Genomic DNA, 144,179 nt, shown 5'->3' on the forward strand with positions numbered 1-144,179 from the left:
CAAATGCAATGCCCTCATACATTGTACCCCCACTTTTGTTAACAGCTCAGTCTTGCCGGAGGTCTGCGGTCTACTGAGTGACATTGTGGTTATACAGTATGTGGCCATTATAGCATTGCCAAATCAACAAATCTAATGGTGTACCAAGACGTTTGCATAGCAAGGTTAAATGTCATGATGGTATACCCACACAAACATATACCGTATGTCACTAGAAAAATATGCATATACTTTATATAAACGGGATCTACTCCTTGTCATCTGCAATGGTTAGCTAATATCTGCTGATTTTATTTGTGATGTTGAGTCAGTGCATTATATCTGGAGCACAACACATCATTAGCGCTCAGGTCACTGACCTCCAAATACACTAATGGTGGAAGTGATTCTTAATGCTATATGTCAAAATGACTTTTCTTGATGCAATTATAATAAGCCCATAATGAGAGTTGGAGATTGTCTCTTCAGTTTTAAGGTAGTTGTAGTTGGAAACAAGGACTAAGGCACAAAAAGGGCAAAGGGAGGAACATGATGTCATGAATCAGCTCTAATGTAACCAAAGGTAAGGTCTTATTTAACAAAAGAGTCAGCTTCTCTTTCACACAAGAATTGTGTTGTCAACTTGCTTCACAAAGGTCAGATTTATTGCAGCACCAATAAATTGGATTGCAGTAGATTTTGAAGTAGGGGTGGAAGTGAAGATTCTCTACATCCTTTTTGCCACCTTGAATTCCCCCAGTTTCATCCTGTAATATTAAAAAAGCTTTTCATTTTGTCTGGTGATTGATTATGATTAAAAGGGACCCAAATATGTCCTTACTTTGATCCTGTTAAATCTGTGGACGGGTACTGATGAAGGGCGCTATAAACAAACAAGCTGGAGCTCAGTATGGTTCTCATCTCACGGGCAGACTGTCCACATTAGAGGCTGGTTTAATAGAACAAAAGACTAAACGCAGAGAGAAAATATTACAGCATTAGTAGTTTATTAAAAGAAGTATAGTGCTGGTAATGAAATTGAAATCTAATTGAGTATCCTTCAGTATATTGCAAAACGCTAAGTCCAATATTACTATTACTTAGATGGTAAGAGTATTATCATTCCCTGTGGATGATCATTGGATTTCACACGGTGACTGCAGTTTTTGCAGAAGATACATTTACAGTAATTCTATTATATGCAAACAATGTGAATATTAACTTCATAAGAGGATTTTACTGGGAAAAAAGAAGACTCCTGTTTCCAATTTAAATTCACTGACTCACTGTTGAGCATGAATTAAATGAAAATGATCTCTTGTCTGAAGGGGAATTTCCTTTTTCTTTTCAGCACCCCACCAACTGAGAGTTTGGAATAAAGGGTCAGCCTCAGGAGGAGGAGGCGGTGGGTGTGTGGGAGAACGATTTTATTAATAACCTCTTGTCTGTAATTTGAATTTGTCCTCCTATTAGAATATAAAACATTTGTCAGTGTTGTTGAGATTGACTATACTCTTGTCGTTGTGTGTGCTTTGCTGATTAATGGTAGCTGTCTCCCAAGCTTGAGAACCTTCAATGGCCGTGTCTTCATCTCTCAGACCTTGCAGCGGTGATTACAGGTTAACCTTTCTCACACAGTAATTAATCAGACTAAACTTGGCAGTGGCTTCAATGACAACAGACGTAGGAGAATCGTAAGTAACCCCCCGCTAAAGCTTTGCTACACATATCACAAAACCACAAAAGGGAACCGACACAGACACCAGGGCTATTCAACTAAATTGTTCCGGGGGCATATTTTCATAAAACTAAGGACCATTCATAAAAGTAATAACAACAAATTCTAAATAAACACAAAACAGACGCACTAAATTAATAATAGTCAAACCGTCTTCTTTATGACAGGAGTGCTGTGCTGTGTTTTAGAATTTACTTCAAAAACGCAAACCAAACATTTGTTTGGTTTGATTCAATTTTATTTGAACATGCATGCAGGTTACAATGGAATACATCTCATGAATCATTTCACAGCTCCACATGTCCAAAAGGAGTAGGAAGAAGCAAAGCATATTTAATCCTACCCCCCATCCGTTCCACATCCTGTGCAGTACATATTATTCACTTCCTGTAGTCCATGTAATACAGCATCATTCCATATAATAGTCCGTGGAATAATAAATAAATAATAAGAAATAAAACAAGCATGACAGAACAATAAATATAATAATCAATATAGTAATAAATAAATAAGATGAAGGCAAGCATAATAAAGCAAGTTCAAGACTCTTCTGCCTTATATTTCGCAAACATCAACTGCTTGGATTGCTTTTTGAATTTGCTCGTCTTGGTGCATTGTTTGAGTTCCTCACTCAATCTGTTCCATAATTTAATCCTGCATACAGAAATGCTGTGGGTTTTCAGCGTTGTTCTCACATATAAGTGTTTTAAGTTGAATTTTCCTCTAAGATCATATTTCTCCTCTCTTATAGAGAAATACTGTATGACGTTTTTGGGTAACACATTATTGTTAACTTTATGCATTATTTTTGCGTTTTGAAAATTTACTAAATCAGCAAATTTTTATATTTGATTTTAAAAATAAAGGGTTTGTATGTTCTCTAAACGCGGCATTATGAATTATCCTCACCGACCTTTTTTGCAGTACAATGAGTGAGTGAAGATTGCTTTTATCATTATTGATCAAAAGCAAATTTTGCTTTATTCAATATTGAAGTATAATTTCTCGCTACCTTTTGTTGTATGTTTTTTATATGAGATTTCCAACTCATTTTTTTGTCTATTATGATCCCCAGAAATGTATTTTCTTTCAGTCTTTCAATATCCACTCCGTCTATTTGTATTTGATTGTACATATCCTTTCTGCTATTTCCAAATGGCGTTATTTTAGTTTTACTTACTCCTGTCATATAGAGGATCTATAATGACAAATAAAGTGCCTAACTACAAAGATCTACTATATCAGTGGCACTCCACTTCCGGCCCTCCAAAGCTTTTCATTTGGCCTCCCAAACAATGTAAACCAGTCAGCCTAAAGTGTTTTTTACACTTGCACGCATTTTGCGCTAAATATGTCATTTATTTATGACATGCCTAAAAAGTGTTATATAAGACTAGTTTGCACACTGTTTGCACATGGATTAGGCACTTAGCATGCAATTTGTGAACGGAAATGGTGTGCATAGGTATGAAATGACCACGCTCCCGCCACGACTGATTTATACCATGTGAAGGACTGTGTTTGTCTAGTGCACGACAATAGTACGTGTGACGCGCAGTGTTCCCGCATGGGGTATGCACTCTCACCACCACTTCCTGCATCCACGAAGCAGTCGTGGCATTAATTTGGTCCCGCTGTGTTCTGTGTAGTTTTCCTTTAAGTAGTATTTCCTCCACTCTGCAGGGGGCAACAGTGAAACATACACGTCACAACGAAGCAGCAGTAGAAGATGAGGGCTCACATTCAAACAAATGTCAACTGTCACTGTCAACTCTAAAAGGTGAATCAGTCTAAAAAGAACACATTCAAAAACAAGACAGGATTTAATTGAAATAGTACAGGTAATCTTTAGATTAAATAAGGTGGGCATTATTGTGAAATGTATTTTGGCATCGGCTCACGGGGGTATGTTTGGAAATGATTTTGAAGATAGATATGCAAAGTATGCAACAAGTAAAACAGAACTAAATATGGAAATAAATTATTTGTAATGTTTTGTAATGTAGAATTAGATAAAGTAATCTTGGAGAGTTATTCCATTATTGCTCAGGTTTCGCTTTCACTTTTGAGCAGAGGGTGCTTGGCGGCCTTTCTGTGCCAGGGTGGGGGTGAGGATAGTATAGCAGACAGGTTGCATGGCAACCTTATTACACTCACTGCCTGCACACCAGCTTACAGCCGTGCACCCTTGATTGACAAAGGCGCAAACCAGTTAAATGCCAACCCATAAATAACATACTGATCCACTCAGGAAGGACTACATGCCCCTGCGTGGGTGTGTCTCAAGCATAGCATTTAGCTTAGCCACTTCCTCGTTTTCATGACTGCCTGCTAATGCGAGCAGGAGTCCGGCATGCTGTACTTGTGACATTTTCCAGACTAAAACTCACTAAAAGATTTAAAAGACAGAAAAGTGTGTCTGCCTGATCACTTCTTGGGAAAAACAACCCGGTGGTTTCAGTAAAGCAGAAAGAACTCAGGTAAAAGTGGCAGGACAAGTGGGATAAAGAACCAAAATGTAGATAATTTTATGTTATGACAATGATAAGTCCAGAGGAAAAGAAAAGAAAGAAGAAAAGAAAAGAAGAAGATATCATTACTTTAATGAGATTTGTGCATACATTTGGCAAAAGTTGACTTAAACGTAAAACGTAATACTGGGTTATATGACTATTATAACCAAATAGGAAATGTAATTTATTTTAGAATATATAATAATGAAAGATAGTACATGAAGAAGGAACAGTGGAGTCTTAAGTGAAGGTAAAAATGATGTTAAATGTTCATTTGTCCATTGACTTCATCATTTATAATTATTTTGCATTTTTTCTGCATGTAAAGCTATAATTATCTAAGATTTTTGGGTGTCTTTAATTGGATTTACATCATTTCCTATGGGAACAATTGTTTAGATTTTGTCTGACCTTTTGGAATGAATGAAAGAAAACCGAGGTACCACTGTGTGTATTATCGCCATATAATTATTTTTTTTAACAATAATGACAATTCTGAGACAAATGTAATTGAGGGCCACTGCTCAAGAGTGCTCTGCTTTTTTAAGATCCTAATGCAAAACTCTAGTCAAGAGCTGCTATATAACAGAAACGCTATGCTGTTTTTCAGGAGCTACTGCAAAAACGCTAGTCAAAGAGCGGCTATGTGAGAGGAACGCTATGCCATTTTAAAAAACTTACTGCAAAAACAGCGAGCTATCCCCGGCATACTGTAAAAACACTCGTCTTAGATCGCCTATACGGCAGTCATGCTTTGCTATTTTTAAAAATCTGCTGCAAAAACACAAGTTGCTCTCAAGTTTCATGGGCAAGATTTGTTACTAATGTTGGAAGTTACTCGCACAAATGAAAGTCAGGCATATCGGTGACAATGCAGCTTTAGAGTTCTGTTATTCTGCAAACGTGGGTGCTTGGCACACGGGTGTTTATACGGCAATATACATCATTATTATTAGCTCTTTTTTTTAACAAGATTGACCCTCACGATGTCTTATTTAATTCAGGCTGGTTAATTCCCCAGTGAAGGTCCAGGTACCAAATACACCGCCCATAACTAGTTTTTAACAAACAGTTGTGCATCACAGACACAATGGTTCTGCATCCACAGTGAAGAAAAATTCTCGTTGCGATGTTTGAAACAGTAAAAATCAAATGACTAAAGCGCTGTACACACATATACAATATACAGTATAGTTACACATAAAAAACAGCAAAAAAGTACATAATCTTAACATTCACACTTTTGCTTGACATACTAGAGGAGGAGGTTCTGTACATTCTGAGATTTCTGGCGATTTGAAGGCCATTTATGCAAACAATTATAGTCCCAAACATTTGTATTTTAGGGTTTCAGTATTATGAAATATTTCAGTATTCTATGATTCAACAATGTAATGTGTTCAATTAATGACATAATAAATAATATGTAAATTAGCATAACAACAAAAACATAGCTCAGGAGTGTGTATGCACAGTGTGGTGTTGTTAATGAGCATGAACTCCCTGTGCTTTCAGACTTGCACATACAGGGTAGGTGTGAATATGGTTAGACTACACATACTCTGTGGTGCAAACAAAGCCAGGTCATTCTTCCAAGGATAGCGTGCCAAGCTGAGCTGAACTGTACCCAAATGTTCAGCGAGTTCTCATTCAAAAAGACAGAAGCTGCAAATGTCACTGTGGACTTCATTCGCCTGGTGTTTCTCAGATCTTCTGTGATTGTATCAGCCTTCATTTCTCCGTACTGCTCTTCACTACAAATGATGGGACAAAGTGAAAAAAATCACTGAAGCAGCTCACTTGTCACCTAGTGCATGTACATCACAGGGTAGCACAGAATGCCGGAACAAAAGCTCGTTTTTTAATAGGCTCCTTACTGTGAGTGTGTTAGCCCAGAAACAATTTGACTGTTATTATTGTCATTACACTTTAATGTCTGTTTGCAATCTGCTGCAGTATACCACATATTCTATTTCATTTTATCAAAAGATGTCAGAATAATATGAAATGCAACATAAATATTAAAAATAATGTACAATTCTGGTACTAACATAATATATTACATTGAAAGTTACCCTGATACATTTCTGAGCGATACTGTTACTGAACAAAACTAATAAAATAAAAAGAATTTAAAAAATTAGGGACCATTAATAATAATAACAATACCAAATAAATACATCCATCCATCCATTTTCTATACCGCTTCATCCTCATTAGGGTTGCGGGGGCATGCTGGAGCCTATCCCAGCTGACTTCGGGCGACAGGCGGGGTACACCCTGGACTGGTCGCCAGCCAATCACAGGGCACATATAGACAAACAACCATTCACACTCACATTCATACCTATGGACAATTTAGAGTCACCAATTAACCTCACCTGCATGTTTTTGGAATGTGGGAGGAAGCCGGAGTACCCGGAAAAAACCCACGCGCACACGGGGAGAACATGCAAACTCCACACAGAAATGCTCAGGGGAGAATCGAACCCAGGTTTTCCCGATCTCCAAGCTGTTACTGTGTTGGCCAACATGCTAACCACTAGACCACCGTGCGGCCCCAAATAAATACATATTTAAGATAATAATACAAATTAAAAAATAAGTAACAAAAGTTATAAAAATGTTACAGTAATGTGATACAAACATGCCTAGAGGCGCTGCTGAGAACCAAACAGGTAATTATCGTAAGCAAGTAGTGCTAAATACACCGCTGCTGGAGTAAGCTAAGCAGGGGGAAGAAAATACTCACAACTACGCAAGACCAGATTGTGTAAAACACAATGACTATCCATGAGGCGGGCAGAGCGGTGTGCAGGCTAGGAGCAAGGAACAATCTGGCAACGAGTGTTCCTCCTCGTCATGCTTAAGAGGACCAGGTGAGTGATTTCCAGCATGTGTGTACCGGTAGCGCCGCCCCTGATGGGTCAACAGCGTACTGCAAGAGATGGCAGACAGGCCATTGTGTCATTATATCAATATGAAAATAAAGATCCAGCATCTACCACATGAGAACCATGCTGAGGCTGGAAATTAATGAGTAGTTTCTCACACTATACTTACAAAAAAAACTAGTCAAAGTTATACGTGTTGACTTTTTTTTAGAAATATGAGATTTTTTACTTGCCAGGAGAATAGTCAAAATGTCAAGAGAATAGCCAATTATTTTTGTGTAATCCACCTGATCGGTTAATCATCACATTATTACAGTGCTGTCAGACCTCCATTGTTGTTAATGACTTCCGTCCAAGTCAGCATCTCGAGCTTAATGGCCCACCAGAGCATCATTTGTACCGCAGGGGCGCAGAAATCCTACAATTTATTGACTTTCAGCACAACCTCGTGGGTTACGAGAAGTCATTAGGCCGGCAAGAAAATCGAATAACTGACTTTCATTGCATTTAACTGGCAAATAGAAGAAAATCCCTTTCTCATACTGTTTACTGAGCAGCTGAATGTTCAGCTGATGCTGAGCAGGCAGCACAAAGGTTATTACACCTACATTATGGAGGAAAGTATCAATCTGGGAAGACTGCTGCTCTGTGTCTGGAAATACACATTATCAGCAACTAAAGGCACATTTTTTGTAGTTTTATTAGTAGAAGTTCTATGAATTTGAATACAAATCATGTTTTTATGTAATTCTTTTTACAGATTTTCTTTCTTCTGAAATGCTCTTCACCATTCCTTGTACAACATTTACGTATCATCAGACGTATCGTCAGTCTTTTTCCTCTGTTCGATGCATAAAGCCCATTTTAGCCCTTTTTTTTGTAATCCTTTTTTTGTGACTGACTGATGGTCTGTTTAGGGCAGTCCTATTCAACAGGCATCCGTAAATGACATCTGACCGGCTCACATGCTCAGTTCAAAACTCAGCAGCAACTAACAATTTTGCAGCATACAGGTATGCAAAAGAATCGCAGCACGCTCCTGTCATATGCAGGATCTCTAACAAGCATTTTTGCAATACTGTACTGTATATTCCTGAAAAAAAAAAGAAAAACGGAGCTTCCCTGACCTATAGAGCAGTGATTCTCAAGTGGTGGGTTACGACCCAAAAGTGGGTTGTGCAACTGTTTTCAGTGGGTCGCAGGTCTTTGCCTTGGCAAAAAAAGTACGGACTCAATGTCGGTGAATGCACTTTGCCTTCTTACCTGTGCTGTTCACTTGCTACACCGACTCGAGGTGCGTGCTGAGACAGTCCCTTTTAAATATAAAATATTTGAGAAGTTTGAGTTGAAACATTTGGGTTGGTTTTGGGTGATGGTGGGTTCCACAGTCAAACAAGTTGAGAACACAGGTGAAGAGGATCTTACTAGCACTTTTTCCTTTCCTTGGATCCTTGCTCTTGTCCTATACATGGATAGGATCTTTGATTGATGGTTTTACTGCAGAGCACTGCTGTCATATACTGCTGTCTTTGATGAGCTTTTTTGCAGTAAATTCTTAAAATTGGGTCATATACGCAATTTTTGACTGATGCTTTCACAGCAGATTCCTTAAAACAGTAGAGCACTCCTGTCATACATAGGATCTTTGACAAGTGTTTTTGTAGTAGATCCTTAAAAACAGTGATGTTCCTGTCATACTGTATATAAGATCTCGGACTTGTATTTTTGCAGCAGATCCTTAAAAACAGCAGAACACTCCTGTCATATAGAGGATTTTTGACTAGTGTTTTTGCAGTACATTCCTACATATACTGCAGCTTATGACTTTTATTCATGGCGAGGGAGAGCTTTGGTTCTCATGTGGTAGAGCTTATGACTTTATTCATGCTTTGGTGAAGTAAAGATGTCAAATATGGCAGAGCGTCACATTGACATTATCCACTAAATACGCATATTAGTGAAGGAAGAAGTCCATCCCCCTAACTTTCTGACAAAGCCCCAGAACAATTGAGTTGAATAACCCCAGCTGAGGGTCTACCCCGCCTCGCCACTTGGATAAAATAGCCCTCAGCCCTGGTGACCCTGCAAATAATAGATGGGTAGTTTCACTATTAAATAATGTAGATCATGTAAAGAAAAAATGAGAATTTTAGGATAGTTTTGCTCCGCCTGAATACAGTCCAGATTTTACCTTATGCTCGTCTGACAAGTGGCTTATTCAGAACCTTTTTTTGCGATTTTTTATTTATTTTTTGCCCAGTAGGATACTACATCAGCGCTTGAAGTTGTCACATAACACTGCAGAGGGGGCACAGTACTAAAGAAGGACATAACTCCACATGATTCTGTGTAAAAGTGATGTTTTTTGTTACGTTGGACAGATTTATAGACTGCAGGTCAGTTCAGGTTGAAGCTCCTCTGAATCAGGACTTAGAATTTTGTGACTTTTTTATTATGATTTGTAATGATAATTATATACAGTGCCCAGTGTTCCCTCTAATTTTTCAAGTATCTGAGCATACACATAAACGGCCTGGGCATCCCTTGGACCTCTGTGAGAGACGTCAGATCATACCTGTCTAAAACCTGAGAACTGAGAACATCCAATCTGTCATATTTTGTATATGAGTGGTTTCAACAACAGGAGGCAAGCAAGGAGAATTCCACAATGTGGCTTTCTTTATTCTATAGGGGAGACTGGGGACAGTTGCAACACTTTTTACATTACTCTCAATTACTCAGAGATTATTTAGACTAGGCACACACAATCTTTACATCGTAAACCTACATCTGTCTGCTAAATAGCCATACCATTTAAAGATGGCTACATATAACATATCAATCACAATATTTATTTGAATAAAAAAATTCAGACCCAAACCTGGGGACAGTTGCAACACCGATCAGGGACGGTTGCAACATATCAAAAACCACTACATTTCACCAAAATTGTATGCTTTTTGTTTGAATAACCACAGTATACAATATTAAAGTATTTAATAAGTTTAGTTTTGTGTAAAACATAGGTCTACTTTGAGTCAATGTGCAAATGTTACGGAAGCTATACAAACTCAATATTTCAGTTTGGGACAAAAAGAATACAATAATTTGGAGTGCAAAAAACATTTATTAAACATGTGAACAAACAGTAAACAGTTTTAGTGAACAAAATTCACATTGTTTTAACAGTGAATATAAAGTTTGATTTTTAAGTTTTGTTAAAGGCACACAAATGCTTAAAAAATAAAACTGCAACACTCGCCTCTTCCCCAACAAATCTGCTGTCTTGTGAACTATTCCAGCAGCTTCTGAACAATTCTGCAGAACCCAGAACATTTCTGCTAGCTCACAGAACAAAAACAGACTCCTCTTCAGAGTCTGATTCTTGTCTCTTGGTGTGGTCTATTTTGATATTAGCATGGGGACGGTTGCAACGGTTGCAACCGTCCCCATAGTATCAGTCATGACAAAACACCATGTGCTAACTAGCCACAGTGACATTGACAAATGTAAGCAATGTTGCTGAATAGTCAACAAAACAGTGATTCAAACCAGGTAGGTTTGGAGTAATTCATACAACATATTAGGATAGTATGACAAAAATACAGCTTGTGAAAAAAGCTACTTTCATACCTCCAAAACAACTTTGTCTTGATAGAAGCTGGACCAGATGTGCAATATGGCCGCTTTCTTCTTGGCGAGTAGAGGGTCTAACTGAGCATGTGCAGTATGAGTGTCATCACTCTAGCACAGGGGTAGGGAACCTATGGCTCGGGAGCCAGATGTGGCTCTTTTGATGCCTGCATCTGGCTCTCAAACATGTCTTAACACGATAAAAATGTATTTTTGTTTTTTTGTTCGCTGACCTTTTATTGTACATTACAGAAATCACAGTGTTAAAAATAACACTCAAAATATAAAACTTTGTTATGCATTTTAGTCCATCCATCCATTTTCTACCACAATGCGGGTGGCCAGAGCCAGTGCCAGCTGTCCTTCCAATATTTTCCGGGTCAAACACCAAAATTCGATTATCACTGGATAATGCAGTAGCCTATTCGCGGTAGCCTATTCGCATTAACTTCCCTTCCTTAAATCAAATAGTCAGATCGCTAATTCTGGAAAAAGAAAAAGATACGGAGTACGGTGCAAAAGCACGCAGCACCAGAAGTCGCATTAATGGTAAGAAGTAATTTATTTATTATTGGATTGCTTCAGTGTAACAATGTTAATAAAAAGAATAACTTTAGAGGTCCTCCTTAAAAATGCCCACATTTACTTGTATTCAATGTTAAAAAATATTATATGGCTCTCAAGGAAATCCATTTTAAAATATGTGGCTTTTATGGCTCTCTTAGCCAAAAAGGTTCCCGACCCCTGCTCTAGCATGTTACTGAATTAAAAAAATATATAATTAACTCTCAACCAACCTTTAGGTCCCTTCAGCAACACAAACTCAGCTTAACACTTGCTGTATCCGGTATGTCCGGCCATCAAAATAAAAGCACGGCAGTAAAACATGCACAGTCATGCAACACACGTTTCACGCAGAAAACTGGCTTGCTACTTTGGCTTTGCAGCATGTTTTATAGAGCAGCACTTTCTTATTCAAAAATCTCACCCAGTTTCACCTCTTGTTCTTCTGTTTGCACATACTCCGACAGCCATCCATCCAGCCATACATTTTCTATGCCGCTTATCTTTACTAGGGTTGTGGGGGTGTGCTGGAGCCTCTCAAACAGCCAGTCCACCTTAAAAGAACCGCTTTTTTTTACCTTGGCTTTGTGAGACGATGTTGCACTGCCCGTTTGTTTCGCCATATTACAGGGTTAGCAAGCAGCATTAGCTACATGCTAACCTGCAAAACAGCGGCATGTACTATGTAACGTGCTGTTAATTAATTGAGTGGCTATGGAAGTAAATACGTGCAAACAGGATCTTATCATTGGCTGGCCGATGCTCATCATTGTGTTATACAGTATGTTACCGCTTGCTGTTGTTCCCTGTCACTCACTTTGTTGCATTCCAAAATAGTACCGAATATATATTGTGTTTATTTAATTTACAGTTCAGGTTGGATTGTATTTTGTGCGCAGCATGGTTTTGCGGTGCGCAGAGAACTGGAGAGCAGTGCGAAGAAGACGCTCATACGCATCTTTGTCACACACACAAGAATGCATAGGCGAAAGTGTGCAGGGATACGGCGGGAGAGAAAAAATGGCGAGCAATTTGTGTGGTCTGATTTTTTTCACGAAGGCACTTTTGTGATGCACGTGTATTACTCTTTTGAAGGCATATTGCTTTGAGAAGCCAAATTCCTTACTCGTGTAACCCCAGTGACTATCTGGAACTACGTTCTTCATCACCGAAATCCTACCAGAACTGGACTTAAGGGACCAAGTGGAGGGTACTATTTGAGTTTCCCTTTTGTTTACTTCTGCCGTGTGCCTCTTTGTCAGTGTATTGAGCGTTACAGTATATGTGCTCGGAGCCTGTCTGCTGCTAGATCCCTTCATCTACTCTGCAGCTTTCTTTATATATATATATTTTTTTTTTTAAACTGCATTGGGTCTCGTCTCTGCATCCTGGGGTCATCACCAGCATTACCACCATGCTAAACCGTGACAAACTGTGCTTTAGTAATCTCGTGAGGGAAAGGATACAGGCAGTACCCGGTATAAGATGTTTGTGTTATGACATTTCGTGGGTTACGACGCAATCCTATACATTACTTAAACACGTAATTTTGATCTAAGCAATTTGGTACGTAAAGAGACTCGCTCAAGCAGTACTTAATTGCACATGGCAGAAGACTACTTAGTCACAATGCTCTCCCTCGCCAACATCTCGCCCTTCATCATGTCTCCCAACAGCAAGGAAGACTTGCTTGATGAAAAGTCACCACCTTGGATGTGAAACCAGACATCGTAAAAATGCTCAGAAAGGGGAAAAATGTCGGCCAACACCGGCCATATGGCAACTCAACTGCAGCAGGCAATCAAGGATAAAGATCCTATCCTTGAACATGTGAAAGGATCTGCTTCTATGAAATTGACAGTGATCAATCTTTTTTTTTTACAGTTTTATTTAATTCTCGTACTTAATCTGTACTTATTTTTTACTGTATGAGTTCTGTGTACAGTGTGAGTGACTTAAGTGTTAATTTAGGTATACGCTCCAACTTACATAAAAAACTGACTGACAAAGCATCATAGGTACAGAACTTGTTTAAATTGGTGAAAAAAACATTGCCATCATCCATTAAACCAAATTTGCCACTGCTGCCACCTACAGGACTGGGGTGATACCTGTACATCATGCTTTATCAAAAAGATATAAAATAGGGTGGACATACAGTCATGGAAAAAAATGATTGCACCACCCATGTTTCTTAATTTTATTGATGCATTTTAATGCCTGGTACAACTAAAAGTACATTTGTTTGGACAAATATAATGATGATAATAAATATAGCTGATAAGAGTTTATTTTTAAGAGCTGATATCTAGCAACTTCCATGGTTTTCTTCATCATAACAGTTCCTTCATGAATAGCTATAGCATTGCACTGCCAAAGAATTTAACATTAACGAGATATTTTTGTTGTCATTGTTATATTTGTCCAAACAAAGGTACCTTTAGTTGTTTCAGGCATTCAAATGAACAAGAAACTGAGGAAACAAGGGTGGTCTAATCTAACATTTTTTCCGTGATTGTATTTAGGATTGATTGTGTTCAATGGATTTTACAGTCGACCTTGTTACTAATGCTGTGAGTGAGGCGTACACAGAATAGTTTATAATGAAGTTACAAATAGTGAGAGGGGCGAGTGAGCGAGTGTGTATCCGGCAGAGGAGGTGTGCTGCACGGAGCCTGGCCGTCCTCTTCCTGCCTCTGATTGGCTGCAGCGACATTCTGGCCGCCTCTCTCCTTCTTTCTCTCCCTCTTTATCAAATGTTCCTGGATCTGCCGGAGCTTTGCGATGGGTCAAGAGAGGTAGCGTTCACCTGTAGGAACCTGCTTTGCACCTTTTGAACTCAAGACTTCGGATTATCACGGGGAGACTTTCACACCTTTTGTTGCGTAGTTTTATTTATTTATTTAAAGAAAGGATTCTGCAACCTGCATGGAGGGATGTGGGCATGGCTTGCACCAGGAGAACCAAAACTTTGGTGTCTACATGCGTGATTCTGAGCGGCATGACCAACATCGTGTGTCTGCTCTATGTCGGCTGGGTCACTAATTACATCGCAAATATTTACATTAAAGTCCCTATGCCTTTCCCGGAGAGAAAGTTAGAGGTGGGGGACCACAGAGGAGACACTCTTCGAATCATGGAGAGACTTGATCGCTTGGAGAATGTGGTCAATCAACACATACAAGGTAAATTAATATAATCATGAAACATGACTTCACTTGCAGTGGAAAGTTTGGAGGTTTTCACAGCAGTGGACTCACACCAGCCAAGGCGTGTGTGCACTTGCTTACCTCAGACTTGTAAAATGAAGTGTGCATGTGCATCCAACATCATTATATAGAATATGTACACCTAATTAATGAGATGCAATACGAGAAGTACCAAAAATGATGCCTTTACAAAATACCGTATCCGATGAGACTGGCAATTGTGCTTTGCATGTAAATATCTTTATTATTGTGGTTGTAGTTTGCAATGTTGTGGAGCTGCACTGATAATATTTGTTGTACTGAAACATGATAAGTAAACTAAAACATCTGTCAGTACGATGCAGTCCAGTTAATCAAATTAATATGTTGATTAACTAACACCTCTCCGACTCAAAACTCATTCAGAATTGTTTTATCTCGTGCTTGCAGGAAATAGAATGTGAAATTTCTTCAGTAATTGTTCATTATGCCTGAGTAACAGCATAAAAAAAATAATCTTGCTAATCTAAATTAGAAAACTTGGAGAATAAACATTTTTTTTGGCAGTTCACTGATTGTGTGATGGATTTTCTAATAGGCTTCACTTATTACAGCCAATGATGATTTTTCACCGTTTGTACCTCACAGGTTAATTTGCATGTTACCTAAGCTCAAAGCAGAAGGCTATTCTTAGAGAAATATGCAGTGTGAAGCTCATCATATCTTAAACTACTGGCAGGCGAAAATAATCACAACCTTGTGTCTTCTAGCACAGCTGTATGTCATGTTCTTTGTGCCACACCTAAATCCACCTACACCTTCAGAGTTTTTGTATGAAACCGAAATAACTGTCATTTAAACACACCACCTCTGACATGTTCCTTACTCATAGGGATGTCTGGAATACTTTTTCTACTTCATGTCCATCACTTTTGGTGTAAGGTCACTTTGTGTTTGATTTCACACAATTAAATTCTATCTGCTCTGGCGCTTTAAATATGCTATTGGTGTCATCATGTGTTTTAGGTAGTGATTGGGGGCGTGGTCTTTGGGCAGGTCCCCACTTTGAAATAGCACGGTACTGGCTGGTGCCAAAGAGAGACGCGGACAGAAATCTATTCATGGTGTTTGGAGCGCTGAGGCTCTAAGCTAAGCTCGGCTGAACATTCCTGCTGGAGCCACGTGTCTCCATTTCTGTTTGGCACCCAAAGACTCCTTTGAGGCGGATTTTTGTGCAGGTTACCTTAACCCTAAAGTATGTGTTGCTTTGAATTTTTCCTGCTCTGAGGCAAAAGAGTTAAAGATGGATTTGTTGTAGAAATATGCACGGTCAATACTGACTTCCCGCTCCATCAGAGCTCTGCTTGGAAGATACTGTAAGTGTGTAAATGCTGAGAAACAAGAATTCACACAAACAAACATCTTTCTCCATACAGCGTGTCCTACAGGACTGTAATCTATTTGTGGCGGTAAGTTGGGGGGGGGGGGCTTGATTGCATCATCATATCATTTGCATAATTGACCATGATGCATGTGCATCTAATTGTTATGTGGAAGACAAAAAGTGAGAATAAGAAATATGTTTTAAAATACAAATTCACTTTCTTCTGTCACTTATTTTTTTAGGGCTTCTAGGGTTTGGCTAATTAGCAATTTAGGTCACTGGGGAATGTGGAAGGACCCTTTGTTGGAAACAATGTAGTTCTACTGGAGCCACATACCACCAGGAAATGTTTTCAATTGGATTTACAATGTTTATTTTGCCACAATTGAGTTTGCCATGGTTATGATGTGGTTTCAATAGACTCATGGCATGTTTGGAACCAAGTATAAAAGGATGATTGTTTGTTTGGACGGCCCCTTTATAGGAGGCATCCCAGGAAGTGGGCGGGTCCCACTAAGACTGGTGCTGGGGAGCTAAATGTTCAGTGCCTCTGTCTGGAGAGGAGGGGAAGTTCGGGGAATGAGTTATTTCTGACAAGTGATATGTGCTTTCATGTTAAAGTTTTCAAAAGTGTCCAATAACAGAAGAAAAAGTCGCTAGCCACTTTTTTGAAAAACAGAATCTAGAGGGGTCTGAATACTCACTAAATATTGTGACAAATTTGCTGTCGACAACACTGATCCCTCCTGCTGCATCTCCTTATTGTCTTGCAGACCAGGTATGTATGAGTATGAGCAGAGTTATGATGCCATCTATTACTATAACTGCCGCAACTCTATAACTATTCTGTGCCATGACCCTTCATTCTTCATTCTGCCTGTAACAGCATGCAATTGTGGTGTCATTTCCAAACATATTCAAACTTAACCAAGAACAAATTGTGTGCCTCCTGGTTGGGTGATCTATTATTTGTCTTATACTGTTGTGATCAGGCAGGACCAAATGCAAGAATGAAGACTCCAATCAAATGTATGATGATGATGTATGATGCCATTCACTATACTGCTAACGAGCACGAGGGGGCATATTTGCACGATATCTGAGGATTGCTGGCTTTGGGTAAGAGGCGGGGTACACCCTGGACTGGTCACCAGTCAATCACAAATATGACATGTTCCCCGAACCTGCTGACTAAAAACCTAACATTTCAAGATAAATTGCACTCAAAATATGTGTTTTACAGTGTTCAATCACCGCCACATCATAAAAAACACGTAATAAGATAACTGGACAATGTTAGCTTTTATTCACCTGGTGGCCCCATAACCGAACCCTAGCTTCTTGCTTTGCAGCTGGTGTGTGTTAGAAGCAAAACAGAAGGCTAATTAACGAGCATGATGGCGGCGGACACATAAGGCAATGATAGTTATTGGATTTTCAAAGTTCCTGTACTTGTTAAATATCTGTCTAGCAGAAATTGTGTGCGTATTTTGCACACCGCACATCAATCATGACTTCCACTGCAAATCAGTTTATAGGATGCAGTTACAGTTACTATCAGCGCCACGTAATAAAACCATGATATTCCTGTAAGGTTTTTGTGTCTTTTTTCCCCAAACATCCAGGATTAAATCATCAATTAAGAAAAAAACAAATGTTATCCAATATTAATTTTTTCATCACTATACCTCAGCAATGTCACACTTACAACAATGGAATTTCCATTTCACCTACCACTAACAATTCCTAAATATTCATGGAATAGAAGCTCTTTGTAAAGATTTATGCAGATTTGGAGAAGTTGTCAATACAAACATCCATTCACACTCACATTCACACCTATGGACAATTTAGACAGTGTATGATATGCTGCATGCTGCTATGCCTGGCTGAACTCAGGAAAACAGAAACAGAAGACATTGGAAATTTGCATAAATCTGCAGACAAATAGATGGTGTCATGTGATCAAACTCACTCTGCTGGAGTTGCGTGATTGACAGGCTTATTTTTTGCTCATTAAATGTTGGATTTGCAATTAGCTACCTAACTGGTATCTAACAAAGAGGGTTACATATATGTTGCGTCTCTGCATATCCTATCAGATATGCATTGCATTGAAGAAATAGCATTTCCTAATATCAAAGTACTTATTTTGTTCCTTTTTGTAATACATATTAGCAACATTTCAATTACACTCGCTTCAATTTAACGTTTAATTTAGCTGCCCTTTTTTGTGTGTTTATTTTTAGTTTTTTGCAAAAACACCTGCAGTGTTTGGCATCTCACTGGAGCTACATTGTCTTTTTGCCTTTTTATGCCACTTTTAAAACTAGGACAGACATCCTGTAATTAGTTTAGTGGAGTCCTTTCTGCATATCAAACACTTTCACGCTTTCCACACATTTTGCTCAGCAGAAGCACATATCTGTGGCTTCATTATGGCTGCTGTGGATGTTCACTTTTATTGTATTTAATAAATGAATGCCTAACAAAGTGCAGGGGCAGGACATGCCCGCTAAATATTAGCTCCTTTTATTTTCAGCCTTCAGTTTGTTTGTTGACATAAACCATGGGTAGGCTGATATTACAGCTCCCTCCTATATCTGCAATAATACAAGCAATCATTGCATTATTACATGTCACTTTGAGGACAAACGACAGTGACTGGATCAACCTTATAATTGCCCTGAGAGCATGCATTGCAAATATAGTGCCATAATCCAAGCAGGCAGCGACATAAACAGTCAGTGACATGCAGAGACATATTCATTAGTGCACATTCATAAGTCTCCCATAAAATACAGTTTCTGTATAATGTATTATTGTAGGATAGGTGTACGAGTCATCTGGTCTCATCTCATACATTCCGACCTTGGCATTTTGCAATAGCTGTGCCTTCCACATTGACGTACTAATAACACAGCCACAAATGCCAGCACGTGCACTTAGATTTAGTGCACGGATATTAAAGAGCATGTAAAGAACGTTTATTGCAGCTGGCCTGCTAAGAGAAAAAGGTTTGTGGTGTCATTTGCACAGTGTGGGAGGAGGCACACAATGTGACATTGCAAAGTAGCCTGTTGCCACGACAAAGCAACATGGCAACAGCACATAAGCTGCCTGAACGACATCTTTTATCATGTTGTTGGCCGCCCCGGGGGAATTTATTGGCTACTTAGACAGCGCAGGTTCACACACGCCCACCATGAGGGCTGTGCCACTGGGCTCACTGCCTTGTACTGTACCGCAACCAGAAGTCATGGAAAAATTTAGCACGGCTGTGTGTCTCTGCTTTGCTGAAAGTCCAGAGAACACTGTGTGCTTTGTAGTGGTCAATGTTGTTGGCTTTAATAGGAAAAATAGCCTCTAGTGGTCAGTTTGCTTGAAGATAAACATGAATATTATTGTTAAGATCAATGTAGCATAGTGGATGAGTGGTTAGACCTGTTGACCAAAACATGTATGTTAGGATCCAGCTTCCAGAAACACTGAACAGGCTAAGTGGTGTAGAAAAAAGACAGTGAAGGTCATTTTTATTCTATTGTGGTACTTTGTGGGATTTTCTGTTCTATACATGATCTGGGCTGCACAGATAATATAGTATGTGGGTTTGTGTGTCGACTTGTTACAGCTTGACCCGAATACAATATGCAGTAGTAGGCCTGTAACAGCTTTCTCCTGTATATATTATATAGTATCTCACAAAATTCAGTACACTCCTCACATTTCAGCTACCATTTTATCATATACCTGTACTGTGTTCTCACTAAATGAAACTTAGGTATAACATTTGGAAGTCAGTGTACAGCTTGAAAAACAGTGTAGATTTGCTGTCCTCAACACACAGCCCATTCATCTAACCTGCTCAGTTAGGTTTGCGGGGTATGCTGGAGCCTATCCCAGCTGACTTCGAGAGGCAGGGTACAACCTGGACTGGTCGCCAGCCAATCGCAGGGCACATATAGACAAACAACCATTCACACTCACATTCATACCTATGGACAATTTAGAGTCGCCAATTAACCTAACATGCATGTTTTTGGAATGTGGGAGGAAACCGGAGTACCCGGAGAAAACCCACGCACGCACTTGGAGAACATGCAAACTCCACAAAGAGATGCCCAAGCGGAGATTCAAACCCAGGTCTTCCCGATCTCCTGACTGTGTGGGCAACATGCTAACCACTCAGCCGCCGTGCTCACCACACACCTGTTATTGTTTAAACTATTGTTATGTAGCATTGCTTTCATCCTCTTGGGCATTGACTTTGCCAGAACTGCACAGTCTCTTACTGGAATCCTTTTCCACTCACTGGTGAGGCTGGTGGATGTTTGACACTTTGTACTTCTCTACCTTCCTTCCATTTGAGGATGTGCTCCAGGTGCTCAATTGGGAGGGCCCTGTGAAATCAGTTTTGTTTTTTACCAAATTCCGTTTTATGTTTTTCCAAATTTAACTTTTTCCGTTTTAATTTTTAGAATTTTGTTTTTTACCTTTGACAATTATTTTATCAGCCTAGAGTGTGTGCTAGCGTTTCTGATGAGATTCCGCCACGATTGAGGGGTCCGCACAAACGTTCCTTCTCCTCACGATGACAGCACTTAATTCACATGATGTCAAATATCTGTAAGATTCCGCGTTTAACAGTAGATACCGCAATTCCGTTAACGTGGAAATCATAGGGCCCTAAATTGGGTTCTAGTGTGGAGACATACTTCATTATCATGTTGGAAAACCGCCACGGGGCCCAGTTTTCCGAGGGAGGGGATCATGCTGTGCTTCAAAATGTCCCAATACATGTTGCAATTCATCTTTCCCTCAGCTAACCGCAGATCCCCTGTGTGGACAGCACTCATGCAGCCCCAGACCATGATACTACCACCATGCTGGACTGTAGCAAGACACAGTTGTCTTGGCACTCACTTGTGTCTCCGGCCATTTAGACAATGATGGCTGTGTGTTGACTTATTTTCCATGGATAGTAAATCAATACTGCTATGCAAGCTGTACATTGACTACTCCAAAATACTATTTATCCAAGTTTCATTTCTACAAAATGGTTGCTGTAATGTAAGGGCTGAACTCTCTTTTGTGAGATACAGTACTTTCATTCGGTATTGTGTGTTTTTGTATATCAATATGAATCCCAAATGCGGTGCCCTAGATGATTTAGACATCCTTTCATCACATGGTTGGCGCAGTAGAGCGTGTCTTCACTTCATTTTTTTCCCTACTGTCAGCACTGTTGCATCACGGCAGATCAGCTGATGCTATGGACTCGAGGCTAGCAACATCCCCTGTTGAGTAGCTAATTGGTTTGAGAAAAACAAATCTTGAATGACCTAACCCTCTTTCCATACAGCAATGGTTCCTCTCCTCAGCAGCTAAATGTACTCAATGTGTTACTCCGGTTGGTACCCCCAATGGTACCCCTCTTTGCAGGTTTAGAAGCTATAACAGGAGTGTGTAAGTGAGTGTTTTTGTCCATTCACCCAGAAAAACATTTGTGAGCTCAGTGGTCACCCATGTTGGACCTGAGAGAAGGCCTTGTGGCTCAGCATCTCCGTTCTCATCCCAAAGGTGTTTACCGTGCTTGACGTCAGGTCACTAAAATCATCCAACGATACTTCATGGACCTAGCTTTGTGCACTGTGGAAATTGAATTGTTCCCACAAAGTTGGAAGCATTTTAAATGTTTTATTAAGCTAAATAATTAAGATACAGGTATAATCAAAAGGGGTTTAGTCCAATCCTGATTGTTTAAGGTATGTCCACATACAGTACTGTCAGTTACAGGGGTAATGTTGCCGATGAGTCTCATGGCTGCCAGTATTATGGACATGGCTGGTTAGACTCCTGGTACAGTAACCCTGCGAAAAATAATGAAGGCGCAGCTGCATTTTTGTCATATTACTTTTTTATCCAAGATTGTTAAAGGTCTCAAAGTTTCCATATCAGTCTCTTCCCTCTTCCAAAGCACTAATAATGATTGTGATGGGAGATATGGGAAGTGTGTGTGAGTGTGTGTGTGTGTGTGTGTGTCAGACATCTTTTCAGCTAAAATTTGCATGATTTGGAGGTTCATTAAAAGGCAGTTTGTTTGAAGGCTTCCTTTGACCACTAAGGATTTGTGTCTTCCATTGTGTGGCCTGATTGAATGGCCAGGAGGCCCGCAAGAGCTTGTGATTAACACAACGATGATTTATCCCCAAATGATAGTGACACTTCCAAAGATGGCTTCCAGCAAATCCACCCATCACATTAGCGGAGAAGCTCAGTTAATCAGCATTTCCACTCACGCTCGGAGGACTGTTATATACGGGCATTTATCTGATGCCATTTTTGAGAATGACAATGGATAAAGCAGCAGATTAAATGAGAGTAATCAGAGCAGTGAGCAGAGTAGCTATGGTTTTTTTATGTCTCTATAGAAGTGTGCACGTATATTATTAAGTATGTGTGCATGCTTGTGCATGTCGTTGTGCAGGCTTTTGTTTGCAATTTAGTAAAGTACCAGTTTTTCACATATATCCTGGTGGTGTAACGGTACATGCTTCTGCTTTTCATGGCTGTCCTATCGAGTCTAATAAATGGTTGCTTTTTAGTGGTTGAGTGTGGCCTATTATTAGTCCAAAAATATTGAAATACAAGTTACAGTATATGTAGCATTCTGATCTCTAGGTGTCAGTAATGTTACATTGATGATGCATAGATTGCATAGATTACATTAACTTAACATTCTACATGATAGCGACAAAACATGGTGGCGTGACAAAAAGTTCTTCTCCCCTTCAGTGTGGAAGTGGTAAGTTTTTGGCTCCTTATACCTTCTTCACCATTCCATTTGAAACATTGTCTTAAGTTAGAATAGGTAAATTGGAGAGGCTAGGCTAGCGACGGCTGGCTTTTCTGTCCTTGCAGTGATCCCTTAGCCAGCGCAATGTGGTGTAAACAAAGAATAGTAGGAGTGTAAAGGTGACTACACGGATGTTATTTCATGTCTACAGGGCTCTAATAATGTTAAAAAAAACGTATTTAGAAAATTATAAACAGATTTTTTATGCTCTAACTGTGAAAATGTTCAGTTTATTAATATTGAATCCTACTTCGCAGAAATTCACTTATCGGAGAACCAGTTAACTGCGATAAGGGAGGGACGACTGTATTCATCATTTAAACAATCCACATCTTTACATTTAACTTGACAGGTAACACCCTCAGGCTGTTACCAGATGCTACTGTTATGTTTTGCAAAACTAAATCATTAAATAGTAAAAACCAGTTTTATTTTGAAATGTAGGTATAATCTATTTCCATATGTTTGCAGCACTACAGTATCAGCGCTAGATAGGCATGGTTAGGAGTTCTCTGGACGCTCTTGTTTATTAAAGTGTCCAGCAATCAAGAGCCAATCTGTGTGGGTTGTAGTATAGTCTCTCCTCTGCTGTAACATGAAATCTTAGATGATAAAACAAGCTTGTTGACTGCTTGTTTCTATTTTCTCTTGGGTTTTCTGCAAGTCATTAACTGGAGATTGATGAAAAAATAGGTGTTGGGAAGAGTGGTGAAGGGAAGATAGTGGAGCTATTTCCCACCCGTTTTCTGGATACTAACCAGGACAAATCATTCTTAAAAAAAGAATTCACAGGGACATCATGTAAAAAATGCCTTGTAATCTTTTAAATCATGACTTATTGGTGTTACTGGATATTCCGACATTTTAGTCACTGCTCCTTTTGAGAAAGAGCAGTGTAGTTTTTCCATCGTCTCTGTGTGTGGGAAATCGTATTGGCATGCTTGCTGAGATTGATTGGATATGGCACTCGCTACCTAGAGATTTTCTTGCACCCTTCACAGGGTTTGAGATTCATTTGAGTGTGGTTGCTACAAAGATTGTGCTCTGGATTTATTAAAAGTCTGAATCATCTGCCAGCACAGCGGCCTGTAGGCAGTAATGCAGACGGTGTGACGGAGAGTGTTTTGGGTGATGAGTGCAACAAATTCTCTTCAATTGAGACTACAGGAATATGGATCCACTGGAGGATATTTCTGTAATGAAAACAATTAATTGCACTGAATCCAGAGGAGAAAATCATGAAGAAGAGTGCAAATCAGGCATGAAGTGGCAATTTAGCACTCGTCCCTTGGCAAATTCTACTAAATAGATGAAGTTCCCGAGTGCAAATATTCTCAATTTGCTCTCTTAATACAGACAACAACAGCATGTATCTGCTATTGATTTAAGACACGGACTGAAATAATGTACAGGTGGTCCTCGGGTTACGAATGACTTCTATTCCTGGACTGTGATGTAAGTTGCGTTTTAGTGTAAATTGGAACTTATACTTACATTCTAACTAAATCAACTACTAAGTCACTCATGCTGTACACACAACACATAATAAATACACACAATAAACGCAGTAATAAAAAAATAAATACAATAATTAACTCTAATAATGCATCGTAAACTGCCACTTCCATATTAGATGTGTTGTCATTCATAGTAGCGATGCCATACTTCACAGTCTGATTGGCTTCTGGCTGTCCTGTTCTACAGCTTTTCTCTTTTCAGCACGTTTTAATAACTCCTAATTCTTACTAATCAATGCATTTCCAAATGTGAAATTAAATTACATTATTATTAAATAATATTATGAATATTATTAAATAAATAAAGGAGTTTGTGAGGCAGCAGTGTGTAGTTTGCAAAAAAACAGGACTAAAGTAGGAGCATGAGTGAGCGTTATTTCACGTCGACATTGAGGGGATTAATCCTTGCTTTTCATGCACCCTTAGTCATTTTGATTGACTATTTTTAAAGAGACCCTCTTGTTCTCTTTTTCAAACTGGATGGGAAAATACTAAATGTTAATTACTTCAGCACACCGCTACCTAATTAGCAAGCTAACTACTCTTTTTATGAAGTCGTAAAGTTGTTACGTTTTACTTACCCTAAGTTAAATTGTTTGCGTGTTTCAGATTGGTAAACACAATTTTGTACACGATGCAACTTACTAATTTTGCCACTGTCTTAAAATGACCTCTAATGCCACTTTTCCACTGCACTCTCACCTGTACTCAACCCGGTTTGGCGCGGTGGCTTTTTCCACACTGAATGCATAAGTTAGAATGAAACACTGACAAACAGTGGAGAAGAGGTTTTGTGTATATATTTATCAGAATTTTGCCTCATTACGGAGAATTTTTTTGAGACTGAGGGCAGCAAGAAAACAACAGCTGCAGCAAAGTGGAGATAAGGGAGTATAATACTAAGTGTCCAGAGCTATGGCATAGCAACAGGTAAGCTAGTGTGATCATGTAGGTACGTTCCAATCCCCGCACTGCACGCCGGTGAAAACCTGTCACAGTGGATGCATGTTTGGATGAGATAGCAGTGGGGATTCCCCCGAAAATAAGGCGTTATTTCTGGTTGTAGCTATTTGTACACTTTGGATACTGGTTTATGACGTTTGTTCAACTTTCCCCTTCAATTTGGTATTAAACTAATATGCAGAATTAATCCGTAGCGTTTGTGAGTGGACAATAAAAGCGAAGCTCAAATTCAACCCGTTCAAACGAAGGGACTCCAACATCAGACTGTGCTAAAAGGGACGTAGGGTGGTTACTTTTCTATTTATCAGTGCTCATGTGAAATTATATTCAAATCTGACTGTGCAAAATACCATTTTTTTCCCGTGCAGTGTGTATTGAGACTTGCTTCATACAAGCGAGGAGCTGAAAATGATGACGTCCGAAGCCTTGCTGCCTGGCTGTACAACGTGACTGCTTCGGGAAGTGGGTCAGATTTTACTGTGAGGTTTGACAGCAGCCCCTCAGACACCATTCAAAATGTGGGGTTTTGATGGAATGTTGCAGACAGTTCAGAGTTTGGATAGTTTAGATACTAGGGTTTGGATAGTGTTTATATAGTGTAGTTTGGAGAGCTTAGAGAGAGAGAGATAGTTGGAAGGTTTAGGAAGATGAAGAATAGGTAAGAGGATGCAGCCAGTTGGGCAATAGAGAAGTTTACCTTGTGTGGGAACATTTTCATTTGATAACTACTAATAAGGTAAGATAAATCTTACATTATCACAGACGTAAAAGCAAAAAACTGTTGAGAAACTGTTACATCTGAATCAAAATGAATAATGTATCATTGTTCAAGTGACACAAGCACATTAAGTGCCCTCTTCTTAGTTACACAAGCACTTTCACTGTCCTCCGTCTGCTTAATAGTGTCAGTCTCCAACGAATCGGCTCTAAGAACCGGCTCTTTGAAATGAACGACTGGAGCCGGCTCGCATCGTTGGGAGCCATTACTTTCTCTCCCGTCTTATCACTGCGCACTGATACTACTGCCTTTTGTTCTGGGGAAAGGACACAAGAGCTAATTAAAAAAGTCACAGATGAAATGGCGAAATGAAATGGAGAAATACTTCAATACTGAATCAAGCAAAATTTGTTCTTGATCAAGAATCACTCCAGACTCTTTACTGTTCTCTGGTATTATCATATCTAACTTACTGTGTGGAGATATGGGGTAATAACTCTAAAAGCAATCTTCATTCGATAAATGTACTGCAAAAAAGATCCTTCCTGCTCCTTTTGGACATGTGGAACTGTGAATTTTGTTATGTGATGTATTCCACTGTAGCTTGCATGCATGTTCAAATAAAATTAAACCATTACCATTACCATATTTTATTTCTATTTTTAGGTGGGGTTTCTGGGTTTTTATGAGCTATGAACTTTTAATCAGCTTTTTAGCCTTTTCAGTTTAATGGTTGTTTGCAATAAATTGTGTACACAATTTTTTTTTTCCTCACTCTCATTTCTTCTTTTTGCATTTTGAAGCTCTGCCTCTTTAGATCCAACAGTGCAAAATATAAAATTCTTGCAATGTTTCAGCTGGTCTTCAAATTTTGATCAGGAGTGTCTGACAACCTGTCCTTTTCCGACTATTTTCTAGGAAAAATCTTATATTTGGGTCAATACGGTATTTACTATTAAGCGCCTTAGCTCAGTTACCATGCTGCTGGTGAAATGACAACAAAACAACAACCAAAAAAAACTGACCATCCAGGATGTTATACAGTCTGACTAAAAGATGATCTCTGAACAAAATTGTTTGAAAAATAGTAGTAAACCTTCACATTCAATTTATAATGAATAATGAGGTGAGATGGGATGAGTTTATGTTGGGCATTTGATGCAGTCATTACACAAAAATGATAATACAAATAATAGTTCATTCATTCATTTGGTATGCCGCTTAATCCTCATTAGGGTCTCGGGGATAAGCTGGAGCCCATCCCAGCTGACTTTGGGCAGGTGGCGGGGTACATTCTGGACTGATTGCCATGAGCCAATCGCACATATAGACAAACAATCTTGTTCTTATGGACAATTTAGAGTCGCCAATTAACCTAACATGCATGTTTTGGGAATGTGGGAGGAAGCCGGGGTACTCACGCACGCACGGGGGAACATGCAAACTCCACACAGAGATTTGAACGCAGATCTTCCAGATCTCCTGACTGTGTGGCCAACATGCTAACCACTATATCAATGTGCAGCCCTATGAAATAATAGATTTTGCACATTTGTTTCACACATTACAAGCAGACAACACATTTTTTTTCATTGTTTCTAAATTGTAAACCAAAGCATTCAGCGTACCTGTCGATCCTCCTGTTTTCTTCGGGAAACTATCGTAATTTGTCCTTCTTTCCTGCCCCCTTCCTATTTTAATTGTTTCTCATATTTGTACTGTCATGGAAAATAAATATCCTATCTGATACCGTTGGACCATTTGACAACACATGGGCAACATCAGCGTAACACATCCTGTGGCCGGTAAAGGCAGGCCTTCAAAATAAAAGCAGTGCAGTGCAGGGAGGGGGGGGACCCCAATTTCCCTTATTTTCTGTAAAGTGTAACTTATTTTGAAATGCAAGTGTTGATGGGTACGGCATTGAGGATGGTTATTTGCTTTTTTTAAAAATGTTTTCAGAATTTGGCAGCAATGATTTTATCTCACGCTCCTCCTCAGCCCTCATGTTTTCATAATTAATGGTGCAAAGCGTGCTCCGGCACCAACGCCCCCATGCAATTATGTTCAATCTTTTCATCTTCTGCATGAACAAGTGTACACTGTCATTTCCTCGTTGCGCACACAGCACTCAAGACGTCTCTTTGAATTTAGACCTGAATGTCTGATTCAATTTGTCACAGACTGTGTCAGACCATAAAATAGTCCACTAGCAAAGGTTAATTTTTTTTTGCTGAAGCTGTGCACTTCACAGGCTGAACGATGCAAAATGATGACATAAATAGCAGAAAAATAACAAATGTGTTCATCTAAAGATTAAGATTAAGTAAAGATTTTCATTGCATAGTATAACTGCTGTTTTACCACGCACATGACAATAAAACTCTCTTGAATCTTGAATCTTGAATCTAAACCAAATTGATCTAATGTGGTCACCTGGTCACTCACCTCTCAACCTATTTTATATTTAAGGAATACAAAGAAAAAGTATATCGTCTCCACTCAACATGACCTTCTACGTACAGCTTAAATCAGTGGGCTTTAGCTGTCATTTCAATATATCTTTGCCTTTTATTGAGTCAGCTTTTACAGCTGGGAGTCTATGACGGAGGGAGGTGGATTAGAGGGTTAGCACAGACAAGACCGAAATGATTTACTGTGGCCGAGGAACAATATTCATCATAGCTACCTATAATTGAGATTTTCTATCCAAGCGTACGCCTCCATCCTTCAACTCATTATAAATTCATCAGCGACAGCGATAAAACTGGAAGCGCAGCCAAGCACTGATGAGCTGCGGCCCTGCAAATCCAGACGCAAACATTGATGTGGCTGCGACGAAGATCTAAATCTCTGCTCTCTATTTAAAATGTGAATGCTCTGTCTTTATTGACGATATGAGACAATGGCATGTACCATTCAAAAGAACATATTAAAGACCACTTGGGTAAGATTTTGTTCCTCTCTCTGAAAAATATATTACAAGCACTAAAGAGTGATTATAAGTTCATGTAGAGTTCACTGATGTGTGATCTCAAGCCTCCCCCACTAATAATTATGGTCCTCGTGGCCTACTTTTTTCTTCCCACAGCACCAACAGCCACAAAACGTTCTTTTCTTCTGGAAATCCCACATATCGTATCTGGAGACGCGAACATATGAATTACACATACGAATTTTAAGTTATGGCTGGATAGATTTCAGTGAGATGTCATGCAGAAGCAGGCCTTGGAAAAGGAGGACTGATTTTGAAGAAGTTTTTGTTTTTTTTTCAGGCAGGTCAGGCATTTTTTTTCACATTTTGATTAACAGAGAAGAAATGACTTTAAGAAAAGGGTTTGGTCATTAAAATCAATTTTAAAATTTAACTTTTTTTCTGCATTTATACAATACTGTTATTTATTTTTTAAATTATCAATAGTGCTTTCTACCAGACGGTTAAGTTATTCTTTGTGAGTGGCTGAGTGAGAGATTGGAACTGTCACAGCCATTTGTCTATGAATCATATTTTTGCACAAATTTAGTGCAAATGTACTGTCAATGGAGTGAGCGTGCCCTTTTTTTTGAGGTTTTGGATTTTGGAGGGGGGGTCTTTTTTATTGATTTCTATTATCAAATGTAATTGTCAAGGAATGATTGCGTTACAGTTCGCTATGCTGCTCGCGTGTTTGTGTCAATCACATTTTGGTGATTGAACTCAGGTTGTTTTGGATTTTGTGGACTGCTGGAGCTGACACAAGAATAGAGTATGGGGCCTTGAGCTCCTGCAGAGGTAGAACAAAGGCTTTGAGCTCATCATGACAAAGAACAAACCGGAATCCGAACACAGCAGGCCCTCTCTCAAGTACAACATCAGTGACCTCAAACCTTATAAAAATTCTTCTAGACGAATGCACAGCAATTCCCATTGACATTGTCCAACACCGTAGTAGAATCTGCTATAGCTGCAAAGCCTTGAAAGTACTGTATTTGCCCTAATGAACCTCCATCCCATTTTAACAATCAGGCCTTACCATCCAACATGTGCTTAATTTGAATTAACTCTAATATTTGTCTTGTTCCTCACTCCCCAACGACTTAAACTTAACTATGCAATGAGCACACAGATTCTGGTGGCACATTTAATAGCACTGGATGCCTGAAGCAGTGTGCCAGCATCCTGGAGCTGTCTGTGGCTCTTCCTGGCGAGACAGACGGAGCTATCAAATATTCACAAATTCCTCCGGAATGCAAATGCTTAGCATAAAAATAGTTTCCATCCATTTCGAGGAGGTGATACAGTGCTGAAGTGAAGTCATTACAAAATCTCCCTGAAGATAACGCTCAGAACTCGGCTGGTATTTGCTCAGGGATGTCTCTGTTGGATTGGAGGGAGAAGAGAAGAGAACAGCTCCAGAGTGATTTCTGTGTGACACGCTCAGTTAGCGTCTGAATGCTTGGGTTGTGCATTATTTATAGCTTTGTTTTTCAAGAACCTCTTAAGTATGGCGTGTAGAGATGGGTATTCCAAGAAATCCCATCCCATTGGTAATTGGGAAACTTTGCAAATCAATTATTCATCTTTATATGCATTTTAGATCAGTGGTCATCAACCTTTTTGAGACCAAGTTCCCTGGTCTGTACTCAAGTTTGGGGGTTGAAAAGATAGCTCTTGGTTCATTGATATTGTGGTGGTTCACAAAACTGACTTTCATTTAGATGCAAGGTGTTAAGTCAACTGTTAAAGGCTCTAGCTCTCCCAACCCTGAATAGGATACATGCAGAGGCGCTTCTAGAGCCTGTTGGGGCCCAAGGCAAAAATTCACAGAGGCCACCTTTGCATAGCACCACTGCTGTAGAAGTTCAAAGTTTGTGACCCCTTTGGGGCCCCTGTCTGGGCTGCGGCCCCAAGCATTTGCCTACCTTGCCTGGTGGCAAGCAGTACCCCTGAAAACATGGTATGAAGAATGGTGATCAGTGATGGGTGTTCCAGTCCAGTTCTATAGGTGGCTGTAATGAGCATTACAAAGTGGTTGACAGGCCACAACTGAAGTAGAAAAACCCAAGGTGGTTACTGGTAAATTTTCAGGCTAAAATGTCCTCGAGTGCTGTCTAAATGGTTTGAGATTTTGTTAAAATGCTGCTGTATGCTGATCTTGATTTTTATGTACCCTGCAGTGATGAAGATATCTTTTTAATAGATGTGAAGACATTAGCATTATGCCTTAGCCTTCGATGTTGATGCAGCCTATTTAGGCAGTAAACTAGTTGGGCCAGACCCGCTGCCAAGCAGAAAGTTGGCCTCACAGTCAAGAGATCGAGGGTTTGAATCTTCCTTTAGGCATCTTTGTGAAGTTTGCATTTTCTTCCCGCACGTGGGTTTTCTCTGGGTATTTCGGCTTCCTCCAACATCCAAAAAACGTGCATGTCTAAATTGTTCACAGATGTTAATATGAGTGTGAATGGTTGTTTGTTTATATGTGCCCTGCGATTGCCTGGCAACCAGTCCAGCGTGTTTGCCGCCTCTCACCTTAGGTCATCTGGGATAAGACCCAGCTCACCTGTGACCCTTATCAGGACAAGCAGTATAGAAAATGGATGGATGGATGGATGAATAAGACCTTACGACTACACAACAAAAGTTTAGAATTATCACATAACACTTGAGCTCATCTCTCGTCTCTACTACTAGAAATGTGTAGTCTCAAGCAAAATGTCCTAAATAATAAAATAACCCTAGTACCCCACGGCAGCATGTGTCCTGTTTTCCTAACCCTGCACTCTGCAAGCATTTTGAGCTTTCTGACAAAACATGACGGGTCTAGCTGCGAGGCAGCATTTTTGGAAATGTTCTACAGAGGGCAGCGGCTGCCATCAGCCACTAGCCAGAAGCTCTTCAGTCCTCCTGGCCGGACTTTCAAAAGAGACAGAGTGTACAAGTCTACTGTCATGTGCTACTGTCTGCTGTGTAATGATAAGCACTGTGCTGGTTCACATTCTTATGACACACAGGTTTTGGAGCTAATTATACTTCTTGTGGCTCCATCAGAAAGTGAGACGATGTGTTTGGAAGCAGGAGGCAGTACTCAAGGGATGCTGAGCAGTGTAGAAGAAGAAAGGCAGCAACCTGAAAGCACGTTTGCTATATTCTGAATTCAGAAGTGTAAAAAAAAGAGTAACTGAGCTGTAATTGATCTGCTCTTAGAATATCTCAAAGGTTGTTGTTCTTACTCAGCCCAGGTTTACTGTGTGTATCCCGCCTGATTTGTAATTGTGGGGTTTTGATGTTAAAGGAATCCACATCATCCACAATCTGTATGTGAAACATGATCACACGTCTGACTTTTCCGTGTGTTCTAAAGCGAGAAAACAAGTTAGCATGTGGGACCTAACAATGCACGTAACGAGACTCACTTATTTAGACTATAAAGCCCTAAAAAAAAATTTAAAACCCGCCAACAACGTTCCATTTACAAAACTGACCTGTAGATTAACCAAGCTACAGCGATATTGTTACTTTAGCAGCTAACACGAAGAACTATATTTTACTGGCGTACTACTTACTGTAGCTGCTGCTGTGTTGTGTGTGAGTTTGGAAAAGTTAATGCTAGGTTATAAATCATGCCTCACACGTGTATTCTAGAAGGTAGTGGCAAAAAGCCGTGAAGTTGGTCATTTTTGAGATTCCACACGCTACCAACTAAACATCGGGATGGACTGAAGCAGTGGATATTGGCTCTCAACTTAGACTCGACGACATCGCTACGGACTCATCAATATGCTCGTTTGCTCTCAGCATTTTTTTACCTGAGGACTATGCTAAATTTACCAGCTCAACAGGGAGCACAAGTATTGTGCTGAAAGATACAACCATTCCGTCAGTCGGCGACCCAGTGAGAGCGGACATTGTAAATGACTTTTATCATTATACAAGTTTTGTCCATGAAACAATTAGCACTAGTGCTATATGATAACGCTATGAGATGCCTTAGTGTTTCACTATAGCTGGATGTGCCTAACACCCAGCAACATTATGCTCTGCCTGGGGGGAGAGGGCGTCTTACCTGATAACCTGTAGCTCATTTTCCGTATATATATTCAGGCTCATAAAGATAAGGTTCTGGATCCTCATTTGTCCTAAAGTCGTCGTCATCGGTAGCAGCGGCTATCACAAAGTCTGCCATGATTAGTAATAGCAAACAAACACACTCTTTCTATGCTGCTGTTGTTGACGGAAGTAGCGTTAGTTCCTATTAGAAATCAGTCCGCATGTACTGTATATAAAACGATAACATTTTGTTAGAGGTTTTTTAGAGGGCTTTATAGTCGAAATAGGTGTGTCCCATGACATGCATTGTTAGCTCCTTCTTGCTAACGGATTTTCTCGCTTTAGAAAGCACAGAAAAGGGAAAGAAATATGTGTTCATGTCTCACATAAAGATTGTGGATAATGGGCAAAATTCCAAAAAAGTGCAGTTTTCCTTTAAAGTTTGTTAGTGTATTATTACAGATAGCTGGCCACCTGACTGTTGTCTAAAATTTTAGAGTACAAGTTGTAAGTGACCTATTTTGCTTCATTTTCTGAATGTATTTTAGTCAGCAGCGGGGCCTTTGTTGTCTTCAATTACATGTCATTACGCTTCACCACTTTCAAGATTTTCTCTCCAGCCAATCATTGCACCATTGACCGTATCGATCCACACACTTTAAATCACAAGGAGACGTTGACGGATAACTGGTTGCTGTGCAAAAGGTTGTCCTTCAGCAACTAAACTCTTATTGTACGTGACGCGGTAACACTTTTCACAGTCAGCATCACTTTGCCTCACATCTAGAACCTCTTTCACAGATATTCTACAAAACTGGAGCATCAAAGACACACAGTAACCATCGATCCATGATTTATTCACCTGTGCCTTTCACACCCACAAAGTGGGACATTCTCGGGTATGTGTGCACTTTCAACACAGCAATACAGTTTCCCATGATCAGATAAGTTTAGAGATTAGATGTAGGGGTACAGCAATAAAATATTTTAGTAATCGAGTATTCTACTGAAAATTCAAAAACTGCTCCCTCACTCACTAAAATATGAATTCATGTTTTGTGGTTGACTATGGCCTATTATTTGTCCAAAAAATGCAGATTTAAGCAAATGGTATATATTCTAAATTGATCATTTTCAAGCATAAAAATGTTCTAAATGAAATAAAATACAGCTTAAAGTAAAACTGCATTTTTTGGGGAATTTTGCCCATCATGCACAATCTTTATGTGAGACATGAACACACGTCTTTCTCTTTTCTGTGCGTTTTAAAGACATAAAAACAGATAAAAAGCGACAGCTCAGTAGTGCGCGTAATGGGATACGCCTATGCCACTTACAAAGACTGCTATTAAAATACCTCCAAAAACATTTTATGGTTTTATATACATGCTGTGACCATGTGGTAAGAGGTACATTCATGATAACATGTAATACTTACACTATTTTGCGTATTTCGGCCATTCTAGGCATTACTGGAACTCCCTTGCTTGGTGCATTGATTTCACATGGCAACGTCGTAGAAACGAATGCCTACACCTCCCGTTAACTTTTCCAAACTCAGAAATAAAAAGTCACCGTATGTTAACAAACTGTGGTGTCATTATAAGGAAGAAAAACGATGATGATATCAACCGATATCACATTTTTATGCCAGTATCAGGCGGGCCGATATTATCGGACATCCCTAATAATAATAGTCATCATCATCATCATCATCATAATAATAACACAAGCTACTGTTGTGGCTGTACCCCAGCTAAAACTCAACTTTGAACCCCCAACGTCACTTTCTGTCAACACACCCGGAAGACATTTATTGAAATACACACTTATTTATGTCTTATTTATGGCAAACTGAAATACCCGCTAAGTAAATATGATATTGCAGAAATATATGAAAATATATAAAATATTGCAGTAGGTTGATGATTATAAACCACAAACTTAGGCTAAATAGAAATAAAACAAATATTCTTTATAAGATTTTGAGTTTGTGCGGTGTTGAAACTAAAATTAAGACAGCTACTGTAGTGGAACACATTACTTTCAACCAAGAGAGGGAGCCATACTTTGTTACATTACTCAATTTTGTCTGCTAGAAATGACCAGCTCCTGATTAGTGAGCTCAAATGTTTTTATTTTCCATCTTCTTAACTCACAGTGCTGTCTTTTTACAGATGAAATAAACCGTGTATGAAGGCACGTTAACCTTAAGAGCACACCATTGTTAGCATACATTTGACAATAGTAATAAACCTGGCCCTTCACACAGCTAACGTTAAGTTAGTAAAGTACATTAACGTTAATCTCATTGTTTTGCGCTATGTTAATTTTACCTTGTCTCGAATCTTCTGCTCCATTCTGGGTGTCTTCGGAGATGATGAAATATTGAAGATGTGCTTGTGAGTCGTCATTGTCGTCTTACCTCGCCGCCTTCAACTTCCCGCTCCTTCAACCGAACATCGGCTTCTGTGTGGGTGACGTAAGCGCGTTAGTGATGTAAGCACACGTGGCGATTCTTTGCGGCAATGACAATTCCTTGATCGTTTTTTGTAATCAACGTACTCGAATTAGGAAGGAAGGAATCGTTGCGTTTAGATGTGTGGCATTGTCCACGTCATCATCTGGTGTGGCATATACAATACTTGTGGAACAGCGAATATTGCTTTCAACACAACAGGCCAGGAGAAAGTGAGTATAGACAGCCACAATCTTTCCTCTGTTACTCCCTTGGCAGCTACCTCTGCTTCCTGCAAAACTTGAATATGTGTGGGTTGACGTGACATCCACCCCCCCACCCCCATGTCCACGTTCTTCATGTAGACCTGAATAAAAGGCTCAAAATCCCCGCGTTTAATAGGCAGTATGAAGGTAGCTACCTCCATAGGTTTTTGTTTTGTTAATCAAGACTTTCTGTGTTTTGATACCTTAAAGCCAAAAGATGCTGCATTAAAGTCAACGTGAACATGATAAAACGGGCAAAAACCTCAAAGGACTCATTAAAAATCTCCTCAATGAAATCAAGGGCAAACAACAAATAAGGACATCCTGAAAGAACTGAAAGCCCAGTGTGGCAGATGTGTTTAGGTTCCTTAAGCTCTGGCAAGTAAAATGTATGTAAAACAAATAAAAATCTGCATTTTAGAATGTGTCATGCAGACATCACCCTCTGTTTCCATAAGAGGCATAAAACGACGAGCCGTGCAAATGTTCATATTATTAAAGTTGTAAGTAAATGCAATATGCAGTTTTTACCCCAAATCACTGATCCATTGTAGCTATGTTGAATCCATATTTGATGTATTGTTATCAAAAAATGTTTTTTTCGTTGATCAAAACGGTACAGAGTAAGCTTGAGCATTTTAAGATTCTGTTCCAGTTCCGGAGAGAAATACTGTCAGAAACCTTCTAACAACATGATGTATTGAAGTGCCCTTCACAGATAAGAATTTTAGTACAAGTCACTTACTTACCATTGCCAGAAATGATGAGTATTGAAAATGATATTTTGTATTGGCACTATTCGCAATGCAGTTTTATAGGCGACATCATCTTATCTCTGTGCTCAGGGCAGCGCTCAGAAATATATTTCTGATTTATATCCAACACTGATGCTTGAACTCACACTCCACTTTATTAAGAACCATGCTCACCCCCACCTCACCTCGCGCTCTATATGCTTTTTGTGAGATTCTGCACTTATCTCTGAAAGAGTCCCAGTGCCTTTGGCTCTGTAAAGGCTCTCTAACTTAAAAGCAATGAAATTAACATTTTATCAAAAGTGTTTCTTTTCCATCCATTTTCTATACCGCTTATCCTCACTAGGGTAGCGAGGGTATGCTGGAGCCTATTCGAGCTGATTTTGGGCGAGAGGCGGGGTACACTCTGGATTGGTCGCCAGCCAATCGCAGGGCACGTATAGACAAACACTCATTCACACTCACATTCATACCTATGGACAATTTAGAGTGTCCAATTAATCTGACATGGGATGAAACCGGAGTACCTGGAGAAAACCCACGCACGCACAGGGACAACATACAAACTCCACACAGAGATGCCCAAACGAAGATTCAAACCCAATCTCCTAAATGTGTGTGGCCAACTTGCTAACCACTAGTCCACCCGTGTTTTTTATGAAAATATGATCATAGTACTGCCTCTTTTGTATTACACACAATTTCTTCTCCAATTGCATTATACAACAAATACTGTGCATAATTAGGTATAAAACTTTACAACTGTTAGCTAGCCAACGTATTGGTAACAAAGCTCAACAGAATTGCTCAATTATTTTGAGGCTAGACAGAATTCATTGGGCCCAATTAAAATATCCTTACTTTGCTATATCTTCGTCAACGTGCACCACTCATAGTCAAGTCAAGTTCATGATAAACATTATTTTTTTAATGGAATCAGTGCTTTGAAATAAATAAATAATTTCCCGTATATAAGCCGCACTCACTAAATTTAGAGAGAAAAAAATGATTTGTACATATATACGCCGCAGGTGTCCACGTCATAAAATGGCATATTTTATGCACAGAAAGAAGTTACACAGAAAGATTTTTAGCCAAGTAGAAAAGTCGTTCATCGCTGTCTTCCTCTTGGGAACTTAAACCACTGAAGTCTTTTTCTTCTGTGTCAGAACTGAACAGCGTCATAATTCCTTCTTCACACACGTCGTCAGTCTCTCTCTGATTCATTGCCGCTTACAGTGTCACTGTCGGTGTCCTCGTCTTCATCAGGCAATAGTCCAATAGTGGATATTTTGACAATGCTCCATGCTGTATGGATCGACCGACAGATTTGTGTAGAAGTTGCTCGCTGCATGTGGCCAGTTTTGTTAAAGGATTTCTCGCCAGTAGTCATCCCAGCCTCCAACTCAACTCGGAGTGCCGCTTTAAATGCGCAATTCACACTGTGGAGTGGCTGCAAATACTTTGTTGTGTCCCCAGGAATCACAGCTGGAATGGAGTTTGTACTCTTGATGGCTGCTTTCACAGAATCTGTTATGTGGGTCCTCATACTGTCCAAAACAAGCAATGCTTTTTTTTTCCACCGAAAAAAAAGTGCCATAGCACTCTGTCAGCCATTCCTTCATTAGGCTTTACATAATGACCCCTTTATTGTTTAGAGTCACAACAATTTCTGCCTGGAAGAGTTTGTTTTGGCATTTGCGCTTAAAAATGACCATTGGTGGACACTTTTGTGCAGATGCTGTGCAGGCCAGAACACAAGTGAAATGCGTTCTCTCATGTCTAGTAGTTTTCAGCTTGACGTACGATTCACCTTTCTTGTTAACAGTCCTAGTGAGAGGCAGGTCAAATGTCAAAGGTACCACATTCATATTCATGATGTCATCTGGTCCAATGGAATTCTTGGCTATCATTATTTGAGTGTACATCTAGAAGTAGGAAGAGTAGCAGGAAGAGAGTTGCTGACACAAATTCGCACGTGTCTTGATGGACAGTCTTTTTCGTCTCATAAATCTGAGACACCACGATAGTCCTATAAAATCTTCCATCATCTTTTTGGTGGAGATTGTTTTGGCTTTTAGTCGGATCTGCACAGTGGAAACACCTCGGCCGGCTGCTCTCTGTGTATTTACCCGGTCTTCAAGCACGTTTTCTAGTTCAGGCCATCTGTTTTTCTTACCTGAAAGCTTTTATTGTCTTTTTGCATTGCGTCAGCTTTTCATGTTGCCATCTCCAACGTCTCACAATACATTCATTGATACTAAGCTTACGCGAAGCAGCCCTGTTCACTTCTTTGACAACCAAATCGATCGCCTTTAACTTGAAAGCTGCATCATATGCATTTCTTCGTGTGTTTTCCTTGATGGAAGATTATGACTACCGGGTTGTCACTATGTGCATGTGCCTTTCCATGATGAAGAGCGCACGTGCACAACGCATCTACATCCGGTCGACCTATTTTTCGGCAGTCACTTGTGAAGTGACCCGATTTGTCCTACTAATGACAATGGTTGTTTACATTCAAATAACATGGCATTTTATGTTTTGTTTTATATGGTTTATTGCATATTGTATATGTTTATTGTATAAGATCGGATATACACCTGTGGCACTGCGTACATTGCGTAGGTTTTACGTCGAGTCACTTGGGATTTTACACACTATTTCCGGGTTACTGGTGTTTCGGCTATGGAGTTCAGGAGAACCACAGTAGAGAGGGACCAGGGACACCGTGGTCTGCCTTTGAGTCATAGTGCGTGGAGCCCCCGGCAGAGGCAGGTATATGTCAACATTGCGATCGCACAAATTCCAATATGTGTTGCAGACTTTTACCTTCTTTTATATGTTAATTTTCCTTTTTGTTTTCGTTCAACATAGTAGGCTTTGTAATCTTGGCGGTATATTTATGATGTTTATTGAATCATTCCAAATCCAACAATGTTTTAAAATTTGATTTTGGTTGTGCTTGTTGTTGCTCATTGTAAACTGGAACGTGTGCATACCCGGCTCCACTCATCAAGAGTGACCGGGTTAGCAAACGCAGAGAAAGGGGGCTTCTCAGCGTTTTTTGGTTGTTTGCTGATTTTTTTTTTTACCATTATGATGAACTATCTTAGTAATAGTGTTTTCCGAAATACATACTTCAATGATTAGTAGTAGTTTGGAAGTATACGGAATGTCACGAGAATAGAACATGGCCATAAATTAGCCGCACCTGTTATTGTGGTGAGTTACGTGGACCACAGAATGCGGAGGCAGAAGGTTTGAATCGCCGTTTTGATGTTCACACTTTTTGGAGGTAGTCACAGGTGATACAACAAAAAGCGCTGAGGTCCGCAGCTTGCGGAACCCCAGGGAGAAATAAGTCACAAAGACAACAAAAATTCTACAAAGGTGCAGGTATGGGACAACTGGAAGGAACCCAGCTGTGGAGACGCCGACCAGGGAGCGTAGGTGAGACGACGAGCCGTGAACAGACTGGAATGTCATACAAGGACCCGGTGTCTCACAGCTGCCCCTACTTAGTCTTAAGTAGGGGATGGACCAATTAGGTGCAGGTGTGTCCAGCTGTCCCAGCCTCTGCTGCACACCCAGCTGTGAGACCAAGTGAGAGAAAGAGAGAACAAGGCGCAGCAGCAGGTGATCGTCACAGCGCCACTGTATAAGCCGCAGGATTCAAAGTGTGACAAAAAAGTAGCAGCTTACACAGAAAATTACGGTACACATTTCTAAGAAAGAAAACAATATTTGCTGGATTTAATTGGCACCATCCGACTTCTCCCTCACGCTAAATTGGTGGTGAATTTACACTTCATAACATTTTACATTAACATAACAGATTACATTATGCAGTGTCCTGAAAGGACCTTTACGTCTGGTTGTGTTCATTTGACTTGACACCACCTATGCAATGCTGTCGTTTTGACAGCAAAAAAATGACAAATTATGTCAGGTCGGACTAAAAAAAATTGTCATGTCATGCACAAGAGCATGACAGCTGTGTAAGAAGTTTTAAAATCGAGGCACACGTCTCATAAATAGCACCTGTCCTTCAAAAGAGGGAAAGTGTAATGGCTCGTCGCTGACAATTTCCTGGTGTTAATGACGTAGACTTGTAGGAGGAAAGATGAAAAAGCACAAAGAGAACCTTTATCCCCTTCTGAAGGGCACGAGTGATTTCAAGCTTTAATGAGGAGAGTTGCACAAAAGGTGTAGAGATGACAAAGGATGCTGCAAGTAAACATGACCCTCCTACTAAATTCTGCCTCTGCATATCCCCTCTTGGGAATAAACAAAGAGAGAGACAAAGCCATACACAACCTTTCCTCTTTCAAAAGGAAAATGTCAGTGTGATGTGCCAGATTCTGATGCATCCTAATGAGAAAAAGCGTCCCCCGCATGTCCCCTCTCCAAAACCACAGTGGACCTACAATGATGGACCAAACCTGGTATCACTTGGTTGGTAGCTGGCAAGGGAAATTTGGAAATAATTTCCATGCAAGCAAGGAAAGAGACATCTGTGAAAACAAAGGACATGCTCATGCGTGATGAGTGTTCAGTCTGGCCATACAAAAGCATGTCAAACCACAACACCGCTGTTGATGTTAATGTTTATGCACATTCGCATAGTGTTTCTTTACACAGTGCCAGCTACACCTTCTGGCCTGGCATGCCCTGTGTGCAAACTTTTCAAAATGCCAATGATAAAACCTCTCTGTTTCTAATATTTTTTTGTGCATAGAGGGAAGTGGTGTACCTCTGCCCATTCAATCAGATTTTAAAACAATTGTTCCCATCGGAAATGCAATGCTCATAAAAATAATCTGGTCAAACTGTGGCCATCATCAAACCTTTATTGTACCATTTTTACATTCATTCGGAATGCGGCACATTCGCAGCGCTGAAGAGATGTCATGCGTGTCAGCTGCCAGTCCAGTCTGACCCTAGCCTCCTCCACTCAAACTTTACTAGTCTTTCTTGCACACTCTCTAAAATTGTAAAGCGAATGACAAATGTAGCTGTTATTCATGTTAGACAGCAAGGCATTCAAAAAGCTTTAAAATAGCTCTCAGTCCAAGTCGTAGTGACTTGCAAAAAAAGACATGAAAAAACAGTCACAATGAGCAGCCTTGAATTCGTCTGCAGCAGAGGCATTTGGAAATATATTACTGACAGCATGTGGAGGATTTTCTGCATGAAAACGGCTGATTTCTAAAATACTTGATCCTTTTTGTATGGCAGCTTCCTTCTTAGCAAGAAATAAATATATATTTACTATGATGTTCAGAGGAACGATGATCAGACAGTAGTCTACCTCAAGGTCTTGTCCTCCCTATTAGTCAGTAGCAGAATGAAAATACAATTCATATGGTGACAGCACCCAAGTGTTTGATGTCAATACTTTAGATGCAGAATGACACAGAGAGTGAGGATGAATTGTAAAGTGTCTGCTTTTATTTAGGGAGCATTGTAAGAACAGGCTTGTTTTAAACATCTGTCTGATGTCAAGCTGATCCACCCATCTTTTTATCTCTTCACATCCGTCCTTTGTTGTAAACATGCTACAACAGTATTGTAAGAGCAGGTATAATCAATGCCCTTTTCAGGAAATGGGTACATTTTGTCCTGTTTTCATGATTACTGTATAGTTCTTTTGGATTTTTATTCCACACTATAGTCCATCTTTGGAGCTCAGCCAGACTGACCATTTAAGAATTGTTTTTTTTTTTTTGTAACCTTGTCAAGGTTCATGCAGTAGACATGTGGGCGCCAATGTTCCCTCTAAGCTGCGCGCTTGCGCAAACGCGCACTGCTCTCGAGATCTCTGCGCACTGCAAAACCATGCTGCACAAAATACAATCCAACCTGAACTGTAAATGAAATAAACACATAACAATTTATTCTGTACCATTTTGCAATGCAACGGAGTGAGTGCCAGGAAACAACAAGCGAAACGTATAAAACAATGATGAGCACTGTCCAGCCAATGATAAGATCCTGTTTGCACAGCCGATCAATTTATTAACAACGCGTACATGGTACATGTCGCTATTTATGGCAGGTTAGCATATAGCTAATGCTGCTTGTTAACCCTGTATTATTGGCGTAACAAACGAACAGAGCAACAGCGTCTGCAAAAGCGCTGCTTTATAAAGCATGGTGAAAGCCGAAGTAGCAAGCCAGTTTTCTGAGTGAAAAGTGTGGACTGCATGTGTGGCGTAACTGCCTGTTTTACTGCCGTGCTTTTATTTTGATGGCCGGACGTACCACATACAGAAAGCGTTATGCCGAAAGGTCGGTTGTGAGTTAATTTGATTTTATTTTAATATAGACGAAAGTAAACATATACAACAAACATGGCATCAATTTCAAGTACATTTTCAGGATGAGATAGTGCCACAATGGGCTGCTTTAAATCAGAAAGTGAAAGTCAAATAAGGAAATTAAAGTATACCTATTTAACAATATAAATGGTAAACAAGATAATACATTGAAAATAAAATAATAAACTAGGGGTTTTCTACAAGAGTCAGATGGTTAATTGTATGAGACCATGGCTTATTTTGTCTAAGGTATAGAATAAAGAAAGCTGTATTGTGGAATCCTCCTTGCCATCTGTTTGAAACCACTCATATACAAACTATAACAGAATCAAAGTTCTCAGTTCTCAGGTTTTGAACAAACTCAGGTTTTGTGATACTACAGTGTGCACGTCTGATGTCGCTCACAGAGGTCCAGGGAATGCTCAGGTCGTTTTTGTGTATGCTCAGATACTTGAAAAATTAGAGGGAACATTGGTGGGCGCCTGTGATTTTAACACAGATGGACTCCAATGTTTACAGCAGCAACGTGTCTGACTTTCCAAAGTAAAAACCAAGTTGGTTTTGCTTTGTATTTGACTTGTGTTGTGATGCTTTTGTGATGATAACCATGATATATACTTTATTCATCTCAAAGAGAAATTCACATTTACAGCAGCTCTGCAAAAATGTCATAATTAAACATCATCACTTCATCACAAAATAAAACAACCAATGTAAGACAGGAGAGATAAGAAAAGAAAAATAAGGAAATAGAATAAGAATAAATAAATAAATACGGAACAGATCGCTTCAAATGTGCAGTGCAGTAATACATAATAAGGTAATAAGTCCAGTCCTGTGTGTGTTTTTAGCGCTCCCCCTCTGTTGTGTTGAAAAGCCACAGGGCGCGAGGGAGGAATGATCTGCTCAGTCTCAGCAGGACAGTGATAATAATCTGCCACTGAAACTGCGCTTCTGTTGGGAGATGATGCTGTGCGTTGGGTGATGCTGGTTGTGCATGATGGAAAGGAGCCTCCTGAGTGTCCCTTGATGCACCATTCTTGTTTGAAAAAAATTGGTTTGGCATGCTTGATGCCAGTGTTTCCAGGAGGTTGGTGGGAATGTTGCTCCAGGTGGTGAACATGGCTTCACGGAGGAGGGCATCCACTTTCTGGAAGTGATGTCCAGTTTTGTAAACTTCCTTTTCCATCCATCCAAATGTTATCAATTGGATATACAGTAGATAGGGGCAAGCGCGGGATGGTCCAAAAGAGTGACGTTATTCCTCTGGAAGAAGTCCTTTGTCAGGCGGGCATTGTGAACTGCAGTGTTGTCCTGTTGAAAACCCCAGTCATTATCACACAGTCGAGGACTTCAGTCATGAGGGATGACCCCTGCAACATCTCCACATAGTCAGCCAACCACCCCTGAAGTTCCATTGTTCAGAAAAAAGCAGCCCAGATCATGATGGCGCCTCCTCCACTGTGCTGTGTGGAAATCATATCAGGTGGGATCTTCTTGTCATACGAGTAACATTGGAAGCCATCGGGGCTGTCAAGTTTACATTTTTTCTCATCAGAGAATAAAACTTTCTTCCACCTTTCAGTGTCCCTTCCAGTGTTTGGTGCTCTCGTGCAAAAAGCTAAGCGTAGAGCCCTGCTAATGTAATGTAGCATTCTTATCGAGTCACACAGAGTTTGACGATCTTTGTAAAAGTTTTATTGCCAACCTTAACTCCAAAAGGAGCACTCAATTTCAACCCAGAACAAAGTTCCGCTTGCATACTTGTCTCCTCCTCGTCTCTCTCCCACACCACCACCACTTCCTCGTTATCCACCAATAACATTAACAGCGAGGTGCGTTAATGAACATCAGAATTTAGCACGTCACAACACCGGCAGGTCGTTCACCTAGTGACCATTGTATAACACTGCATATCAATGTGGCTTTGAGTGCGTTGTCTTTCAATGTTTAATATTTTTATTTTAGTTCATTCAGTCAATTTTATGCTTTAAAATGCTTAATTAAGGTCAAAAATACATAAAATTTGCTTAAACATGCGTATGTTTTGACTAATAATAGGCCGCATTCAACCACGAATCACCATGATTTATTAATTAATATAGTTTTGAAAAACTGTGATAGCGTGGAGCCGCGAAATTTGAACCGCGATGTGGTAAAGGACGACTGTATATAAAATTCAAATTTTTGCTTGATTTTCGAATGAGGCTGCAACATAAAACAATATGAATTCATTTAAATTGTGTGTAATATTTTCTGAAGGCTTTGTCCGCGTGAGTTAGCTACATTTCAATAATTTTATTTGACACCTAAGTTCATTTAAAATTATTACAACCTCGACAAGTCTATAAGGTTCTGCCCATTATAAGCTGCTGTTTCAGGCTTGGAAAGTTGCACCACGGTTGCAAGTTCACAGCATGTTATGACCATGAGCTGGTGGTGTAGTTACAGAGGCGTTTTGCTGTCGTGTTCAGTGGAACAGCTGGAGTGGTGGAGCAGCCCATTCAAAATGCAGGCGGCAGCTGATGGTGACAGTGTTGCGCACATCTGTGCTAGTTTTCTCACGAAAGGCATAGGTGTCATCATACGACTACATAAATACTTTATTGCATTAATAACTGTGCCATTTTCCAGCAACACGAGTATGTGCATGTGCCACTAGCTGCAGCGACATGTCACTAAAAATGACAAGTTCTAAAATAAGCAACATCTACAGTATATGCTATTCGGAAAATGCAATATTTTGCAGTGACCGTAGTGTATTTTGCAGTTGTTTTAGAGCTATTAAAGGGATATATAAGGGTATATTATTTCCCATGCTTTTCTATTTCAAATGGCTCTATTGCATATTATGATTTTGTTGCATTTATTTATTTTATTATTGTCCGATCTCTTGTTTATTCAAATATTATGTTTGCATTTAACTTTTAATTATTTCACTGCATTCATTTCTTTCGTGGTTTTGTTGCTGTTTATCATTAAAATTCATTAAGAAGTGCACAGGAAGGATAAATACTGTTCCCAAGATGAAACGGCAAATGAAGAAATGAATAGAGGACAGTAATACAGGTTAATACATCACAGCATATCACTGCAATCCCCAGATACCATGCAAATGTGCCACCCCCTAGGGGCTGTTAGCATCCGGGGTGTTGAATGATGACTTCAAATGTTTCTGTATGAGAAAGACAGGAAATCCAGGAAAAGGCATTTTTAGTCAGATTCCATTCAACATGGACTGTACTAGCAGAAATGAGTGTTTGATGAAAGAGTGTTATCTCTAAGGTGTATGACATGATAATAATAGTTGGCCTTTGAAATGCAAAACAGTTTCCTCCCCACAGGCCAGAGGAGATGAATAAATATTATTTGATGAAATCTTATTTTGTAGGTGAAAATGTATTCAACTGAAAACTTTTATGGATCAAATATGTAAAAGGTTCTGATGTGCTTCTGTAAATGCTGTTGTTGTACGTAAAGGTTTTCTTTGTTGCTTTTGGGTGTACTTAGCTTGTCCATGCAGTGGAAGCACACCGACTGCTACTACACACACGCATGCACATATACATGCACTAATTTCCGCTCCAGGTGTTGCCGATGTCAACTTGAGTTAAGATTTAGTATGTCGCATGTAGCGGCGGTCGATGGTCTTTGGAGTTTGGGTCTTTCAATCAAGTAAAAGAGAATGAGTAGAAACATGCCTCACGACCTGTAATTGCCAAACCAGTGGTGCTTAACTGGTGGGTCGGACAGATTAGCTTACCTTAGGTCAGTCATTGTAGCGAATACTGTTGACTTTCAGAGGCAAGATTGCAAAGCCTAATAGCAAACTGACTTCATTTTTTTTACACATGTATTTATCCTTTTCCACCTCAGTTCTTAATTATGTGCCCTGAAATGCGTATGTAATGCGTATTTGTGTTAAATAAATAAATAAAGTCAGCCATGAAATGGGAGTCCCGGGGTGAGACTGGTTGAGAACTGCTGCATTACACTGTTGGCCCCAATTGTTAGTCATGGTGTTTGTGTTTCAGCTTTTCGCATCAGCTGTATGATGTGCAAAAACAGCTGTTTTTAGGGTTATAATCGTTAAAATATGTGTTCCTGTTGAAGAAGAGTAAAGTCTTTAGAGGAAATAACCCAATATTATTTTATTTTGTCATTTAATATATATATATATATATACATGGTTTACACTACAGCCTATTAAACAATGTCTTCCACCACTGAAAAAGGCTGATCATCTCGCCCGATTACTTAAATTATTTTTCGGGTTATTTGCTTAGCCTTCTCACTGTCACGCACATACGGGCGAGTGTTTTGACCACAAGCCTGCATTAGCTTCCGTTTGACTGATGATCACACAGCGAGCCTCGAAAACTCACCACACTCCGTCAAGTGTTGTTTGTCTTCAAATGTCGTATTAAATTAGAGGTTTTTAACATGCTACCCCCGCAAGACAGTTTTCGTGGCATGATTGTTTTTGTTTTGGCACGCCTGCGCACTGTGAAGGAAAGTGGGAGGAGGACGCTGTCCAAGACGTTAGTTAGGGCAAGACACTACACTGCTCTCAGGGATCGCTGCGAGCGGCAATAGGTGATCTCCAGGTGATCGGCTTTTGTGATGGGTGTTGAGAGGCATTTATCGGCATATGCCGATCACGTGATTTTTCACGGAAATCCGCCGATACTGAAAGAAAGATAAATGACAGAGCAGGATCACATATATTTGTATGTATTATGAGATGGCACACGTCTGAAAATCTATTTACCTAACACTGGCTTCTTTAATAGCAGAATATTTGAATCAGACTTTAACTGTGTGATTAGCAATGGGGAGTTGTGTTCAAAGACTCCACGTCATTTAAGTGGAATTCACATGTTTTGAGTGAATTTTCTGGGATTTCTGAGCATGCTTAAATGCAGCAAATTGCACTTCCGCATTAGGAGTTACAATGTGAGTAAAAAGAATATCCACTTATTGTTTTCCCTTGGATTTCTGTTTATTTAGACCACACATACACGCATAATAAAGACGTTGTGATCTTCGGAGTGTTTGTGAATGCACTTGCTGCCTGTCTGGTGACAATGAGGAAGTGTTGTTTGGAGTTAGAAATACATATATAATGTTGGAATTGCACTGCGGTTGATGTGTTCAGGTCAAAATAAAGTTAAAAACAATGTCAGAGGCTTTGTCGTGTGTTTTTCATCTCTCTGCGGCCTTGAAAATGCATCCTTTTGTTATAATTTGGAACTTTTATTTACCTATGATGATTCTTATTTAGTTTTTCCTGTACTTTTCTAATGTTTTCATGAACCCTATGTTGCATTGTAAGCTACTGTCATACACAACACGTGTGTGTAATGTTAATGCGCCTCTCTGTTTTAAGACGATTACGATAATTCATATCCCAAAAGATGATAAATGAAGCGAGAAGCCACATCCACCTGCTGTTAAAAGATGTTTATTACTTCTGTCAGGTGGTGACTTATTCTTCCAGCATAACCTCAATCTGTCAGCAGTATTGTGGACCGTTAAAGCTTTGTCATAAAATTGCTCCTTTATACACTCAATAAGCCACGGGGATTAACAGATGATTCCAGAAGGACTTTTCATTTTATTTCAATTCCTTTCTTATCTGAACACTTAAACGAACAATATAACATTATGCAATTATCTCCGACAAGGAGCTCAGCTTCTCTCCCTTTCCTTTTTACCACAGAAAATGATATGCGGTTTATCACTTTCTCAATTAATTAGTCACAAGATTCATTCGGCCTTTTCAACTTGAATACAATTGATTTGTGGCGTAAATTATCAACCTGTGGGATTCACAATAGTTTACATAATAGGTGTGCAATTTTGCCCCCTTTTTATTGGTATTCCAAAGCATTTGCCTTGAGGTTAGCTTCCTGACTGTTAAACACCTCCGAGGTGCATTTAAATCTTTAAATCTTGGAAGCAGTATAGTACCTTGAGCAGATGCCTCCAATTTTTCGTAGAGATGCTGCTTATCAATATGGACGGAAGCGGTAACATATCGTTTTCCACCTTACACATGCACAATTGTTAAACGTCTGCCTGCTGTATAAACAAATACAGCAGAACCTCTATGGAAATTAACCAAGATTTCATGGGGTTTTCCTCCACCCTGTGTCACACTTCTACAAAGTTTTAAGGAAAATGTACTTGCATCACTATTAAAAAACTATCCAACCATTGAATAGCAATCAAAACTCAACCAAAAAAATGCATAAGGACAAGTTATTCATTATGAAGGAGTTCAGTTAAAAAAAAAAGCTTAGCTGAGAAGTTACTGTATGTGTGGATGGACAGCCAAATTGCTTTCCAAAAAAAAACCATGCATTTCTTTTAAAACTTGTTTGATGCAGCGTAAACAAACACAGGTCCAGTGCAGCAACGCTGTGCTCATTTGCAACCCTTCACTTTCCAGCTCTAGAAGCACCAGAGCAAGGCGTTTCTCAAACTGAAGTTGACGCGCACATAAAGCGATCAGGCGTACGTGCTGGGGTTTTTTTATTTTCTTCCTCTGGAGGTCAAAGTGTCAGACCAGCTGCAGAAGCAACCACCGGCTGCTTGTAGAGATTGAATCGTTTGTTCAAGGACACTTAAGCTTGCCGGCAAGAGGATGAACTCTTGGTCTGCTTTAAGACGAGTCTGTCCATGCTTCATCTGATTACATGAAAAAAACACTGATCACAGCGGATGTATTAGTGCCACCACTGTGTTTTATTCTATACGTATTTACCATGTGCACAGATTGGTGGTCTAGACAAACATTCATGCTATTTGTTTTCCTGTGTCTCAGAGGCTCCAGGGCGAGGGGAAGATGAGCAGGCAGACACATCCTTCTCTGACTCGTCTCTCTTTGCTCACTGGGGTCAGGAGCTCAGTGCCGACAATCGACGGGTGGCGCTCAAGATGTTCCAGTACTACGGCTACAACAGCTACCTCAGTGACCGTCTCCCTTTAGACCGGCCAATACCAGATCTCAGGCCTACTGGGTAAGAAGAAGTTTGAATACATTTTTCAGTACGACCTTCACCGTATTCTTGCAGATTATTAAATATTTGCCTAACCTGACTACAAAATGTTGCTACAAAATTAGCAATTACCTATTTTTTGGGCCTCCTGGCAGTCAAGGCACCTTGGAATTGTCCTCACTTTTCCCCATTATTCGGCACCCCTGGCCAATAGCACTCATCATAAATAAATGTAAAAATGTATAATGAATCCATGTGATCGGTATCGGCCGATTTCAGTCCTGGATGATTGGTATCTGAATCAGCAGCATAAAACCCTGATCGGAGCACCCCTAATTATTTCTCTTTGCTTTATGTTGACTTGATTGGCAAGTTTCAGTGTGTCACACTACTATACAGTAGACGCCCCTACAACGTAAATAATCCGTTTCAAGAACCTTTATATTATAGGGATTTTATGTTATACGAAGCGTAAAATACATGTAAATAGCCAAGATCTTCCCAAACTCACACCTTTGGGCCTTCAAAATATTCAAACTCCACCAAATATGGTGGGAAAATATAAGAAAACAGCATAAACATAGTAGAGTAACATTCCAATATAAAATAAGGTAAATAAGGTATAATGGTTGATGGGAACGGCCGTATAGTCGAGCAACATCACTTAATTTCACACTACCGTCATGCTGCTGGATCATTTCCTGCTTTGTTTCGATCGACAACTTTTCCCTTTTTTTCTTCTCACTTACACTTGGTTTAGGGCCCATGACTCCGGTAATTTTAACACAAAGAAAAGTAAACAAATTAAAAAGAGAGGGTGACTACGATGAGGAACAGAGAAGCATGTCTCACATAAACACACCGACGCGCTGAATTAGTCAGCTAATGAGATGAGAGCGTAGGCGGTGCCCCGATAATCAGCCGATGAGAGCATGAAGCGTCAGAATTTCTGCATAACTTCCTGTTTTGTTTCGATCGACAACTTTTCCCTTTTTTCTTATCACTTACACTTGGTTTAGGGTCCATGACCACGGTAATTTTAACACAAAGAAAAGTAATGAAATTAAGAAGAGATTTCAATGCGTGCAAACTAGTTTAAGGGCGACTACGATGAGGAAGGAAGCTCACACACAAACTGGACGCGCTGGATAAGTCAGCCAATGAGATAAGAGCGTAGGCGGTGCCCCGATAATCAGCTAATGAGAGCGTGAAGCCAGAAGGCGTCACCAAGTGTACTCCGTTAGTCTCTCTGTCACTTGCACGGACTTGACGCTTTACGTTATATGGAATTCCTTACGTAATACAATGCGAAAAATTTACATTAATTCTTTACATTCAGTGGAATTTACGTAAAAGGAGGTTTACGTTATGCAAGGTACTACTGTAATGTCACACTCCTTATGTAGCAGTTCGAATTAGAATTTTGAATTTGAAAAAAAACATTTTTCATAATAATACTGACATCTTATGAATTTACTGGTTCAGTCAGAACATTTCTTGTAAGTCAAAGAGACAAAAAGAGACGTCAAACTGCCATGTTTATTAGGAATTATGGACACTGCTGAGCTTGACTTTCATGGTAACGTCACCAAGGTTACAAGAGGCTACGAGGGGCTGCACTGACGCTAAAATTGACACAGTTTAAATGTCCTAGGGATGTTTTCTACACTTCACATCACCACACTCCCTCCAGACCACCCACAGCCACCAACACAAGCTCTGTTTGTTCATACAAAATAGTTTCGGGGGATACATTAATCACACATTTGGCCTTCACATTGTCCGAACATATCTTTTAAAGATGTACCCAGGCAATGACATTACGTAAACACAACAGGCTGTTTGCTTGGATGAACAATGTGATATGATTGTGTCTAATACAATAGCGGCTATGTGATGAAAATAGCTTCTCTGCTGGAAGAGGGACATGACCATCTTAATCACTTATATCAGCTTATTTCCATCACAATTTTAAAAGGTCTTAAAAGTGCAGCATGTATTCCAATGCAATTACTGTACTAGAACTGCTGAAAAGTATCTGGTCCGTCACCTGCATTTTATTTTTCCTCCGCAGGTGTAGCAACCTCACTTATCCTTTAAACCTCCCACAAGTGAGCATCGTGTTCATTTTTGTGAACGAAGCTTTGTCTGTCATCCTGAGGTCCATCCACTCTGCCATTAGCAAGACGCCCTCCCACCTTCTCAAAGAGATCATTCTGGTGGACGACAACAGCAATAACGGTAATCAGCAGGCCTTTTATCATCCGACAGTTTATTTTTCCAACCCTAGAATACTTTCCACTCATTGCTAAGCAACTGTGAAAACACATATGAAAGCAAAAATTTGCTTTCCATTTTTAGCTTTTGATAGCTCTAAACACTACCTCCATGCTTTGTAATGTAAATACCGGTAGATGACTCATGTGTTGGCTCATTTTTTTGTCGTTTCTTTGAAGTGATGACACCATCCAGGATGTTGCCATATTTTTGGGGAAATACAGTGCTGCTGCTGGGCACAATCCGGGACCCTTGGCGATTTTTTTTCCAATTTCAGCTCATATTGAATAATGGAATAATGTTGTTTTTGCAACATTAATATGTGTCCTTGTATATGTAAAAAGTGTGCAATAGTGCTTCTTGGAGACAAATACAGCTAATTAGCATTAAAGCTACAGACACACCCTGCGATTTTTTGGCAACCAGTCCAGGGTGTACCCCGCCTCTCGCCCGAAGTCAGCTGGGATAGGCTCCAGCATACCCCCGCGACCCTAATTAGGATAAGCGGCATCGAAAATTGATGGATGGATGGCTACAGACACACAAAATGTCTTGTTCCCAATAGGGCTTACTTAAAAGCTAGGGCTTGGGACTAAGGATTTCCTTGGTTGAATCTGATTCGTTTGATTTTGTCCATAGTCGACTAATTGGTGAATTTTGTTGTGTGTGGCCATCCCTACAATTAAACAGGTCTCATTTGCGACTTTTTCCACCTCAAAAAAGGCTAAAACACTCAGAAGAACAAATAAACATGGTAGGTGTGCAACTACAGTACCTTTATCTTTAATCTTTTCAAAATACTTCCACACTTTGGATGATTTTTTTTAGTAGCCGTTATGAGCCAATAAGTTTGTCGATTTTGCCAGCGTTCAAAGCTAGCACCTCAGATTATTTGGATTGTGCCACGGAAGCGGGTGGTTTTATTAATGCATGGGAAGGTCTTCTATAGGTCTTCTGCTAAACACACACGTCATTTAAAATTTTTTGGACATTCTGTGTAAAAATGTATGCTCAGCAGCAGCCGTAGGCTACTCCTCATGTAGTCAGAATGGTACAATCTTACATCTCACATGACATTTTCACATTGTAATGATGGCTCAATGACACAACGGCAGGATGGCTGCAGAAAAGTCAGCCTGTTAATAGAAATAGAACGGGTCTTGCACGCAGACGCTGAAACACTGCATGAATAGTAAGTAGTCGACACTTTGTAGTTCCACAACACTTTGTCTCCATCCATCCATTTTCTTTGCTGCTTATCCTAATTAGGGTCGTGGGAGTATGCTGGAGCCTATCCCAGCTGACTTTGGGCGAGAGGCGGGGTACACACTGGACTGGTTGCCAGCCAATCACTTTAAGCTGTTGAAATTCCAGCATCAAGGCTTGATTTTAGGCAACACACTTCAAATACACTATCGTAGAACCACTAAGACGTATTCAAAATTGATGAAAAAAGACTATACTAGGAGACCTTTAAGACATAAACACAATAATGGAAAGGCAATTCAAAGGTGGCAGATGACCACTGTAATAGCTTTTGTCTGCTAATCAGCAACCCATTTTGAGGGTATACGGCGAAAGTGGCTTAACAAACCCAGGCTTTGTTGCTCAAGATGCAACTCGACAAAACCTAACATCCGCAATCAGACTTATATGGTTCCGCGACGGTGGTTATCAACTTACTTTGCGTGTTTACATGAAAGGGGCCGTTTGACGTCATATTATTCTACTTCCGCTGAAAAGTGAAGCAATCCCAGCAAGTGTATTTTACAAAAAATTTGTGCGTAATTATTATTGACTGTTATGAGGACTTCCCAAAAGATTATGACTGCTGAAAGCAACACTGTCGCCACCAATAGAGCGATGAAGGACCGCTGACAGAATAATGCTGAGCATGGAATGGGAAAGTTAACACTGATTTATTGTACAAACTATACCCTGCCAGTCTTTTCATTTATTGCCAACATTGCACAACTTTTACATTTTAACACTTATCCTTTTCTCGTTGTGACCACTAGACGGCAGTGTTAACGTGAGTACTCACGCAAGGACTGCAATGACGTTTACGTCTGTTAATGTTGGCTTAATTAATATTTCATGTTGCATTTTATTCCTGGTGCTCGTTTGAGCTTATCTAGCGTATTCCCTCGTCTGTAAATCTCGCTTGTAGATGGACCATATTAGGGGTGCAACGATACACAAAATTCACGGTTCGGTTCAGTTCGATCCATTTGTGTTACGGTTCAATATTTCTTTGAGTAAAAAAAATAAATTACCTTGCCTTTTTAAATTTGAATTTTATTGAAATTGCCAACAGTTTCCACATTTTTCAACATTTTCGGCATGGTATGAATGTGGGAGACAGAGCTCAGTGGCTCAGTGCTTGACAATGCAACCGAAGCCGGGGTAGTTGATTGCAGATACACTGAGCTTTCAGCAGAGAGAGCTGTCAGAACTTGATAAAATAAATATCAAACTGCGTATTGTTCGATACAGGGGTCACGGTTCGGTACGCTTGTGTATTAAATGGTTTGATACAGATACATGTATTTTTTACACCCAATTTAAAAACATTTTTTTTCTCCATGTACCCTTGTAGGTTCTCAATAAATGGTGACGCCATCTCCGAATAAGTTACAGTGAAACAGTGGCACTTTCATAGCTGATTTTAAGCTGAAAGCCTGGACATAACCTGATCCTGACCAGGTAATGAGTTTAGCCTAAGTTACCATGGTGATAGAGCTGTTTTAAAAGAGAGCTACCTTTGCTGAACAGGCAAGTCCGGCTTTCAACTCAACACAGCTCGCTAACCCACTAAACTCGCTTTGTCGTACACCCTCTACGACTCCTAACCCTACGTTTGGCAAACCCTACATTTTGTTGTGCAAGTGTACCTAATATTGTGTGCAGTTCAGTACATAAAAACAAAGAACAGCTCCTTAGAAAGTTAATAATACTGCGCAAAAGTCATTTATTTATAGGAAAACCAGTTTTAAAAGTCTCTTTATGTAATACAAGTAAGACAACTTTTAGATATGATCAAGATGGTGACTAGTGGCCCTGAGAGGAGGTTGTTTACCAAAGTCAATAATGCAAAACGTGCAGGCTGGCCTGCAGAAGAATGTTAATCAGTGTGATGCTATGTTAAGATGCTAGAATGACAATAATCTCACTCCAATCGATGGCCAGAGTTTATTATATACAGTTATTTCTCTGTCGCTTTAAAAAGAGCAAATGTAGCGGTCTCCTCTACCCGTAAGCATTATCACATTACATCCCACGAACATGCATTTTGGACCTTTTAATTGGCAGCCAGGGAGCTGCCTCCTTCAGCCCCTCCAGAAAGCCAAGTCACAATTTGACATTTTGCTGATGGCATTTCACCTTGTTTACTGGCCATGTTGTTGTTGTTATTGTGGATCATATCTCCCCAAAATGTCATTAGCCTACTGACCCTCGATGTAGCCGACGTTGTCGAAAGGAGGTCATCATCCACAGCTCGCCTATCATTCATCCACTGCTTTACGTTAGTCAACCACCAGTGTCACATCTCACCTCCCAGAGACATTAGCATGCAGGAGAACATGTAGCCACCACCGGGAAGGGGAAGGGCAAATAGACCTAGCTCATTTCTCCTTAATTAGATAACCTCCCAAGCTGTGGCCTGAAAAGTCTAATCTGTGTGAAACTTGTAGCCTATCATATGATTTATGACTCCGTAAATCACCAACTCTATTCATTCCAATGTGTCACTCTGAGTGTAAAACATTCAGCAGTGTAAAATCAAAGTGTTGTCTATTCAAAGTGGTTCCTCATCCCATCAGTGCTCCACTCATGTTCACTGATGATGACAACTCTAATGTTGGTTCATTCCTATCTTAACGCGTTTGTTGGGGTTTAAGTCTGGGTGCTTCTATGCGTACACCACATGCATCAAAGCATACGTTTACAGACATTGCTCTGGACACTAGGAACAGAAAAGGCCCTTCACTAAGCTGTTTGCAGAATTAGAAGCACAGAATTGTTAAAAAAAGGTCTTGATGAGATTCAGATTGAGGCAACCGCTGATCGATTACTGTAATTAAAGGACGTCTCCTCATGTTTTTGTCAACAAAGTGTCAATCTTTGTTAACAGAGTTAGTATCATAAAGGAGCGCTGCTACGAGTCTGTGTTCATAATCACATTTGTATATTGGGTAAATAGCTGATCTTCTCAACTCAAGCGTGACTTAAAAGATTTCTTATGTTTATAGGTCAAAAACATGGATGGGCATAAAAACCTATTTGTTGATTAATTCATTTTGGAGACTTCTGTTGATTGTACAGGTTGGTTGAAGAAAGTGAGGCGGTATATACAGTATGTCTCAATTATTGATAGGCATTATATAAAATTGCATATATATTGCACATTGGTGACTCTGCAAATTTGTGGATTTTTGGTAAAAAAAAAAAAAAAAAAAGATGTATATTTTATTAAATATTTTCTTTCTCCAAAAACAGGCAGTCATTCACCATAAATCGGTAAAGATGAACAAATACTTGATAATAGAAGTAAAATGCACAACATACATGCAGCACTATTAGAAAGCCACCATTTTTATGGTTAACTGATGTTTTTTTTGCACTTCGTTGTGGGGTCCTTGTGCGCACCATAGTTACTTACACCGTGACTCCAATTCCATCAGTTTATCGATCGTCTTACATTATCATTCATTAATGGTGAATACCTTACTGAAATGCATTTGATAAGTGTGTGAGGCGTAGTCACTTTTATTGCAAATATTGATTCAAAATTGGAGCACGTCAACATCAAGCTAGCATGAGGACTTGAGGTTCGGGGGCGAGCCTTGTATCAAAAATAGACATTTTTATGGGCTATCAATTACTTTTGCTATTGTTTTTTTGCTCTTCACTGGTGGTCCTGGTACATATCCCTTGCTAGAGGGCATCTACTATATATGCAATTGAGTCAAAATGGAATGCACTTGTTGCTGCAACCAGCAGAGGTGCTGTTGATTCAATTGCTCCTAGGTTGTGTTTTATTTTATTTTACTATTTTTGTTGTTGTTGTTGTTGTTGACTGGAAAGGACGTTGATACCAGCGTTTTGAACTATTTTGGTGCTTTCCTGACTACACATCGGGAACACAAGATCAGAACAGATTGCTGACACGGTCAACTTGAACTCAGGACAGCCGAGAGGTACAGATTCTTTGAAAAAACGAGTTACAAGTGCTGACAGCTGCTATGGTTATGGTTATGGTTATGGTTATGGTTATGGTTTCATTTATTTCGAGCATGTATACAGTTTACATTGAATGCTTCATGTTACAATTCACAGTTGGAAGGACTAGGAAGAAGCAGACATTATTTAATCCTACCCTCTTTGTATCCCATCAATTGCAGATATATATATATATATATATAATATATAATAATTCTCTTTTTCCTTTTTCTATCTTTTTTTGCTTTCTTCCCTGTTGGATATCTGGAGTGTCTTTGGTGTTGTACTGTGAGTGTCATTGAATGTAGATACATGAGTTCCTCATTTTAGTACCTGTTGAGCAGGTCCTTGCAACGATGATACAGGATCAAGGTCATTGTTATTGAATTAATCCTTGTAGCTGCATGGTTCTTGTGGGTTATATCCTCCCTTATCCTTATTGTCATAGTAATAAGATCTTTAATATGTACCCAGATCGTTGATGTCTCTGACAACAAGCACTCGCTTGATGTAGATTTTACCGTTGGTGCTCCAAGTGCTTTGTATCTTTCCCTGCTTCCTCAAGTCTCGTGCTTTCTTGGCGATGTCGGCACTGCGTTTTGTCAGATGCTCGTTCATATAGACATTTCTGCCTCTCAGCTTTTTTGCTTAGCTTTCAGAAGCGATATAGCCATCCTTACAGTTTATTTGAGGCGGCATCCTCCTCATCCGACAGCCTGACTGACCCTATTTCTGATTTTAAGTCCGTAATTCCAGGACCAGTATCATTTTGCTTTGTGTTTGGAACTGTTGCTAGGCAACCACTCTGAACTTTAGCTTTGAACCAGTTAGCTTGACTTGCTAGCAACTATGAACATTTGTAACTAGTTTATTTCAAAGAATCTGTACCTCTCGCCTATCCAAGTTAAAGTTGGGGGAGTCAACAAGCAGCACCAAAATAGTTCAAATTTCCAGTATCTTCAACAGAGCTCCTGCCATGTATGTTCTTCCGGGTAGACTGCAAGGGAAAAAAAAAGCCAGCCAAAGCAAGCCTGCTAACTGCTGTTCCAAGCGGTTGCCTAGCAACAATGCCAAATAAAAAGCTGAATAATACCAGTCCTGGAAATCCAAATCAGAAACAGGGCCATTTTGCTGACAGATGAGGAGGATTTGACATTAAATGCACCTTGAATGTAATCTGGGTTGAACGTGTACAGTGCCAATCTGTAGCACAAACAAGGCTAGATATAAGAGACCCGCTAACACAGATTGGAAATGTACAATTGCAGAATAGCAGCCTCAAGGAGAGTTTCTCGGAGATCCATGTTGAAGTCATAAACCTCGAGGAGGAAAATAGAGCACTGCGCAAGGATACCAAAGCACTACGATGATGTCAAGGTACTACAAGATGACAATACTGCCTTGCACGCTGCTCTTAAAGAGGTTAGAAACCCTAGAAGAAAACAGAACACTATGCAAAGAACACTACACAATGATATCAAGGTACTACAGGATGATTTAAAAGTACTACTGGATTATAGCGCTGCTTTGCGTGCCACTTTTGAGGAGGAGATAGGAACAAAGGAAAATATCATTGAGCAAATGAAAAATACAATTGTTGAGATGAATCAGAATGCACAAATGAACAATGTGATCCTCACGGGGCTCCGAATTGCACCCAGGTCAAATGCCAGTGCAGTCCAGAATAGACGAGAACCAGATGAAATGGATGATGCGTCACCAAAGCAATAAATTGCCAATTTTCTACAATCAAAGGACACCATTGATCTTGTATCCCACTGTATGGCAGAAACAACATCACACCCGTCATTATCGTTAAGTTCACCAATAGGGAATTCAAACCCGCGCTGCTGAAACAGGGAAAGAAGCTGAAAGGTACAAACGTCTACATGAGTGCGCATCTGACAAAACGCAACACTGACATTGCCAAGAAAGCACGAGACTTGTGGAAGCAGGCAAATATACAAAGCACTTGGAGCACCAATGGCAAACTCTACATCAAGCTGAATAGAGGGTCAGAAGAGGCAAGCGTGCTTGTTGTCAAAGATATAAATTATTTGGATAAATATTCAAGATCACATCACCATGACAACAAGGAAATTGGAGGACACAACCCACAAACAAAAAACCATGCAGTTCAAAGGATTACATTCAATAACATTTGACATCACTACAACATAGCAAGAGCCTGCTCAACAGGAAGTGCTGGAATTAGGAACCCATGTATCTACATTCAATGACACTCACAGTGCAACATGAAAGATGGAAGGGCAGGAAGACCTGGAAGTGGAATTGGATTGGATTGGAGAATGGTATAGATGGTATAGGTATTGTTCCCTAGAACAACAAGGGAAAAGTAAAACACTTTTTTTTTGTTTACAAAGGATTGCTTTTATTTATGGAAGAATAATGTAAATAGTGAATTAGTGCATGTTTAATACAGGAAGTGAACAAATGTATTAGCAATTCATGTGTAACGGAGAGGAGGTAGGATTAAATAAGCTTTGATTCGTCCTACTCATTTTTGGACATGTGGAATTGTGAATCGTAACATGAATTCCAATGTAAACTCTATGCATGTTCGAAATAAATTAAAGAAGAACATCCGCAATGCTGCAACTCCTGAGTGCAAACTATATATTTGTGATGCGCAACAAAAGAGAGGAACTGTCTAAGGTCTTTGAATATCAGAAGAACAAGTGGCTTTTCTCTGTACCTACACAGAAAACATGAGGTTACTGTGCTGCTGTGTTATAGACATATAGAAAGAGTGCTGAGCCAGTTGAACTAATGTTGTTTTGTTATTTGTCACTGATCTAAAAGGTGTGATTGGATTTACCACATGAATACAAGTGCCTGTTGCTCAGCTCAATCCCACAGCCCAATGCTTTCCATCACAGTGTCAGTAGTTTATCATTAATAAAAGATTGACGACTGTTGGCCAGCACCTATTCCTGCTTTAATGAACAGTGCTTCATTATGATTTGTTGTGCGACATAGCATAGCCATCCTTCTTATTTTCTCTCCACACACATACAGATTGTCTTCATTACTGACGGATTGGAAATGATTATAGTTACAGAAATCTGTTGGCGGCAGTGGTGCAAATGAATAACTACAGAAACTTTCTTGCAAGCAGAATAAGCATGAAAGGCTATCAAAGCTATTTTCTAGCCTGAGCCTTGCATTATTTACTGTTTGCCTTTACTACGTCTGCCTAGCGTGAAGGCGAGGTGAACACTTGAGGGGTATGGTGGTATTGAGCACCATTTCTTGGTTAATTATTTAGCAAGATGGTGCAAAAACAATTATAATCTATAATCTGTTTCCACATACTGCCACATATTGACAAATCAAAGGATGCCGGGGAGGCCACATTTGTATTTTTATATATTTTTTTATTTTGTAAAAATACTAAGTTATTCTATAAATATACACAGTAATCCCTTGTTTGTTGCAGTTAATTGATTCCAGTCCCGGCCAATAAATGAATTTCCACAAAGTAGGATTCCTTTTTATAAAAGGAATATTTTTGTAGTTAGAGCCTGGAAAACGTGTTTACGACCTTCTAAATATGTTTGTTAACATTAGTAGAACCCTCTAGACATGAAATAACACCCCTATAGTCACCTTTACACCCAATATTACACCCAAAAAAGTTTTGCTTCTTCCTATTCCTTTTGGACATGTGGAACATGTGAAATGATTCATGAGATGTTTTCCATTGTAGCCTGCATGCATGTTCAGATAAAATTAAACCAAACCAAACCAATAAAGTAGACATAATAAAAGTTAATAAGCCATTTTTTGGAGAGCTGCTTCGAACGTGAAATTCTCTTGGAGATTAGTAAAGTATCTATCTATCCATCCATCCATCCATCCATCCAAGACATAAATACTCGTGCTTGTGTGTGTTGCTATAAATGTGAGTGGCGGGCGGACAGGAAGCTGAGTTGAGTTTTAGATTGGCGTGGGTTACAGCCGCAACAGTAGCCTATGTTATTATTAGGGATTTTTATTAGAAATAATTGTGCCTGTTTATTATTATTATTATGTCCCTAATGGAAAACCTGCAATAAAAACCTGTTTTTCTGGCGATCAAGTGTGGTGTGTGTCTGTCTCTCACTGAACATTACAGTAACATTACTGACACCTAGAGACCAGGGTTAAATACTACATCTCACTCACAGCGTCATTTCATGCATCTTTTGTATTTGTGTTTTAGTTCATATAGCAATTTTTATGCGATAAAATGCTTAATTTAGGCAAAAAAATATTAAAAGTGTGTGTTGTTTCCAACAAATAATGGGCCGTATTCAACCATAAAACAGCATGATTTATTAATATCCATCCATCCAATTGCTGTCTGTTGTCAATCAGTCACTGCACTCTAATTAAGTACGCTGACACAAATGTTTATTTTATGTCTGTCTCATGAGATAAGTACCATCGTTGCCCTAAATCAATAGCATCAGCACTGTGAAAATGAGGAACTCTTGTCCTTGATGATTTTCTATGCCGCTTCTCCTCATTAGGGGCGCAGGGGTATGCTGGAGCCTATCCCAGCTGACTTCGGGCGAGAGGCGGGGTACACCCTGGACTGGTCGCCAGCCAATCGCAGGGCACATATAGACAAACAACCATTCACACTCACATTCATACCTATGGACAATTTAGAGTCACCAGTTAACCTAACATGCATGTTTTTGGAATGTGGGAGGAAACCGGAATACCCGGAGAAAACCCACGCACACACGGCGTCCTTATCCAGATAGACACAATATACAACGAAACTTGGCTTGATGGCTCCACTTCCATTACTAAATATCATGACATAATAAAACATGAAAAAATGTTTGATTGTTTGCTGGCTGTCGGGGGCCGGTGTCTTTGGGGATGGTGGAGGACGGCATGGCGATGGAAGCGGGCCATGGGCCTTTTTTGCGGCTGGCTTTAGGGCAGCTTTTTTGGCGTCGCGGGTGTCTTTGTGGGCTTTCCGGGCACTCGATGTGGCGATGCTGGTGTTTTGGGCGGCTGGCGGGGTTTGATGTGTTGAGGGTCTATGTTTTTTTCTCTCGTCGCGAAGTGTTTGCAGAGCTAGCTAGCTGAGAGATGTCTGAGGCAGTGGGGAGGTCCCACGCGATCGACGCCATGTTTGTTTATAACACGCTTTACGCCACATCACATGTAGGAGAAAAGGAGTGCTTGATTTGCTCACGCTAACCCACCTACAGCACAGTGTCGCTTAAGTGGAGCTTTTTTTTTTTTAATTATTGATAATTGGTAATTATCGTGCACCCCTAATATATATATATACAGGGTGTCCCCAAAAAAACTTATATACACTTTAACAAGGTTTCCCCTAGGATTTTCTGAAGCTGTGGTTGTGGGCTGCATTGGACTGTCTCGACACTGTCGACACTGTCTCGTGCCGCTGCTGCGCCTGCAATTTTCTTTTATTATGACAAATAACAATTTTTATGACGTATTTATTTATTTATCAACTTATTTATTTGTAGCGTTTTTCAACAATTAGCAGAACATGAACCGAGAATATTGCAAAGCTGTTCATTTAATGGCAAAGTTGCTGAGAGTACTTAAACTGAGTCTAAAATGTTGAGCCTCCTTTTGTTACCTGACCTACAGTATTTAGTCAAATAGTACTATGTGACTAGTACAAAAGTACACAATTTTGACACAAACCTAATTTTAATTTGATGCCTGTTTTAGAGTAATACGAATACATGTAAATGAATTGTTAAATAATATATTTAAATACAGGCATCAAGTTTGAATAGAACATATATAAAAATACTCAGAGTTGAAGCAAATATTCTTTGTGAAGTATTCAACATCGGCTGGTGAGCTACTGCCAGCTTACGAGCTGCCTTTTGGAGACCCCTGTGATAGCATCACTATCTTAAAGGTGGACAAGACAAGCCACAAGTGTGATAATGATAACAAGAGAGCAAGATTGTTAAGTGACACTTAACAAAAGTAACACAAGTAAGTTAGCATGCACGTAATAGCCACTTGTAGCTCAACCATGGGACAGAAAGAGAGGCAGTGAGAAACAAAATGTATGCAATATATTGCTTAACATTGTTTTCAAGTTGAAAAAAACCCAAGTCCTTTTTGAGGTGTGGTGGCTTTTATTTTGTGGTGGCGGTGCACCACAATCAATTACATGTAGCTGAAATCCTGCTTTAAATAATTGTCCGTTGTCCGTTCTGCTCCAGACACTGCTGACAACGATCAATGGAATCGCACACATCACGAAAAAAATTCCCTTGGTATATTTGCATGAATTCACGCTTTTTAGAATGACTTTCCTTTCCTCAAAGTTTAGTCTGGCTCCCATCATTCATTTCAATGACTTTAATCCGCAAAGAAAAAACAACAACTGAGTGCCTGAAATGAAATTCACCAAAATCCGGCGCATGACTGAAATGAAGTCTTGTGCACTGTTTTCATGTGGCAGATTTTTTTTTACAATGTATCCAGAATCAAATTCTCGTAGAACCTTCTTGTTGTTATTTTAAAGAACCCCTGAGGGCCAGAAATATTCTATGATTCCACATGCTTCTGGTTCATGTAATTTGAAAGGTAGCAGTCAGTGTTTATATAATAACTAAGAGGAACATGACCTGTGATAATTAATAAACTCACTCAAAATGTATTTCAAGCATCCTTTATTTTGTGGTGCATTGCATAAAAGTAGAATAGAAATCACTCGCAGGCCTTTACATGAGCCTTCTTTAAAATGGTGATGACTGGACTAGGTTTCCTTTATTTGTCTTTACATTTTTACACATAGGGATTCTTTCTTCATTAACTGGAATTTACTGGTCTATTTGAAGAAAATTAGAAGCCACATTGCAAGAACTTTTATACTTAAGCATTTTGCAGGACATGACTCATCATCGAGTGTGTATTGTAGCTCCAGTAATAAGGCAACTATAGCCTCAAGAAGAATTAAGTGTTGCAGATAGTCTTCAGTCCTGCAATGGAGTGATCAGAGATGTTGGATTTCTTCCAATAAAGCGATGCCCACTGGAGGAGAACGTAGCAACATCATGTGGGTGGAGGTTTATCCACTAACAGTTTTCGCCTGACTTCAGTCGCAATCTCCAAAAACTTTTTGAGATACTGGAATGTTTATGTGTCTTTGTGTGTGTGTGTGTTTTGCAGAAGAGCTGAAGGAGAAGCTCGACGATTTTGTGGCAGAGACTAACAGCCAACGGCCGGGATTCATCAAGATGGTGCGGCATTCCAAGCAGGAGGGCTTGATCCGGTCCAGAGTCAGCGGGTGGCGGGCTGCCACTGCACCAGTTGTTGCTCTCTTTGATGCCCACGTGGAGTTCAATGTTGGCTGGTGCGTCACGCCTGGTTAAAAGTGGCTAAAAGTCCATGTGGATTCACTGGACATCTATTTTAATGACTTGTTGCCCTCCACTTAACGTGCTTGTGAACAAATACAGCACAAGAATATTTTAAACTGAAGGGGAAAATCCAATTGATGTTATTTAGCATTTTCATCTTGGCACACATTATAAAAGAATCTTTCCCATTAGTTGATGATATGTTGGAGGAAACAAATTCATCTCTGTGCCCTCACATAAGCACGAGTGTGATAATGAGGGTGACATGAGGAAGCCGGCAAACTCTCCAATTAAATGCGCGCTCTCTCTGTCTCATTTAAAGGGCTGAACCCATTCTTCAGAGAATTCAGGAGGACAGAACTCGCATAATCTCCCCTTCATTTGATAACATCAAGTATGACACATTTGAGATTGAAGAGTATGCGCTGTCTGCCCAGGGCTTTGACTGGGAGCTGTGGTGTCGCTACCTCAACCCCCCCAAGTCCTGGTGGCACAAAGGTAGCAAAAGTGCTCCCATACAGTAAGTGACTCAAATCAAATCAATTATGACTGACAATGTTTTTTTTATTATACCCAAGTGCTTTAGGGATGTGACAAAATATATCAATGATTCATGTTGGTATCTTTCAATTGAGTTGGCTGGGCATAACAACCAATTTGTCAATAAAGTGGTTGTTGAGAATTATTTCAGTTGTGTTGGACTGATTGTTGATTGACTACATCTTGAAGCTAATTGAGTGCACTACTTGGCTGCTGCCAGAAGAGAAGTTGTTAATTCAGTCGGAACAGCATGATGTCTATGCAAAACTGAAGTACATCGACAAGACAATAACTACACAATAACTCTTGCTTGTGTTGCGTTTTTATATTATTTATATATTTAGATATTTAGATACGGTCGGCTTCACTATCACGTTTTTTTCAAAAACATATTAATTCATAAATCACGTTATGCGGCTGAATATGGCCTATTATTAGTCAAACCATATACATATTTAAGCAAATGATGTATAAATTAAGCACTTTCATGCATAAAAATGGCAAAATGAACTAAAATACAAATATAAGGCATTCAAAGACGATGATATGTAATATTCTACACTGGTCACTATGTGTCAGTAATGTTATTGTAATGTTTGGTGAGCCATACTGTACTGTACAAACACCAGACCCGATTGCCGTAACAACCCGTATTGCGGGTTTGAATTATCTCACAACAGGCACAATAATTCCTGATAAAAATCCAGAATAAATAAGACTGTTGCGGCCGTAACCCATGTTGAGCTAACACTCATCTCTGTACTACCAACGTCACTTCCTGTCTGCCCTTCACTCAGCTCCCCTAGGGAACACATTTATAGCAACACACATGGGCACAAGTCTTATTTATGTCTTAAATGTCTTATTTTCCGTTATTATATCTACTATATGGGGTAGTACAAGCGTAAAGGTGACTATAAGGGTGTTATATCCTGTCTACAGGGTTCTAATAATTTTAAAAACCTTATTTAGAAAGCTGTAAACAGGATTTCTATGCTCTAACTACGAAAATATTCCATTTATAAAAAAGGAATCGTACTTTGCAGAAATTCACTTATCACCGTCAGCCAATTATCATGATAAATGAGGCATTACTTTATAGTATATAATGTAGAAGCCTGTCTTTCAATACATCGACTTTTGCATAATGGCTATGTTGTTATGCTATTGGTATCATTAGCAAATAATTGTGATTTCACATTTGATTTTGTGTGCTGCTATTCCCATCTAACATTTTTAAAGGTGTTGAAGATCCAAGATCACATTATACTATACTGAGGCAACATTATCATCTCTTCTCCATCAGGAGCCCCGCCCTGATTGGCTGCTTTGTGGTGGACAGGCTGTACTTTGAGGAGATAGGTCTCCTGGATGAGGGGATGGAGGTGTACGGTGGAGAAAATGTGGAGCTGGGCATCAGGGTTAGTAATGTTCATTGTTCAGCCTTGTAATGTGTGCAATATTACCAATGATAGTAGTAATTTCTGACTGTTTTTCTGGTGCAAGGTCACACTAGGACTCCCTTTTCACTTTCAGTGCCTACAGTCTCTTAAGAAATATTGATCCACTCAATGTGTTTTAGTCATTGGTAGAGCAGTGGAGCCAGTGAGGTTAAGCACTGTGGTGAGTGGGTGTGAATGTTAGAGTGCCTTTATGACTACATAAGGACGGTCTGATCACAGCATTGTGCATCACCTGAATATTACATTGTAACTGAATCAGGTATGCGTCACACATAAGTAAGAATCATTTTCTGATGTATTTTGTCTCAGTATTTTTGTATTTTTGTATTTTTTTATATCGTCAGCAGCCATAAAAAAATAAAAAAATAAATAAATATACCATTCATATCACTATTGGTCTTATACAGTATGAATTCCAACATTGTAACATCCAATCATATGGAATTACATTAATATCACATTTTTGCTTCTTAGAATATATTGAAAGAAGTATTGGGGCATCTCGTCATTACACCTACACATGTCTGCTGTATATACATATTGGTACAGAGATGGCAAGAAAATGGAAGAAAATATGAAGTTAGTTCCCCACTGTGCAACTATAACAGATTCTATTCTTCCGGGAAGACAGAGTGTTTTTGTGGGAAGTTGTCATCCAGAACAACATTTGTGAGGTCACTTGTGATGGATGTGAGTGAGGGTCTGCTGGCTCACCATCTCTGTTCTAGTTCATCCCAAAGGTGTTTGATGAGGCTCTCAAGTTCCTTGCTTTATGGACTGGAAACAGAAAAGAGCCTTCCCCAAATTATTTCCACAAAGTTGGAAGCATATGATTGTCCAAAATGTCTTGGTAAAATGAGGAATTGAGATTCAAGTTGAAGTCGTCCCCACATACATTATTCTAATGATTAACAGTATTGCTGCATTCGTTTATTGGGGCTCTAAAGGGGTCTCATACTTTGGTTTTTCGAGTTGGTGGCTGTAATAGGCCACCGAAAGTGTGCAGCTGCAGTATTTATGGATTTGACAAAAGCATTCAATACAATTAATCACAATATCCTAATTAGAAAACTAGAACGGTATGGAATCAGAAGGTTAGTTTTGAACTGGGAAAAAAGCTACTTTGCAAACAGGAAGCAATATGTGAAGCGAGGACGATATACATCTGCAAGCTTAAATATATTGTGCAGCGTACCACAGGGGTCAATACTGGGACCAAAACTGTTCAAACTATATATACAGCAAATGACATCTGTAAATTCACGAAACACCTAAAGCTAGTATTATTTGCAGACGATACTACTGCATTTTGCTCTGGAAAAAGCACACATGAACTAATAAATAAAGTCACAGATGAAATGACTAGGGCCACACGATGGCCTACTGGTTAGCATGTTGGCCACACAGTCAGGAGATCTGGGTAACCTAACATGCATGTTCTCCCCGTGCGTGCGTGGGTTTTCTCCGGGTACTCCGGTTTTCTCCCATATTCCAAAACCATGCAGGTTAGGTTAATTGTCCAAAAGTATGAATTTGAGAGTGAATGGTTGTTTGTCTTTGTGCCCTGCAATTGACTGGCGACCAGTCCAGGGTGTCAGCTGGGATAGGCTCCAGCATACCCGCGACCCTAGTGAGGAAAAGCGGCATAGAAGATGGATGGATGGATGGATGGATGAAATGACTATGCTAAAAAAAATGGTTTGATAAAAACAGACTATCCCTGAACCTAAGTAAAACAAAAATAATGCTATTTGGTAATAGTACAAAGGGTATGCGCAAATACAAATACAAATTGACGTCGTGGACATTGACAGGGTGAATGAAAATATATTTCTGGGAGTCATAATAGATGATAGCATGAACTGGAAATATCACATTAAAATTATACAACATAAAGTGGCAAGAAATACTTCAATACTGAATAAAGCTAAATTTGTTCTAGACCAAAAATCACTTCATGCTCTATATTGTTCTCTGGTATTACCATATCTAACTTATTGTGTGGAGATATGGGGAAATAATTATAAAAGTACACTTCACTCACTAAATATACAACAAAAAAGGTCAGTTAGGATCATTCACAATGGCGCTTTTCGAGAACATACAAACCTTTTAACAAACCTAAAATGATGCACAAAGCAAACAATAACCTGCTTCCCAAAAACGTAACACAATTCTTCTCAAACGAGAGAGGAGAAATATGGCCTTAGGGAAAAATTAAACTTAAAACACTTGTATGCAAGCATTTTCTCTCAATGGAAAAATGGAGCTTCAGGTTGTGCAGGGGCGTCAAAAAACAGCTGGCTATGTGGAGATGTTGCAGGGGGCATCCCTCATGATGGAAGGCCCTTGTCCGTGTGGTAATGACTGGGTTTTGCAACAGGACAACACCGCAGTTCACAATGCCCGTCTGACACAGGATTTCTTTTGGAGCATCCTGCGTGTTCCACTGATCTAAATTCAATCGAGAACATTTCGGGATGGATGGCAAGGGAAGTTTATAAAAAATGGACATCACATCCAGCCCTCCATGAAGCCATCTTCACCATCTGGAGCAACAATTCTACTAGCGTCCTGGAAACACTGGCATCAAGCATGCCCAAACGAATTTTTAGGTCATTAACAAGAATGGTGCAGCGACTCATTACTGAATCCCTTTTTTTTATAGTTTGTCTATTTCGGGGGGTTTTGGGAGTTTTAGTTAAACTTTTGATCAGCTGATGAACTATTTCAGTTTAATGTTTGTTTGCAATAAATTGCTTACTCAAATTTTTTTGGTCACACTCCCATTTCTTCGTTTTGCATTTTGAAGCTCTACTTAGAGCCTCCTTGAGATCCAACAGTGCAAAATGTATATTCTTGCAATTTTTCAACTGGTCTTAAAATTTTGATCAGTATATATAAAAATATATATATATACTGTATATACAGTATATATATATATATACATACATGGAAAAATGTGTGACATTGTCCGGAAAATATGGTAATAATCGGATACGGTGCAAATTATGCAGCAGTGTTGCAGAGTTGTGCTTCCATTATGTTGATTCAGCATGCCAACAGTAACCACTTCAACCAGGGCCTTGTTATGTCGGATCATTGTCAAGCTGTTTTGTGTAAGGTTAAAGTCCAGCTTCAACCAAAAGAACCAGAATTTTGCAACATTTTCACTTGTGACAAAGATGCAATGGCTAGAAAAGAGGCAAGGCTAGTGCTGACAGTCATGTTTTTCCAAGAATGACATGCTTCCTCAGACTCAAACTGGATGTTGTTTACTTCGCAATGTCTGCACCGGCCCTCACTTGCCTCGAGGCTGACAGTTCAGTGATGGTTTTGAAATCCAAAGCCGACGGAGGCTGGCATGCCTGCAGTGTGCCGGTCATGCCTTCACACCAGCCGCTAGCATGACTGGCAGCTGAAGCATTCTCAGAGACAAACTAGGCCGACAGCTACAGGCTTTGGCACAGGCTTTAAAGTGGCATCCTACTATTGCTGTCTGTTGTCAATCAGTCTCTGCACTCTAATTAAGTACGCTGACACAAATGTTTATTTTATGTGTCTGTCTCATGAGATAAGTACCATCGTTGCCCTAAATCAAAAGCATCAGCACTGTGAAAATGAGGAACTCTTGTCCTTGATGATCCATCCAACCATTGTCTATGCCGCTTAACCTCATTAGGGTCGCGGGGGTATGCTGGAGCCTATCCCAGCTGACTTTGGGCAAGAGGCGAGGTACACCCTGGACTGGTCGCCCGGCCAGTGGCAGGGCACATATAGACAAACAACCGTTCACACTCACATTCATACCTATGGACAATTTAGAGTCACCAATTAACCTAACATTAATTTAGGAACACTGGTCCATCCATTGAAAATGTAAATTTCTCCCTTTACCAAGACAGCCCTATTCAGTTCAAAGACATGTACAGTCGTCCCTCGATATATTCCAGTTCGAACATCGCGCCCTCACTTTATTGCAGTTTTTCAAAACCAAATTCATTAATAAATGATCGCTGTTTCGTGGTTAAATATGGCCTATTTTTAGTTTAAAAATATGCATATTTAAGCAAATTGTTCATATTCTTGGCCTAAATTAAGCATTTTCAAGCATAAAAATGGCTAAATGAACGACAATAGAAATATAAGGCATTCAGAAGACTTGTTGTGTAGTGTAATATATGTGACTTGTTGTGTGCGCCTCGGTTTAGCTGAGAGAGCAGTGTTGAGAGTGAGACTGACTGGCGTGAGTTGTGGCTGACAGCAGCTCCTGTATCAATGTTCACTGCATATGTATTCTCCACTTGTTAATAAAGAGGTTGAAGTCATCGTGAGTCTCTTTAACCACGAAAAGTGGCATTACAGTAGTATTCTACACACGTCATTAGGTGTCAGTAATGTTACATTGATGAGGCAATAGCCACCGCAGGAAGTATGTTGTCAGTGCTAATGTGTGAGTCTATTTTATGTCTTATTTAAGTCTAAGATGTCTTATTTTCTATTATTATATCTGCTATATTGGTTCATACGAGTGTCAAGGTGACTATAGGGGTGTTATTCTTTCTTTCTTTTTTTTTAGGAGAATGAACAGAACAAGAATTTCATTGCATAGCAGAACTACCTGTTTTACTGTGCATATGACAATAAAACTCTTGAAAACTTATGTAATGTCTAAAGGGTTCTAATAATGCTAAAAAAAAAAAAACATATTTAGAAGGTTTAAACAGTTTTTTATGATCTGACTACGAAAATAATACATTCATAAAGAAGGAATCCTACTTCACAGACATTCACTGATCACGGTCAGGTCTGAAACCAATTATTACAATTTAAGAGGGATTACTGTAACAATAATGAATTGTAGTTTGCAGTGATATAGAACTGCACTGTCTGAGTGAGTGGTGTTTCTAATATTTTGGGTCTCTTATTAACTACTGTATTTTTCAAACAAACTTTAATTATGAAAGATCCTTCCTTTTTATCCCCACATGCCATCATATTATGTAATTGTGGATCTTTTCACACTTTATGGCACCAGGTTTACACTGCTTTGACCCCACCAGCAGTGTCTCAGCCGACTTGGCTTGGGGATAATAAGGATTGCATCTTTAAGAGATTCCTTCCTTCCTTGAATAAGACACAGAACTCCCAATCTGTTCCAATGCATGTAACAAATAAATGGAGTGTGGATAAAAATCAGTTTAATGAATAGCCACTCTTAAATAGTCACTGGCAATGCACTGCAAACTGAAAATCCAAATGTTTTGATCACCTGCAAAAGAGACCTTGCTACACCACACACAGCTAATTGGAGCCTGACAGAATTGCAATTGAAATAATTTGCCAAAACACTCCTGAGTACTAGCTATTGTGCCAGTGAGACCTGGCTGGAACGTTGCATTATAAGAGCGCCCTAAGCAAACATCATCCCTCTGAATTATTCCCCAGAAACTTGTACTAACAAATGAGGATTATTGGGAGCAATACAAACTGTGAGTGTGGTCTTTTTTCACTGTAAGTGCAATGAAGAAACACTATTGTTGGCATAAAGATTACAAATCGAAATTGAACCACAGGTAACTTTTAGTTAAATAACTAAATATGCACAACACTTGTACAGATGCCTTCAAACCCAACAGCCTGAAGCAGCCACTCTCAGTGTGATGCAGTGCAGTTGTACACCACTGCAAAGTACATCCAAAATAATGACTGAGCATTAAGGTCAACGTTTGTGATACAGTTCTTGTATCTGATCTCATTAGATGGTGCAGTTGCACTTAATGTAGTGGCTGCTGAGTGTAGAAGTTGAAAAAGGCATTGTGGCTGCAGCAGTGTGCATGAGTTGAAGCCGCTGTGCTCTTCGACGGGCCCGCTGAGGGGGTTGAGTAGCACAGAGAGAATACCAAAGCTTGATCATAGTTGCCCTATGGAGAGCAGGCATAGAAAGTATAGACAACAAAGCTGCAGTGTCTGCTTTGCAACAATTCTTTTCAATCTTTGTTTTCTGTCCAGTATGTATTAAACAGGCTTCGTGCAGTGATATCACCTCAATATACTGCACATCATAGAGTGTTTAAATGCCAAAGTATTGTTTTGACATGTTTCTGCAAATAGAATTAATATTTTAGCATTCACTTCCTAAAGGGATTCTATACAGCTGCTAATGAGACAAGTGTTTCTTATAGTGAACTTGATGAAAAATACTGTTGTGGAAATGTATCTAGATAGGATGTGATGGAAAAGTGGTACATAAATAATTCAGTCACATGCTACACTCAGCTCAGGAGACGACACATGATATTGGGTTCACGAGAACGAGACGATACGACATTTTAACATTACTTTTAAGAAAACTGCAATGACAAAATATAGGACCGGACAAACTGACTTTTTTTATTAAACTGAGTCACAAAACAATGCAGTTCCATTTTGAAATGTTTTATAACTTTGCATGATGACCTAAGCATGATGCTTTTAACTGTTGAGCTTTTTTCCACAAATTGAAACAAAAACTAACAATTAGAAACGGTAAAATAATGACAGCAGTGGGAGCTGCTATTACCTATCATTTATGTTGATGTGTAGTTATCAGTGGCGGGCGGTGCATTTGGTACCTGGGCCTTCAGTGGGGACTTGACCAGCCAGAATTTTTCTTGGCAAACACAATGACGGCCAGTATTGTTAAAAGATAATGATAATAATAATATATACTGCCATATGTTGCTATTTACCCTGACTAGGATTAAAACCACAGTCCCTTGTGCCGTCGTGACCCACTTAAAAAAACAAACTCTTACATTATACATAAGGGCCAGGTACGTTAGTACACTAGGTCCCCAACTTACGAACACAATTGGTTCCAGACGACCGTTCTTATGTTGAATCGTTCTTAAGTAGGGGAAAAGGTAATATTACCAATGATATAGGTACTACATGTACGTGTATACATATACAGTATATGTGTATGTATGTAAATATGAGTTTGGATGCAGTAGTAATATTAAATGAGGATAATTAATGAAAAAAACAGTAATAAAAGTGATATAATAATACATAATGAAAAATGTTATTTAACTTTGAATAGGAGTGACCGAGCATACGTCGTTGTGGTGGAGTTGGAGGAGGAGTTATTGAAAAAAAGGACAAATTGTTATTGTTGTTAGACTCTTCTAAAAGAGGTAGTGTTCTGTGGGTGGTTTAGAATTAAGCAGGTCTTTTAACTCTTCATAAACTTTAATCACACGCTCTGTCCGGGTTGTATAATTTAGCTTTCCATTTAGCTTTATCTCCCCAGCGTCTAACTCTTCCTCTGTTGGTCCCATTAGCTCTAACGCTGCCTCTGTTGGTCCCATTAGCAGTGTCACAGTGCCCTCTACTGGTCAAGCATGTACAGTAGCAGTATAAATACTGATTGAGCGACTACAAGGCAAAATAAAATAAAATATAGACCAGTCGGCTTGTGTTTGTATCCGCGAATGTTCGCTAGTCGAGTGTTCGTAAGTTGGGGACCTAGTGTATATTTAAGATCCTTATTGGCTGAAGTGCAGCATTGATAGTTACAGCTTGTAGTTGAACAATGCCAGCAAACTGCTTTTGTCTTATCTACTTGTCTTTATCTATTTACATCAGGATTGTCCAACTGTCCTTTAATATTTATTAAATAAAAAATGACAAATCTTTGTGTTTTTATTAAGACTGTCAAAAATAGCACATTAACGGCGGTAACCAACTTATTTCATTAATCACGGTAATATTTTTACCGTGATTAACGCATGCACATCATGTCAAGCCAAATCTCTTATGATGGCAGAGACACAATAGCGTCCCCACAGAGTCTGCCACTCTTTAATGCCTTTATTCTGACCTGAACACATCAACAGCAGTACAAATCCAACACCATATATGTATAGTGGTGTGAAAAAGTGTTTGCCCCCTTCCTGATTTGTTTTTTTCGCATGTTTGTCATACTTAAATGTTTCAGATCATCAAAAAGATTTTAACACTAGTCAATGGCAGAAAAGTTACCACAAGGATAACTGGCGTGTGGCAGCCAAGCGTTCATAGCGACATCGCGTTTTGAACCATCGATGTCGGCTCTTCCTATCATTGTGAAGCAGAATTCACCAAGCGTTGAATTGTTCACTCACTAATAGAGAATGTCAGCTGGGTTTACCCTACTAATGATGTGTTGTTGTTGTAGCAAGCCTGGACATAACCTGGTTATGAGTTTAACCTAAGTTACCATGGTGATACAGCTGATTTAAAAGAGCTCTACCTTCGCTGAACAGGCAAGTCCGGCTTTCCACTCAACACAGCTCACTAACCCACTAAACTGGCTTTGCAGAAAACCCTCTAAGAGTGCAGACAAGTCCAAACATCTACATGTTTTGATCTGCCAAATCTTAAGTCACTTTGATCAAATGTAAAATTACTACAGCTTCTGCTTGGACATTAACACATCGGCAGCTGTTCAACTCCATGAAAAAAAAAACAGCCACATGTTACTCCCTAGAGCACTTAATGTGCGGTTCCAGTCCTGCCTCATGCACTGAAACTTCCATATTAGTGTATTATCATTCACAGTAGCGATGCCAGTCTCACAGTCTGATTGGCCTCTGGGTGCCCTGTTCTCATGAGACAGCTTTTCTATAAACAAGAAATATTGTCATGTTTTACGAGATCTCGTGGCATGGGATCTTGTGAGCCCCCCCCCCCATATGTATCTATTCTTCATGAATGTTCGAGAACAAGTCAGACTATATTGACACTATACTGTACGTAAAGCCTTACATTGTCATAGAAGATTCCTTTGCTGTAGTCCTCAGATAGATTTCAGCTATAAATTCTTCATTTTCTTTTATTTTATTTTACTTTCATTACACACTCATTCTCCCAGCTGTCTTTGCCAGTAAAGTCAAAATATGGGCACACTCCAAATTTCACGGACGGCTGGTTTGATTACACAGATGTGCACGATGACTTGCTTGACCTGATGTGACATTGTCCTGGACACTATGTTTAGAAATCATCAGCTGTTCACCTCAAGGCATTTTCAGTCAAAGTCAGTTAAAGCCAAGGTTAATCAGTGCTGTTCTCGTTTTAGCTTATGATATTCAATGGTGTTTTTATATGGCGGAAAAATTGCGTACATATAATAATGCTGCTTTTTCACTGCAAGATAATGGCTTGTCTCAGGTCGCTTCGGTGTGTGGCCTCATCACCATATATCATACCATGGGTTACTGGCATGAGGTTGTTTGCCACAGTCAGAAGATATACATTTATTCAAAAGCAGACTGAGTCCAGCAAGAAAGTGGAGACTGTGGAGCATAATACTGGCCACATCCAGAGTCATATAATATCCGCTGGATGGAAAGGCATCAGTATCAGCAAGCTGAGTAGGTACTACATGCTGAAAAAAGAACAGGCAACAGGGGCAGCAACAAAGATCAAGAGAATTAGTTTTCCTTGGTCATGTTACATATTTGTGCAGCTATTTGTTGTTTATGGGGTACAATCATTTGTGCCTCCAAACCTAATACATCAGCTATGCTGTCCATGGGCAGACGGATCCACACAACTGAGAAAGGACAGAGAACTGATAGGAACACAGTCAGACAGATAATTTGTAAGACAGTTACTACAAAAACAGCAATAAATGGCTTAGAGGATTTATGCACATTATTAGTATGGTTTGGTACATAAATAAAATGCACACATAATACAGAAATGGATGGACACAAGATACACAATCACAGCGCATTCTGCTGGATATGGCAAAGTTCGGACCCACTGGTCCCTAATGCAAACAGCATTGAACAAGATGTGCAACCTTTCTGTGTCATTATAAACTCCTGAGAGAGCTCATTTCCAACATCAGTGAATAGTATCTCACTTTCCCAGTGCTCATATGTTCCACAGGATTTTTGTTTCTCATTTCTGTGCTTGCTACAGTAAAAGACCAAGTGGGACCGGCGGGATACAGTACCACAAGGGCATGTGTTTGTGTGCGTGCGTGCATGCGTGCGTGCGTGCGTGCGTGTGTCCACTTTGCAAGGCATTTAACATTATTGTTGATGAGGGTCCACATGTTTTAATTATCTGGACTGTAACTTTCTTTTGGTTCTTGATTTAAATGTACTCATTAATGAAATAGCATTCATGTAAATTAAAATACTGTGTATTTGTCAACTTCAATGATGGTTGGCTGCATTAAACATTTGAGTAATTTTACAGATTTATATACACTCAATGGTCACAACATTAGGTATCCATGTATGCATTAATTACGCAAAAAAAATTAACGTAATTAATTAAATAAATTATTTTCGACAGCCCAGATAGATAGATAGATAGATAGATAGATAGATAGATAGATAGATAGATAGATAGATAGATAGATAGATAGATAGATAATAAATAATAACTCTTATCATATCAAAATTGAATATTATTAGTTTTGAAAAGGCATATTTGGATCTCAGATTATGCATGTGTACCTAATCAATTCTCCAGTGAGCATGTAAAATCATATTTTTTTTGTTAGAAACAGAGTTGAAGGATAGCCCGTGGTGGTAAATGTACTGATAGCAGACAGTGTGAGGTGATGCATACAAGTGGAAACTCCATGCCAATTATCTGCACTGCTCTGGGCAGCAAAGGAGGAGGGGCAGTGTTACCTTGCATGTGCTTTGATGTGAAGAGCTATCATAGCATATGGTGAGGAAATGTGAAATGAAATGATTGCAGTGGGAAACATTTGGGTGTTTTTTAGAACCAGTCTCAGTGCGCTGAAGGATGGGAGATTGGGTGCAGCGAGATGAAAGCAGAATGCCTTAAACAGACACACAAGTATGAAATGAGAAATGAAATGTCTAAAGAAATGTTGTTAAGCACACGACTGTGCATTGAAAAGTTCTGTTGCTCTCTCTTTGTAGGAGGCCATTTTTTATTTAGATTTTACTAAAAACTAGTTTCGGGTTAAGAAAGAAAGTTAAACTTTAATGCAGATACAAAATGATTTTCATGGGTCTTTATAAAACTCCAATTACACTGACACAGTAGATGTGTTTAGTTGGTAGTTGGCGTATAGTTTGCAGTAGACATTACTCCCTCCTACAGGACTGCAGAGGAATATTTGTCTCACAGCTGTGGCCATTCAGCCACTGATTTTGCAGGTGACAAGTTTTAAGCCTTGGCTGAGGTACGGTGGAACCTCTGACACCAAAAACCTCCAATTTGTTCAGATTTAAATATCTTTTTTAAGGAAATAATGAAAATATAAATAATCCATTTCAGGGTCAAATTGCATCTGACCTGAAGTCTTATTTGCTCTACAGGCAATTCTTTACATAAAAACTGTTGTGAACTGTCATAAAAGTATAAAAAGAACTTAAAAATAATAAGTACTCTATTTGAACTTGGCGAAAGAGTGCGCCACATGTATTTCATTTTTATCATTCTTATTTGTCACACAAGTGTTAAAAATAAGTTAACTATTGTAACATGTAAAAATACACACACATCATCAACATCCCACCTAAAGTACAGTATGTCCACAATGATGCATGGTTGCTCGACAAATATATTGAGACACTGCTTTGAATGTGAGTCCACTTCTAGATTGTTCCTTTTTATCATTCTTCATATGCAAAAAAGCCGTAGAAAAAAAACAATGTAACAGTTTGAATCTTCAGTTTGAGGTCTTGCATGAAATCACGCAATATGCGATTCAAGGTTTGAGCAACTTTAGAGGCATATTCTTCCTTAACGTTTTTGACGATGTCTGACTTGTATGACTTTCAGGTTTAGAGGTTCCACCGTACATGTAGTCTGAGTGCTCCTGTTCCATTTAATGTGCATATTGGTTTGAGCTTTAAGCAACTTTAAAAAGGAGCTTTCAAAGTAAAACCATGATGGATGCACTTCCATTGAACAATAGGTCAGGTTTTATCCAGATGCATGATGTTCATCAGGAAAATGCGGCATACCTCACCACTTAGCTACCTCGGGCTTGCAGTGATGATTCATGGCATGACTGATGGGTGAACCCATGCTTCTCCGGATTTCAGGGTGAATGAGGCAGCAGCATAAAGCACTTTTCGGCTTGTGAAGATGGAAAAGTCGATTTCAGATTGCAGACCATTTATCTATGGGCTCAAACTAGAAAAGTGTGGCAGTTGACAGTGTGTAGTTCCATCACTGATTAGCAAGGAGGAAAACTGTAACAGAAAGACCACTGACAGGAAGGGGAAAAAAATATGACTTTTGAGCCGAGCTATCTCAATCCACTTGGACAAAATATCATCATTTGAGCTCTTGCTTAAAAGAGATTAAAGAATTTGGCTGGCGATTTTACAAATTTGCATTAACTTAACATGTTTTAACTCACAAGTTCGGTCCACCGTTCAAAACCATTTATGTTACAAATTGAAGACTAGATTGAAGAGTGAGTGTAATGGTTGTCTGTCCTGTTATTGACCTCCTCTCATGCACATATGCATGAAGAACAAAAAAAACAACGGTGCCAGTAAGACAAACTAAAAGGCACCGCAAAAAAATGGTCGAAAGGAAAACTGAGACTAACAAATAACCGGCCTGACGGAGCTATAGGACGTGCAGCACAGGCGCGAGATAGCAGACTGGATGGCACCCAGGACGGCCAACGACAAACTTGTTTAACGGGAGGATGAACGAATAGAAGCTTGGCTTGGCGTCTTCACCATGAGGAATAGCAGAGTGCCATCCAGTCGCAGCAGGTGAGCTTAAATGGATGATACGGATGAAGAGCAGCTGCGGCACGTCCCGCAGCACTGCCTAAGACGAGAGTCGCCAGAGTCTAAGTAAGAGACAAAAAGGAATAAGTAAAAAGGCACAACAAATGAGCAATGGTAACAAAATTAGCGAGACCATGACGTGTCTCATGTCTGTAGCAATGTGGTGATCCAAGCTCGATATAAAGTTGTCTGGTACAGTTCTCCTTCATCAAATAGTCTGTCCATTCATTGTGTCCATTGCCATACTATCAGTAAGTATTCTGCCTGACAACGCAGAATACTGCGTTGTCAGGCTCTTTTTTTGAGTATGTTTCATCCTTCTTATTGCCTAATGCTTGCCCACTCTAGAGCGTCTTCCTCAAGCAAAACAGAAGTACCTCTGACCGTCTCTTGATGATCCAAGATTGCAGCAGTAATGTGAGATGCACTAGACAAACATCCACACAGAAGTACAAGATGCAGCAGAACAAAATTGCTATTTGGTGTTTGATATAAAATGCGAGTCAATATTTTATTGATGTACTGGCAAAACAACCTTCTTCGGTTTCTTTGATTTGAAATAAGTTATGAAACTAAATGGAAAAAATGAGTAGCTTGTAGACATATTCATTTTTTTAAAGTAGCTCTCAGAACAAAAAACCTTGGAGACCCCTGCTCTAGCTGAACCGTGACCCTAATGAGTGGTGGATGAACGAATATTATTGCTATTGTTTTGCATTTATTTTTGTTTTGCACCAAATATTTAGTGGGAAGTTCCTTGCAAAAATACCACATATAAACAAAAATGCAGTACCCAAATGTCCGTACCACAGAAACGGATAACAAATCCACAAACGCAAACAGATGAAAACAGCCTCCTTGGCTGAGGCGATTAATCAAATTTCAAAGCACCAAGATTTGAGCATGGCAAGTCAGACAATAAGCAGACACGCGTATGTCTCTCTCGCCGACATTTAATGATCAAGAGAAGACATCTAATAACACAAAGTCGAACTCAAAGACGGTGCTGAAGATGATCTGTTTGTGCCTTCACAACTCTTTGCTGCATTTTTCTGAACAGAATTGCTACTATTAAACTGTCCTGCTCCCGAGACAGTGTCATCAATTTGTTGTTGTGCTCCTCTTTTCTGTCAAGCTATGCATTCAATAGCTAAATTAAATGTATCTATTTTGAACCACATTGCAAAGCACTATTTACCACCCTCCACAATGCTGAGGGAGCCTGTCTTCCATCTTGAATGTAATGAACCACTTCTTGTCATTTAGCAGCAAACCACTGCAGAAGTATTGTTGTAAACAGCAGGCAAATCTTCACATTGTGTCAAAAAAGAACAAAAACAATTAAGTCTAAATAGGGAAGTTTTTCGTGTGCGTTATGGAGTGCAACTGCAAGTGTTCACTCACACCATTGCGCTTGAGCAATACAATTTGTAGCTAAAGAATAACACCTCACCTGCAAACCCTAATGAAATACCATAGCATATGTGAAACATTACATTGGTATGCTTTTACTTATTTCTGTGTGTCCAAACAATTGAATGATACTACTGTAAATTCCGGTGTATAAGCCGCACCCACTAAATTTAAAGGAAAAAAATTATTGTTTTTGTTTTGAGACAACGATGACCAGTCCGCTCTTTATTTGACAGGACCCAATCGAGACCTATAAATGAACTCGCGATGAGCTCGTCAACGTATTGCAAATTGCAGAAGGTCATTACTCAATATAAAAGTCTGACTCACGGTTTCATTTCACAAACAACATTAAACTCACACAGCAACTAACACTCAAACATTATACCTCAGAAATATAGAAACATGTATCAATATGAGTTTTATATGAAAAAAGACCCAACATTTTAAAGTGTTCCCATAATGCATTCTGATTGAGAAAACCATTTCATGAGAGGAGAGCATACAAAGCATAGAAAATGGTTGCAATGCTGCTTCTGTCCAACAGAGGGAGCCAGAGGAATCGAAGCCCAAAAGCAAAAAGAGCGACGCCGACGTCATTGCAGCGCCTCAACGAATGCAATGCCTTATGGGAAAATTTTAAAATGTTTTTTTTATTATTTTAAAGTTATATTGGGACATTTTTGAGACCTTTTGAGCCTGAAGTTGCCATGTGGTGAATTTTGTGCTGTTAGCAAAGTGTTCTTTGAAAGATGACACCGTGGGTCAGACTGTTATGTTGTTATACTGGTATATATACTGACCTCCACTGACTTCCAATGGGTAGACAAGCACCGATAGCTGACTCGTAAGCAACAGGAGATGTCACGAGATTAGAATTTTCCATATATGAGCTGTATAAGCCGCTGGGTTCAAAGTTTAAGAAAAAAGTAGCGGCATATACACCAGAATTTACGGTATATAATATAGAGTGACATTAAAAACGTTTACATCTAACTTGTGTATGATTAATGCAAGTCCTACAGCTCATTGTTCTAGTAAAACTAATGAAGAAAGCATTTTTATAAGAATATCGCATCAATAAATAGTGCAAGAAAGTTTTAACAAGCACTTTGATTTCTAATTCTTAACCCGATGCAAAGCTAATGTAATTTAGAGGATCCCATCCTAGTTTTTTTTTTATCTTTTAATTATTTAAAATTGCCATTGTAACAATAATCTAAATTTTGTGGGTTGACAAATTGCAATTAGTTGTGATTGCGCTGTGAAATAACAGCAGTTAGCACCTGCAGAGGTCATTAGAACAAAGCACCTACAAAACATAGAAATGCTTTAAATGACACTGCTACATGCAGTGCATACACACATTTAAAAGCCCAGAAAACATCATGCAATCACATGTTTGTGCCATCAACCAAATAGGTAGGCCACATACCGTACATCCCGCAAACACTCGCTCTTACTGTCACACTGATTTGAATGTTTCGAAAAAATGTCACAACTTAAAATAGAATGGAATTCAGTGGAGCGTAGACCTCCTCCAAGACTGAACACACCTAAATACTGGATGTCTGCCTGATCAGCGGCATAGCATTGACTGTGCGAGCCGGGTCTATGTCAAATATTCATCGCCCTAACCTCCATTAAATGAGTGCTTTTTAGCCTGTCAGACCATTTTTCATCATTGCTTTTGCCAGTAATGTTCATTGGTAGATGACATTTACACTACGTCGTATATATGTGGAGTCATTTTCTGTGCCGCTCGTGAGTCACTGAGAAAATGGTAGCTCTTTTTTGGCAGGAACCAATCACGCGCTATAAGTGAACTCACAACAAGCCTTCGGCCTCCGGCTCCTCTAGCTCTATCTGGTGGGCAGCGACAGCTGAATGAATCAGCTGTACACACCCACAAACATCATATATATTTTTTTTCGTCATATTTTTCAGTTAATTAAATACAGTAAAAATGGGCGTATTTCATAGCTGCTAATGGTGATTAATCGTGATTAATTAATTTACAAACTGTGATAATCTGATTACAATTTGTAATCATTTGACAGACATGCTATATATTGTGTGTGTATATCATGATTAATCACCAACTATGTCTGAAATACGCCCATTTTTACTGTATTTAATTAACTGAAAAATATGACGAAAAAAAATATATATATGATGTTTGCGGGTGTGTATGTGGGTGTGTATGCGTGTGTGTGTGTAAAAAACATATATATACTGTATACATTAGGGCTGTCAATAGATTAAAATATTTAATCGCATTTGGTCCATAGTTAACTCATAATTAATCGCAATCAATCGCAGATAGAAAGAAATTTTTATCTATACAGTATGTAGCGATGTAAATCTCTTTGTGGTAAACTCTTCCATACGCATCTAGATATATGAGTTAAGATAAGATTCAAAAACGATATATTTTGAAAACAGAACAATTCAATACATTGTGCAAATGTTACAATTCGATTTGATATAATTCAACAATTACATTTGTCGATGTAGACGTTAATCTTACATTATAGATACATGTGGGGTTTGCTGCCGCAAGGCATATATCGACATATGCCGTTCATGTGTTTTTTATGGTATTCAGTCGATAATGATCAGTGGCCAATTGATATACACACACACACACACACACACACACAAACTTACAGTACATATATTTCAGCATTGTTTTTTGTTTTTTTCTTAATTATGACCACGACAACTTCCTTGGACATTTAGCACCTAGGGAAGAATCCTGTTGACAATTAAGGTTGGAGAAGGATAGAGCAGTGACAAAAAAGAGTGCTTGTAAACAGCGGCCACCTGCTCTCACTGCACTATGAAGAGTCTCCTCAGCTGCTCTCTCAGTCGAAAATAGGCAAAGCAGGCAAAGCACCAGCAAATTGGAACATAATGAATTAGGTTCCCTCTTCAGCCCAGACAAAATAGCCCTTTTCATTATGTCACAGTTGCCAAAGTGTTATAAGCGACTGGTGCAGTTAGTCTTTAAAAGTTTTCGGAGGTTATTTTATGCATTATTTTACGTGTTAAAGAAGGTCTGAGCATCAGGCCGGTCAGTGAGGCATGGTAACATCTGTGCAGTCTTTAAATTTTTAAGGCTATGTGAGCAAATATGGCTTGCAGATCCTTTTGAAGTTAGTTATTGCATTACTACTGATTCACAATTATGCTGCTTTTATTTGATGGTTTTAATATGCACATTAGTAGCAGTAATCAGTAATCTGACCTAAGGGAAACGTGACTTGCATGATGGTTTCTTGTTTAAAACATTGCATTGATGTAAAAGAGTGAGGTAATGTTCACAGTGTATTTTCTCCAGTAGTAGTCTCAACTCAAACAGACTGTCTCCACTGGTCGCCATGTGCATCATCCACTAATAAACAGATCCCATCCATTCATCCGTTTTCTATACCACTTGGCCTCATGAGGGTTACAGGTAAGCTAGATTCTATTCCAGCTGACTTCGGGCGAGAAGATACACCCTGGAATTGTCGCCAGCCAATCGCAGGGCACATATAGAGAAACAACCATTCACAGCAGTGGACAATTTAGAACGGGGGAAGGAAGCCGCAGGACCCGGAGAAAACGCACACACTGGAGAAAATGCAAATCTAGACAGTCTTCTGACTGTCCACCCAACATGCTAACCACTAGGCCACCGTCGGGCCCCATCCCTTTTCCCCAACAGGGAAAAAAACATGTAATAAATGTAATTACCTCTGTACACACTATTGTTCATATATTGATGACATTAGAGAGTTAACTACAGAGCCCATTTAAATTCTGTTGATAACCAAAACAGCAGCACCTACCAGGGCATGAAAATAGAGTCTTGTTGTAAATATGGCAACAGTGTTTTAACGGCAATTAGCGTTCAGTGCTCTTTGACATGTGATGGCTCCGCATTGTTGCGTATGTCCATGTTTATTTGTTCCATCGAGTCTGTCATGGCTCTTGCCATTACGCTGCATCGCTCCATAATAATTAAATACAATTAAAATTATTTCAACAATTATTACAATATCCTAGGAATATGTTTTTATTCCAGATGTGTTTTTAAAAATAAAAGCTTGATAATATGACAATGTCTCCTGTCTTGGTGAAAATTGTACAGCCCATTCAAATAGTGTAGTTGTGGCTTAATTCTGTTAAGTAACAAACTAACTTGCAGCCAATCTAACCAACCAAGAAGGGTGAAGGTGATAGTGTTTTCTGTCATGCTTGGCAGAGGTTACGGGGCTTACTTTTGACTGACGCAGTCAGAGAGGTATTATTTATCAATGTTTATTAGTGTTGCAGTGTTGTGTAACTACATGAGACTGGTGCTGTTTTTAATATTTAATTTCTATATTTCTAATTCCACGAGCTAAAAACAAATCACGATGGCTCAGATAATTCATGTTGAGGAAAGGCACAAAGTAAACAGGACTGGCAGTCCTGATAATTTAGTATTGTCATCACACTGACTAGCTTCGGCCTCCTCTGTGTATGACATTTGCAGTGAGCCTTGAGATTACGGTATCACCTATCAGCCAATCCAATGGCAGGATTCACTTGAAGCTGTAGCCTGTAGCAAGCAAACTAAATTAATTTCGAGTCGTCCCTCGCTACATCTCAGTTTGAACACCGCTCCTTCACTCTATTGCATTTTTTCAAAAATTAATTTATAAATTGTTACAATTTTGTGGTTTACTATGGTCCGTTATTAGTCAAATAATATTGAAAGACAAGTCATATGTAGTATTCTGGTCACTAGGCATCAATAATGACACCAAACATTTATGAGACATGACATTATCTTAACACTGCATGGAGTCAGCCATGTCATGTTCGACATGACAACGTGAAAAAAAGTTCTCCTCCCATTCTGTGTGGAAGTGGTGCATTTTTGGCTTCTTACTTTGCCCTAAATTGGAGGCTAACTAGTTAGCTCGTTAGTATGTTATGCTGAAAGGAAAACGGCAATCCTTATGTGAGACGTGAACACACGTCTTTCTCTTTTCTGTGTGCACGTAATGGGACGCACCTATGTCACCTACAAAGGCCGCTATTAAAACACCGCCAAAAACCTCCAATAAGGTTTTAACGTTTTCTATACATGCTGTGACCATGTAGTAACAGGTACATTCATAATAACATGTAATACATACCGTATTTTGCCGTATTTGGTCCTTTTAAGCATTATAAGAGACGTCACATTATATGTAAATGGAGCATTGCTGGCGCTTTATGGAGTCTTTTTCAGAAGGCTTTTATAGGCGGAATAAGTGTTTCCCATTACATGCAGTAATGAGCTGTCACTTTTTATCTGTATTTTATATCTTTACAACGCACAGAAAAGAGAAAGACGTGTGTTTATGTCTCACATGAGGATGGTGGATGATGGGCAAAATTCCCAAAAAAAGTGCCTTTTTTCCTTTACGGTCGTGGCCGTCTCTTGTGTCCCTGCAGTGATCCGTAGCCTGCACATTAGCAATGTGGTAGAAACAAAGAATAATAGGAGTAGAAAGGTGACTATAGGGGTATTATTGCATGTCTACAGGGTTCTAATAATAGTAAAAACATATTCAGAAAGTCCTAAAAAGGTTTTCTATCCTCTAACTATGAACATATTCCATATTCCGTTTCTTAAGATTGACTCCTACTTCGGGAGAAATCCACGTATCGCGGTCTGGAACCGATAAACCGCGATAAATGAGGGACTGTAGTATGACTTCACTTCAAACAGAACACAAATGTTCAGAAGTAGAATGGAGGCATTTCATTCTGATTAAATAAATATTTGTTTCTTGCTGTGCATTTGTAATGTTCACAACCAGGTGTGGCAGTGTGGCGGCAGCGTGGAGGTCCTGCCTTGTGCCCGTATTGCCCACATCGAGCGTGCTCATAAACCCTACACAGAAGACCTGACGTCTCATGTACGACGCAACGCCCTCCGAGTGGCGGAGGTCTGGATGGATGAGTTTAAGAGCCACGTCTACATGGCGTGGAATGTTCCTCAGGAGGTGAGTGAAAGTCCACACAAGTGCCCAAGGCATTGGAGAGCCATGTTCAAGTAAGGCAATAAAATATCTTTTTATATTGCCATATATTGTTATGTTTTTATATTAGTCCCAGTAGAGTTTTTATATGAAAAAAGGAAGGCTAAGCTAGGCACTGTCTAATGCGGGGGTTGCCGACATTTTTTCTTGTGAGAGCTACTTTTACAAAATGAAAATGGCCAAGAGCTACTCATTTATTTTCATAGCTTATTTCAACCTAAACAAACCCAATATGCTTGTTTTACCAGAACATAAACAAAATTCTGGTATCCACAACTCACATTTTGTATTTAAGAATGCATTTTTTTCTTTAGTTTTCTCCCAATATTAACTATAAAGCCTCATGTGGGTGTGGGGGACTACCTGGTGCCTGCGGGCACCACGCTGGTGACCCCTGGTCTAATGTGCTTTTTGTATTATTATTACAAATTCTATTCCAATGACAATGTTAGCATTCAGAATTCATTATAAAAGCTTTATAACTGAAATAAAATTTAAATAAAAATCAGTCATTGAAATTGATTGAATAACCAACTACCACACGTGTCAATGGAGGGCCAAGGTAGTTTTCTTTCCAGCAGGTGACTTAATTGATGAGCTCCTTCCCTCAAATTGAAGGAGGTGTTCATCATTAAAATCACCTGCTTTAGTGACCGGCTGGAAAGAAAACCTGCAGTGTCTCGGCCTTCCATGCACAAGTTTGACACCCCTGGTCTAGCAGATGCGGCAGTGTAGATCAATCCAATCTAATCCACTTGATTTATATAGCACATTTTATAAACACTGTTTCCAAAGTGCTGCACAGACCAGTAAAACCATAAATAGCAAGAAGTAAAAGTACAAATTACTACAGTAAAAATTAAAAGATCAAATAAAAGCAAAGACACTTAAAACAGTAAAATATTTAAAACAAGAAGTAAAACAATACAAGCAATAAATACAGGAAGTAGGTAAAAATAAATAAATAAATAAATAAATACGATCAAAACTAGAATAAATAAAACCAATTCAAACTAAAAAGAAAAGAATAAAAGACACAGAGGACCACACTCACGCCGGGTTAAAGGCCAGAGAATAAAAGTGGGTTTTAAGACGGGACTTAAAGCTTTCACTTGTGGGGGGCGTTTTTACATGACGGGGGAGAGAGAGTGTTCCACAGCTTGGGGGGCTAAAACATTTCTTTTCCCCACTGGGTCCGTGACAGAAAATAATTGAGAACCAATGCTATAATATGACTCTAGTAAACGGAAAAAGTAGTCTTCCAAATAATTACTTAGTAAGTAAATATCCGGTGAAAAAAACAACTCAAGTACTGAGTAACTGGTGAGTAACTTCTGATGTATATCAGAGCATAAGCATGAAATACACAAAAATATCAAATAAGAATGTGCAAATTCAGATATTGCCCAACAATACCGCTTCAACTAAAACAGTGAATAAAATCTCAATTGAAAAAAAATAACATAGATTAAGGCAAATTCAGCCACAATAAATTGTATTAAATTAACTGTCTTCATTTACACTCGAAACAGCGCGATAGTCTCAGCTGGCGGAGGTTACATAGAAAAACACCAACAAAGTAGTCTGTACATACTGTACTGTGCTCTACGTGTCCATCCGCTGTGTGTGTTCGTGTGTGTGTTTGTGTGGTCTGTCACAGGCTGCAGACGCTGGGACACTTGTGTTGACTCTGAGCGACAGTTTTTTTATTTGAGCAAAGCAATGCAAGAGATCCATATCTCCAGTGGACGGATATGAACGGTAGCTCCTTGGTATCTCTGTGGGGACGTGAAGATTTTGTGTGCAGTCATGTGACTGCTTGGCAAAATGGAGTCAAACGTGAATATTGATTATGTTGGATTGGTGAAACACAGTCAGAGGCGGAAGTCTCTCTGGCAAACCCAAACAAATAGCTCTTGCAAACAATAATAGATAGATAAAAATAAAAGTAGCAAACGGAATGTAACTCAGTGTAGAGGAGTCAAAGTTGTGTCTCTTCTTCACAAAAATACTCAAAAGTAAAAAGTATGTTGTAATAAAATTACTCTGACACGTACAATTTATCCGAAAAATTACTTAAGTAAATGTAACGAGGTAAATGTGGCGCTTCTGTCTGTGCTTGACTACTGATCAAACCGGAGTGTACGCCGCCTTTCACCTTAAGTCAGCTGGGATAGGCTCCAGCTCACGCACGAGCCAAATGAGGACACCTGCTATAGAAAGCAGATGGATGAATTAAAGTCAGAAAAACTGTGCCATCTTGAGTTTCTTACACAAAAATGAAGAGTACTGTATTTAGGTATTGGGAATGGGAATGAAAAGACATTGTACACGTTTGTCTTGAACTGAATTTGATGAATAACTTTATTGCTCTTTGTATGTTAATTGTAGTGTCCCTTTGAGCCTTGTGGATATTCTGTTGAGTAGATGAACATCTGCAGGCAATTTATTCGGTCAATAATGAGGCATTTAACTTGGGCTGTACTCACTAAGCATGAAATTTAGCCCCGGCCAAAAGAATTAAGCACGCGGCACAACTGCCACTGTTAGTTTACCTCAGAGAGGAGTGAAAATCAACAGCGTGAGTAACTTCTAGATGTTGTCTGGCCACCAAAGCTAGAACCTCTGTGACATTGTGGTTTTGAATGAACACAAAGACAAGCATCACTGATGATGAGGTGAGATAAGACTGGGATAGATAATAGGGCTGAGTATGGAAACGTCAATAGTCTATAGAGGCTGTTCACTAACAGATGGCTGCACATTGTTGAATTGCGTTGCCTTAAATTGCACCTAATCAAACTTTTGTTTAGTGTGCATGTGTGTAACTTATGTGTGTGTGCGTGTGTGTGGTTCCAGGACTCTGGAATTGATATTGGGGACATCTCAGAAAGGAAAGCTCTGAGAAAGAGGCTGCAGTGTAAAACTTTCAGATGGTACCTGGTCAACATCTACCCTGAGATGAGGATGTACACTGAAACCATCGCATATGGCATAGTAAGCTCCCTTTCCGAACAAAACTTATAGCTAAAATAAATTATCCTGCAGTGACTCGTGGAACACAGCAGCAAAACACAGTTACAAACACAAACCCATACAATACAAGCACAGTAGGGTTGGCATTGTTTTGATCTCTGTTGATGCTTTGTTAGTTGGGTCTTGAAAAAGTAGGCTTTAAGATCAGTTCTTCAAAAGGGACAAAAGAGGGATTACTACATTTGTGTGATTGCTTTGATAACATCTGTCCAGTCATCGACAGCGGTTTCGCTCATTTACTAAGCTCATCCTCACAGGTGTCGCCTCACAAAACTCGATAGGTTTACATTTGAGCTCTTAAATAAGACAGCGTGCTGCCTGTGGCTTTACTGATGAGCACATAAAGTAGATGTCTCCAGAGCCAGTGGGGAGTGGAATCATCCCTGGCTGTGTTCTACAGTTCTAACATCTCAATGGTGTGCATTCACAAGCACCATTCGTGGAGCTCCTTGCGGTGCAGTTTGCATCTTCCAATCAGTGCAGACCATGCACAAATAGCTATCTGTGACAAGAACACTGATAATGCTTCAGAATTTGCATTTTTATGAAGTAAAAATAAAATCTAGCTTCCAGCTTATGACTCACAATTTTTCGTTTCGATCTTCCCAGATCATCATTCTTCTGTGTTTTGCATAAATATACCCTTATTAATATTTATGTCCTATGTAATGTTGCCCATTATTACAGTCTATGATTATGACTGGAACTCTTGAGAAAATAAAGCAAAAATAACAAAAAGCAGAAGTTGTTTTTTGTACAGAGTTGTTTTTGTTTTACTTTTAATGCTGGTAATGTACTGCCTACAGTGGCCATAGCTGAATGTATGAGACCACACTTAAACATGAATTCTACTCTAGTTTATTTATATTCATTCATACTTTACTCTCATCCAGTTTCCATTTCCAGTTTTATTGTAAGAAATAATATAAAATATGAAGTCAATGTAAACATTTTTTAAATGTAGCATTTTTAATTCTCACCAAAGTATAGGATGTTATTTCTCATCAATCATATTTGCAAGGTGTCAGTACCTCTGAAGTTCATCTTATCAACTTGAGTCCATTCAATATTTTGTGCATGCAAACGCTGTAATTGTATGGATTTCACGCTGAACTATTTCTGTTTGTGTGTATTCTTTATTTGCTATCTTTCAGATGAAAAACTCCCTGAAGAGTGATCTGTGTCTAGATCAGGGCCCTGACAATGACAACATTCCCATCTTGTACCTTTGTCACGGAATGACACCCCAGGTAAGATTCATGTTTCTGATTTTGTAGCCACGACTGCCCTACATTTTAAAATGTAGTGTTAGTATAGTAACATGGACATTTAAGACATGAAAAAAACAAACATTGCTTCAGACACAAGCGGTTTTGTCATCGTGGAAAAAACAGACGCAGTTGCGGCATTATCCCCTTATCCCCTCGCTCAGTTACAGTATGTGTAAAAGGCGGATGTTCTGTTTTGGCTGTGGTGCTGCAATTTTGCAAGATGTCTGTGCAAAAGAGGCTCTTTCCTCACAGGTGTGAAGCCTAATGGGACTGTTTGTTAAAGATAGGTCAGCCTAAATAACAGGACTCTAAATGTTAGTACAGCTTTGTTCTCATTGTATGTTTGCCAGTGTCATCAAGCTGATATTGATCTCTCCATCCTTCTCTGTCTGAGCAGATTGTTTTAACCTTGCTGTGGCACTTGTAAACTTGTGTGCCCTTAACTACTACTTTTTTTTTACTATTTTGGACAAGATTTTGCACTTATCAATATATTAGTAATATACAGTCATCCCTCGCCACTTTGTGGTTCAAATATTGCGAATGACTGGTTATCATGTCTACCATATTAGGTAATATGAGTGTAAAGGTGATTCTAATAATGGCAACAAAATTGATTTAGAAGGTCAACAGGTTTTCTATGCTCTAACTGCAAATATATTCCATTTATTAATATTGACTCCTACTGCGCAGATATTCACTGTTGGATCTGGAACCAACTGAATGCGATAAATGAGAGATTAGCCCATGTTTTTATTATGATTAGGATTTATTATGATTATTATTATCATTATGGTATTATTATTATTGAATGTAATTACCCCTACTATTAACCACTAGGCCACCGTGTGGCCTCTAGCATCTAGCATTTCTGTGTGGAGTTTGCATGTTCTCCCCGTGCGTGCGTGGGTTTTCTCTGGGTACTCCGGTTTCCTCCCACATTGCAAAAATATGCATGTTAGGTTAATTGGAGACTAACTGTCCATAGGTATGAATGTGAGTGTGAATGGTTGTTTGTCTATATGTGCCCTGCGATTGCCTGGAGACCAGTCCAGGGTGTACGTCTCACCCGAAGTCAGCTGGGATAAGATCCAGCATATCCCCACGACCCTAGTGAGGATAAGCGGCATAGAAAAAGGATATTATTATTGTGCCTGTTGTGAGATCATTTAAAACTGCAATAAAAGCCTGTTGTTCCAGTGATAACCACACTGAACAATTACTGACACCTAGTGACCAATCTATAATACTACATACATTCACAATTTGTGAATTCAAGTAGATTTGTATTTGTATTTTTGTTCCTTTAGTTAGTTTTATGCTGGAAATCCTTAATTTAGGCAAAAATAGGTACAATGTGTGTAAATAATCATATTTTTGACTAATAATACGCCATATTCAACCACAAAACAGCATGAGTTATTAATATATTTTTGAAAAACCGTGATAGAGTGAAGCTGCGAAATTTGAGCCACGATGCGGAGAGGGACGACTGTGGTCACCTTTACACTCATATTACTCAATATAGTTGATTTAATCAGAAAAAATAAGACATAAATAAAACTCATGCTCGTGTGTTGCAATAACTGTGTTCTGGATGTGTGGAGGACAGCAAGTGACGTCAGGGGTTCAAAGTTGTTTAGCTGGGCATTGGTTACTGCCACAGCCGTCAACGTCACAGAATTGCAACATTAACATCAACATCATAGAATTGTGTAGTTAATACTGTGCCGCTCACAAGTCTGGGAGGAAAAAGTAACTGTTTATTTAGCAAGCAGAGTAATGACCGACCTCACTAAGAACTTTACATCTCCACAGGAATGGGGGGGGGGTTATCATTCCACGTACCATTCTTACTCACGGTGTTATCAAAGAAAGAGCTAAAAAAAAAAAATCACATAGCAACGTAATAGGTAGATAACAAGACAGGACACTACCAACAAATAATGCTGAATAATCGACAGGTACGTGAGCCCTAAACGTGTAACTTAGCAGCTATTTACAACAACAGTACAGCAAAGCACACTGGGTAACAGGAAGTGCTGAGCACTGAGCCTTAAGTCAATGTTGTCGCCATATTGGATGTGGCAAGGCTGCCCTGTAAGTGAATACAAATAAATGTACTTACTTTCATAAAGCGCCTTTCTACGAAGAAATTAAGTTATTGCCTCTCGTTTATACATTCACACACGCACTAATATTGTTGGGAAACAGTTAGGCACCAAAAACAATGTATTTGATCTTCTCAGATTGATAAGATAAGAACTTTATTGATCCCACTGAGTAATTTTAATGCAATAAAATAAGAATAGAAAATAAGAACATGAACGTTATCAATCAAAATAATAATTAGCAAATTCATGTATTTTAAACAATACCCCTTTAACTAAAAATCTATTTAATATTTCCAAAAATAACATAAATCAAGGCACAAGGAACACAAATGTATTTTTATATAAAATATGTAATACATTAATTATCTACTCAGAGATGGGTGGAGTAGCCAACGAAACAACTCTACTTATTTAAAAGTATTGTTACTTTAGAACTATTTTAAGAAAAAGATGTGTGATGTTACACATATCGGTATTGGTTGATATCGGAATCGGAAATTGAGAGTTGGACAATATCGGCATATCGGTTTTCAGCAAAAAAGCCAATATCAGACATCCCTAATGTTATTATTATTGTGACTGTGAATTCATTCAAACCTGCAATAAAAGCATGTTCTGGTGATCAAGTCTAGCGCTTGTCTGTTTCCCCAAACATTAAATCAACATTACTGACGCCTAGTGACCAGCAATGTTCCCCCTAATTTTTCAAGTATCTGAGCATTCACACAAACGAGCTGAGCATTCCTTGGACCTCTGTGAGCACCATCAGAAGTACACACTGTAGTATCACACTGTTCCAAACCCTGAGAACTCAAGGTAGTCCAGCCTCCATTCTGTTATATTCGTATATGAGTGGGTTCAAAAGGAAATGAGTATTTCACAATGTAGCTGTCTTTACTGTCAACCTGTGCCAAAACAAGCGGTGGTAGTATCTCATCCAGTTAATGATCTGAATCTTGGAGAAAAACCCTAGTTTATCATTTAATTTTCCATTTCTTTTCTTGTTTACCCTTTATTTTGTTCATTATGTACTGTATACTTTCACTTCCTTATTTCCATTCTGTTTTGCAGCTGCCTGTTCTGGCACTATTTCATCCTGGAAATGTACTCGAAATTGATGCCATGTTTATTATAAATGTTTACTTTTGTCGAAACAAAACAACTTAAAATTACAAAAAAAAAATATCTCAACTGATCTTCCGGTTCGTTTGGCCACACAAACTTGGCTTAACGCTTCCTGTATCCGGTATACCCGGCCATCAAAATAAAAGCACAGCACCATGCACCCTTTCTCAATACAGGCAAATGCAATGTTCAGTGTAGTTTAGCTGAAGAGTGCTAGACTGCTCTAAATTATGCTAGAAGTTGCCTGCATACTGTACTTTAGAATGGTGCAAATGATTGTTTCATCATTATGAACATGTAACAGTACCAATGGCAAATATTCTTCATTAATATATCTGCTTACATTCCTCTGCCACTGTTTTATGTCAGCCAGATGCAACCCATTTAAAAATGCATGCATCATTTTTGGTCTTAACTCTATGATGCGAAACACTACTGAGCTGCGTCTATGTTGTATGTCAAAGTTTATAAATACTGCACACAACTTTGACAGTAACATCAGCCGTGGTGCTAGTACACACAATACAGTACAGGTCTCCTGGCTGGTCCTCCAATATTATAGACTACTACAGTTGGTGATTTGTATTGACGGAATTGAAGTATGATGCTCTGGCAGCGAGAGTAGTTGCAGAAAGCTTCACACTCGCTCTCTCCCATATGTAGTAAATGCTAAGGCTTTTCTCCACCAAAGTCTCAAATGATCAGTATCCCTCAGCTAAATGTAAGCAAGCGCATTACCTTGGGAGAAAAAAAAAGCTGTTAGAATGAAATATTCATGCTTACTCTTGAATGTTTGTGTTCTCTGCTGTGTATTCATATTTCCCCCACTCAGCACACTTTGTGAATGTATCAAGTAGATACACTATGTATAGATAGATAGATAGATAGATACAGTAGATAGATAGATAGACGGATAGATAGCTATATAAATAAAATCCTCAAATAAAAAATAAAATATAGATATAGCATATAGAGAAATTGATAGATGCGCAGGGCTACTTTGATACCTTTTGTGCATTTAAGACACTAAAACCAATCCAAATTAAGTCAGTATACTGTATTATAAGATATATACGCTTTGTGTTGTGGATTATAAAGCAAATTAGTCTAATGTTGCACACATGACTAATAAAAGGAGATGTGTACTGGTTGTTTGCTCTTTAATAAGTGAATCTGTAACAACGGAAATAGCACATTAGCCTTTTGGCATTTTGTCACACACTTGTTCTTGTCCAACGTGATACTCCAGCACGGGATGTTCTTCTTCTCCACAATTATTCCAGTATAACGTCAACATACACCATATAAAATAGCACTGTATCCCCACATTGCAACAAAACAACTGTTTCACAGTAATAAGTGCCCTTAATTATCAATTGTGATACTGAAGTAGCCATATCCGGTCAGCATTACATCACCCTCGTTCATATCCGTTAGCTTAGCTTAGCTTAGCTAGATTCACGAGGTGTAATTATTGTTCATTGCACATACAAACGTGTGGATAACCGGCCAACATTCACACACGTACATCACTGATGCTACTCAAATATATCATGCACACTCGACTCTCACCTGTAACAACAGAAATAGCACATTAGCCTTTTGGCATTTCGTCACACACTTGTTCTTGTCCAACATGATACTCCAGCACAGGATGTTGTTCTTCTCTGCTGAAACTACACACATTTGGCGAGACACTCCCCTTGTGGCGAAATAGTGCTATTACATCCCATTAGTTATTTGTGTGCAGGGGTTTGGAGAACAGTACACTAAGTCCCCAACTAACCAACACAATTGGTTCCAGACGACCGTTCTTAAGTCGAATCGTTCTTAAGTCGAAACAAAATTAATATTACCAATGATATAGGTACTACATGTACGTGTATACATATATACAGTATATGTGTCTGTATGTAAATATGAGTTTGGATGCAGTAGTAATATTAAACGAGGATAATTAATGAAAAAAACAATAATAATGATATAATAATACATAATAATAAATGTTATTTACCTTTGAAGAGGAGTGGTCGAGCATACTTCGTTGTGTTGGAGAAGGAAGAGGAGGAGATATTGAAAAAAAGGACAAATGGTCGTCGTTGTTAGACTCTTCTAAAAGAGGTAGTGTTCTGTGGGTGGTGTAGAATTAAGCAGGCCTATTAACTCTTCATTAACTTTAATCACACGCTCTGTCCGGGTTGTATCATCCAGCTAAAACCTAGCTTTCCTAGCTTTACCGGAAGCTTTCTCTGCCCAGCGTCTGTTGGTCTCTTTAGCTCTAAGGCTGCCTCTAGGTCCCATTAGCAGTGTCACAGTGCCCTCTACTGGTCAAGTATGTACAGTAGCAGTATAAATACTGATTCCTAAGCATTACAAGGCAAAATAAAATAAAATATAAACCAGTCGGCTTGTGTTCATATTGGCGAGTGTTCGCTAGTCGGGTGTTCGTAAGTTGGGAACCTAGTGTACATATTTTAACAATGCAACAACCGTTAACTTTACAATACAATCAAAAATGTGTGGGGGTGGCTTTCTTATCCTTACACTAATATGTAATAATCTCATTAATAGTTTATTTATTTTTGGAATATGTCAAGGCCCAACAAACAACAAGCTACAAGGCCCCCGAGCCGTACTTTGGATGTCCCTGGTTTAGCGTGTTTCTTCTTAGGCAAGCGCAACAGTAACAGTTTGAACAGTGTGAATTATTTTTTTAGCAAGTCAAAGTTCCTTATTGCCTCAAGTGCAGCATTAACAGTTCCAGCTTGTAGCCCCATTCTCCATCTCTCCTGAACATTGCAGACACACTGCTTTCATCTTATGCACTTGTATTTGTCTGTTTACAGCGTGTTCAAAAACAGGAGACTTTTAACTGTTTGCATTTGCCTTGATGATGCCTCACCTTTTCAACCGCCTTTAAGCACACTATCCGGGCTTCTGGAGGTGCATCGCAATGTTGAACGAACACTTTCTATCCCTCAAGTGTACCATGTGGGAAACCGGTATGCCTCTGTACCGAACCAAAGGTTCTGTACCCAAAAATTGGGATACCAATGCATGTACTGTACTGTCACACCCCTAATAGATGGCTCGATCAGACGTTTGTCTGATTACACAATCCAGTTGACAGCAGGTTGTGTTGTTCTTGCAGAACGTGTACTACACCAGTACTCAGCAGCTCCTGGTGGGCCTCCTCAGTCCCACTGTCGATGACGATGACAACAAGTGCCTGGTGGATGTGAACAGCAGACCACGCCTCATCGAGTGTGGCTACGCCACAGCTAAACGCATGAAACTAAACTGGCTCTTCACTCAGGTGACCACAAATGCTCAGCAGGCGCTTTAGGGTAAACATAACGCATAATGCTTTCACCGTTTTAGGGAGGATCCATCCAGAACAAGAAATCAAAGAGATGCCTGGAGCTGATAATGAGCAGTGACACTGAGTTTGGCTACCAATTGGCTCTGCAGAAGTGCACCGGACAGAAATGGTTCATCACTAACGTGTTGTACAGCAGTGCATTATGAGCACACATGTCTTACTCTGTGTGCGTGTGTGTGTGTCTGAAAGTGTAATGCTGCATTCCAGACAGCTGGGAAGTAGGACGTATCCCACTTGGAAACATCAAGAGTCAAAAGAAAACATGTTGGACAACCTCAATAAGCATGACATTTAAACTTTTCCCATTGAAAACAATCATTTCAGTCATGCAGCAAACATTTTAATATTCTACATTAGTTATTCTCAGGGCATTGAACAGTCCAGTTGCAGTCTTTATTTTATTTTAGTTGTATTTACTGAAAGTAGCTAACTAATGTAGAGTGCCTGTGAACATTGTAAATACAACTAAAATAAAATAAAGTAAAACTACTGCCTCTTTGAAAACACCTGGGAGCAGGGAGGTGTTTGCAGAGCAATACTGTCACCCAGTGGTATTTTCTAGGTAATACTGGAATTAATGAAGCCTTGTTTGTTGTAGGAACACGTCTATGTTTTATTGCACAGCTGTGAAGTTTCTCTCCTCATTCTCATGTTAGTTATTAGCAATCATGCTATGGTAAGATGTATTTATTCATGTAGGTAGTATCTATCCTACATTGCAATAACTAAGAATTCTGGTTCTATGGTTTTTCATTGCCAAAGAAAAAGCAAAACACATTTGTGGAGTTAACCCTTTAGGTGCTCACTGAGCTGAAATCTCACATGTTTTTTTGACATCTCATGTGATGGTTTGAAGTTTACATTTGACCTATTGACGTGCTGTCTCTTTATATTTGACCAAATTACACCATGTGGCTGCAGCGCCAGTTCACACCAGTTTTAATAGTTTCAGGGTCGTGGTTTAGCTGTGGCCAACTCCAGCTGACTTTGGGGGAAAAAAAGCAGACTACAATGCAAATATGAGCAATAGAATCTTTTAATTGACGTTTTGAATTCCCGATAGGCAACGTCTGGTGTCATCTCAATGAAGTCAAAGAACATTAGTTTGCCCTCAATTGGCAAGTAGGCACAATAACTTCAAGCAGCGTTTCAATGCACTTTTTCTTGACCAAGGTGGAAGGTGTCTTTCTTCCCTGTTTTCTGGAACGCAGCATAAGAACAAAGAGAAGTGGATGAGGATTAACTTTGAAATGTGTATTTTAAGCGCATTTGATGATTAAGTAACATCTTATGGCGATTGTTAAAACTTGTAATGGATCACCGATAGGTATTCTTATGACAAGCTGGTGTACTGGGTCCATTTTATGGTGAAAGCAGTACAGTCGGTTCATTGACTCTAAAGATGTACTGGGTTAAACGTGTTTTGTTCATAACTGCTACTGTGTAGCAATCTGTTTCTGCTGTAATTGTTTTATTTTAAAGTCTCAGGTTTATTATGTGATTTAGCTGTACAGTCAACGGGGCAATGTGGGACAAATGAAAAATGTTTAGATTATTTTCTGATTGTAAATGACCCAAATATTTGTAATATATAACAGTAAAGTCACTGCTTTAAACCGTTTAAAGTGCATGTGACTTTTTTGTGCAATTCAGACATCAAGAATAAAGGCCTTTCAACCAATAAAACTTTGAAATGCTGTGCAGCAAAAGCATCAAAAGTATGAAACAACTTTGAAAATATAGAAAACACAAACAACTCCTTTCAGTGCATAGAGACACAAAAACTAGAGGCAGTAGATTTACAGGAAAATAAAAGAAGATTCAGTTTACAGATTTATGGGGATTACTACAACATTGGAGATAAAAAGGGGAACTGTAGAATGAAATGCATGACAAAATCTGCCTCTTTGAACATTGTCAAAGACATTTCAGATACCGAGGTGCATCCAAAGAGAAGAATAAATGTCCCTGGCCACACGCAGTCAGCATCTGAAAAATACACAGTGTGGCAAGTGTCAGTGTGTCACGACAAAATGCAGAGGATGAAAAATAGCTCTGCTCCTTCTCCAACTGTTTCGCACACCTGAGGAGGCGACTGGTGGCGCAGCCTGTTTTCAAAATGTCAGTCCTCATTAGAAACTGCATTCAAGCAAAGCTCAGCAGACCACTGCATTAAATATACATGGAAACCCACTTTCATCAAAACGACCTCCCTTACTTGCACTTCTTAATATATGCAACATGGGCCTTTCTGCAGGCTCAAACACACTGCACAGAAAAATACAAAAGAAAGACTACTGATCGCATAACAGATGGGTCTCGGTCCTCTTGCAAGTGAACTCAGGTGAAGTTCAGTTCATTTGAACCTAAATGTGAACACCACACAGACAAAGACATGGACCAGAGTTCAAGGGATAGCTCAGATTTTTTGACATGAAGTTGTATGACATCCCCATCAGCAGTGTAGTACATTAACAGTGACTTTGCCCTCTACTTGGTCCAGTTCTGGTCGGATTTCCGTGACGATGAACGTAGGTCCACTTAGTTAGTGGGGCAATTTAAGTAAAGAGCTTGGCTTGTCAAAATAATATGCATCCAAAAAAGTAATATATTTGCATCATAAAAGTGCCGAAAAAAAATCAGACCTGTGGTCTTAAACTTTTGATCAGGTGATAAACAACCTATATCAGTTTTTTTTTGTTTTGTTTAAATTACATGCTCCAAATTTTTTTTGTCTCACTCCCACTTCTTGTTTTTGCATATTGTAGCTCTACTTAAAAACCTCATTAAGATCCAAACGTGCAAAATGCAAATTCTAGCAATTTTTCAACTGCTCTTAAGATATGGATCAGGAGTGTATAGCAGAATATAAAAATGACCTACCAACTCAGCAGACGACATTTTGGTTTCGAATATTTTTATCTCACGTTATGTGCCGTCAGGGCCGTCTAAACACCATCAGAAGCGCTGACCTACATGTGCAACTTAAATTTGAGAATTTGTTCCATGAAATTGTATTCATTTATTCCCAACAGTCTATTATCTTACTTTCGTAGCGTGTCCCTTGGCCATGCTACAGTGGCCTGTATGTTTATGTTCGATTTTTTTGTCCAATTAGATTTCAGCTTCTATGTTTTGCCATGTCAATTTAATTTGCCCAATAGCCTTCAGAATCGGGAGTGCTGGCCCATGTCACTTAAACTCTATTAGCAATGGGGCTGTTTCTACCACCTAGCTGGACCACAATAACATTAGCATTTTTCCGTCTGATGGGTCGATCAGAGCAAAACAAAGTTACAAGCTGAATAGTCTGTAGCAATTTGCACACAATATTGTCCACAATGCCTGACAGAGGAGGAGAAATTGACTTGGTGTCAGACATTCTTCAAAATCAATTTTCAATGTGCACATTTCCAGAAAAGCTAGACATTGTAAGGAGGGGTCAGCCGACCTCAAAGCTAGCTAGCTTGTCTCAGCCCGGGAAATGGTTTGTCCACTGCTTCTACACCAGTGCTTATGAGCGGTAGAAGTCACTTGGTTTATTCATGGCTAGTGTGGCAAATATTGCAGCACAGTCAATACTTATAAAATATATAAAAATCTGTATTTGAACCCTAGCATTCTCAGCTAATAAACTCTTTTATCTTTTACCACAGTGCTGGTCCTACTAATACAAGTACTTGTAGTACACGGGCTCCACCTTGTGGTACACAGCAACACCAAACACTTTTTGTAAATAATACTGTTATTAGTCTACTCGAGACATACAGTATGCATATTAAGTAATTGTGCAATTTCATTTTTTATTCACCAACTACTAGCTGAAATTGAATTTAAAAAATTGTTCTTTTGCTGAAATATTAATTTTTAACTCACCTCAAATGCCACAAGCTGAATTACCTGCAACTACAAGCTACATATTTAAAGCTAAACCTTGGTGGCAAACAGAGGCAGCAAAAACTGGTAATCCTGTGCCTGCTGCATGGGGGCGGGTTGCGTAATACCTCGCCTCTGGTTGGGGCAGCTCTGGCTTGGTGATCTCTGGGCTATGTAACACTGTGCCTTCCTGCACCGGGGAGGGCAGGTTGCTCACTGGATTAGGGGCCCCCACGTTGAGGGGGCTCTCCCGGCAGGTGGAGCTGCGTGCTGCAGCCTTTGCCGTCTCCCATCGGGTCCGTGAGTGCCTGCTGGGGGGGTCCGCACAGGTCCGCCAGGTCCGTGTAGATAAATTTACAGTATTCCAGGCGCCCTACAGACGCGTAACTTCTGCCTTCATTCAGCAAGTAAGATCGCTAGCAATTAGCAATTATACAACAGGAAACAGGCAGTCCTGCGCGAAAAAGTGATTGACAATGGTCTACAACCAATCAGAACGCAGAACACAATGGGCGGGTTCCCCCTTAGCCAATCAGGACTGTTGTGGCATTATATTTACTAAGAGGAACTGGACACGATTGGCTAGCGACCAGGGTGTATCCCACCTCTTGCCTGAAGTCAGCTGGGAACTTAATAAGGATAAGCGGAGTAGAAAAAAAGTGGATGGAACTGGACACATCTTCAACTCTCCCATGAGTATACAACACCCTCTACTGGTAGCAGTAGTAACTACAACAACAGACAGCATGCAACAGAGCACTGATAGATTACTCTAATACAAAACAAGGACGCAGAACACAATGTGCGTTCCTACGCTGCTAAAAAAATGTGCAAAATTGCACACACAAAAAATCAGCGAAAGAGCGAATCTGCGAAAGGTGAACCACGATGTAGCGAGGGAACACCACAGAGATACACAACGTAACAAACACATGGACCGTACCGAGACAAGGGTCCAAGACCTCCAAATTTTACGGCTTAAAGAGAAAACCATCATCATTTCAGAGGCATGTAAATTTGACGGCGATGCTCAGTCATCGGCTGTGCTGCACACAGATACATGCATGCACAGCGTCCTGCGTAACAATCTATAACCCTCTATGATAATGTGTATTTTGTGTTATTTCATTTTGTTAACTGATGGGGTTTTTTTGGGGGGGTGGGGGGGTGTTCCAACAAAACTAGGTAAAAGTGATGTTAAATGTCCATTCATTTGTAATTATTTATGCATCATTTTCTGCATGTAAAACTATAATTATTGTCTATAAAATGGTTTTTGTGTTAACATTTTTGAGTGTCTGGAACGGACTAATTGGATTTACATTATTTTCTATGGGAAAATTTGCTTTGGCTAGAGTCCGTTTTGGTTTGAGTCAGACCTTCTGGATTAATGACATTAACCGAGGTACCACTGCATAAAAAAACAAGCCGGTGTCCGCAAATGGATCCCAGGCCGCACTTTGCACAACCCTGCAATTACTAAGAAACATTTCATATAATGTGTGTTTTGTACATTATAGATTAATTTTCCACATAACTCAACATGATTTTTGTTTTTGGTAATAAATACATTTAAGCAACCAAAAATCTGAGGAGGCTGCACGGTGGCCAAGTGGTTAGCATGTTGACCAAACAGTCAGGAGATAGGAAGATCTGGGTTCGAATCACCAAATCATCTCTGTGTGGAGTTTACATGTTCTCCCTGTGTGTGCGTGGGTTTTCTCTGGGCACTCGGATTTCCTCCCACATTCCAAAAACATGCATGTTAGGTTAATTTGCGACTCTAAATTGTATAGGTATGAATGTGAGTGTGAATGGTTGTTTGACTATACAGTATGTGCCCTGCGTTTGGCTGTGACCAGTCCAGGGTGTACCCCGCCTCTCGGGATAGCCGTCAGCATACCCATGACCCTAGGGAGGATAAGTGGCATAGAAGATAGATAGATGGATGGATGAAAATCTGAGGAGTCCACTCTTTTTTTAGTGACTTTTTACTTTTGGTCACTATTTGTCCTACAAAATAAGCATACAGACAACCTCTAACATAATAACGCTAAAGTTTTTTTCTAATGATAATTCGAATGTTTTTCCTTCTGTTGTTCATAAAAGACAATGTTATGAAAGTTCTGAAAGACAGAAAAACAACAAAGAACCGGCCTAGACAGTACACTTGGCTGTTCCGGAAATAGGATCACTTGCGAAACGGTTTCCGTACGTGACGTCATCGGAGGAGGGCGATAACGTCTGAAACAGCCCGCACTCAAAAAGCTACTCCCTCATGACGCACACATCTAGTCAGCAGTCTTTCTTAACAGTCGCCAGGAGCCACTACTGCTAGGCCGTTGTCTTTTATACCGCTTTTCCTCCGTGGAAAACCAAGTCTTCTGGTCTTTAGTTCACCAGTGTCTTAACTAGTTCCTTATTCATATAATAGTTTTCTTTATAGCTGTCGAAACGACAACAGAGCTGACGTCCTTTTTGTAAAAGGTAAGGTTTTTCGGTATTTCACAGCTTGGCTAGCTAGCATTAGCTAGTTGACCTAGTTGTGGCTTAGTACGGATTGATTTGTTTGATAGTTATCTGACAGAACTAAGAAGTTGTGCTATAGTGGTTTTTAATTTCAGTCGAAACAGTATTTATTTGTCTGGTTTTACCTCGCTGAAACTATAGAGAGTATCGACCAGTATGTCGCTGTGTTCTAACATCCGGTTTCTTAACAAAGACCTTTTAGAAAAACAGGTCCTGTGCTCATTATCACTCTTTATCCGAATTCCCTATAAATATAAGCAGAATACATAAAGAACTTTATAACAAAAGCGGCATTATGAATGTACACGTAAACAGCGCAGTGGTTTTAGCCTTATTGATTTAGTTAAACCTGTTTTTTTTTTAAGATACCGACTTAATTTGACCACTTATTCGATTACATTATTTTTTTGTAATTCATGATTAGATTGTTACGAGGACAAATATTCCAGGTGTACTGTCGTGCATCTTAATTGTTCCGCCACTGTGGCTCTAGCTGATATCCAGATGTAGGTTACAGTATATCACCCTTTCACTTATAGTTGGGATGTAAAAGTGAGAAAGTGGATTGAGATGTTCGCTGTTCACAATGCTAACACCGCGTGCCAGCAGGCCTGTGTGTATTCTCTATGTCTGGCATATGGAGCAGTCATGTGCTGTGGTTAGCATTTATAAGTGATATGTTATGGTCCTCCTACTTCCAGGTTGTTTCTCCCTGCTCCATTCCCAGAACACAATTCTTTTCAAATATTTTTAGCCAAGCCGCCAAAGTGGAGAGTGTTGTTGCACCAGGGGGTCCTTCTCATTTCAGGTATTGATTTGCCTTGACATACAACACATGATTTACTAATGGATATAAGTAGCCCGCATTTACACGTACTGTATATGAATCAGAATGTATACTCTTTCATATTTAGATTGAGCTTTTTCTTTTCTGTTTGCATCACAGAGTAGGGGGAGGAGGTGGGGGTGCACCTCAGCACTTTCCCAAGGCTGAAAGCAAAAGGTGATTTATTTTTTTTTCATTTCCTCATTTTTAAATGTATGTTATTTATAGTCATTTTAATGGCACAGGTATTTCACTACATGTGCTGACCTAAACATGTTCACTATGGAGACTGTATTTTATATATATACAGGTTATATATCTGGCAACCATTTGCCAAGAGAGAAATGTTATCTGGGAAAACTCCTTCAATAAACATCCATCATTTCACACTAGATGATTGAATTACAAACACTTTTGCAATGACTAAAATCTACAGTGGAGCCTCTGCAGGAGTCATTAATCCATTCCAGAAGGTCCGACTCCAACGCAAACATACTCTAACCAAATCAGTTTTTGCCCATAAGAAATTATGTACATCCAATTAATCTGTTCCGGACTCTCAATAATAGTAACACAAAACACTCATAGTTATACCATTGCAGTTTAACACGCAAGAAACAATTTTAAATGCATGTAAATGATGAATGAAATGCATAAATGAACACATAACGCTACTTTTACCTTTTAGTGAAGACTTGGTTGTTGACAAAGACTGCTAGGAAGGCAGCAGCAATTGACAAGCAGAGGTCCACACACTACCTTTTGTGTTTGAGTTATTTCTTGAATTCAATAGTGTGTCTCACCTTTTTTTTTTTTTTTTTTTTTTAGGAAAATGCTGGTATTTGCAACTTTGTTTGGGTCCATTGTGGGTTATTTTGCAGCTGTGATCAATAACTAAATCAGAGGCTTTCGGCGTAACTGTGTTAGTTAGCAAAGAACTACAGTCAACCACAGATGACATCATAGACAGGTGATGAATTTTAGGTGCTTTTCAGTTTTTTGCCATAAACTGAAAAATATGCGAACCAGGGTGTACACTAATCGAGGCTCCACTGTATTTAGTTTTAATGATATACTCTTAACAGCGACATTGCAATCAGATGACGTTGCGACTCCGTGTCATACCTGTGACAAGACTGTTTTGCTGTTAAACTTTTACTACATCACCTTTGTTTTTCCATAACAGCGAGTTCCTGGGGAAACCCCCAGGTTCTGTCGCTCAGAGATGGATACCTTCTCGAAGCACTAGAGAAGCCAGTTTCTCCAGTGAGAAAGGGCAACACGATGCAATCTTCAGAAAAGTGAGAGGGTGAGTTATGGTTAAGAAAGCTTACGTTGACACTGATTGAATCACCGGATTTTGTGATACGCCGATTTGCTGATTAACTGTTTCACTGTCACTCCAATTTCTAGCATACTTAATAAGCTGACACCTGAGAAGTTTGACAAACTGTGCCTGGAGCTCCTCAATGTGGGTGTAGATTCAAAGCTTGTTCTGAAAGGAATCATTTTGTTGGTAGGTGTGCTCTCAAATGACTGACTTCTATTAACTTGTGTGGCACACACTAAGCTGTATTTGTATGCTTTAGATTGTCGACAAAGCCCTTGAAGAACCCAAGTACAGCCAGTTATATGCTCAGCTATGTCTACGCCTGGCAGAAGATGCACCAAACTTTGAAGATCCAGCAACAGAAACTCCTGCAACAAAAAAGCAGAATACAGTAAGTTCAGAACTTTAGAACAAAGCATTGACTGGTATTTTTTTGCCTCCTTGTGTATCCCGAAATTTTTCTTGCAGACCTTCAGGAGACTTCTAATTTCCAAGCTTCAAGATGAGTTTGAAAATCGTGCCAGAAATGTTGAAGGTCTGTAGCTTATATATAGTTACAAGCTTTAAGATGAAATGTAATTTTGTCATGAAGTATTCTTTTCCCTCCGCAGTCTTTGACAAACATGATTGCCCCCTTACTTCTGAGGAGGAGGAACAGCGTGCTATTGCGAAGATTAAAATGCTCGGCAACATCAAATTCATTGGGGAACTTGGGAAACTCCACCTTATTCATGAATCCATCCTTCATAAATGCATCAAAACAGTAGGTTTTATTGTTGCAAAGAATTAATAACAAATTGTTTTTTAACGCTTCTTTTTCTTAAAGCTTCTGGAAAAGAAGAAGAGAGTTCAACTTAAGGATATGGGGGAAGACCTGGAATGCCTCTGTCAGATAATGAAGACAGTTGGCCCTAAACTTGATCATGAAAAGGCTAGGGTATGTTTGTAAGAAGCATTGCAATGATAAAACAGTCCTGTTTTTTGAAATCATGCTTTCACTTTTTTCTTATTGCAGTCCTTGATGAATCAGTACTTCGGTCGCATGCAGGCTTTGACAAGCAACAAAGAATTACCTGCCAGGATTCGCTTCCTGCTGCAGAACACAGTGGAGCTGCGTGAGAACAACTGGGTGCCACGTAAAGCTTATGTTGACAATGGACCAAAGACGATCAATCAAGTTCGTCAGGATGCAGTAAAAGTAACGTATACATTTTTTGAAGGTGCTTTCTATCATTGGTTTATCAGTTTCACTTCAACATGACTTTAAACATATGTCCTTTTGAAGGACCTGGGTGTCTTTATACCACCTCCATCTGATGGCTCGAGGACTGACTTCTTTATGGATAATTCATTCCTGGAGAACCCCTTCCTACAGGGCAGGCTCAGATTTGACAAGGAAACACTCGGTGGGCTGGCTGACATGTTTGGACAAATGCCTGGTATGCAACACGTTTTGATGATGAATACTGCAATACACCACATTATTGGTATAAAGACCTCAAATGTAATGTTTCTTTTTTTGTTTTGGTCATTACTTGTGCAGGAATTGGCATTGGCACAGGTCCAGGAGTTATTCAGGACCACTACTCCCCTACATTGGGGCGCCACCGCTCAAACCCATTTAATGGCCATATTGCAATGAGCAACGGCTCGCATCAGCCTCAGTTCGATGCAGGAAGCAAACCTTATGCCAAGCCAATGCAGGTGATTGTCATACAGGATTTTCCCCTCTTGGTTTTGGACCAGATGTCAGACATTATTAACTACGGTTGGGCATACTTTGAATTTGAACAAGTCCAATTCCTTGTTTTGATTCTCGATTCCAGTGCTTTTAAGAGTGTAAGAGTCAGAAGTTTGCATGGTTTAAATGAGGGCACTAACCAGAGTTGTTTTTGGATGAAATGTCTGAACTTCACAAACTGTTTAGTGTTACACTTTTTTTTTTTTTACTTTACTCTGAATTTTTCACAGGCTATTTTCAACCAGTATATAAATATTAAACCATTCAACTTGAATATAAATGTTCCTTCTACAGAAGTACACTTTCACAAAAGTAAAAAAAAAAAAAAAAAAAAAGTTTACTTTTGAAAAGCTAATGAAAAAACATTTGCACATAGTGTGTGATGCTACAGGTACTTAAACATGCAAAATCAAACAACTTGTCAAAGATTTCTCTATGAAAAGCAAATGTTATCATTCAGCACCAGTATACTTTTTGTTGCCTCAATGTTGGTGTAAGGTGTTTAATCATGTTGCCCCTCTTTTTCATGATATGTTGCACAGAGCCGCTTTTTTTATGATGGAAAGCCACACTTTTAGCCGCTTCATTTGTCTTCGCGGCTATATGTGAAGTGAGCATCGAAACTAGGAATCGAAATAAAAAAAAAAAAATTGTGAACGATCCTGGGAGAATCACAATGTTAATCCATGTTCCATCGATGCTTGAGACTCAGTGCCTAACGCTGTTACGAACTCACTCTGGAAATGTCTTCACAGGGGCAAAATTCACCGGTTTTCAGCCATAAACAGAATGGCTCAGTACAGATGCAGTCGAAGGACATGGGTCCACGCTTTTCCAAGAAGGGAAAGCTTAATGCTGATGAGGTAGTACAGCTGTCTCTAATCTCCATCTTCATGCTACATATTGTACAAGCACATAAAAGCATTTTTTCAGTATGTTTTATATAAAATTGAGCGTGTGGTAGTTGTTTAAAGTTTGTCTTCACCCTTCTAGATCAGCCTGAGGCCAGCTCAGTCATTCATCTTAAACAAAAAAGTGCTAAAGCTGCAGCCACAGATGACTATGATGCCTCCAAGTGCCCAAGGCTCCTTAATGGGACAGGTAATTGTCTAGATATAAAATCAAAAGTTTTTTTCAGCATTACAATATTTCATTTACGCTACTTTTTTTCCTGCTCTAGTCACCACAGCTTGGCCTAAAAACCAACCCTCCACCAATCCAGGAAAAACCTGCAAAGCCCAACAAAAAACTGCCTCTGACTAAAGAAGAGCTGCATAAAATGACGGTAATGTTCTTTCTGGTGCACTCAACCACGATAATGCTCACATGTAATTTAACAACTGTGATAATCCTGGTCTTTTAGGAGACTCTGGTTGCAGATTACATGACCAGCAAGAATATCAGCGAGGCTCTGGCTGCTGTCAAGGAGATGAGGGCTCCTAAACACTTCTTGTCTGAGATGTTGAACAAGATTGTGGTGGATTCGCTCAGTCGCTCAGATGATGATAAGGAACTTGCTAGCACTCTCATTCATGAACTCTGCACAGAGGGCCTTGTCACCAGTGAGAACCTACTACAGGTACAGTGAAGTACAGTTAACACGTGATGCATCAAGAACGCATTCACATTGACGAAAACCAACCATTCTCTTTTGTACAGGCATTTCTTAATGTTCTGGACCAGTGTCCCCAGATAGAAGAAGAAATCCCGCTGGTTAAGTCCTACCTGGCTCAATTTGCAGCTCGGGCCGTTGTCGTTGACTTGATCAGCATTACAGATTTGGCACACCGCCTGGAGAACGGTGCCTGTTTCCCGCTGTTCCTGCTCTGTCTGCAGCAGATGGCAAAGCTCAAGGATCGTGAGTGGCTGACCGATCTGTTTCAGAAGAGCAAGGTCAACATGCAGAAGATGCTACCTGGTATGTTTGGCTTCCTCTTACTGTGAACTTTCCTAATATGAAACCAGTTCTACATGCTTGACAAATCTTTTGGTGGTCTAACAGATGTATCATGGTTCCCTGACAGCAGTTATTCTCATGTTTTGTAGAAATGGACCAGAGCAAGGACAGAATGCTGGAGATCCTGGAGGGCAAAGGCCTTGGCTTTCTGTTCCCACTGATGAAGCTTGAGAAGGAGCTTCTGAAGCAGATTAAAGTGGATCCATCTCCGCAGTCCATCTACAAATGGATCAAAGATAACATCTCTCCCAAACTTCACACCGACAAAGGCTTTATTAACATCCTCACAACCAGGTAGATCAGTGCCTCTGTTTTTACTCGCTCTAACTTGATGTTCATTAGGTCCTTCTGTCAGTTTCCTGCAGTACATTGCCTATGAGATAAACCCTGATGATGATGAAGAACAGCTGGCAGCGCCCAGCAAGGAGCAGCTGGATGAGGAGAAGCAACTGCTGCTGTCCTTCAAACCGGTCATGCAAAAGTTCCTGCATGATCACATTGAGCTGCAAGTCAGTGCGCTTTATGCGCTGCAGGTCCACTGTAACGCTAAACACTTCCCTAAAGGTGACTACTCATTCACATATCATGTCGGAACACACTTTACACAAATGTAACCATCTTTTCTTTCAGGCATGCTCCTGCGCTACTTTGCCTATTTCTACGACATGGAAATAATTGAAGAAGAAGCCTTCCTGACATGGAAAGAAGATGTCACCCAAGAGTATCCCGGAAAAGGAAAAGCCTTGTTTCATGTAAGTTTTCCTGCCATGTGAACACATTTCTAGTTGGGAGTGGTTGGGTTTTTGTTTTGTTTTTTGTTTTTTGGCTGATGTAGTTTTTGATTTGCAGGTGAATCAGTGGCTCACCTGGCTGGAAACTGCAGAGGAGGAAGAGTCTGAGGAGGAAGATTACTAATTCGCTGGTTAAGAATATCCACATGTTGCAGTGTGATTTATTCTTACTACTCGGGAGTCCTTGCCTCAGTCGGCAACACCACCACTGTTACAAATCTTTTAACCAGCATCAACGTTATAATTTTTAAAGAGCTGATTTTTAAAATCAACTTATAGTGTTGTAGGTGATATTTTGGTGGACGTTGCAGTACACTCAGACCACCTGTTTCACATCTGGTTGCAGTCATCAAGTGCTGCCATCACTTCACTTTAAAGCTGTTTACAAATTGAGAACATGCATTGTAAAGAGACTCTCTTTTTAAATGCACTTTGCTGCACATTGTGAGTGGTTGCAATAGTATCATACACTTTTTTTTTTTAATATAAAGAACAATCCTGATTTGCAGTTGTTAGCTGCTATGATTCTTTTTTCTTTTTTTTTTTTTTTTTATTGTGCTTGACAACTGATTTGGAAGCTCCTCTACTTTTCTGATAGTGACAACATGCGGTCATTTTAATCTGTGGCCTTGAGTCACCAGGATCTCTTGTATGCAGCACAAGTTATGTTCGAAAGAGGAGCACCACACAGCTGTTTTTATGTTTAATTACTCTACATAATGCATTGGTTTGCTCTTTAAATGTCTGTATGGGATGTTTATCTTTGATGCTTGTAAAATGACCCATTTTTTTGTACTGGTATTTCTGTGTTTTACTTAAATCAAGCATTGGAGTATGAACTTTGATGTGTTGTACAAGGAATCTGTGTTGCCTTTTTTAATTTATCACTTTTTATGAATATACCTCCTGTATCTGACTATACTTGAAGTGTTTTATCATATTGCGACAGCCAAAGCTTAGTTTCCAGTTTGCCATATCATCAGGTTTTTAAAGTGGTCTTTTTAATCTTCGTGCATGTGATCGCTTGCGCTTTTAGGGTGTCGCTGTAATGTAAACGGTTGAGCGTGCATCTGCAGATCAGCCTTTAATAAAGTTCATTTCATGGTCACGCTTGATAGTCTGGAGTTTGACTTATAAGGCTGAAGTTTAATATATATTTTAACTTGTTTTAATGTGTTGCAAGAGGACCTTGACAAAAACTGTTGTACTTGAATCCAGAAGATCACTTTGAACCTTCAGCTACAGGATGAATCCAGAAGATTAGTTTAACAAGGGCAGTTATTGAAAGGTAAGATACTTTTGCAAAGGACACTCTACTGTACTGAGTTACTTTCGGGTCGGGGAGCGCTTATTTTATGTACTCAGCCGTGCACTTAGACTGGTTTAAAAGGTTACAAATTCCAGATCTTGATGCATGACAACTACATCCTTTTCTCTTAATATTTAAGAGTAGCTGGCCATTTCTGAAGCCATATTCTTACTTTATTTAGCCATAATGTATGGTACACATAAGTGTACCATACAGTACATTATGGCCACTGTTGACATGAACAGTTAGTTCAGCTATGAGAATGGAGTGAAGCATAATACAGCTGAAATTTGAAAGATTTCTCTCCTAGGATGCAAGTATGAAGGTGAAATTTGCAAGCCTTTGTGTTTTTCAGTGAAGTGTCACATTTAAAATGTAGAAACTGGGAAAGAATAGTAACATTGTACACACAAGCCAAATAACATACTGATTGCAAAGTGAATATGTTTAATAGAGTCTGGCTTTAGGGGGAGCTTTCTCACTTAACAAGACAAATGCTGTGACAAAACATGTTTGGAAAAAGACCATTTATGAAAATTAAAAGGATAATACATGATAATGCTGTGCTAAAAAGGCTTATTTTAAGATGAAGTATGGCCATAAATGAAAAAATTCTGTGGGATTTAATCACTATCATCGTCATTGTTGGACGCCTCGGGTTCTGATCCGTTGTCAGAGCGACGAGTAGAACCCTCATTGTCCGACCCCGGCTCAGATTCTCGCTCCGATGCCGCAACGGGTGATCCGGGCCGGGACTCATCTGATGCGGACCTCTTGCTCTCATTGTCGGACTGCTCCGAGTCGGACTGTTGCTGCACCCTCCTCTTCTTCACTGCACGGTCACTGCCAGAATCGTCATCGCCAGAACCCACCGAGCGCTGAGGGCTGGCCGCCTCGCTGGCAGAACGGTTCCCCCCATCGTCTGAGTCACTATCGGATGCGATGCGTTTCCTGTGGTTGCCGCCATCGTCGTCATCATCATCAGATCCGGAACCGCTGTCTCTTTGGTTCCTGAAGAGGAGAAATATGGACTTGTGAGACTTAATAAAGGAAAACTGCACTTCTAAAAAAAAATTTGCCCATCATCCACAATTCTTATGTGAGACATGAACACACATCTTTTCGGTGTTCTAAAGATATAAAAACAGATAAAAAGAGACAGCTCATGACTGCACGTATTGGGACACAACTATGCCACCTAGAAAGACCGCTATTAAAACATCTCCAACAAGGTTTTATGGTTTTATATACATGCTGTGACCATACCATGATAACATGTAATACTTACAGGACTTTGGTCCTTTTAAGCATTACCGGAACTTCCTTCCTGGGCACATTTATTTCATATAGCAACATGGAAATGAACGCTACACCTAGCATTAACTTTTCCAAATTCAGAAATAAAAACACACCAGCAGTAGCAGCAGCTCCAATATGTAGCCTTACCTTTTGGTAGTGGCCTGAGGGATTGCGAGTGCGGCGCTACTGCGCTGCGAGCGAGTGTGTGGTGAAGCTAGTCGCTAGCCGGCTAGTAGCTGCCTGGTGTGGTGTGGCAAGGTGTCAATACGCCAGTAACGTAGTTCGATCGGCGTAACATTGTTAATAACTATGCCAGCTGTAGCTCATTTAATATGCACGTCATATTATATGTAAAAATGAGCGTTGTTGGCGCTTAGTTTTTTTCAAAAGGCTTTACAAGCGGAATAAGTGTATCCTATTACATGCATTCTTAGCTGCATATTTTATACTGTTTTTAGAGCTTTAGAACACACAAACAAGAAAGACATACAATATGTGTTCTCAGCTACGGAGCCGAATATCCGACGTCCAACGTGAAACTAACTTCACCACGGTACATCGCAGACATGTCTGCATGGTGGTGTTGCGTTTTCTTCTTCCTCCAGGTGGCGGGAATCGAGTGGCAACCAGCTTTGAGGCACATTACTGCACCTACCATGTTGGAGTGTGGCTCAGAGTTATGAACGTGATACGGTAACCTAATCGGACCTATCTTGTGGCGGAGGCCGATATTATCCTATCTTCAAAATACAGTGGATCGGATCGGGACATCGCTGGTCAGAAGCTATTCCCACTGTCATGCGACTTCAAAACATCTTACCTGTCTTCTGCTATTTTCAGGCCATCCTCATCTGAAGAGGACTCAGAGGACGAGATGATCGCCTTTGACTTGATCTTTCCTTTGAGGGAAGGTGGAGGACGCTCAAGCTGAGGCTGAAAATGATCAGGATGTCAGAGACATTCATTAAATGGAGAATTTGATCAGCATTTCAACACCAGACAATTCCAATTGTGGGACCTCTGAGATTTACTTAGAATGGTTGAAAAATAGACTTAAAAAAAAAAAAAATATCTAAATTAATTCTAAAACTTTATTTTTTTTTCTTTTGTGACTTTCACTTATTTACATTTTAAAAAAAGTCCCATTCTTGTTATTGTTATTCTAGTGCGGCGTCTAGTACTAACTGCTGCCTGACAGCAAGAGAGTCCCCCACTTTTAACACCTGACTTTGGGGCCCTTTTGTGTGCAATTTGTAAGGTTCATTTCCAGTCAGCTTCATTGACCAAGGTGCTGACCAGATCAGGATTTGGTCCCCACACTACAGTATACTCCTCTGTGATGGGTTAAATGCAATGCACACATTTCACTGCACTTTCTATATGTAACAAATAAAGTACCTTTCCCTTTAAAAGCATGCAAGAAAAAAAACAAAAAAAAAACCTTTTCAATCTTCTTTCGGTCTTTGATTTTGCGCTGCTTCTTGGGTTGAGCTCCTCCTTCCTCATCATCGCTGTCCCTGTCGTCTCTAGAAGCTCTGCAACATGGTAACCACACACTCAGCATTGCTCGTCTTCATCACCACGTAGAAGAAGCCGACCAGTGGGTGACTGTGACCCACTCACCTCTTCTTCTTCTTACGAGACTTCTTCTCTCCGTCCTCATTCTCGTCTTGCTCACTCCCGCTGGCGGCCTTTCTCTTCTTCTTCTTGACCGGCAGCTCTTCGTCCGAGTCGTCATTGACAAACTCGTCCATGTCGCCTCCTTTCTTACGCTGAGAGGAGATGGAGGAGAGGGGACATTAATCACTATGCATTCACACACGTGTGTGTGTCTGTGTGTGTGTGTGTGTGTGTGTGTGTGTGTGTGTGTATGCATGCATGCAGCCGTCAGTGCTGACACTCACACGTCCACCACCGCCTCCTCCTCCCTTCTTCTTCTCCTTGGACACCTCCTTGGAGCCCTCAGCAAAGGTGAGTAGGTTCTTGGTCTTCTCAACAAACAGAGCTCTTTGTTCCAGCAGCTTCTTCTGTTCCTCAGCCTCTCGGCTCCTCTTCTCCTCCTGAGCAGTTTAAAAAGAGCGCAAACGTCAACAACTGTACTGTAGCAGGGCATCTGAAATCAGGGCCACTCATCACGTACCTGCTCTTTCATCATCTGTTGGCGCAGCAGGTCTCTCTCTTGTTCTTGTTTAGCACGAAGCTCCTTCTCCTCTTCATCCTGCTTTCTGGCCCGCGCCACGTGGTACTGAGCCTGACTCAGCAGATCTGAGCATTGTCTGAAAAGTCACACAACGCACACGGTCATGTTATAACACGCACTACCAAAATTGCATTTTGACATTCTCCCAGACAATGACAATGTGTGTCAAATACAGTATATAAAACAATTAAGAACGAGGGGCAATAAACTCAATGCTATGTTCTACTAATATAATATAATACATGTACAGTACAATACTGTACGTATTGCCTTACTGAATGCACAAGTCAACATAGAAATGGTGGCAGAGGATCACACATTATAACTGTTTTTTTGCCACAACTTTATGACCACCTACACAATCCAATGAGATGTATTTAAAAAAATCCATCTTTACAAAGATGATAGAATTTTGATTGAAACTGCAATGGTAATGAAAAACTATATTAGTTTTGGACATGCATAAAAAGTTACACGGAGGAAAAAAACCCCCGGATATTTACATTTGCACAGTTCCGCATGTCCAAATAAGAGTAATTGTGATTATTTCATCTGATAGTTTGTTCACTTCCTGTATTTAAATGTTCTGATTTTCTAATAGGGAGAGAAAAGAATAGAGAATGCGTAACAACACACCTGGCTTCAGAAGCAGCATGTGCAAGGTCGAATCTCATCTTGTCTCCAGCTTTGCTCAAATAACTAAAATACCTAAGAGGGAAGAACAGAGAGATGGAGTTAGCGTCGTGGATGGAGGCTTCATATACACTACTGTCTCATGTTAAATGATTCATACATGGCCACTAGGGATGTCACAACATCTCATGTCTCAAGATCTTGCAGCGTGACAAGATTTGTCATTCAGAAAACAAAAAAAATCTCCCGTGGGCACTAGGCCACAATATATTGCCATGTGCATGCCTGTCTGTTTTCCTCGTCTGCAAAGAATGGTGCAAAAGATTCCCTTAAAATTGTCAGGCATATGAATCATTTTAAAAATGCAAAAAAACAATGAAAAATAGGTTTCATTTATATCACTAAAACAACGTCTTACTACTTTTTTCTGTCATGTCCACCTAGAAAATGACTACAGTCGCATTATCTCGGTTTGATTATCGCTCAGTCTCATATCACGTTTTTTCAGAAATTATTTAATAAATGATCGCTGTTTTGTGGTAGACTATAGTCTATTATTATTATTATTAGGTGTGTAGGTGTGAGATTTTAACATTACTTAAAAAAAAAAAAGTACAATGAAAAATACAGAATTATAAATAAAAGTATATGATAATATATCGCAATCTACTAATTTAATTTCTGCTACGTTACACTTTTCTGCACTGCTACCGGCATCGCCTCCACCCACCGAGACAAAAAGACTGTATGACTCATGAAAGGGCTCATGCCGTTCATGCCGTTTTTCTATAGAACAAACGGCCAAGGTGCTGACACCAATGCACAGAGTGAAACCTCTTTCTATTTGGAGGCGAGAGGCGAGGAAAACAGACACGCACGCTCATGGCAATATATTAAGGTCGGCAAAATTACCAAGTTCATTTTCATTTATTGTGTGATTAATGAATTATTATCGACCCAGGCCTAGTGCCCACGAGACCTTTTTTTTCTGAACAAGAATTCTTGTCACGTTTAAATCTCGCAAGATCTTCTGACACCCTTAATTATTAGTCAAAACATATTGAAATACAAGTGGTATGTATTATTCTGGTCACTCGGTGTAAGTACACAAAGCATTGAAATATTACCTTAGACTACATAACTTCAGTGCTGCTCAAACAGTGTGGCGTTTCTCAATAGTATTTCAAAATGGGGGGGCATGAAAACATTTCGGTCCCCCATTGTTGGGCATGACAGAAAATAAATGAGAACCACTGCATTACCTTAACACTGCATAAAGTCAGCCATTGCATGTCTGACCCAATAGAGTGGAAAAAAGTTCTCTTGCGCAATGTGGTGTAAAAAAATTAATAATAGGAGTGTAAGGGTGACTATAGGGGTGTTCTTTCATGGCCACAGAGCTCTACTAATGTTAAAAAAGCGCATTTACAAAGTCCAAAACAGGTTTTCTATGGTCTAACTACGAAAATATTCCATTTAACAATGAATTTATATCGTGGAAATTCATTTATCGCAGTCGGGTCTGCTATAACTGCTATAAAAGAGGGATGACTGCATACAAAAAACTGAAGTATTATTTTTAGTCAAAATTTGTTTAACTGTAAATCCTCAGAATAGGTTTAAAATAAAAGAGAAAAAAATACAAGATCTTGTATGTAATGTAAACACTTTCAAGTCTTCGAGTAAAACGGAGTTGATACAAAAGCACAAAACAGTCACTTTAGTACAAAAATGACCGGTGCTACCTGTGAGCCAGTTCCAGCTCTTTGACGGCACTGAGAACAGCCTTGAGGTTGCTTTTCTCATCTTTCAGCACCAGAGTGGCAAGCCGCTGAAGCACCAGGGCCACGTTGAACATCAGCACAGTGTCGCTGGGCGCCACGTGGCGTGCCTGATTGCAAGCACACCAAAAAAAAAAGTTTGAATCCTTCGAGGTAAGAAGCTCAGCTTGAGGAATAAAAATGATTTCACCTTGAGTAGCATCTGCTTGCACTCCTGAAGTTTCCCGCATTTGAAGAGTGCTCGTGCCAAGTAGAGCAGGACCTCTGTGTTCTGGTGTTTGTAAAACTTCTTCAAGCAGTTCTCATACTGCACAGCAGAAAGGCACTCAAAGAAACGCACAGACACAACGGTTGTTTACTACAAAGGGGCCTCTTACCATCTGCACAGCACTGATGTACTGCTTCTGCTCCACGTAAATGTGCGCCAGGTTTAACCACACGTCGCTAATGTCTGCTGTGGCCTCCCTCACCTGGGCAAACACATCCCGGGCTTCTCTGAAGTAGCCCTTATGGGCCAGGACGGCACCTGGACACAGAGTGTTTTCTCTTTAGTCTCACTTCCACAACTATGACGTTTTAATGTCAGAATAGAAGCCACACCGATGCCATTCGCTGCGTAAAGGTTCTTTGCGTCATTCCGCAGGACTTGTTTGTATATGGCCAAGGCGCGATCCTGGTGTCTCTTTTCCTGTTAAGAAGGCAAAGGCCAGACATGCTTACACAGACATTCTGACACCTCCTACATATGCCTGACGACTGACAAAGTCCCCCTCTTGTAATGCCAAAACCATACTAACCCCAATAGAAAACCCATTGTTTTCCCTAGAATCTTATATTTGAGGTCTAGAAATGTATACATGCAAACCAGCAGGTGGCACTGCTGTTTTATTGCAATCTACCAGTTATTTCATTGACAGTGAACATGTTGAGAAAAAAAAATAGATCTGTACTATTCTTGTCTTATTTTTTTTCCTAAAAATATAAAAATGTCTTGTCTTGAAAAAGAGGGATCGTCTTACATTCAGGGTTTGTATAGGGTCTTTTGTGCATATTATTGCTGGATAACAAATTAAACTCCAATGAAAACAAAAATGAGATAAACATTAAGGCTTTTTGTGTCTGCACCTTCTCTCTGTCTCTGGTCGGCTGGTGGAGGGTCTGTAGCCACACATTGCCCAAAGCCAACATGGAGTAGGTGTCGTTCTGCGTGGACGGCTGTTTCAGAATACGCTCAAACTTCTTTTGACCCGGACCCCACTCCTGTTTGGCCAAGTGAAGGTTCCCTATGAGGGACCAGGCGTCTGGATGATCCTGCACCAAACAACAACAGAGAGTGCTGAAGCGAAGAGAGTCTGGAATGACACCAATAAGTTATGTGTTCGGAGAAAAATACCTGATTAATTTGCAGGGCCTCTTTGAACCAGTCAGAAGCTTCGTAGAAATTGCCTTTGTCGCGTGCCATTGCACCCAGACGCAAATAGCCTGTGAAACCAAGAACAATTCATGGTACGCTGCATGATGTACAGTTACTGTTTGGCATGCTTACAGTCCACATAGTTAGGATGCTCTCTCAGGATGTTCTTGTAGAGCTTCTCTGCCTCGTGGAATTCACACATGGCCTCATACAGACGAGCCAGATTGTAGGAGGTGGTTACAGAAATGGCGTTGTAATAGTGCTCGTCATGTTCGCCCTCAGCTTTGGCCCGATCCAGAGATGCAAGGAAGTATTTCTGGAAGAAGAAAAAAATAACAAAAAATAGACAACTGACCCATGAAACACATGTTGACGTTCCAAACCTACAACTGAAGGAATACATTCACAGAGCACAACATTCAAGCAATAAATAGGCGTATCATATTCCCTCAAAAGTGGCCTCTGCTCTAGTAGAAGCCACACCTCAATTAACCCTAATATTCACCTCAAATATTACTCACACATTTCACCATGGATATTTTTCTCCAGAAAATTATTTACAGAAAATCCTTCACCAAGTTTTTGTGTCAGGCACTTATTTGTTGAGTACGTAAATATCCATTTGATGATGAAGCCCTGACCTGTTCTCTAGCGCCGCCATCAGGCCAAATTTTTTAATTAGAATGTGTTCATCTTGAAAAGTTTTCTTGTCAAAATAACACTACAACATTTATGACCAGTGTATGAACACTATTGACTGATATGACCTTTCCCGCAGTGCCACAATCAGGTCAAACTTTCAGTTTTAGAGTTGTTTAATTTGAGTGTGAGGGGGTTTTCCACTTATCTAAGGTCAGGTCATAGGGGCGTGGGGTTCCATGGCAAGCGTCTAGTGGCCGGACCTGAACCCAGGAGGCCCAGCTGGGCACAGCCCAAAGAAGTAAAGTGTTGTGCATCGTCTCGTCTCGGGAACTGAGTGTCTCTGACACCCCTCGTAATTTGACATTTTTATTTTCTTTACAAAACAGTCAATAATTAACAATATAACAATATAACAATAATTGTTATATTTCAAATAAAAATGTATAATATAAAAATTATTTGGCAATTACCAATTTTGTTAATTTAAGGCAGCTGTGGAATAAATCCTACAGTGTGGTGGTCTAATAAATTTGTTAAGCACTGTATACAGTATGTAAATTAATATGAATATTATTATAAAATTGCATTTTACAAAAAAGGCCTCATCTCCATTACACACTTTGAAGCTAATAAATGCCTACTCTCTGCAGTTGAGTTAAACACCACAGACAGTATTTGAGTAAATCCACCCTTTTTGTGGTTGAGCTATTGTTGTTAATGTGACTATTCAAAATTGACTGTCAAGTTCCCGGTTTACAAACCCACCATGCATGAGGTGCTATGGCGGCAAATGTATTTATATATTTATTGTGGACAAAGATTTTTTTTAAACCTTGTATTTGTATGTGTGCCCATGTATATTGGATGAAATATAGGCAGACGTCTAGATTCAGATAACAACTAATCAACTATCATTCCAGTTGCGCATCAGCCCATCATCTGGTCAACAATCTATGGTTTGTTGCCATCTACAGTATGTACCTTGGCCTCTTCCAAGTTGCCCAGTCTGAAATGAAGAGCACCCAGGTTGTTGAGGATCTCGGGTGGGACATCAGCCTGCACCTTCTCCTGCAGGATGCGTGTAGCTGTGCCGTATGCAGATAGCGCTCCTTGGATGTCAGTCTGCTCCAGGATCTGAGCCAGCTCGATCCAGGCCTCAACATCATCAGGGTACTGCTCTGTTACCTTCTTCAAATGACCCTAGAAAGCAAAGATGAGGATTCTTTATAATAACATCTAACGGATTAGGAACAGGTTTGTGAAGGGCCTTGCATTCAAAACAGTAAGAAGCCAAGTGGCACCATACACATAACCATTTGTTACCAAAGGTAAAACAGTGTTTTGTTGTTTTTGCATCTTAATTTCACCAGCAGTTAATTATGTTTACATTTGTATGACAGTGACGAATTTAAAATGTTTTGATGGAAACAGATTGCCCCTGAAATATATTATCTCAGGAGGTGCCACTGTACAATGAAATGGATAAGAGAATAGCAGAGGGTATGAGACACATACTTTGGCAATGTCTCGCTTTTCCTGGTCCTCAGATGTTGCATATAGGGAGCCCAGAATTTTGATTGTCTCATAGTTGTTGGGGTAGGCCTTTAACACCTTTTCAAAGCACTGTGCTGCATTTTCTTTGTCTCTTCGATAAACGTACATCTGTCCCAGGCCAAAGAAGGGCAACACAAATGTAGATGAGGCAAACTGAGTGGCCTGGTAGTAATACTGAAAGGCTTGGTCATAGTCCTCCTGATGAAAGAGAAGGGGAAATTATATGACAAGACCGTAAATAAGAGAGAAGCTACTTAAGGATAACTTTGGCTGTTACCTGCACATGAAAAGAGCGAGCCAGCTGATAGCAGCTCTCGGCCTGCATGGCCTCTACTTCTGTGTTGTGGAAAGCATGCAGAGCCAAATGCTGAACTTTACTGTAGTCCTGAAAGCACACAACAGAAAATATTGCGAGGAATGGTTAAAACAAAGACAAGAGAGAGCTTTCAATGCCAGTGGTTACCTTTTTGAAGAAGAAGTGGTTGGCGAGGTGGTTGAGCACCATGGGGTTGCTTGGGTCGATGGTGTAGGCACGTGACAAGAGCTGGACTCCATTCTTGATGGAGTCGGCCTCCTTGTTGTTGAGCTCCAGCACGGCCAAGCCGACAAGGGCTCCCACACATTTGGAATTGAGTTCAAGGGCGCGGCCAAAGGCCAAGCGAGCTTTCTCCAGTTTGTTGAGTTTAACAAAGCAGTGGCCCATTCCCAGCCTTACTTCAGCTACAAGATATGACACATGATATAATTTGTTCTTATACTGGAATATGTGAATGTGTTAAAAAAAAAAAAGTTTACCTGGACAGCCAGGGTTTGTACGTAGAGCCTTTTTGTAGTATGCCAGTGCACCTCTGTAATCTTTTTTATTGAAGGAAATACAAGCCTTACCTGTTAAACAACACAAGGGGGTGTTAATTCAGTGAAACAGCGCTCTTTATTTTATCTAAGATATAGTGAGGCTTGGCTGATCATCATCCTTTTGTTATGCTGCCAAGGACTTTTCCAGTCTATTTTTTCTTTTTAATATGCGCATCTTTACTGCATTATATACTCTATTGACTAGAATATAAGACAACTATATAAAGAAAATAATTATTAAGAAAATACTTTTTTTTTTAAATAATGTTTCTAAAGTTAGTGAAATACAAACTGGTAGGTGTTTAATGGTTTTGCTGCTTGACAGTTGGTTGAAGACTCTGCTCCGCAGGTGCATCTCTCCAAGTCACTGGTGTGTGTGTGTGTGTGTGTGTGTGTGCGCGTGTGTGTGTGTGCGTGTGTGTGTGTGGCAGGAAGAAAATCCTTGACTAGCTTGGTGACAAGTCGTTTGATGACAACTGTTGGTTTGTATGTACTGTATAAATCTCTAGAACTCAGATATAAGACAACCTCTTTTTTGAGGGTAAAAATACATCTTATATGTGAGTCAATATGGTAGTACTACTAGGATTTGTATCATAACAGTGTGTGCTTTGTTTTCTCATTCCACTATCCTTTGTAGTCTGTCTTAAGCCAACTGGTTGGTTCCACAAAAAGTGTGGTGGACAAGTGCTCAACAAATCACATTTAAGAGCATTTTCTTTGTTTCTACTTGCCAAGTAGAGCAGGGATATTATTGGTGGACTGGTTCAGGACAAAGTGAAACTGAGCGTCAGCCTGGTCCATCTTGTCTCCTTCCAGAAGGCAGAAACAAGCTCTTCCCAGCAAATGGTTCTGAATAAACAAGACAGGTTGAATTCAACCCGTTTTCCCCTCTTTTGAATCATCTGCTCTGTGCTCCTGTTCTCACCTGATCGTACATGATGATCTTGTCCGCCATAGTGTACAAGAGCGTGGCCTGCGTGATGAGCTCTTTCTTGGCATCTTTGTTTTTCTCTTTGCGTGCCTGCTGCACGTAGTAAGCTGCCAGTGTATCCAGACAGGTCATCTGGTCCTTCTCGTGGTCTCTGTAGTCCAGGTTTCCATCGATACGAGCCGCCTCTAAAAGTTTGACAAAGTCCTCTGTTTTGCCCTGCTTGTAGTACTCCAGCTGGAAAACCAAGAAAGGGTTGTGTTATTATCAGGATATTATTGGGATAGTGTAACTATTTCACAATGGAAACGATTTGTAATACATCTCACATTAGGATTTGTTTATGTCATTGCATTGCATAGCAGAACTACCTGTTTTACTGTGCATATGACAATAAAACTCTTGAATCAACATGAAAAACTAAACTATTTTTTTGACAAACCATACAGCTTGTTTGCTGCACTGCTTCGCTTGGGGAACTTTATCCTACAGTGCAGTACAGTGCAGTATAGACTTACAGCCAAAGCAATCCATATGTGCAGCTGCGTGTGTTCTTGCTTCAGGATACTGATGACTTCATCACCTTCAGGGAGCTGGTCAAAGTCAAGCTCAATAACCTGCAGGTTAAAATTAGTAAATGTTATGAGCAAAGTTGTGCGCCATGATAATATATGCTCATGGCAACCACATGATATTGCATAAACTCTAAGTGTATTATTCTAAAGAGTGTACTATACACTACATCCTTTTCTTAAGTTAACACATGAAAAAAAAACAGTCTGCACTAAATCAAGACATTCATGAAGGCAATGGTGCACAAAGATGCAGGAGTACTGTTAAAGATGAGTTTTATTTAAAGGTTTCGACCAATTCACTAGAGCAAAATACACGCTCACTATACCCTCATTTTAGGTAACCTACATAAATTAAGCAAATGCAATCCAACAACCGTGTAAAGTACTTCTGCGTTTGCAAAGATAATAACGCGATCAGGGAGGCAATGCCATAACAATTTGTTTGTTATCGTGGTTGTAGTTAGCATTGGTGTGGAAAGCTACGTACGGAATACTGTAAAGTATTTCTAACATTTAGTTGACCTTTCTTTGGCGACTAACAGAAAAAAATGAATTGAGCTTGAGTGAAATCTCAAGTTACACTAGCATTTTCCAGTGCTATAATTTGTCAATGTACACTGAAGTTATAATAGTACTTGGACATGCACTAGTCAATTTATGCGACGAAGCACTTGTTCTGGTGTTAGCACTAACTAGCACACATGGCTAGCAACATGGAAACCAAATTAGCGAATGGCCATACAAATTAGACAACTTTTACCTCATCTGTGTCCCGCAGAGGGATCTCGATGGACCCCCGAGACATTCTGGCAGAGGAAAACAACAAATATAGTTACATATAATGAACAATTAATCCAGTGTAGGCAAGATGCTTAACGGCGAGTTATTTGAAACCGGAAGTCAGCGTGCGGATTGTGCAACCAAATTTGTGCCCGGGCGGAAAAGCCTACTTTGTTAAATTTTTCAAACGACAATTATTAAAAGCAAATGGCAACACATAACATATAATAACCGCTTCTAATTCCGTTTAAAAAAACAACTTCAATGAGAGGGAAATCTTGTGTTATTGTTTTTGTCAGTGAAGAAGAGATGCTTGGCAGTTACAAAGCATGATTGTCCAACCAAAGTTGTATTTTATTTTATTTGTTTACATGTTATTAAAATTACCTTTTAACCAATATTGATAGCATATGCTAACCTAACCGGTTCTGGTGTTCTTATATGTTTTTGGTAAATATGATTTGTTTGCTCAAAATCTTTTCCTTGAGTTTTATTGAGATTATAATCATAATCAAAAGACTAAAAGCAAACATTACAAACTCATTCAATGATCTTAATAATGTCCAACTAAAAAGTATCGGTATCAGTATCGGTTATTCTGGCCATGTATTTACTTGGTATTGATACCAAAATGTGTAGTATTGCCCAACTCTAGTGTACTGAATACTTAGAATTAATAATAATGAGTTATACCAGTTTTCACTGCTTTTAATAGAAATTGAAACAAATTTAGTGTATCATCAGACAATCGTTTTGCCAGGAGTCAGGTTAGGTAAGGGGGGCTTCTGGGGAGTCAGCTGGTTTTGATGTGAAGTGCAAACAAGAACAAGAGCATCTTGAAGGCTTCATGCGTGGATCAGAGGACAAGCACAAATATCTATGAATATAATATATCACCACAATATGACATCTCCTTTCAGAAGAACTGCCCTGGATTGAGAAGTAAGAATTATTATCACTGAATTATCTTTTAAATGTGATGAGCTGCTTATTAATCATAAGCTGGTAGAATTGTAGGAAGCATGGTTATTGCATATTCAGCTCTACAATACCTCACCTGTTTGTAAAAGATAATCCACAATATTATTGTTGTTACTGTGTGTCCTCCCTACTTATATTTTTGAAAATATATAATATATACAGTATATATATATACGGTATATTTATATACATATTTGCAAATATGCAAATTGTGTTTTTGTCTTATATTATTTCTATTTTATTATATTTTATTCATATTGCATTGCATTTTATTCTGAGTTTTTCTTATTTTTCTTCTGCAATTGAGGTCCTGCAATCAAACAGTTTCCCTTGTGGATCAATAAAGTCTGTCTAAGTCTAAGTCTAAGATTACAGAACTGTCCTTGTGCATTGCTTTTTATGAAATATATTTGCATCACATACTATTGTTAGATGCTGATCCCAACAATATCACGTTTTCTGGCTGAAATTATGATGTTTTTATACTTTATTTCAGAGACAGTTCATGTAGAAATGCAACACTCTATCGGTCCCTTTGCTGGCAGGGAATCCAGCATATAGGCACAATGTCAGACAGCAATGAAGGTAAGAGATGATGAATGATTTGCCAGATCTGCTCCTATGTGTGCAAAGACATACTTTAATACACAAAAACATGTTAATGTTTAGTGTGGGAGTCTCACGACTGTGGAAACCTGCACGGACTGAAGGATTCACAGAACTCTAGTGGGTTCTCTGAACATGAACTCATTGACATCATGTATAATGCATGCAACAACTCTAACACAGGTAGGTTCGCTTGGCACTTGGAAGTAGTCCCTAATACAAAGTGTGCATCATATACTGTACTGAGGATCCATTTTGTCTTTCACCATTAGGGGAGGTGTTGGCGTCATCCATCTTACAGTACCTGCAGAAGGTTACCTCTCAGAGTCCAGAGCAGGGTGGTCTGACATCACTGCAGCATTTGCTGGATCCAGAATGTCAAGACCCCATTGTGAGCAGAGAGATGTTCCACCTGACTATGAAGGAATGGATTGCTCAGTGCAGCCAGGAGAGGTAATAACAGCAATTAGAGATGTCATGTGGTGTTTTTTAATTTGCATACTGATAATAAGTAGGTACCCTCCAGTACTGGAAGGTATATGGTAGCTTTCCCAACCGGTCTACATGTGCTTTGGACTTGGAAAAGGTGGGGGGTACTCCGGGAGTATGGGATTGGTGGCACGCTACTATGTGCCATTCGGCCCTTGTACAACCAGAACAGGAGCCTGGTTTGCATTGCCAGCAGTTGCGGTGAATGTTGGCCTCTGCCAAGGTTGCCCTTTGTCACTGATTCTGTTCCTAATTTTTATGGACAGAATTTCTAGGCTCAGCCAAGGCATCGAGGGAGTCCAGTTTGGGAGCATTAGGATTTCGTCTCTGCTGTTCGCAGACGATGTGGTCCTGATTGACAGGATGTTCAGCGTTTACTGGGGCGGTTTTCTGCCTGCTACCATGTGGCCAATAGCACAGGAGCCTGACTGCAAACACTAAAAGACTGAAAGACAGCTTTAAGCCTTTTTTCTTGCAGGCCTTTCTACCATCTTAAAATATTGTCCCAGGCTAGTCAGGAACGATAACCTGCATGTGACTGCGTGTGAACCTGCATATGACAAATAAACAAATCTTAATCTTAATCTGTGAAGTGATTTGCATAAAATGGAATACATTTCTTCCTTGTAAACAGCCAAATATTGGCAAAAGTTTGTTGAAAGATCACACTAAAAGCTAGTCTAGGTCAATGTATGGGAAAGTTTTGACCAAAGCAATATACTGTATATCAGAAAATACAGAATTTCCCAAGTAACCCATTATAGAACACTGGTTGAAATACTTCAACATAGAAATTCCAAATATTATTTTACTATATATATTTTTTTTACAATGGGAACTTATTCAAAATGTTTACACATTACATTTTCATATTTAGGTCACACTTTACAATAAGGTACACAAAAATACAGTAGTTACTGAAGAACTAATGCAGAACTACTAAGGAACTAATGACTAAGGCACAGACATTTAGACTAGTTTCTGAGGAACTAATTAGGAACTAATGAGGAACTAATGTGTAAAGTGGTTACTGAGGAACTAATGAAGAACTAATGAATAACAAATGAGTAGTGGTTAGGGTTAGGTAGATTAGGTAGGCTGCGGTTGTGGACCTGTCCGCTAACCACCGGGGCTCACTCGGGGGTGGCAATAATTGCACATTTTTACAGTTTGAGGGTTTTTTAACAGTACAAAGCAACAGTTTTGAAGTAAACAACACTACAAATATTTATTGCTGGAATCAAATCTAAACAGTAATTGATGTGCACATGGGCATGACGGCATATCAGCAAAAATCCATGTTTTCATGAGGCATCTATTATGATTAAAATATGTAAGTGTTTGTAAGTGTCTCCAAGTGTGTGTTAGTTTTTGGATCGACAAGAACTCATGACTCCTCCTGCTGTTCAGTGCCGATGTGGACAGTGCCGGTGAAGCATCTTATCCAGACTCTTCAGTAGTACCTGTGAATGGTATACCATCACTTTTTTCTTTTACTAGATTGTTATCAGACAAACTGCTAATCACCTAATCCTCTTTCAGGACTTGAATTCTCATGCTCCAAGACCAAGACCGCCGACAGCCAACAGTGTGCCTGGTTAGTGGATTTGTCACTCTTCATTCTGTCCAACTTCAGCACTAACTGTTATTCTGGTCTCACTCAGTGATGGAAAAGACCTATCAGCAGCAGTGTCAGAGCTGAAACAATCTCACCGCAAGCTGAGCGAGCAAAACAGCAGCCTGCTGAGGACGGTGGCTCAGTGTGAAGATGTCAACCTGCAGCTCACTCTGGAGATCACTGAGCTGCGGGCAAAGCTGGCCAGGTGAAAGGTCTACTCATTATCTTCCCTAGTTGCACTAGTTGTGGGAAGTGTGTTTCCATCGTAAATAATGGAAACATAAAACCTTAATTTAAGAACGTTTTAACATTAGTTCCCAGCGGTCAGCCGTTCGAGCCCGATCCATAACAGAGGAACTGGAGGAGACCCGTCTAGCATTTAAAGAGGCTCAGGAAAGAGCCAATCGTTCCCAAGCCAGCTGCACGAAGCTGGTATTTCACACATTTAAGGCACATACTCTGTTAAGTGACTGATTAGAAGTAGTAAAATGAGTCTTTTTGGTCCATTACAGAGCAATGAGGTTGAATGCCTGAAGGTTCACATAAGGAGGCTTGACGACAAGGTAATATAGTCAGTTTTAATTCTTGTCATCAGCCATAAACGCTTGTGTCATAGCCAAACAATCCTCATATTTTGCTTTTTGGCTTCTCTTTTTTAAGCTTTTTCTTCCTACTCCTTTTTGGATATGTTGAATCGTGACCAAATTAAGACCATGACCAGTCTTAGCCAATCAGAAGCCAGGAGTAAGTCATTCCAGGAAGTTACAGCATCAGCACTGGCGAACTGTTAAAGCTGCTTGTTGTCACGGATAGTCTTCTGCCAAGAAGGCGCTAACTTTTGAACATACTACATGCATTAAATAAATTACGCCTCACGTAATATACCCTCACATTAGTTACTGTATGTTATGCTATCAGCTAAAGCTAGGGATTTGGCAAAGTTTAGCCAGTAACGTTGGCTATCATTGACTGAATAACCAATCATGACAACAGCATGACGGCAAATTGTTAATTGCTTTGCTGAGACTGCTTTTGTGTGAGTGCGTGCTACGGACCTGTACGTACCAGGGAGTGGCGAGTGACCAATTATCTTATTCGGGCTGAATAAAAATTTGGGCCAGTTTTTATGTAGTTTTGTATTTAAACAATATTTTTTTGTTCAATCTGCTCTCTTTGGTAACATATGCTAGCCAGTGGTGATGTTGTTATATTTTTGGATTGGAAAAAATTCCATCATGAGCCGGTGATAGAGCCGCACGGTGGCCTAGTGGTTAGCGTGTCAGTCAGTAGGTCAGTCAGTCAGTAGATCAGTCAGGAGATCGGGAAGATCTGGGTTCGAATCTCTGTTGGAGTTTGCATGTTTTCGCCAGATGCTCCAGTTTCCACATTAAAAAAAAAAAAAAAATGTTAGGTTAATTGGCGACTCTAAATGGTTGTTTTTCTATATGTGCCCTGCGATTGACTGGCGACCAGTCCAGTGCACCCATCCTCTCGCCCAGCATACCCGCAAACCTAGTGAGGATAAGCGGCATAGAAGATGGACGGAGCCGGTGACATCCTACAGCTTTAAAAGAGTGGCATAACACCTGAAATAAAACATGAAGTTATATAGAATTTCAGTTGAAAAGGTGACCCCAAAAATCCCTGTTTTCAGTCAGCTTGACCACCTTGCATGTGGATGAAATGCACGAAAAGATGTACATTTGCCAGCTTGCCCTACCTCTCCTGTGTCGGCCAGTCAGCTCCTTACCTGCCCTTGTGTTCTACCAGCTGTGTCTTCTGTATGATGAGCTTAGCTTAGTTTGTTCCTGCCTGGAATATCTTGAGTCGTGCCTTCATTTGTGGCTCCTTTTAGGTCCATCTTCTCACACTATTCCCTCCGCAAACAAGAAACCTAGTATAAAGTCAATCAGATGTTGCCTGTAAGAAAACATTTGCATCTCCGCAGAATGAAAAACTGGCGTTTGAAAAGACATGTTCTGAAGATGGCATGAACAAACTACGAAAGGCCAATGCTGAGTTAAGGGTAGGAACATACAATATCAATTAAACGCTGTTAAATGTTAGTGTTAATGTTAAGCACTCAAGTATTCACAGGCTGAACTTCAAGAAACTCTCGTCATGTTGACTCTGAAGGACAGAGAACTCACAAAGGTTGGTTCATGCGACAATTTACCATTAAAACCTGTTGAATCTCATTACTCATCTTAGATTATGTTCCTGTGTAGAAAGATATTGTTATGGATAAGATGAAGAACTCCCACTTGGAGAATCACAACATCATTGAGGTTTGTTTCACATGCTTCCACTGCCTCTGCAAATAAATAATACATATTAAAATTATTTTGCCTTTCTTTTACGTGGTGTCATGTTCCAGGGTGTGCAGGCAGAGCTGATGAGGTTACATGAACATTCCCATCAAATTCTGTTGAGGTATTTTGTATCGTAATATACATTTCCTAGAAACTGCATGGTCAAATTGACAGTTTTCAGACATTTGGTGCGTTTACTGATAGATGCTAACTGATTGGGAACTATAATACTGGTTGACACATGCATCATATTAAAACTGTCCCAAAATATAATAATATAGTAATGTAAATATGCCAGCTCGGGGCTGTTAACGGCATGGGGATGATATCAGAGTGCCAGAGTGATATGAGACTGCTGTTAGGCCATGCCATGATGGCTTGCTTTTCTCTCCTTTAATTTGCCTTTGCACAATATAATACAGCATACTGTACAACAGTAAGTGTGTGGATGTTTGGTTTCATCAATGATTGTTTCTCAGCTTGACGTAATTGCTGATACAGACGGCTAATATAGGTTAGTAAACGTGTTTTCCCCACGCAGGTATGACAGACTCTGCATCAGTCCCCAGACTCTTTATGGTCGAGATCCTCCAAACCTACGCTCCCTGCAGAGTGAGATGCAAGACAAGCAGCAGGTAATGTCATGAATGGCACCAGATTGTCTTTTGCTGTATCAGTGCAATCAGTTCTTACTATAACGTTTTGCAGCAGAACCACAGAGCTGTGGAGGAAAGAAGCCTCCCTTGTCTTCATACAGATGGTGAGGACATTCAGAGCATCATCCATAGGATTAAATCTGCAGAAATAGTTCATCTTTTGCGTAATAAGTATTCAGAGAAGGTAAGTTAAAATTCCACAAAAGACTGCTATTAAAAACCCAGAGGCCCATAAGTCTATGTTGTTTCTTTGCTTCTTCACCACAGGGATCTTCTCCTGTTGAGACCCAGGATAACCCTTTTCCCCAGCACCAGCAGCAACAGGCAAGCATCAAGCAGCAGCTTGTTAATGTGTATGTGAGTTTTTGCCTTCCTTTTCTCCTCTTATGGTAACAGAGTGGATTTAGTTGATGTTAGTTTCTGCTCTGACCAGCTCCCTTCTGCTAATAAAATGTCTGCTTTCGACAGAATATTTATGGGCATCCGCCTTACGCAACACACAGGCTTTACCATCCTCAATGTGTAAGACTGTATTGAGGCTAAGTGCAGTTTTAGTGCCCCTTGGTAACCACAGACATAACAGCGTGTGAAGAGATGTTTATAAAGCTGTGCTGGTGGTTTCAGGCTGCACGAGCTAGAGCTGCAGAAGTGCGTATGGGAGGATAAAGGGGAGAAGGTGGACGAGCGGTTGAAAGCCTGGGAGAAGGAGCAAAAGCCAAGCCAGACTGGGAGCCAGACTCAGATACCACAGTCCAAGAAGGTGGCCATTGTGAAGTGGTGGAAAGCCCTCAGTGTGGAGGGAGCTAAAGCCCGGACTGGTGAAAGCAAGCCCATTCAGCAGCTGGCAGAGAGAGCTCGACTCCATCAAGCCGAGCAGACCATCTCTGATATGAGGGAGCAGGTCTGCCACCTGCAAGCTTCTCTTAAATCTGCACAGAAATATGGGGCTGAGCAAAAAAGCAGAAGCAGCAGAGCTGTTCTAGTTCACAAGGAAACCAACACTGTGAGAGAAGATGAGAACACAGCTGGTGGAAAGTGTGTGAGGGAGCAAAGGGATGCAGCAGTGGCCACAGATCTTGTTCACGTCCCAGGTGGAGCAGCCTCGGAGCAGCAACAAGCGAAACTTGGAGTAACTGCAGACAGACTTCTGGTGACCCTCAAAAGAATGGAGGCCATGGTCAACAGCGCACTGGAGTCGGCCAAACTGTTAAAAGAGAATGAGCAGAGAGTGAGCCAGGTGAGGGTGAGGATGGAGAGCATCACTCAGAGGGTGGAGGCCGCTCTGGGACAAGCAGCCGATACTGACATGCAACTGAACATGCTCGAGACTCGGATCATGGAAACAAGTACAAATCAGGTTTGTCTGTGGGGTGATTTACTGCACGTGTATTCTAACATCACAATGGAAGCACAGCAATGCACAGTCCAATGATTACAAACCCCAACATTGCAACTTGCTTTTTTTTAAAAATTAACTGAATGTAAAGCTTGACAAAAAAAAGTGTTTAAAAAAGTAAGTATTCAACAAATGGAAAAAATACTTCATTTGCAAACATTTCACAAGCTATACATTTTCCATTTTATTTTTTTTATATTTGTTTATTAGTATTTTATTTTGTCAACAATGTTTCCTTCTTATTATCTTTTTTTCATCAGTGTAAAAGTTATCTATCCATTGCTACACATTATGACAAATGCTGAAATGTAAGCAAACAAAATATTGTGAATGTCAACATGTTAAATACTTGGTGTGAATGAATCATCGTTAATAGATATGGAGAAGGGGTAGGATTAAATGGGTTTTGTTTCATCCTACTCCTTTTCAGACAGGAATGACATTGAATTGTGCAAAGTGATGTCAATGTAACCCTGATTAGGTCCTTCAAAATTGAGAATTATCTTGGGAAATGCTAAAATGCCTGCACAAAAAGTGGGGTAAAGTAATCAACAATCTTGCAGAAACATTTGTGAAATAAGTCTACATCATCCAGGTCATGATAATCTTAAATCTGAATATGAATTAAGACATTGTTCATTCTCAGAGGAGCAGCTAATTCCTAATTCTTGATTCTTTAGTCATTTTCCTGAACATTTTATATGGAAAGCAATGTCATGCGGAAAGCTAAATATCATCTTCCCTGTCCACTTTTGTGAGGCAGGTGTGTTCCGGGCTTTTGGCAGGTCCAGACCATTCAATTGAGTGTGTGACACAGGATAAAGACCGAATGGAGAGTCCTCCACCTCCACCTCCTATAATCCTAGAAGTCAGTGAGCCTCCACAGCTTCCCATGAATGGTATGATGGCTGCATCCCTGTAATACAACTTCAGACACAGATTAATAAAACTCACTTCCTGTTTTATTGGTGATGAAAATAGACACAATTGGCAGTTATTCAAATTGCATACAACAGCTGTCGCCTTTAAACAGGCAGTGAGAATCATCTCTCAGGGAGTCTATGTCACTTGTATCTATCAAAGTCTGTGTATAAAATTAGAGGAGGTCTAATTTGTTTTTTAATATCAACATACGGCCCACGGGGAGGACGGAGTATATTTAGCCATGCTGAACCTTGTATATTGTTGGATGTTGTACAAATGTAATGCAGTGTAAGTGGAAAAACCTGACCTTTTAGGGTTCACAAATTAATGAATTCAGACAGTTCTGGATTTTCTCATGCATTTTAATGATACAGAATTATGCCTGTATCATTTTTGTGGCAAATTGCAGCATTCTAAGGGCTTAACTAATAGTGCATTTTTCCGCTAAACTTTCATGAAACATGTTATAATTCTTTTAAATTATTTGTTGTACAACAATACAAAGACACTGCGGAATCTAAGATGTGTATGAATAGCCAAGTGGTGATGTTGTTATATGTCTTCTTTTAATCTGTACTGTTCCTAAAGTACAATCTCCTAAATCCTGAATGGTATAGCTCAACAGCTCAAGCAAATATATTTGTCCATTCCTAATAATAAAAGAAATACTCATTGAAAACAGTTGCTGCAAAAAGCATCTGTTCACTGTTCACTTTAGTGTGCCAGTCATGTATATTCTGAGATGTAAACACTAAATTTACTTGATTATTGTGAGGTCAGAATGATAATGCTCTGCAAATTCTCCATATCAGGGAGTGTTTTTGGAATTTTGGGGGCTATTTTCAAGGCATTAGTTTAAAAAGCATCTACCGACTTCTTACAAAAACAGATAAACTCAGATAAGCTGGACTCAATTGATGTTGCTTGTTTCTCGTTTCACAAATTAAATACAAAACAAACAAAATATAATTGAGCGCAGCCTTACAGCCCTGAAGCAAGCGTAATAGACATAGCATAGACCGGTGGGTCTCAAACTTTTTCAGTGAAATACCCCCTGTGGAAGGTATCCACTAACCCAGGTGTGTCCAAACTGCGGCCGTAGTAGAGGAGCATACATATACTGTACGTATATAAAAAAAGCATTTTTGGTTGAAAAAAAACAGTGCTGGTATCACTATCCTGATATTTATTCCTGAAAAAAGTTTCTGAGGGTCTCAAATCAAATACGTAGACACATGCTTCTTTAACACGTGGCTCAGTTTAGTGCTGTTTAACACCTACATGGTGTCGGTGCTAGCTAACCTAAGTAGATGGCTAAATCCTGTTTCTGGACATAGTTGCCGGGGTTGTTGTGGCCTCAGTGATGAAGCTGATGGGGCAGGGTGACCGAACCTCCTCAAACAGGAGTCACAGCAGATCAGCTTCACTCTGAACACACCTGCTTTGACACGCCATTTCTTTCTGTCCGTTCCCTATTTCGTCAAACAGTCTTCCGTTCTGTCGTCCTGTAGCATTTGCATCAATTTGCATATTATTTTCTGTTGAATACAAATGAACTGTTTTCTTTCTGTTTAGCAGGTGACACAGAGCAAGACAGCTGTGACAAGGTAAGACATCCTTTTGTTTTGTAAAATACAATATCATCGCTTTGCATCCTTGCATGGACACAGAGTTACAGCTTCTGGCAATGTTTATTTTGCGTGGTACGCTTTTTTTCCCCAATAATACCAAAGTGGAGACAAAGTCAATTTAATTTTTCAAAAATTGGATATTTTGCTGTTAGCTCAAAAACCGTCATGCACAGAATAGCAATAATTTGGCATTGCCTGAAGATCATAGTCCTTACCGAGTACTGAAGTCACTCCAGATTACACATTTTAGCATGCAATCTGTTTAAAAATTTGTTGTGTTCAATGTGACTACTGTAGTCTTCATGAACACTAAAAGCAATTGCAAGAGTTTTTGTTTTTGTTCTTGTTTTTTAAGCCCCTTGAAAACTTTTAAACGTTTCTTTTTTAGTTTTGAAATGCCTTTTCTCACACAGGCTGGATTCAAACAGGTTAGAGGAGGATGGTTTTTCCCTCTTAGCTGGTAGAGGACTAGCTCACTAACTAGTCTCACAAACACACACACTCACAATGAAGCAGCTCAAAGAGGCATGCAGCCCTTCTCCTTAAATGGTCAAAGCTCCCAGGAGTCAAAGAGAGGCTGCTGCTGCTGAAAAAAGACAGGGAACAGAGGGGATGGGAGAAGGAAGCGGAGACCAAGAGGCTGGAGACATGTTCTGAGAAAAGGCAGAGTGTGGTGACAGTCTGTGGGAAGCCGGCCTGAGAGGACAGTGGGAACTGGAGCTGGACGCAGGTAATGAATGCTCCATGCTGGTTGCACAGGTGTGGATGTGAGCAGCTTGACGAGAGGCAGGTTAAGTTCTGCTTGATGTTTCTGCATCAGAATCAAACATGTTTATTTTGAAGTGTCTCCTGCGTGGCCTGTAATGGAGGCGGTGTGTTTGCACAAGTAAGTATTTTAATGAAAGCTTTCAACTGTGATAATCTACTGATGCAGCTGAAAGTCAGCAGATTTACTGACTGTGCATCTCTTTGTTCAGTCGTTCTCACCAACTTGCTTCGTTATCTCACAGTGTGGTTCACTAGCAGAGTACTTCCTCTGTGGGCCCCTTGCTTGACTCTAGCACATTTTAAACAAATGTGGCAGAAGGGAGCTGTTTCTTATGTAACATGAAGGGAGCAAGGCTGATGACGGTCCCCACGTCTCCCTTCATTGCTTGTCAGAAGCACTCTGCATGGTAAAAAAACGGACTACTTTGGCTCTGTGTGCGCACAGAAATACTGTATATGTCCTGTCCTCTGCTTCCACAGGAAATAATCTGAGTAATTTAAGCGCTCAACAAATATTTATCTCAGTCTCACGATCACGTCTGCAGCATGGAGCCTTCTGCAGAGCTGGCTCATCTGTATGTTGTATTGCTCTTGCCTGATTTGCACAAAATGGCACAACATCAAGAATCTTGCCTTGTAAATTGAGTAAACGCAAAGAAAAAAACGTATTAAACATAAAAGAAAACGTGGGAAATACTTCTATTAGATATAAGTTGCAGTGATTAGCACATTTCATCTTGCATTAGTTATTGATCCCTTCATTTTAAACTTTTAAACTTTTAATTTGTTCAAAAAGCATGTCCGAAGACACACTGTCTGCAGTGTTGTGGAAAAGGGTTACACTTTTCCAGCAGGATCGCATTATTTCCCTGCAAAAAGCAAAGAAAACAACTGAGGATGTTGCTCAGACTGCAAACATTGTGGGACAAAAGGAAGAAATGTGGTCAGAAAAGAAAAATATATTGGATGGTCATTGAATATTTAAATGTTGATAGAAATTAATTCTGGTAAAAAAAAGGAATTAATTCCATCCATTTTCTATACCGCTTCTCCTCATTAGGGTCGCGGGGAGCCTATCCCAGCTGACTTCGGGCGACAGGTCGCGTACACCCTGGACTGGTCGCCAGCCAATGGCAGGGCACATATAGACAAACAACCATTCACACTCACATTCATACCTATGGACAATTTCGAGTCACCAATTAGCCTAACATGCATGTTTTTGGAATGTGGGAGGAAACCGGAGTACCCGGAGAAAGCCCACGCACGCATGGGGAGAACATGCAAACTCTACACAGAAACGCCCAGGGGCGAATCAAACCCAGGTCTTCCCGATCTACAGACTGACTGTGTGGCCAACATGCTAACCACTAGACCACCGTGTGGCCCGGAAGTAATTACAATGTGCAAATATTTCCACACATACAATAATAGAGAATAAGTTTAGTAGGAAGACTTGACCAGATTGACCCTGTTCTGTAGAAGCCCTGATAGCTCCAATATGTCCAAATGGATAATGCTGAGACTTATTTTTACTCAGTATTGTGATTCCTTCAGGGAACATGAGACTTTCCCACATGGACTGATGACTACATAGACTAGATATGTATATAATATTCACCCAACTCTATGGTGAAAAAAGTGTTTTTCCATTCATACATCCATTTTTGATACCGCTTGCCTTCATTAGGGTCACAGTTGAACTGGGTGAAGTGGGGTACACCCAGGACTGGTCACCACAGGTCACCACAACAACCATTCACACTCACATTCACACCAATGGACAATTTAGATCCTCCTATTAGCCCCGGGAGAACATGCAAACTCTGCGCAGAGATGTTCCGATGGAGATTGTAACCCCGACTAGATCTCGATCTCTGTGAGGCAGATGTGCTCCCCACTAGTTCACCGTGCCGCTGTTACTTTGTCCTGCACTTGCTAGATTATTTTTATAAATAAGTTATCATTTGTGTATAATTTTCTTTCCTGTAGTGTGCACATATTCTATGTGGCCTGGATGAACCCTTGATTTGGATATTCTCCTTTTATAACTTAAAAAAACAAAACCTCAAAGGTGTTCCTGTAAGCCAGTGTTTTCAGGAAAATGACACACATGCTCATGGCGAGGTCGTTTACGACTTTCCTTGTCAGTGACTCATGTGACCAGTTACTAGAACTTTCCTCATAGAACTGTGAAGCGGACTGAACATTTATCAAGTGTTTCTGAAACAACCATGATTTTATTCCAGCTTACATCTCAGAAAAAGAGAGGACATGCATGTCAAGTCACGGCAGACAGCACCATAAGTAAATGTAGAGCTACAGTACAGTGTTCTGACCATCATTTGTCCTGTGCTGATTTGCATACATTTGCTTTAAAAAAGGGAAGCAAGTTCAAAGGAATATTTAAATAGATGGGATACACGCAAGGTAATCATTATTGTCGGGAAACATCGCTTACTTTGATGTTTCAGATGCCATTTTACCTATAATAGTTTATTCCTTTAAATAACATCTTAAATGTCTCTCTGAGAAGGACATCTACCATTGCTTGTTTCGTGATCTTACATAATTGTGGACCAGCACAATGTCATTATCATGCATGTTTATTTTAAGTCAAACCGTATTTCAAAACTGTGGTGGAAGCACTAGACTAAACGTAACCCAAACTGTGAGTTTAATATGAAGAGTGAGAAAGAATCAATGCAGTGTTTCTGGTGTCTCAGAACAGGAAGTCCTTATGCCCTTGCCTATAGCAATGAGTACTGAATTTAACCAAAACTGAGTTACATTCCCTACTGTAACCGTACAGTACAGTATGTCTCATTCCCACACAGGATGTACTTCTGATATTTTGTATATTTAAAGGCCCCTGTGTTTATTTTTACACCGTCCCTGTGGAGCTTAGTCAGCTTGCAAGAGCCATTGACTGTATATCAACCCAGACTTCAGAAGCATGAAATAATTCTTCATGCATCTTTTGTCACCCTTTTTCCAAGTGAAGGAAGTGAACACCCATATTGTAAAAAGTCTCCCTCGGTGTGAATTAAGCAAATGTAAATTCATGTATCCTTTTCAATGTGCAGAGGTCCCGATGGTCAAGGTTTACATCGCTTACCATGTTAGACCCACTGACATTTTTGAAGAATGAAATATTCAATTTCTTAGCATTTAGCATAGCTCCCGGTGCTAACGCTAACTTTGGAGCCAAAGAGTACAGTATATTCATTTTGTTTTGGTCTTAGGCCTGCTTAATCACAGGTCTTTTGTATCTTCAATTAGCAACAGCCTGTTGCACACGATGCTTATGGTGTTATTTTTGGATTTGTTTCTAAAGTGGTTGTCCCATTTGGCTGTAATTTGATTAAGCGTTACCCCACAATGCGGGGACATTGTGGCAGGAATGTTCAATAAAGTCTTTCATGGACGAAAGATCAGCTCACACAGAGTGAACCATCACACAAAAAGGCAAAGTAGCAAAATAACAAAGTAGGCTCGGAGGTACAGCTAACATAAACTCACCATGGGAGGTGAAAATAGGAATGGGCAAGAGCAGGAGAATAACACCAGGAAACAAGAAAAGAGCTAACAAAGATGGAACAGAATGCATTCAACACACAGGCAACAAGAGCCCAAGGAAAAGTAAAGCAAAAGCACAAGTCCACAACAGAGATGCAAACGCCGTGGCAGTGGAAATATTCAATCCTTTTTAGCTTTGGTTTTGTACAAATACTTTACTATGATTTCAGTGTATTGCAAACCATGCAAATATTAGCATTTGTGATCCTCGTGCAAAATCTGTGTGTTTGTGCAGGTCCAAAAAGAGGCGACACACCTTCTGCAAGGAACTGTTTTTCACCAAAACCCCAAGGAATCCAGCGCCACCTGCGCTGCTGAGGGCACGTTTGTTTTCCCCCTCACCCGCTCCCGACCCTGTCTGCTCCCTACCATGCCCACATTGCCTGAGGAAGAGGAGGACTCCCCCGAGGAGCTAGACAGTTCTTCTAGCTCTCCCAGTACAGTGAGTACACAACACCGTGTTCTTCTCTGAAGTGCACATACTGTATTAGGCCAAAACATGTGAGTCTATAAAGGCCACCGCTGAGTAATCGAGTTGGCCATGGTCAGGAAGCTCTCTCAGTGTTACGAAAGGTTTCCCCCTCCAAAATAGGTCTGCTTTTTTTTGCCTTTTCATGAGGATGCCTTATTACTTCCAAGGAGCAATGGAGGTGATAACATTTTGTCATGTGTTTGGGTGTATATATGTTTTGGTTTTTGCCAGCGTACCTCAAATATTTATACAGAAAATCTATGCGGAAAGGTGTTGAACGGGTTCCATTCCAACGGAACAAGTAGACTTTGGTGCAGATCTAAATAATGGATTCAATATTTATAATTTCAACTGCAGACCACAAATGACAGAAAATCTTCCAAGAATTCCACGTCTGCATTTGTGAGCAGTAAGACCAGATAATCCAGCAAGTTTAATTAATGGCTTTAAAAACACAAACAGAAGTGCTGACAAGATCAAAGATTTGTTAACCTCTTCAAACTTCCTCCCGACACCCACAACTGCATTCTCAATAACAATTACTGTACTCAAATACGCTGAACAACACCACAGAAAGTACTATGAAATATATCTAAAATATATATGAAATAAATTTACTATAATATACAAACTATATTATATATAAAATAAATAACATATATAATATAGTATTAAAAAACATAGCACAGAAAAGTATTTTTAAATCTCAAATATGTACATTTAAGTTGATGATTATGAAAAACAAAAGCGGTTTAAATTGCAAAAACAAATTGCATAAATCTTTTAACACAATCAACATCTTCACACAGTTATGAGAGAATTATGTTTAGGGTTTTGGCCCATCATGAAAATAGCCACAGTAATCACGTACGTGTCGATGCAACCTCTCTTTCGGCATTACCATCATTGATTTTATTCAAATCCAAACCTCTGAGGTAAGCTTTTATGAAACTGAAAGTTCATGATCGTTTCCTAAAACGAACAAACCTGAAACACATCAGGTCTGACGTTTCAAAGTGTTAAGACATCCTGCATATTTTTCCTATAAAAACAGTTCTTTTTGTGGATTCATAAATACACAATGTTTAAATTTATTACCCTTCATTTGTCTTTCCCTAGCCTTCTAAAACATTCTCCAAAGTGCTCTTTTTTTACAGTATTGCAGTGATGTAATGTACGATCTCCACGGCCCACCTTAGTCATTATTTGTAGTCGTTTGCAAGTATGGTTATTTAGTTTATTTTGAACACGCTTGACAAAGTTAGATTGAGGAACATCACATATTTATACTTACACAATTCAACATGTCCGAAAAGGAGTAGGAAGAAACAGCGCTTGCAAATGTTTCATGGCCATCATGGCCGTCGTGGACCATTACGTCATTAAGCCCCGCCCCACACCGGAACTCGCCACAGTCACAAAATCCGGTAGCAAACACTTATCACCTACAATATGAAAATTGTCCAGTCTCATTCTGAACAGTAAATATGACAAATTGGACTAATACTGAACAAAATGAAACCGTGAAATTACAAAATGCATGTTTCTATTGCCTAATTGCAATGGGGTGAAAATGGTGCTTATAATGGAAGTCAATGGGACATTTTTATGGTAGGAAACTCTATCACCGACAATGTGAAAATTGTGCAATCTGTTCTAAACAGTAAATGTGACAAATTGGACTATTTTTCAACAAAGTGAAACCCTAAAATTAGAAAATGTTTATGAATGCTAATTTGTTGTCTAATTACAATGCCTTGAAAAATGGTGTTTATAATGGAAGTCAATGGGACTTTTTTGTCCTTTAGGGAACCGAAAGGGTGGGAAATTTGGACTCTGACCCTGCAAAAAAAGCATCAAAATCAATTGTATTACTAATCTTATGTATAGTTAAGCCTGGTCTTTCACATAAAGCTGGGGCTCTAGAGTATGTCAAAGACTGTATTTTTCTCAGCAAAGACAGTGACATCATTGAATCAAATGAGAATTTAGAGGGTTAAAGTAATAAAAATATTAGCATGTTTGGTATTTTTTTATTAGAACTCATCTTTGAGAGATCTAAGCAAAAATAGTAAAAAAAAAAAAAAAAGAATCTGTTATGTTTTTATAGCAGTTATTGGGAGTAGACTTTTTTTGTCCTCTAGGGACCCGAAAGGGTGGGAAATTAAAGGGACCCCAGAGGGTTATTAATCCTACCCCTTGTCAGAGCAATTCCCGTTCAGGATAAAGAATGTGTAACTGAAGTTTGTTGATCCTCAGTAATAAAACATAAATATAATAGTCAAAATGTCTATCATGTGATCTGCACGTATCGCTACGTTTACAAGCATGTGCACGGAGCACATGTGCCCTAAGGAGAAATCAAAGCAAAATCTGCCCCTGTGTGATGTTACTGTAAATGTTCCAGTGTGGAACAAATATTATGCACAGCATAATAACGTTACATGGAAGTGCCTTTGTGGTGGTTTTTTTGCGCAGTGTGCACCTGGTGAGAGTGGAGGTGTTGTCATGACTGGCCCCACAATCATCTACCCACAGCAGGCCTCCATTGTCCAACAGGATGGGCGTCCTCTAGAGCAGGCCAGGTGAGGCGCAGTCTTTGATTTGGAATGACACAAGATGTCTGACGACAACAGCATCTACAATAGAGCCCTGCTATCTGCAGGCGTTATATTCCAAGACTACTATTGTCTGTCTATAAAATGTCTATTTCTGACACATCCCACCCCACATACCCTCCTACTAGCTTGATGTTACCTTTCTCCTCCGATTTTGGATCAACATTTGCAATAAAAATGACTGTTGTAATTATTAGATTAGATTCAGCTCCAGAACCCCACCTTCTCTTTTTAATTGCCATTGTTCACTTGTGACACAAGCCAGGTTCAAGCCTTAAATATACCCTATACACATATTAAACACATTTTGAAGTAAAAAAATGTATTGTTAATCACCAACAATGAATGATAATGTAAGATGAGCGATAAACAGTTGGAATAGGGGTCGCCGTGTTGCCTTTAGCCTGGTCGCCTTTCTCCAAGCCGCTTCTACATAATCCACACTGCTTGCCTGTTGTGATTCCAGTAACAATTTACGACCATGTAATTATTTGTATTCACCTCTCTGCATATTTTGGGGTCGAATTGACTGTCGAAGCTACTGCTTCCATAGCCAAACAAATGTTTGCGACTGGTTCACACAGCGAATGGTGCATTCAATGACCGCTTAACGAAAAAAACACGAGTGAAGCATGAAGACAGAAACATGCGCTTTCTAGCAGTGGTACACGTATGTTGTACATTTTACCTTCATAATAACTTATTGATAAATTATTTTTGACTTATGGTGAATGAGATGTATTTATGAGGAAAAAAATGATGTTAATACATTTTGACTAAAAATACGCAAATTTGCTGGGTTGTACGTATTGAATATATAATATCAAATATATTTCCATTGTATCTATGAGTCTGGATCATTGTTGTTTTATGTTGTAGGCCACATAGTCCCAGATCTCGCCTGCCCAGAAACTCCACTGGAGGACCCATCACCACAGTTGGTAGGTAAAACACACGTAAACAACTGCTTTTCTAAAAAAATAGTGTGAAAATCCTAAAAACTCTAATACACCTAACTGGATGCATGGCCTGTCTTAGATAGCACAGGCCATGTGATCGATCTGGTGAAGGACAAGCTGCCGGAGATGCAGCTTTCTGAGGAGGATCGCCAGAAGAATCTGGAGTTGCTGGAACAAGCTAAAAAGGTCAGCGACCGTTTTCTGATGCGCCGGGGCCGCCGTTCCATCAGCAGCCTTTCCGACTCTCCCACAGGTGACTCGACAAAATACAGTAGAACACACAGTACAATGTTTATACTA

At 39.6% G+C, this 144,179-nt stretch overlaps 5 protein-coding genes and 1 long non-coding RNA gene across 7 annotated transcripts in view; 5 read left to right on the forward strand and 1 right to left on the reverse strand.

Moving 5' to 3' along the window:
* Positions 1 to 14,078: 14,078 nt before the first annotated feature.
* galnt18b (UDP-N-acetyl-alpha-D-galactosamine:polypeptide N-acetylgalactosaminyltransferase 18b) lies at positions 14,079 to 99,661 on the forward strand. Of its 2 annotated transcripts, XM_054770386.1 has the most exons (11): positions 14,150 to 14,506; positions 49,606 to 49,801; positions 51,855 to 52,021; positions 64,472 to 64,655; positions 64,985 to 65,182; positions 66,509 to 66,623; positions 86,698 to 86,883; positions 89,779 to 89,916; positions 91,110 to 91,205; positions 97,617 to 97,781; positions 97,847 to 99,659. In XM_054770386.1, the coding sequence occupies exons 1-11, from the start codon at positions 14,266 to 14,268 to the stop codon at positions 97,991 to 97,993; spliced, it is 1,833 nt and encodes a 610-aa protein (XP_054626361.1). In that variant the 5' UTR covers positions 14,150 to 14,265; the 3' UTR covers positions 97,994 to 99,659. The 2 variants fall into 2 exon arrangements, with proteins under 2 accessions (XP_054626360.1, XP_054626361.1); XM_054770385.1 differs by lacking the exon at positions 64,985 to 65,182 and having other exon boundaries at positions 14,079 to 14,506; positions 97,847 to 99,661.
* A 5,293-nt stretch (positions 99,662 to 104,954) lies between these two features.
* On the forward strand, positions 104,955 to 112,005 carry eif4g2a (eukaryotic translation initiation factor 4, gamma 2a). Its single transcript, XM_054771346.1, has 20 exons — positions 104,955 to 105,060; positions 105,199 to 105,255; positions 106,265 to 106,387; positions 106,492 to 106,594; positions 106,668 to 106,799; positions 106,877 to 106,943; positions 107,020 to 107,171; positions 107,235 to 107,345; positions 107,424 to 107,606; positions 107,694 to 107,847; positions 107,952 to 108,112; positions 108,905 to 109,012; positions 109,143 to 109,250; positions 109,330 to 109,434; positions 109,513 to 109,728; positions 109,809 to 110,067; positions 110,196 to 110,400; positions 110,462 to 110,670; positions 110,737 to 110,858; positions 110,956 to 112,005. Exons 7-20 carry the CDS (start codon positions 107,088 to 107,090, stop codon positions 111,019 to 111,021), a joined length of 2,091 nt encoding a protein of 696 aa, XP_054627321.1. The 5' UTR covers positions 104,955 to 105,060; positions 105,199 to 105,255; positions 106,265 to 106,387; positions 106,492 to 106,594; positions 106,668 to 106,799; positions 106,877 to 106,943; positions 107,020 to 107,087; the 3' UTR covers positions 111,022 to 112,005.
* A 631-nt stretch (positions 112,006 to 112,636) lies between these two features.
* ctr9 (CTR9 homolog, Paf1/RNA polymerase II complex component) lies at positions 112,637 to 124,999 on the reverse strand. Its single transcript, XM_054771343.1, has 23 exons — positions 124,851 to 124,999; positions 124,034 to 124,132; positions 123,513 to 123,752; positions 123,319 to 123,436; positions 122,525 to 122,614; positions 122,193 to 122,449; positions 122,007 to 122,114; positions 121,691 to 121,927; positions 121,157 to 121,375; positions 119,666 to 119,849; positions 119,513 to 119,601; positions 119,245 to 119,430; positions 118,720 to 118,807; positions 118,497 to 118,645; positions 118,310 to 118,426; positions 118,084 to 118,229; positions 116,342 to 116,413; positions 115,646 to 115,781; positions 115,410 to 115,565; positions 115,129 to 115,277; positions 114,947 to 115,040; positions 114,326 to 114,438; positions 112,637 to 113,217 (listed from the first exon to the last, which is right to left on the reverse strand). Exons 1-23 carry the CDS (start codon positions 124,893 to 124,895, stop codon positions 112,830 to 112,832), a joined length of 3,480 nt encoding a protein of 1,159 aa, XP_054627318.1. The 5' UTR covers positions 124,896 to 124,999; the 3' UTR covers positions 112,637 to 112,829.
* Positions 125,000 to 125,696: 697 nt separating this feature from the next.
* LOC129178016 (uncharacterized) lies at positions 125,697 to 126,641 on the forward strand. The gene is made up of 3 exons (XR_008569725.1): positions 125,697 to 125,812; positions 126,348 to 126,436; positions 126,521 to 126,641. It is a non-coding gene; the product is annotated as an uncharacterized LOC129178016 (long non-coding RNA).
* A 234-nt stretch (positions 126,642 to 126,875) lies between these two features.
* On the forward strand, positions 126,876 to 130,922 carry LOC129178516 (uncharacterized). Its single transcript, XM_054770816.1, has 9 exons — positions 126,876 to 126,910; positions 128,357 to 128,418; positions 128,489 to 128,543; positions 128,611 to 128,769; positions 128,879 to 128,996; positions 129,077 to 129,127; positions 130,513 to 130,590; positions 130,662 to 130,718; positions 130,793 to 130,922. Exons 1-9 carry the CDS (start codon positions 126,876 to 126,878, stop codon positions 130,886 to 130,888), a joined length of 711 nt encoding a protein of 236 aa, XP_054626791.1. The 3' UTR covers positions 130,889 to 130,922.
* Positions 130,923 to 136,053: 5,131 nt separating this feature from the next.
* mrvi1 (murine retrovirus integration site 1 homolog) overlaps positions 136,054 to 144,179 on the forward strand; it is a 23,758-nt gene continuing 15,632 nt past the window's right edge. The window contains exons 1-5 of the mRNA XM_054770887.1: positions 136,054 to 136,213; positions 140,066 to 140,272; positions 142,781 to 142,887; positions 143,800 to 143,861; positions 143,959 to 144,132. Of these exons, the coding sequence (XP_054626862.1) occupies positions 140,201 to 140,272; positions 142,781 to 142,887; positions 143,800 to 143,861; positions 143,959 to 144,132 (415 nt within the window). The 5' untranslated portion in view covers positions 136,054 to 136,213; positions 140,066 to 140,200. The remainder of the gene's footprint in view (positions 136,214 to 140,065; positions 140,273 to 142,780; positions 142,888 to 143,799; positions 143,862 to 143,958; positions 144,133 to 144,179) is intronic.

Source organism: Dunckerocampus dactyliophorus, chromosome 3, assembly GCF_027744805.1.
Source record: "Dunckerocampus dactyliophorus isolate RoL2022-P2 chromosome 3, RoL_Ddac_1.1, whole genome shotgun sequence".
NCBI lineage: Eukaryota > Metazoa > Chordata > Actinopteri > Syngnathiformes > Syngnathidae > Dunckerocampus > Dunckerocampus dactyliophorus.

Coding starts and splice junctions, on each gene's coding strand:
- galnt18b (XM_054770386.1), top strand. CDS start 14,266: ATGGCTTGCACCAGGAGAACCAAAACTTTGGTGTCTACATGCGTGATT. Junction 14,507..49,605: donor GGTCAATCAACACATACAAG/GTAAATTAATAT, acceptor CCTGTGTCTCAG/AGGCTCCAGGGCGAGGGGAA. Junction 64,656..64,984: donor GTGGAGTTCAATGTTGGCTG/GTGCGTCACGCC, acceptor TCTCATTTAAAG/GGCTGAACCCATTCTTCAGA.
- eif4g2a (XM_054771346.1), top strand. CDS start 107,088: ATGCTCGGCAACATCAAATTCATTGGGGAACTTGGGAAACTCCACCTT. Junction 108,113..108,904: donor CTTATGCCAAGCCAATGCAG/GTGATTGTCATA, acceptor ATGTCTTCACAG/GGGCAAAATTCACCGGTTTT. Junction 110,859..110,955: donor AAGGAAAAGCCTTGTTTCAT/GTAAGTTTTCCT, acceptor TTTGATTTGCAG/GTGAATCAGTGGCTCACCTG.
- ctr9 (XM_054771343.1), bottom strand. CDS start 124,895: ATGTCTCGGGGGTCCATCGAGATCCCTCTGCGGGACACAGATGAG. Junction 119,602..119,665: donor GCATCCTAACTATGTGGACT/GTAAGCATGCCA, acceptor TTGGTTTCACAG/GCTATTTGCGTCTGGGTGCA. Junction 118,230..118,309: donor GCAAGCAGATGCTACTCAAG/GTGAAATCATTT, acceptor GCTTGCAATCAG/GCACGCCACGTGGCGCCCAG.
- LOC129178516 (XM_054770816.1), top strand. CDS start 126,876: ATGAAGGAATGGATTGCTCAGTGCAGCCAGGAGAG. Junction 126,911..128,356: donor GCTCAGTGCAGCCAGGAGAG/GTAATAACAGCA, acceptor CCTGCTGTTCAG/TGCCGATGTGGACAGTGCCG. Junction 128,997..129,076: donor AAGCCAGCTGCACGAAGCTG/GTATTTCACACA, acceptor GGTCCATTACAG/AGCAATGAGGTTGAATGCCT.